The 116,707-nt window shown below is 42.7% G+C and overlaps 2 protein-coding genes across 3 annotated transcripts; both read right to left on the minus strand.

The window, feature by feature from the left end:
• Positions 1-23,035: 23,035 nt before the first annotated feature.
• Positions 23,036-54,734, minus strand: FAM83F (family with sequence similarity 83 member F). Its single transcript, XM_072127737.1, has 5 exons — positions 54,247-54,734; positions 28,870-29,037; positions 26,961-27,082; positions 25,943-26,553; positions 23,036-25,690 (listed from the first exon to the last, which is right to left on the minus strand). Exons 1-5 carry the CDS (start codon positions 54,703-54,705, stop codon positions 25,626-25,628), a joined length of 1,425 nt encoding a protein of 474 aa, XP_071983838.1. The 5' UTR covers positions 54,706-54,734; the 3' UTR covers positions 23,036-25,625.
• A 22,575-nt stretch (positions 54,735-77,309) lies between these two features.
• Positions 77,310-79,618, minus strand: LOC140104220 (germ cell nuclear acidic protein-like). Of its 2 annotated transcripts, XM_072127654.1 has the most exons (8): positions 79,514-79,618; positions 79,288-79,365; positions 79,092-79,176; positions 78,937-78,982; positions 78,638-78,788; positions 78,368-78,497; positions 78,073-78,280; positions 77,310-77,812 (listed from the first exon to the last, which is right to left on the minus strand). In XM_072127654.1, the coding sequence occupies exons 1-8, from the start codon at positions 79,577-79,579 to the stop codon at positions 77,725-77,727; spliced, it is 852 nt and encodes a 283-aa protein (XP_071983755.1). In that variant the 5' UTR covers positions 79,580-79,618; the 3' UTR covers positions 77,310-77,724. The 2 variants fall into 2 exon arrangements, with proteins under 2 accessions (XP_071983755.1, XP_071983756.1); XM_072127655.1 differs by lacking the exon at positions 78,073-78,280.
• Between the last annotated feature and the right edge of the window lie 37,089 nt (positions 79,619-116,707).

The raw sequence follows: 116,707 nt of genomic DNA on the forward strand, positions 1-116,707 counted from the left end.
GCACTTCTAAGAACCTTTTGTATAAGATCAAGTGTAGTAGCGTTCTTATAAGTTTGGGATATGGCGGGTGAGGGGAATGTAAACAGATGCGCAAGAAGCGCTGAAATAATATTGGTAAATGATAAAAGTTTGCCAGTATATTTTGTGGATTACACAGCAGGGTGGCGAGAAAGTTAACAAGTTTGATGTGGAATGCCCTGTAATAGCTCTTGGGCGGTGTGCCTTTTATCACCTAGGCTCAGCAGTTTGAGCACCGCCTGCTGTCGCTTAGCGACGGCACTGCTGCTGTGCCTAGAGCTACCGACTGATGGCGCCATGGCCACGGATGGTAATTCGGAGGAGGAGGAGGTATACTAGGCCTTTGAGACCTGGACCGAGGTAGGTAGTACTATAGCTAGAGCCAGTGGGCCCTGTCAAAAAATAGCCAGTTTCCTCTGCTTTACTCTACAAAGAGGAGGAGAAGGAGGAAAATGAGGAGGAGGAGGAGTGGATAAATTATTCAGGTTGAGCTTCCTTCACCTGGTAGAGATTGGAAATTATGAGAAATCCAGGCTTTATTCATCTTAATAAGCGTCAGCCTGTCAGCGCTGTCAGTCGACAGGCGTGTATGCTTATCGGTGATGATGCCACCAGCTGCACTGAAAACCCGCTCGGACAAGACGCTAGCGGCAGGGCAGGCAAGAACCTCCAAGGCGTACAGCGCCAGTTCGTGCCACATGTCCAGCTTTGAAACCCAGTAGTTGTAGGGAGCTGTGTGATCATTTAGGACGATGGTATGGTCAGCTACGTACTCCCTCACCATCTTTCTGTAAAGATCAGCCCTACTCTGCCGAGACTGGGGACAGGTGACAGTGTCTTGCTGGGGTGACATAAAGCTGGCAAAAGCCTTGTAAAGCGTACCCTTGCCAGTGCTGGACAAGCTGCCTGCTCGCCTACTCTCCCTCGCTACTTGTCCCGCAGAACTACGCACTCTGCCGCTAGCGCTGTCAGAAGGGAAATACTGTTTCAGCTTGTGCACCAGGGCCTGCTGGTATTCATGCATTCTCACACTCCTTTCCTCTCCAGGGATGAGAGTGGAAAGATTTTGCTTGTACCGTGGGTCCAGGAGAGTGAACACCCAGTAATCGGTGCTGGAATAAATTCTTTGAACGCGAGGGTCACGGGATAGGCAGCCTAGCATGAAATCTGCCATATGCGCCAGAGTACCAACGCGTAAGAATTCACTCCCCTCACTGGCCTGACTGTCCATTTCCTCCTCCTCCAACTCCTCCAACTCCTCTTCTTCTGCCCATACACGCTGAACAGTGAAGGACTCAACAATGGTCCCCTCTTGTGTCTCGCCAACATTCTCCTCCTCTTCCTCCTCATCCTCCTCCACCTCCTCCGATATGCGCTGAGAAACAGACCTAAGGGTGCTTGGCTATCAACAAGGGAATCTTCTTCCCCCGTCTCTTGTGACGAGCGCAAAGCTTCCGACTTCATGCTGATCAGAGAGTTTTTCAACAGGCCAAGCAGCGGGATGGTGAGGCTGATGATGGCGGCTTTGCCACTGACCATCTGTGTTGACTCCTCAAAGTTACTCAGCACCTGACAGATATCAGACATCCACGTCCACTCCTCATTGTAGACTTGAGGAAGCTGACTGACCTGACTACCAGTTCTGGTGGAAGTTGACATCTGGCAGTCTACAATCGCTCGGCGCTGCTGGTAAACTCTGGATAACATGGTCAGTGTTGAATTCCACCTCGTGGGCACGTCGCACAACAGTCGGTGAGCGGGCAGTTGGAGGCGGCGCTGCGCTGCCCTGAGAGTGGCAGCATCTGTGCTGGACTTCCTGAAATGCGCACAGATGCGGCGCACCTTCGTGAGCAAATCAGACAGATTGGGGTATGTCTTGAGGAAACGCTGAACTATCAGATTTAACACATGGGCCAGGCATGGCACATGTGTCAGTCTGCCGAGTTGCAGAGCCGCCACCAGGTTACGGTCGTTGTCACACACAACCATGCCTGGCTTCAGGTTCAGCGGTGCCAGCCACAGATCAGTCTGCGCCGTGATGCCCTGTAATAGTTCTTGGGCAGTGTGCCTTTTATCGCCTAGGCTCAGCAGTTTGAGCACCGCCTGCTGTCGCTTAGCGACGGCACTGCTGCTGTGCCTAGAGCTACCGACTGATGGCGCCATGCCCACGGATGGTAGTTCGGAGGAGGAGGTGGAGGAGGGGTGGGAGGAGGAGGAGGCATAGTAGGCCTGAAACACCTGGACCGAGGTAGGCCCCGCAATCCTTGGCGTCGGCAGTATATGACCAGCCGCAGGGTCAGACTCGGTCCCAGCCTCCACCAAGTTAACCCAATGTGCCGTCAGCGATATATAGTGGCCCTGCCCGGCAGCACTCGTCCACGTGTCCGTGGTCAGGTGGACCTTGTCAGAAACGGTGTTGGTCAGGGCACGGATGATGTTGTCTGATGGCTGGGATGGCACATCGGGAAAAGTAGTGGCGGCTGGGGACCGAATACCGAGGGGCGGCCGCCGCCATGAGGTTGCGAAAGGCCTCGGTCTCTACTAGCCTATAGGGCAGCATCTCCAGGCTGAGCAATCTGGAGATGTGGACATTAAGGGCTTGGGCGTGCGGGTGGGTTGCACTATATTTGCGTTTCCGCTCCAGCGTCTGGGGTATGGAGAGCTGAACACTGGTGGATGCTGTGGAGGATCGTGGAGGCGACGATGGGGTTTTTGTGCCAGGGTCCTGGGCAGGGGGCTGACTATCAGCTGAAACAGGGGAAGGAGCAGTGGTGTGCACGGCCGGAGGTGAACGGGCTTGGTGCCACTGAGTGGGGTGTTTAGCATTCATATGCCTGCGCATACTGGTGGTAGTTAAGCTAGTAGTGGTGGAACCCCTGCTGATCCTGGTTTGGCAAAGGTTGCACACCACAGTCCGTCGGTCATCCGGTGTTTCCTTAAAGAACCTCCAGACTTCTGAAAATCTAGCCCTCGCCGCGGGAGCCCTCGCCACGGGAGCTTCACTACGTGACACATTTGGCGCTGATGCACCTGCTCTGGCCCTGCCTCTCCGTCTGGCCCCACCACTGCCTCTTCCAACCTGTTCTGGTCGAGGACTCTCCTCCGTCTCAGAAGCACTGTGTTCACCCGGCCTATCAACCCAGCTTGGGTCTGTCACCTCATCATCCTCCGATCCCTCAGTCTGCTCCCCCCTCGGACTTCCTGCCCTGACAACAACTTCCCCACTGTCTGACAACCGTGTCTCCTCATCGTCGGACACCTCTTTACACACTTCTTCCACTACGTCAAGAAGGTCATCATCACCCACAGACTGCGACTGGTGGAAAACCTGGGCATCGGAAAATTGCTCAGCAGCAACCGGACAAGTGGTTTGTGACTGTGGGAAGGGTCCAGAAAACAGTTCCTCAGAGTATGCCGGTTCAAATGCCAAATTTTGCTGGGAGGGGGCAGACTGGGGGGGAGGAGGCTGAGGTGCAGGAGCTGGAGGAGTGCCGATTTCGGTGACATGGGTGGACTGCGTGGAAGACTGACTGGTGGACAAATTGCTCGAAGCATTGTCGGCAATCCACGACATCACCTGTTCGCACTGTTCTGGCCTCAACAGTGCTCTACCACGAGTCCCAGTAACTTCAGACATGAACCTAGGGAGTGTAGCTCTGCGGCGTTCCCCTGCTCCCTCATAAGCAGGTGGTGTCTCACCCCGCCCAGGACCACGGCCTCTGACCCCTGCAGTAGTTGGACGCCCACGTCCCCGCCCTCGTCCTCTACCCCTAACCCTCGGGTTAAACATTTTGAAAATGAGAGTTATAACTTGAATTTATTTTTAACTTTTTTTTGTTTTTTTTGTTTTTTTTTTGTGTTTTTTAGTTTTTAAAACCAAACGATGCTATCCTATTGCTATGGCTATTTTCTAGCCAAGTATGAAAGCACACTGCTATGCCAGATGAGATGACGCTGAGTTATGAAAAAAATAAACGTAAAATAAAAAAGGAAATGGCAGACTGTGCCTAATTGAAATACAACCCCGGGCCCTAATAAATTTTCCCATTTCGGTCTTTGCGATGGATATGTGCGTCACTAAGTGCAAAACACAGCGGTCGCAAGTCTCACTCCAAATTGCTCACAATTTGCTAGTAGATGCACTGCAGCAAGTACAGCCACCAGCAGATCAACCAGAAATCAAATATATATAACGCTACTGTAGGCGTAAGTAAGCCGTTTGGATTCTCCTATGGCTATTTTCTAGCCAAGTATGAAAGCACACTGCTATGCCAGATGAGATGACGCTGAGTTATGAAAAAAATAAACGTAAAATAAAAAAGGAAATGGCAGACTGTGCCTAATTGAAATACAACCCCGGGCCCTAATAAATTTTCCCACTTCGGTCTTTGCGATGGATATGTGCGTCACTAAGCGCAAAACACAGTGGTTGCAAGTCTCACTCCAAATTGCTCACAATTTGCTAGTAGATGCACTGCAGCAAGGACAGCCACCAGCAGATCAACCAGAAATCAAATATATATAACGCTACTGTAGGCGTAAGTAAGCCGTTTGGATTCTCCTATGGCTATTTTCTAGCCAAGTATGAAAGCACACTACTATGCCAGATGAGATGACGCTGAGTTATGAAAAAAATAAACGTAAAATAAAAAAGGAAATGGCAGACTGTGCCTAATTGAAATACAACCCCGGGCCCTAATAAATTTTCCTACTTCGGTCTTTGCGATGGATATGTGCGTCACTAAGCGCAAAACACAGTGGTTGCAAGTCTCACTCCAAATTGCTTACAATTTGCTAGTAGATGCACTGCAACAACTACAGCCACCAGCAGATCAACCAGAAATCAAATATATATAACGCTACTGTAGGCGTAAGTAAGCCGTTTGGATTCTACTATGGCTATTTTCTAGCCAAGTATGAAAGCACACTACTATGCCAGATGAGATGACGCTGAGTTATGAAAAAAATAAACGTAAAATAAAAAAGGAAATGGCAGACTGTGCCTAATTGAAATACAACCCCGGGCCCTAATAAATTTTCCCACTTCGGTCTTTGCGATGGATATGTGCGTCACTAAGCGCAAAACACAGCGGTCGCAAGTCTCACTCCAAATTGCTCACAATTTGCTAGTAGATGCACTGCAGCAAGTACAGCCACCAGCAGATCAACCAGAAATCAAATATATATAACGCTACTGTAGGCGTAAGTAAGCCGTTTGGATTCTCCTATGGCTATTTTCTAGCCAAGTATGAAAGCACACTACTATGCCAGATGAGATGACGCTGAGTTATGAAAAAAATAAACGTAAAATAAAAAAGGAAATGCCAGACTGTGCCTAATTGAAATACAACCCCGGGCCCTAATAAATTTTCCCACTTCGGTCTTTGCGATGGATATGTGCGTCACTAAGCGCAAAACACAGCGGTCGCAAGTCTCACTCCAAATTGCTCACAATTTGCTAGTAGATGCACTGCAGCAAGTACAGCCACCAGCAGATCAACCAGAAATCAAATATATATAACGCTACTGTAGGCGTAAGTAAGCCGTTTGGATTCTCCTATGGCTATTTTCTAGCCAAGTATGAAAGCACACTGCTATGCCAGATGAGATGACACTGAGTTATTAAAAAAATAAACGTAAAATAAAAAGAAACTGGCAGACTGTGCCTAATTGAAATCAAACCCCTAATAAATTTTCCCACTTTGGTGTTTGAGGTGGATATGTGTGTCACTAAGAGCTAAACACAACGGTAGCAAGTCCCCCTGCAAATTCCTCACAATATGGTACTAGCTGCACTACTAGTGCCAGCAAGCCCAGCCACAAGCAAATAAAAAAAAAAGTATAACGTTATTGTAGCCCTAAGAAGGGCTGTTGGTTTCTTGTTGAATCACTCCTGCCTAACACTATTCTAATAGAACACCCTAACGCTTTCCCTGACCAGCAGCAGCTCTCTCCCTAGCGGCATCCAGACACAGAATGATCCGAGCAGCGCGGGCAGCGGCTAGTCTATCCCAGGGTCACCTGATCTGGCCAGCCAACCACTGCTATCGACGTGTAAGGGTACCACGTCATGCTGGGTGGAGTGCAGAGTCTCCTGGCTTGTGATTGGCTCTGTTTCTGGCCGCCAAAAAGCAAAACGGCGGGAGCTGCCATTTTCTCGAGCGGGCGAAGTATTCGTCCGAGCAACGAGCAGTTACGAGTACGCTAATGCTCGATCGAGCATCAAGCTCAGACGAGTATGTTCGCTCATCTCTATTCAGTACAGTAAATGAATATGTGCAGCAACAAACAGAATATCAAACAGAGACATCTAGTGGAAAAAAGTGGAAACTACAAGAACCCTCTAAAAGTAATGTATTATAATAACTAGAATATACTGCATTGTTAATCCTAGATTGCGTATATCTTTTTTTCTTGTTTCATACCCTTAAAGGGGTTTGCCCATAAAAGAAAATTCTGAGATTTCAATCCCCTAGTGATGTTCACACAATAAAGATTGTACGCAAGGTGAAACATAGAGCAGGCAGTCTATTGGGTGTAATTCTGCCACATGACATAACATTTAGTTTAGTTTTCTATAAAAGAGGAGATTTGACAAGCTCTGTGCAGCGCTGCGTAATCTGTGTGCGCTATATATAAATAAAGGAATTATTATTTTTTTTTTTTTCTGGACTTGGGGAAAAAAAAAAGATGCTGTTAGTCTCCACTAGGGGGAGCATATTGCAAATGCATTTATGATACAAGCTCAAAACTGCAACATAAACAGTGTGTAAATCTCTTCAACCTTTATAATTTTTGCTTTCTTTTTTTAGTCCCTAGCTTCTGAAAACAACAACTTTCTGCCACTGATTGTGGGTGTCATAGGTGCTCTAGTCTGCATATTTTACTGTGCTATATCTTATTATGGTTGAAATAAATGTTATATATTTTCTTTATTTCTTTTGTGTTTTTTTGCTAAGAATTATTCCCACTAATTATTCTCATACTTGCTTAATTTGTTTTGTAGGTATATTGTGTATGTGTTAGCAGCTGGTGGCTGTTGTATAATATACCACAGTAGGGGTGCAGAACCTTTATCAGTTACGGGGCCACATTAACTGGTAACCAGAACCGTAGATGTGCCATAAACCACAGTACTGCACAAAAACCACCCCGGAAACCAAATGCTGCTTTTGTACAATAACTAATTCAAACCCTAGAGTAGACTATAAAAACGGTGCAACAACCAGATGATACTGGAGACCTAGAACAGATGTACAGTAAAGGAGACCCCCACAGCAAACCCATAATGCAGGATATCCCCCAGAGCTGTCTACAATAATGGAAACTTAATGAACAGACGCCGCTTTCCTCTCGTCTTTCCTCCCCACTCTGAAGCTCTTGGTCTACTATAATGGCTGGCACACACAATATGATAACAGCGGAGGCCGACATCACAGCTTGTGCGCCGGAGTGTCACGCGAACTTGCTGTTGCCGGAACGAAGAAAAGAAGACATGCGGGGGGCGTTGGAAAGGTGAGTATTCACTTTTTTTTTTTTTGACTAGAGTAAAAACTCGGCTTATAGTATATATGGTAAATCTTGAACAACAACTCACAGGGGCACATCTATCAAACTTGTTGCTTGCCATTTTGTTTGATTTTTGAGACATTCCATTTGCAACTTTTTTGCGCCTAAAAGTTCCTTTCAAGGTTCGCCATTGTTATCAACAGAATCCAGATGTTAAAATTGTGACTTTTTAAAAAGCTACAAAAAAGTCACAAATCTACGGCTGCCCTTGACCAGGCGTAGAAAATAGCTTAGAGCCAATTTCGACTTTTGGTTTAAAAAGTCGCAATTTCACTTAAGACCAAACACCACATGTATCAACAAGGAAAAAGCAGTAAGATAAATCTGACCAGCAGAAAAGCCAAGAAAAGTCCCAAAAAACAAACATAAAAAATCCGACTTATGACTCCCCCACAGTCTCTTTAATGGCACACAGTCCAACAGTGGATTGGTTGGCTGTGCATACGGAATTGAGTCATGTAGCTCAGCCCTAGTGAAGTGGTCAGAGGGCTGGGTAGTAGGAGCTCCATTTGCTCTGGTGCTTGGGCAGTAAGGTGGCAGTTTCTGTGGTATTAGCACACAGAGACACAGTCTTCGGAATATCTGAGCAAAGAAGTCTGAATAGTGACTCAGTGCCTTCCATTAATAAACTTTTGTAGAGCTAATTCCAAAGCATGCTGAGCCCCAACCAATCACCAGCCAAAGATAACAAAGATTGCAACATTACATATTAACCCCCCAGGGATAGGTATTTGGTTCAGTGGGTGTCATTGCTCCATTCTGGCGGTAGGTATCAGCATAGGATAACTATCATGGTTAACTTTATTAATGACCCATCCAACGGGACATTACAAGTCTGCCAAAGCAGACACTAATACTTGAAATGCATTGAGCAGACCTACAATACTTGAGATCCCTAGAGCAAACCTTTAAGAGTGAAGCAAATAATAGTTGAGACCTTTAGAGCAGGCACATAATACCTAAGACCCCCAGGGCAAGCTATAGGAGACCTCCAGACCCTATTGTACTGCTCTTGGTCCTGGTAATGGTTCTATGTGTCGGTGTGAGGACTCGAGCAGTGAGTACAGAACAGTTGACATGTACTCACCACTCGGGTCCCCGCTTGCTGCATTGCACTGCCACTGTTGGGAATCTGGTCCTTCCGGAATAGATATAATAGTTTGGTTTAATCCCACAAGGCTTCTTGAAAGTCATGCATTGTTCACCCTATTCCACCCTGGAAAACATATTTGCATATTTCCCAGAAACCCCTAGTGGAGCATCAATGACTATAAGTCTCCACAGGCCTGCATGGTGGCCTTAATTGACAAAGTCTCCATAAGGAGAATTCTTACTCACTGACCCAAGGTCATGTGACGGCCATGTGACTGGTCATGCACTGGCACCTCCATGCTCTAAGAATATTATAAACTGATGACAGTTCAACTGCCACAATCAGTGAGTGTATCAGCTGTGGCAGCTAGTGATTATACAAGGAGCATTTCAGGGGTTTTGGATATTTGAGCTGAACATTTTTTTCTTGTTCGTGTATTTCTCTTCTTTGAGGGATTGTAGAGAGCTATCCAGTTAATCCAATTGTAAGGACTAATCACTACACACCACCAGGGCGCTGCACAGTCTACATCACTTGTCGCTATTCTGCTGACTATATGAATGAATAATCTATGTAATATAAGGCTCACTATGGGTCAGGGGGATGCAAAAATATTGTTTTTGTAATTAAAGACTTTAGGGGATGTAGGGGGTATTTTGGGACTACATGTGTTTATTTCTTTCCCCCTTGTGCACAGAAGGTGTGGGTTGTTAAGGAAGCAGTTTTTTACATGTAAGTTTAGGTCTAATCCTACGTGTATGTTATCTCTCGGGTGCAGTAAAAATAAATGAAATCTTCTGCATTGGTTTGACGCAAGGCCAACCGTGCATCCTAGAAGCTGTAAGGCCTTGTGCAGACAATCATGGCACCTGGTCATGGCGCACCGTAAGTTGTGATTGGTAACTATGCCCTTATCACTTGTGTCCCTTATTGTAGATGATACATATTTCTGTATGAGATACAGAACCACCTGGTGGTTGCCAGAGATAGCAGTGGAGCAGGGGGACGAACCTTGCAGCACTGGTTTTATCAATGGTATTAGCCTCTTACAGACCTTAATACAATTGATTACACTCACCGGCCACTTTATTAGGTACACCATGCTAGTAACGGGTTGGACCCCCTTTTGCCTTCAGAACTGCCCCAATTCTTCGTGGCATAGATTCAACAAGGTGCTGGAAGCATTCCTCAGAGATTTTGGTCCATATTGACATGATGGCATCACACAGTTGCCGCAGATTTGTCGGCTGCACATCCATGATGCGAATCTCCCGTTCCACCACATCCCAAAGATGCTCTATTGGATTGAGATCTGGTGACTGTGGAGGCCATTTGAGTACAGTGAACTCATTGTCATGTTCAAGAAACCAGTCTGAGATGATTCCAGCTTTATGACATGGCGCATTATCCTGCTGAAAGTAGCCATCAGATGTTGGGTACATTGTGGTCATAAAGGGATGGACATGGTCAGCAACAATACTCAGGTAGGCTGTGGTGTTGCAACGATGCTCAATTGGTACCAAGGCGCCCAAGGAGTGCCAAGAAAATATTCCCCACACCATGACACCACCACCACCAGCCTGAACCGTTGATACAAGGCAGGATGGATCCATGCTTTCATGTTGTTGACGCCAAATTCTGATGCTCTTCTGCCTACCTTGGTTGTAACGGGTGGCGATTTGAGTCACTGTTGCCTTTCTATCAGCTCGAACCAGTCTGCCCATTCTCCTCTTACCTCTGGCATCAACAAGCCATTTCCGCCCACAGAACTGCCGCTCACTGGATGTTTTTTCTTTTTCGGACCATTTTCTGTAAACCCTAGAGATGGTTGTGCGTGAAAATCCCAGTAGATCAGCAGTTTCTGAAATACTCAGACCAGCCCTTCTGGCACCAACAACCATGCCACGTTCAAAGGCACTCAAATCACCTTTCTTCCCCATACTGATGCTCGGTTTGAACTGCAGGAGATTGTCTTGACCATGTCTATATGCCTAAATGCCCTGAGTTGTCGCCCTGTGATTGGCTGATTAGAAATTAAGTGTTAACGAGCAGTTGGACAGGTGTACCTAATAAAGTGGCCGGTGAGTGTATATTAGCAAGACATCAAGTTGTAGTATATTGACCTGTTCTAGCCACTCAAGCACAAAGTCTTATGGAGAAGTAGACCATTGTCAGACCTGTTCTCATTAACGCCGTAAAGATACATTAAGAATCCATATACATATACTATTTATAAGTTTTGCCTCTTCACAGGTACAAGCCATGTTTGGAGCAGTTGCCTGTACTGCAGATTGAAGACTACCAGCCACGGGCCGACTAAGCCTATGACATATGAAATTATACTGTGAAACCTCTTTTGAGCAGATACATTTTCTTTTAAAGGTCTGTTCAAAGGAAAAAAACTGTACAGTAAGGAATACAGTATATAGTGTTTAATAGAGTTGTCAAGCACATTCAATCACACAAAACAATTATGTAAGAGCCCAAAATATTTTTTTTTACTTGGTCATGTGCCAGTATTAAAAAGAACCGGGTCCTAGCTAGTGGTGAAAGTGATGATATTAAAGTCAGCTAAAGGAACACACATTACCATATCATAAATGGTCCTCTCTCTCTTAGCCTTCATGGTGACTTATTTATTTTCTAGGTTAAGATGGCCACATCATTCATGCACCACAGCATGGTACCTCTCAAAATCTTAGTTCAACACTTGGCCCCACTCATTCCTAGTTGTCTGCATTGTCCTTCTTATTTCTGGTCCCCATAATGGTATCCCTCTCAATGTTTGCCCCTCGTCATGGCTTTCATTTACATCACTGTGACTCTTTTTTTAGGACACTTATTTATCCAGAGACCATTGGCATGTATCTTACTGTGTACTTATCCTTCTGTGGTTCATGATGTCATTGTTTCAGAGGCTTTCTTGTCCTTGAAACTCAGGTATTCTGGTCAATCAGTCACCTCAAAAAACACAGGACGCTGCTGTTGTATATTGGGATGGAAGTTACATGTATCTCACTTTTGTTACTTTACTTCCAGAGGAGATGATGGACTACAGATCACATTCTTATTTTTATGTGAGTGATCTCAGAAGATCATTTTACTATGTAAGGGGTAATATATTTATGCAATGTCCCTGCAAATGCATGGGCAGAGGAGTAGTTGCGAATAAGCCCCTTGTACCATCCAGTACATATAGAGGTAATTGTGCAGCGGTAGATACTCCCTGGACAGGCAAGGGGTAAACTTATTGAATGTTATTATCCAATGATGTTCCACTATCGTAACTGGAGTGTGATTGGAGAGTGAGACCACCTGACCAGGGAGTAACTAAACCCTTAGTCAGGGGAGGAGTTATCTCTCTTAGAATCCCGCTCTTGACCTAGAAGCACCACCTCAGAGCACAAGCTCTTGCTACATGCCTCCTAGGCCTCAGCAACTCTACACTGAGTGACACAGAACTACCAGGACAAAGCTGCAGCTTCTAGCATCGGACACAGCTACATCCCAGCCTGCCCCTGCATCCAGGCTGGTGACCCAACTCCTGAGGTTCCCTCTCCAAGATCACTCCAGTAACCTGCACTTGTACAGAATCCTTTGGCCTGTTGTTGCTGTTGGTACAAATAAAGAACTGTAAGTTACTTTTATGCACAACATTGCCTCCATCTGGTCCCTGCTACAGCTCTATCACCATCAAGGGCTCCCTCATCCACCATCCAGGGAGACATGCTACAGACTCTAAGGGTTGCCCCAGGGAGAACCAGTACCACAGCCTCTCCCTCATCACCACACACCACCCGCTGGAGACTGCCAGGCTGTGGGAAAGCCCTCCGGTTCCCATACCAAGCACCGTGACACTAGCGTGCCTAGGCCGCAACCACCAGCCACTCCGGTATTCTGGGCCCCGGCTGCTTCCAGGCCCCAAGAAAAGGCTAGGCCCCGGTGGGGGATGTTGCAAGTGGCGTCACAAACAGTATTTCTACTTCTGTGCCTTATACTGGCACTATAGACTATCCTTTATTGAAAATTTACTGTGCTGCCTAACCCTGCTGCCATCCGGTTTTAGCCCAAGTGACTGTGTGCTTTACAACATTGACTGTGTTATACTGCTGCCACATGCTGTAGAGCTCCGCTCCAGCACTCAGGAGGTTAATCCCTGTAACGGAGGTTAATCCCTGTCAGCTCTGGTATATCTGGTGCAGCAGCGCCTGAAGTGTTTACCTCAGGAAATTGTGGCGCAGCAAGTAATTCCAGCCCGCCAAAACCCTTACTGGCGGGAAATCCAGATGACTCATCAAGCTCCACCCATGCGCGGATGGCACGAACCCCGCCTCCTGTGGCGCAGGAAAAAATAGAGCCCGCCACAGCTCCTGGCGGGAAAGGCTTGGACTCCACCCTCTGGCGCGAAGCGGACTTCCTGCCACGCCTCATCGAAGTGCCAGAACTTCTGTGGACTGAGCAGAGAGGTCAGCACCATGTCCGGGCCTAGGCCTCCACCCTCAGCTGAGGCGCCGGAGTTCTTGGAGGCCTTGGAGACTGTCTTCGTGGTCTCCGCACAGCCGGTGCGCAGGCCCTTCGCTGGGCACTGGCTGCATCACAGCACCAAGGTTCCTAAGAACCCCAAGAACCAGGATTGCCTCCTTCAACAGACTAGGTAATGGGTAGGGTATGGTAGATATAGTTAAGTAGAATTAGAAATATTTATAGTGAGTAATTAAAAAGAACATAGTCCATTGTATAAAGTTGAAGGAAAAAAGACTGTAAATGAATAATTATTAGATATTACATAATATATGAAACTATCTTACCAAAGCAAGATGCCTATGTTTCCTGTTATCAGTTCTTTCCTGTCTACTAAACTGCTCAGATCATCTTAGAAACATAGACATACAGTATGTTAGATACATAGATCACATATGTATACAGTGGGTACGGAATTTTACTAATTAATGTACACTCTGTAACTGTAGATATTTTTGCTAATTAATTAAACAGGAAAAACTGAAATATCACGTGGTCATAAGTATTCAGACCCTTTTCTCAGTATTTAGTAGAAGAACCTTTTGAGCTAGTACAGCCATGAGTCATCTTGGGAATGATGTAATAAGTTGATGTAATCTTCCTTGCAGATCCTCTACAGTTCCCTCAGGTTGGATGGTGAACATTGGTGGACAGACATTTTTAAGTCTCTACTGAGATGCACAATTGGGTGCAGGTCAGGGCTCTGTCTGGGCCAGTCAGGAATGGTCACAGAGGTGTTCTGAAGCCACTGCATTGTTATTTTAGCTGTGTGCTTAGTGTCATTGTCTTTTTGGAAGGTGAACCTTCAGTCCAGTCTGAGGTCCAGAGCACTCTTGAAGAGACTTTCATCCAGGATATCTCTGTACTTGGCCACATTCATCTTTCCTTCAATTGCAACCAGCTCTCCTGTCCATGCAACTGAAAAACACCCCCATAGCCTGATGCTGCCGCCACCATGTTTTACTGTTGGGATTGTATTTGGCAGGTGATGAGCATTGCCTTGCTTTTCCACACATACTGCTTAGAATTAACACCAAAAATTTCAATCTTTTGATCTCAATCATACCAGATTATTATCCTTCATGTGTTTTTTTGCAACCTGTATCCAGGCTATCATATGTATCACACTGAGGAGAGGCTTTCGTTGGCACACTCTGCCTTAAAAGCCCCGACTGGTGGAGGGCTGCAGTTATAGTTGACTTTGTGGAACTTTCTCTTATCTCCCTACTGCGTCTCTGGAGCTCAGCCACAGTGATATTACCTCTCATTCCAAGGCTTTTCTCCCACGATAGCTTAGTTTGGCTGAACAGCCAAGTCAAAAAAGAGTTGTGGTCGTACCAAACTTCTTCCATTTGAGGATTATGGAGGCCAATGTGCTCTTAGGAACTTTGAGTGTTGCAGAAATTCTTTTGTAACCTTGGCCGGATCTGTGCTTTGCCGCAATTCTGTCTCTGAGATCCTTAGGCAGTTCCTTAGAACATGGTCTGAAATGCACTGTGAGCTGTGAGGTTTTACTGTATATAGACAGGCGTGTGCCTTTCCTATTCAAGTCCAATCAGTTTAATTAACCCCTTAAGGACGCAGCCTGTTTGCAGGTTAAGGCTCAGTCCCATTTTTTAGATTCTGACCTGCGTCTCTTTATATGGTTATAACTTTTGAACACTGTTACTTATCAAAGCGATTCTGAGATTGTTTTTTCCCCACATCATGTACTTCATTTTAGTGGTAAATTTTGGCTGATAAGTTTTGCGTTTATTTACAAAAAAAAGAAAAAATTATGAATTTTTAGAAAAATTTGCCATTTTCGAAATTCAAAATCACCGCGTTTTCAGGCAGATAGATTTACCACCCAAATAACTTGCAGAATAACATTTCCCATTTGTCTACTTTACATTTTCTTAATTTTTGAAATGTTTGGATAATTTATTTTGACGTCACGCGGCCTACAAATCGCATAGCGATTTTCCGTATTTTCGGAATTGACTATTTTGGGGATAAATACTGTTTGAAATCAAATTTTACATATTTAGCAACAAAACCCCCTATATAACCAACCCATTTTCAAATCTGCACCCCTCAAACTATCAGAAACAGCATTTACAAAGATTGTTAACCCCTTGAGATCTTCATAGTAATTGAATCAAAATGGCGGTGAAATTTAGAATGGTCAAATTTTGTCGGTTATACGTTCATTTAGCTCTAAAATTTACACATTTCCAAAAGATAAAAAGAAAAAACTCACCATAAAATTTGTTCTACAATTTCTCCTGAGTGCAGCGACCCCCCACATGTGGACATTACTTGTGTTATGGGGGCACAGCGAGGCGCAGAAGGGAAGGAGCACCCTGCAGCTGCCAGGATTTTAGTTTTCTCGTTGCCCCCTTTTGAAGGCTATAAAATTTTCGCTTTTCCGTTATTTGGGCCATGTGAGGGCATTTTTTTTGCGGGACGAGATGCTTTTTCCAGTGTTACCATTTTGGGGTTGGTATCACCTATTGTTGAAAATTTAGGAACTTTTTTTGAGGTCATGAGTAGAAAAGCATCAATTCTGTACTGGATTTTTTACTTTTTTTTTTTTCGTGTTCACCGTATAGCCTAATAATCCTGTTATATTTATTCTATGGGTCGATACGATTACGGGGATACCAGACATGAATATTTTTTCTTATGTTTTACTAAATTTGCCAAATAAAACCCTAATGTGGGGAAAAATCTATCATTTTTGCATCGCCGTCTTCCAAGTGGCATAACATTGTTACGTTTTTGGCTACAGAGCTAATTGATGGCTTGTTTTTTGCGGGACATGTTGTTCTTTGCAACAATATCATTCTGGAGTACATATGTTTTGTTGATCACTTTTTATTGCATTTTTAGTGGGATATAATAGGTAAAAATCATAATTTTTGGCGGGTTTTTAGCGTTTTTTTTTTACGGCGTTCATCATATGGGTTCAAAAGTTATTTAGTTTTATTCTATGGATTGTTACGGACGCGGTGATACTATATATGTGGGGTTTGTGTTATGATTTAGACTTTTTTGAGCGTTATATGTCTCTTTATATGTTTTGGGGCTTATGGGCATTTTTAGTGATTTATAAAGTAATTTTTTATTGAAAAACATTTTTTTTTACATTTTTTTTACATGATCCACCATGGGATATGATGATTGCTTGTTCTTGATAATACTCTGCAATACTAATGTATTGCAGGGTATTAGCAGTGCCAGCCTATGCAAATGCATAGGCTGACACTTTGCCTTTAAGATGACGTCACAGACGCCATCTTAAAGGCAATACCTTCAGGCTTCTCTGGGGTCCCGATCGGACCCCAGAGGAGCTAAAACAGCGATCGGTTCCCCCGAAAACGGTGCGGGGGGGCCGATCGTGGGGTAAAGACCCCCAGAAGGCATGTTAAATGCCGCGGTCGCGTTGACCGCGGCATTTAATGGGTTAAACACCCGCGATCGGAGCCCACTGCGACCGCGGGTGTTAGCCGGGGATGTCAACGGTAGATTACCGTTGAAATCCCACGGCTAACGATGCCGGTTCGGCTGCTATGCAGCGCTGAACCGGCATCGGCTCTGCGCAGTAGCTGTACTGCGCTGAGCGCTAATCGCGGGACTCAGCGCAGTACAGCTACGGCGCAGAGCGCTAAGGGGTTAAACAAAGCTGGACTCCAATGAAGAAGTAGAACCTTTTTCAAAGAGGATCAGAAGGAAATGGACAGCATGTAAAATATCAGTAACACAGAAGAGGGTCTGAATACTTATGACCATGTGATATTTCAGTTTTTCTTGTTTAATAAATTAGCAAATATATTTACATTTCTGTTTTTTTTTTGTCAAAATGGGGTGCAACATTTGGCTTTTTGTAAATGTGGTTGCAAATGTCTCAAATCCACATGGACACAAGCCATGTTAGGGGGTTTTGTACAGAAGTGTACACTACTGTAAATGTTGGATTTGAGGCTGTGGCCTGCTTTTTTTAAGCCCTTAACGCTGAGGCCCTTATTTATTTTTCACCACATAGCTTCAAAAATCTATAACCTTTTTATTTTTCCACGTACAGAGCTGTGTGAGGGTTTGCAACAAATTGCACTTCATAGTGATGGTATGTAATATTCCATGCTGTGTGCTGGCAAGCAAATGCAGTGAAATTGACAAGTCTACTTTATTCTTTGCATCGTATGATCATGGGGATACCAAATTTGTAAAGGTTTTATAATGTTTTCATACATTTACAAGAATTAAAACCTCCTGTACAATTTTTTTTTTTCTAATTTAGCCATCTTCTGGCGCTAATAACTTTCTCATTCTTTCGTGTGGACATCTTGTCCCCATGCTTCGTGCTGCTAATTATAAGTTTGTTTTCGAGGTGATCCCGGTGGGTCAAGACTAGCAATGGACCTCGTCGGGATCAAGATGAAGAGGAGCAGAGGTGAGTATTTGTAGCATTTCTCTTTAGTGGTTGGTTTCCTTTAAGATGAAATGCAATTTGAATCAGTAGATAGGAGATCAATGTCAGATCCACATTGGAACCCTCACTGAAGATCAACTGCGATCCCACGAGCAACATTTCCTCTTCAAAGGCCTGTATTGTAATGTCCATTCATCACATGACCTGTGCGCAACTCTATTCTATTACTCTTCATTGGGATGATCTTCAATACCAAGCGCAGCTACTTAATATTTTATGTATGGCTGTGTGTGTTTGTGCTTTGGTCTCTTATTGTGCTAATCTGGGAGATCCTCTTTGGGAGCTCCTCTCTAAAATGACCCATGTCCCAGGGCACTAATTTTATATCAAATCATTGCAAGATATTGATATTTTTATTTCATTATTCATTTTACTTTTTGGCATGGTAAGACTATTATTATAAAAAACAGGCTTTTTTGGTGTGGTGTAACTTTTACATCTTAGTCAGGTTAAATACTAATTCTATGAGGTCCCTAATGAAAATCAATATTTAATTACAAGGGATAAATGGTCTGAAAGTAGAGGATCTAACAGCATTTAATTTTCTCACTGTAATCAGCTGTCAGATGTTTCTCCTTTAACCCCTTTAAATGTAGGTATAATAGACCTAAAAGAGAACCTTTTTAAAAAAAATCGTAGACATTTTTTTAATAAATACTTAATATGTCATTAATTAAAAATAATTTACCATGCACCAGCCTTCATTAATCTGGGGCACTGCACATTAGTCAGGCAAATTGCACGTGATGCAATTTGCCTCACTAATAGTAAATCTGGGCCACTGTGTCACCAAACCAGTTTGGATCCATGCTAATCCTATGGGTTTTCTTCTGTAATACCCTGGTATTCACCCTTCCACCTCCATTGTGATATATAGACTATCACAGGGAATAACCCTGTAACTAGTGGGAATGCGATAAATAGCACCAGAGCATGGCACTAAGGTCAAGACAGTAATTTGGTGAAGTAGTAATGCAGGATAGGCAGAGAAAAACTACCCGTAAGATTAACAACAAACTAAACATACTCACCTATGCTCCTCTTTGTCCCAATCCTGGCTGTGTTCTTCTTTTATCTTGGCACACTGTGATAGCCTGGGAAAAAGAGTTATAATTTGCAGGCAGGAGCTCTCTCCCTCTCCTAGCTCTCTCTCCCAGCATGAGAGAGGGAGGTGCCATCATGCAGGAGGAGTGAATAATTAGAAGGCCGGAGTGACGAATATCTCATCCCCGCGCTAAGGGCTGTTTAGTTTCTTTTTTGTTAACCTTACTGGTAGTTTTATGTTGCTGTGTCTTACAGTGCCAGGTCATCTCACCTGCTATCCTAGCTAATAACAAAGTCCAGGGGTTATTGACTATGGCTACCTTTAGGTGAGAGTAGCAGGTGTCACTCCCTGCCTCTGCCTTTTTGATGTGGTTAGATCCCTCTTCCTTAGTTCCTAATAGTCAAGAGGTGGCTATTACAATACTGCACACAGAATCACACCCAACATAGAAAATAAAATGTTACCATACTTTGGCTGGCATAAGATTTGAATTTTAATATACATTTTTGGGAACTATAACTTTTGAAGGGATTGTGTATCCTGAAAAAAACTAAATTGATCATAGGCACAACATTGAGCATTTAGTGGTTCTTTTTGTGCATTGTTTATTGATAAACCCCCCAAACTATTAACCTCTTCCCGCTCAGCGTCCGATATATCGGACGCTGAGCTCAGTGACTTAGCGCTCAGCGTCCGATATATCGGACGCTGAGCTGATGCCGGTTTGGCTCAAGATCTGAGCCGAACCGGCATCGGGAAAGACGGGGTGCCGGCTGTGACTGATAGCCGGCACCCCAGTGTAACACCCGCGATCGGAGTTGTCTCCGATCGCGGGTGCTTAACCCGTTAGATGCCGCGGTCAGCGCGACCACGGCATCTAACATGTATCTGGGGGGTCTTTCCCCCACGATCGGCCCCCCCGAACCGTTTTCGGGGTGCGCCGATCGTTGCTATAGTAACTCTGGGGTCCGATCTGGACCCCAGAGTTACCTGCAAGAATTGCCAGTAAGATGGCGTCTGTGACGTCATCTTACTGGCACAGTGCCAGCCTATGCAAGTGCATAGGCTGACACTGATAATACTCTGCAATACATGAGTATTGCAGAATATTATCATGAACAAGCAATCAGAGGATTTCTTGTTCATGTACCATGGTATAAAAGTGAAAAAGTAAAAAAAAAAATGTTATTCAATAAAAAAATAAAGTAATAAATCACTAAAAATGCCCAAAACCCCCAAAACATATAAAGAGACATATAACTAAAAAAAAAGTCTAAATCATAACACAAACCCCACATATATAGTATCACCGCGTCCGTAACAACCCGTAGAATAAAAAAAACTGCTATAAACCTTCCAAAAATTATGATTTTTAGCTATTCAATCCCACAAAAAATGCTATAAAATGCGATCAAAAAACCATGTGTACTCTGACATGATACTGGTGCAAAGTACAACATGTCCCGCAAAAAACAAGCCATCAACCAGCTCCGTAGCCAAAAAAGTAACAATGTTATGCCACTTGGAAGACGGCAATACATAAATGATAGATTTTTCCCCACATTAGGGTTTTGTTTGACAAATTTAGTAAAACGTAAGAAAATATATTCAAGTCTGGTATCCCCGTAATCGTATCAACCCATAGAATAAAGATAACATGATTATTAGTCTATACGGTGAACACCAAAAAAAAAAGAGTAAAAAATCCAGTACAGAATTGATGCTTTTCTACTCCTGCCCTCAAAAAAAGTTCCTAAATTTTCAACAATAGGTGATACCAACCCCAAAATGGTAACAATGGGAAAAGCATCTCATCGCGCAAAAAAAATGGCATCACATGGCCCCAATAACGCAAAAGCGAAAATTTTATAGCCTTCAAAAGGGGCCAATGAGGAAACTAAAATCCTGGCAGCTGCAGGGCGCTCCTTCCCTTCTGCGTCTCGCTGTGCGCCCATAAAACAAGTAACGGCCACATGTGGGGGGTCTTTGTACTCAGGAGAAATTGCAGAACAAATTGTATGGTGGGTTTTCTCTTTTTATATTTTGGAAATGTGTAAATTTTAGTGCTAAATGAACGTATAAGGGAACAATTTGACCATTCTAAATTTCACCTCCATTTTGATTCAATTACTATGAAGATCTCAAGGGGTTAACAATCTTCGTAAAAGCTGTTTCTGGTAGCTTGAGGGGTGCAGATTTGAAAATGGGTTGGTTATATACGGGGGTTTGGATGCTAAATATGTAAAATTTCATTCCAAACTGTATTTATCCCCAAAATAGTCAATTCTGAAAATCCGGAAAAGCGATATTCTTTTTGTAAGCCGTGTGACATCAAAATAAATTATCCAGACATATCAAAAATTATGAAAATGTAAAGTAGACAAATGGGAAATGTTATTCAGCAACTTATTTAGGTGGTAAATCTATCTGCCTGGAAACGCAATGATTTTGAATTTCGAAAATGGCAAATTTTTCAAAAAATTTATCATATTTTCTTTTTTTTTGTAAATAAACGCAAAACTTATCAGCCAAAATTTACCACTAAAATGAAGTACAACATGTGGGGAAAAAACAATCTCAGAATCGTTTTGATAAGTAACAGTGTTCAAAAGTTATAACCATATAAAGCGACGCAGGTCAGAATCCAAAAAATCGGGCTGAGCCTTAACCTGCAAAATGGCTGCGTCCTTAAGGGGTTAATATAAGGAAATTTGTGCAATAACGATGATTATGCAGAAGGGCTGTGAGCCTGCTCCGAGCCTGGTGCAGTTTGCACATAAATGATGTGTAATCTGCTTGTACATGAATTTATGTAGTGTTTGTGCAAATTTGTGTCATGACTGCCCGACATAACACAAAACTGTGCTCCTAAAATTTTTTGTTTGTGCTGCTATCATTGTTAAAGAGAACCCGTCATGCAAAATAACCCCCTAAACTAAATATATTTTCATAAACTGCCATTAGAGAGCATTGCCTTTATCCCTTCATTGTCCCTTTACATGCCTGTAAACCTAAGCAATGAGGTCCTAAAGCTGTATGCAAATGACCTGTGAAATGTCCAATGAAGCATTAGCATATTCAAGCTGTCCACTCTATTCATGAGTGGGAGGCACAGCCACACCCCTTAGTGCATGACTGACAGCCTGTATAATGATGTGAGGCTGTATAATGCTGTGCTTCCTGGTGCTGGTGGCCACACCCCCTGCAGCCTGTGTGTGCATGTGTGTGTGTTTAGGAGAGATACAGCAGCTCCAGGCAGCCATGTTACAGCAGAACATGTCAGATTCATGTGTAGCCGATGTCTGTGTCTCTCACCTGTATATTAGGAGGATGCAGCACACACACTAGCCATGCTTTACTATACATTACACACAGACATGAGCAGGGGGAGGAGAGGGGAGGGGGAACAGGGGTGACATCACTGCCTCTGACCATGTGACCAGCCTCATTTACATTATAAAGAAATGATGATTTTATAATGATTAATGTATGAAATAACTAGATAAATGCTGGGATGGGATCCTTGTGAGCTGCTCCAACAGTTAGAGGTGACAGGACTAGTGGCAGAGACCTGATGACAGGTGTCCTTTAAGGTATGTTCAGGTGTTTACATAGGTTAAGGTGTTTAGGATGAACTGGTAAAAAACAAACCTAGTGACATTTCCCTGGTTTGATCACCAGGGGGAGCTAGAAAACACATTGTACTTTGGAAGAAATTAACTCTGATGACCTCTGGAAAAAAAAGTATGAATATATTAAAAATGATAGCAGCACAAAACCAGCACAAATGTAGCACTAACATTTGACACCAGTTTTGTTTGATTTGGTTAATGTGGGGGGGGGGGGGGGCGTCTGGTTGAACTTTTGACCTTTAATTTTTTGTTTATATATTCAATACAAAAGCAGCGCAAACGTAGCAGAATTGTTCGGCACCAGTTTTGTTTGATTTGGGTAATGTGGGGAGGCTAGTTGACCTCTGATGACCTCTTGGAACCATTATTAATATCTTAAAAACTATAGCGGCACAAATGAAAATTTCTGCTGCACAGACCAGCACAAACGTTGACACCAATTTTGTTTGATTTGAACAAGGTGGGGGGGGGGCAACTTCCCTCAGGTTTAACAATCTAGAGCACTCTGCTCATTAGAGAGGAAAACTGTGCGTACTGGACATTCAGCGTGTCAGTATGCATGCCTCATTCACTATGAAGTCGCCCAGTTAACTCATTGTGCAATTTTTTAAAATTCAATTTAATTAATTTTGCCTAGCCGCATCATTTACTTATACACCTTATTATGGATGTGAGGAATAAAATTGAGGAGGCAATGCAAAAAACATTTATAAAAGAGAGTACAATGTTGAATCACACAATGCAAACATTTATGCAATGTTCCATATTAACATAAACTATGCATTGGAGCATCTATATAATACATTATTTCTGCATGACCTAAGAAGGAAAAACCAGATCTAAAAAAAATATACAGAACTTTTTTGTATGAACAAGCTCCTGTAGAATGTGACCACCCTACAGATTAGCAGAACATATAACAATTAAGTATGTTTTGTTATTCTACCAAGTATCTGCCTGCGGCCATGTAGGATTTTATTATTCAAGTCATTTAGTACATACATAATGTGCTCAGTCATCTACCGAGTCAATGACTACTGAAGCAGCAACTCTCTATTTTACATAAAACATGGCTGCCAATCCTTGACTTAGTTCAGGTATACGCCAAAATCGAATAGAGTTGCTTTTAATTTTACATATCTGTTTTTTCTCAAAGGAAGAAAAGGAAATTTATTGTAAGAATATTTATGATTGTACGATTTTGGCTAAGATTATAGTCTTCTCCATGGCTAGTGAACCTGAATGTAAAGGTTTATACACAAGGCCATAATATGAATCTATGCTGTATATATACTGTATTTGTCATACAGCACCCAATGAATACAATGGGCTAATGCTGTTCCTCCACGTCCCTCCAAATGTCCCCATGAATCTCTAATCAGCTAACTATTATTTTGTATTTCCAAAATAGTCTTTCCTAAGCAACATAATAAGAAGATGCTTGTCTTTCTGTCTGGAGAGCATTTACCTCTATCTCCATCCTCTTGAAGCAGATAGAGGTCAGTTGTCCTCTATAATATAGCCATCAGCTTCATGCACCACTACAGTAAGCAGGTAACACAGTGACATCATTACAGCATGGGGCACATTTACTTACCCGCTCCTGGCGCGATCCCCGCTGTGTGTTCCCCGACGAGGATGAAGCCCGGCGCGATTTCCTAAGATCGTGCATCCAATTTCCTGCATGTGTCGCTTCCCCGCTGAGGTCCGCCGGAGTTCACCATCTTCTTCCCGGTGTATGTAAGTGCATTGTCTTGCGCCATAATTTAAATGTTAAATCCCGCGGTTTGTCCGAATCAGATGGGTTGTCCGACGGACCATTAGTAAATGTGTCCCTATGTCTCCTGCTCCAAGCAGTTCAGTACAACTGCCGGGAGCAGGAGGCTCGGTATAATAGCATCACCTCACCCTGTCCCACAGGTGAGTAGTAATGTTATCTTATTGTTTAGTTAGAGGTGGAGGGTGGGATGTGGGCGCATAACTGTAGAGATACTATGGGGTATTGTAAAGTGTGGGCATTACTATGGAAGGTGGGCTGTAGGGGTATTACAATGGTGTGTGGCGGCACTAAAATGGTGTGTGAGGACATAACAATGATGTGTGGCGGCACTACAATGGTGTGTGAGGACATAACAATGGAGTGTGGCGGCACTACAATGGGGTGAGGGGGCATTACTTTATAGTGTGAGCGTAAGTATGTAGTACGGTGGCATTACTGGAGAATGTGGGCAATAATATGGAGTGTGTGGGAATTACATTATTAAGATATGTTCAGTAATAATTAATAAAAAGGGGGAAATTAAGTGTATGGGGAATTAAGGGGGTATTATGAAGTGTGTAAGTGACAGGGGAGGTATGTAATGTAGAGTAAGGGGGTCATATATTATATCTGTGTGTGTTTGTGTGAGGGGAAGTGGTAATTTGTGATTTCATTCTAAAATGTGGGGCCACAATGGGGACAATGTACTGTGTGTAAACCTTTATGTGTGGAGTATAATGCTACAAGGGGCCATAATGGGCCGGTGACCTGGATCTTTTACAGCCCTAGCAACACCCCTGACTAAAGACATGATTCCCTGTTAGTGTGAACACAAACTCTTCTTCTTTTAACCCCTTTAAAATGACGCTCGTAGCAAACTGATACTTGGTTGATTGTGACACATTAGGATTTTTTCAACATCATTTGTAATAAAATTTAATTATTGCACTTTTCAATAAAGACTTAATAAACAGAAAACATTTACCAGCAGGTCTATGGTTTGGTCTATACATTTGTTGGGAAAATTTACAAATGATCCTGTTGAATGTAAACACAAATAAAGTGATCTCGAAAATGTGTTACCTAAAAATATATACTTGTTTGGTAAGTAAAACCGAAAAATATCTGGAGGTCTGACCCGCAGGCTCCACTTCCTGACTTTTTCTTCATGTAAACAAATATAGGAACTTGGCAGGAGAACTTTTTAACTTATTTTATGTGTGCACATACATTGTTCTCTAGAGTATTTAGATGCTTTTCAGGTTCTTTGGAAATTCCTACCAAATTCCAAAAATAAAGTGTTCAGAAATTGAAGAAGTTCAAAACTATGTACAGGAGGCCGTGTCAGAATGGCATTATAAAACCTACAGGACACCGATCCACTAGTACACTTAGTTCACTGATCACGTTTGTCACCCTCCCTGAGATTGTACTTCCTATGGAAACTGCTCTTTAATGTTACTTCACATTTACAATAAATATCTATGTACAGTTATTTTGGATGTTTCCATTCTTCACGATACCAAGCATTTGTCTTGCTTTGGCTTTTCACTCTTGGTAGAGACAGGACTGATGTTACCTATTGGAAAGAAAGGAAAAAAATATCTATTAGTATATCCATATAATATACAACAAAATTACAATAATATATTCTAAAGTTGTAAAACAATGGGGCAGATTAATCAAGCTAAGAGTAAGAATGTACAATTATCAATATTTGTCTGTCATTAGGCTTCTTATAACACTTACAATTAGTTACAATTGCCAAATGTGCATTGGGGGCGGGGGGTAAATAATTGGAGGAAATAATGGCAAAGAACAGTTGTCTTACCTGAGGCCCTCAGATCTTGATGACTTTTGCTGTTGCTGTGACTTAGGTCAAGTTTTGGTTTATTTACTAATATAAAACCTTCATCAACTTCCTTTTCCTGATTGTTGGAGTGAGACCTTTTGAAAAGTCTAAAACTTTTTTTGGGGGATTTATTTGTCCGATTGTCCTCTAAAACTTTGCCAGTCTGTTTATTGGCTGGGACAGCCACCTTTGGAAGATTGTCTAGATTGACTTTTTCTGGAATCTCCTGCTCTATTGTTATAAGTTCTTCAAGGAATTTAGCCATCCTCTTATCTCCTTCACTTTCTTGGTTATCTTCAGATGATGGTGGATTTGGTGTGCCAAATCTTAGCATTTCACCTGGGGCTGGGCTTCTTCCCACTACTAACGAGTATTTAGGATTTATGAGCTTGCGAGCAACAGTGGAAGAACGTGGTCGTACTCCCAACATGGGACTAGGTCGAGTATCAGGGAGGCCCAGCTCTTTGTAAAGATTTACTTCCTCTGATATTGCGTACAATTCACGGAATTCAATGTCAAATGGTTCAGCATATTGTCCTGACAGTAGCGTCATAATGCTTCGATCCACTCTTAAAGACGACCAGGTCAACCTACAATGCAAAAAGAAAGTTTAAAACATAATAGGGCACATTTACTAAGGGCCATGCACCAGTTTTTTTTACTTTGCACGTTCTTTTCAGTGCAAACTGCTTTCACAGGTAGTTAAGTCGGAAGGAAGGAGCTGAGGACACTTGTGTCTTTATTAGTGGCCTCTAAATTTTATTCTATTGCTTTAGAATGCACAAATCCTGTACTTTCAATAGCAGCAGTCCTTTGCATTGCAGCTTTGTTTAATTCACTGAAATGGGATGGAAATTTATCTTTCTGTGAAACCATAATGCCATGGAATCCTTTTGACCTTATTTAGCAATGTTTCCACTAGCTACTTAGTTTAAATGAGGTAATTACCGAAAAAATGAATGTACAACATAATCAAATAAAGTTATAAAAGAATTACCTGAAGGAACCAAAGGCTACTTTATCGCCATCCACCATTATGTATTTATGTGAAATGGATCCTCTGATCTTCCCTGGGGTCAAGTAGAACCCTACCCCTGTAACATACCTGACGCGCACATTCTACAAAGTGAAGAAAAAGTATGATTATATATTGTTGTATACTGTATTATATTGCTATGAGTTTTCTGTAAGTCTCTTCCAGCTGTAGATAGTTCTGTTTCATGGTCATTGCTCCTTGTCAGTACAGTGTAAGTAACTAAGATGGATCAGGAAGAGGAATGTGTCTCCTTATTACTAACCTAGAATTCTCATGAGAGTATACATGGCCTTTAAGATTCTATAAACCTGCAAAAGCAGTCTCCTTAAGGGGCTACATTACCCTTCCAAACCCTAGTACTACTTAAAATGCATTGCATTGTTCTTGCCAATTTATGCTGACCATACAGGAATATGTGTTGATTTACCAGTTAATTCAAGTTTTTCCCATGTAGGGATTTCTTATTATTGTCCCCAGAGGTAATATAACAAATGTTATGACCTTTCCTTTTCCTGACCCGTTGATGTAGCCCTATGTAGTCAGGCATTCAGTCTCTGTTCTGGTGCTGTAGCCATTTGGAGGCTATATACAGACATATGTGCTATATCAGACTAGTAAAGACTATGGGGCAGATTTACTTTCCCAGTCCATTAGCGCTCCAGCAGCGCCTTCTCTGCGGTGGATTCGGGTCCGGCCAGGATTCACTAAGGCAGTTCGTCCGAAGTCCACCAGGTGTCGCTGCTGCGCTGAAGACCATCGGATTGCATCGGAGTTCACTGTCCTATCCTGGGTGAAGGTAAGCGCGTGTCGAGCGTCACTTTTTTTTTAAAAAATGCGCCGTTTTTTCCAAATCCGTCGGGTTTTTTTTTATGACCACGCCCCCCGATTTCCGTTGTGTGCATGCCGCATTCCGATCGCTTGCGCCAAAATCCAGGGGCAATTCAGGAAAACTCGGCACTAATCGGAAATATTTGGGTAACACGTCGGGAAAACGCGAATCAGGCCCTTAGTAAATGACCCGCTGTGTGTCACTGCTGAGGTTTAGCAACTGATTGGCTGTAGTTGTCACTTTGATGCAAACACAACAGAGACCAGCAGCCACAGAGACCAGCAGCCTTACCCAGGGAATAAGAGGGTTAAGATCTATTTCTAAGGTTCTTATATTGCATTTGAATTTTGCATAGGAAACCTCAGACAGCCCCTTTAATTCCAAAAAATCACTACATGAACACACTGGGCATTTATAATGGCTTGTGCAACAGTTCTATGGGATACAAGCCATAAAAAGTCACTAATCCTGGTGTCATTTACCTTTCCTCTTCAGTCCAGTACCAGATACAACACATTATATTAATTTCTTAAAAGGGGTTGGCCACTCTTTACATAAATTGCCCATGTGTCTTTACTGCCTTCATATTCATCAAGTGATTCAGCATTCTTGCTACTTACTTTAGTGCTGTCTGCAAACACTCTGATATTTGTTTACATGAACACTGATGAATAGGAGGAGCTGAAGTAGGTGAGTTATGACTTATCCTGTTCTCCCCTCTCCCTGTGTCTGTCAATGAGATGGACTGTGAGAGAAAGATGCACAGTGGGTGACCCCATTAGGACAAATGAAGGAGAAACAGGAAACTGTACATATGCTGAGGGCAGCATGGTGAGAACAGGAAAAGGTTGAAGCTCTCAGAGGCAAAGGTCCAGGTAAATATCCATGCAGAGACTTGTCTAATGGAACAGAATTATTGTAAAGTGGCCTACCCCTTTAAAGAAAATAAGATTAATCCAAAATTGGCATTGGAAAGACAGCATAAATATTGTTATAGAATTGCACTAAGCAGCCATTGCTTCTATTGCTTAGTAGTATTACCCGGAGCATAAATCCAGAAAGCTGCAGAAATTCACACATCTCCAGGAAGTGCTTGAATCCATTCTCTCCAAGAATCATGTAGACCGGGACTCTCCGTTTGTCTGCAGCGTCCAGCACATCTTTAAACACTTCTCTGTCTGTAAAATAGTCCATTACAATGGCAATTACCTGCGGCAGAGAGAACATACACATTGTCTGTGATCTGGTGATACGAACAAACTACTTCTCCATAAAGAGTCAATAAACCTGAATGTCCTATTATTATACACCATGCATTTAACAATGATCGATAAAGTATGTGATCTGAATGTTTATTGCAGGTCCCTATAAAAAGTTATTGTAAGGCAATTGTAGGGATTTTATGGCTGTGTAGAAAGAAATCATGGATTAAAACACATGGATACTTTCTTCTAGTGCCACACTGGCTCCTGGTTTCTTTCTGTTAATGCATCTCAACTTCTTTAAAGAGAATAGGGACTAGCTGGAAACATTTGACACATTTCATTTGGATATAATCAAACATGTTTTTCTAAGGCTGCATTCACACGACCGTATAAGGGACTGCTGGGCTCCTGGGCTTGGTACGTTGAGCACGACTGCTCACCGTACAGTCAGTGGTGGATTAAGTGTCCCCTGGGCCCCGGGCTGTTCACACTAGGGCTGTTCCTTAGGCCCCCCACCCAGCTTCCAAACCAACACTTGCCCGGATGTTAGGACTTAAGTACTACTCTATATCCTCTATATTCTTAATCTTATACTGTTCATAAAAGTAAGTTAATGGTAAACTTCTATCATGGTCTTATAACCCATCTTTTTAGGAAAGCTACTGTCCAGACCAGATCACCCAGACAGTGTAGGACAGTGGTGGCAAACCAGAGGCGGCATCGCCCAAACACACCAGACAAGACTCAAATAATCTTCTTGCAGTTCCAAGAAACTTAAAAGATGCTGCTTTCAGTCATATTTTGATGCTTACTTTGCTACTTGGGACTGTAGGAAGAGGGAGAATTTGACAGGGTCTAATTATTTTTGGAGGACCTCCTGCTGGCCCCATGATTCTCTGTGTACAGAGAGAAACTGGAAAGAACCTAAAATTATGAAAATTTTCGACTGTGTTGCTCTCCTCAGAAGGCCAATATGATTGAAAGTTGTTGAACAGGAAGCAACAAATTACTGCTTTAATTTTTGGTTGGCACCTCGCGATAAATAAGCAGGGTTTTGAGTTGCAGTTTGGGCACTCAGCCTCTAAAAGGTTCACCATCACTGGTGTAGGAGATGTGGATGCTGCCCCTGGCTGGCCCGGCCTCTGTGTGCTCTACAGCTGAAATCCCCCTCATACTGTAAATACTTCCGTATAAGATGAGGCTCCTAAATTTTATCACAAAAAAAAATGAAAAAGTTATTGACTTGAGTATAAGCCCTAATGCAGCCGCTACTGTTATAAAATGTCCAGCAGCAGCTGCGCCTCATTACTGAAAAGCACATACTTTAGTATAAACAGGTGACGTGTCTTTATTCACCCAAGCACAACATTTCAACTGCTGAGTCAGGCTTGACATAGACCGTTCAGTCTTTGACAACATACTGGTAGTGGTTTATTAGGTCAATTGCTGTAGACATGTTCCCTGTAAGGTAAATAATATTTTAATTGTCTTATCTACCCTGCTCATTTTCCGGTTAAGCGCGTCTGCATAGCTTGTGCTGAACAAGTTTCATACTATTTCATAAAGTTCATCATGAAAAGAATTTTTATCAGTGTGCGCACAGCAGTCACCAATCTTAGGTTTCTCATATAAGTTACTTACCAACAGTTTACACTTTAGCTCCATGAGAATGTTAATTTTGTCTATGCATTTTGTTATAAATGAATCTTGTTTTTAGCTATTAAGCACTTCCCTACTTGTGCTATTACTACACTGTTTTTGGAAGGGCGTATGGATAGGGCTCACAGGCTGAACCCCAAAGGGTGGCTTTTTACTTCATAATGCAGCAAACACACAGCTAAGACCCAAGATTGGTTCTGGCTTTGGTCCTGGGTGTCATCCATTTAAGTGCCACCGTCTGCATTTAATTGTTGCCGACATATGCACAATGCCATCGTGGGCTGGATTGATGCTCAATGTGAGGTCATCGCGGGCACCAATCCCTTGTCATGACAGCCAGGAGTCTCTGTTAAACTCACTGGCCTGTCTCTTAACATGATCTGTAATGCTCTTCAGGAGGCAGACCGATGCAGATCTGCAGTATATTCACTATATATTGCAATACACTAGATTCTGATGTATGGGCTGTTTCCCCAGTGATGTCACTGTCCTTGTATGGAAAGTGACATCACAGGGTCTACCCTCCGTCTGAGCGATGTATCCGCTCTGCGAGCCTGGAGGAGGGTTGCAATAAGTTGCATCCGCTCCCTATAGACTTCTATTGCCTTTGCATATATTGCCCAGCAGGAGGGAGCAGAATGGAAAGATCTAGCTTCCTTTTTCAACTGATGCGATGTATACAGGTCAGACAGAGGCAACAACTATGCCTCTATCTGCCAGTATATGTCAATTGGAATGCTCACCGTATATCTGACGCTTCCCTGACGTATACACTGAGCGTATACAGAAAAAGTCATGTGAATGCCGCCTAATGTACAGCTGATGCTTGATATCTCTGATTAGGGCAAGTTTCTATATCATAATATATATTTTTTTCCTTTTTAACTTTGTTGTGGCCATAACATATAACCTAACCTTTAATAATGTACAATTGTCATATGGGAAACTTTCATCTAGAATTTCTGGTTCTTTGTAAAATAAATAACAGGCTTATGTTGTAGATTTTAATGGGGATACATGAAGGTAAATTGCTACCAATAGTTCAACATTGCTTTTACCATTTCAAAGGACATCTTCCATCAGATTAACTGATGATGTCCAGAACACAATGCTTGTTACCTTGACATGGGTATGATCTTATTTTTATTTATTTCTGGGACATCTTTATTCAGCTAAAATACAACTGTATAAAATATGTAAATGACTGCCAATGTCACTAGAGCGCCTCTTTGCTCCACCGGGTTATAATATATGCATGTCTGCCTCTCACTGTTCTTCCTAGTCCAATGATCCAGAAGAAGAAGGCATGAAGCGGCACTCACTAACATGTTTTCTTTATTGTAAGATGCAGCACATTGTGAGATACAGAGCAGGGTGAGGGGCTGTTTTGCACCCTCGGGTGCTTTCTCAAACCACTGACGTCACACTGCCGGACGGGCCCTATAAGCAGCGTCAGCGGCAGGTGTCAGACACACAGACACACAACATGTGAAATGTGAAACTACATACCTGAATACAAAAAATAATTGCTAAAAAACAACATTGGGTACATACAGAATATAAACAAATACAAAAGAAAGCAATGGTAAAGTATTATTAGATTCAGGACAAATGTTAATGCATAGTTATAGGACTACAAGAGGAAAATGATCACTAGTTATAAGGTAACAAGGGGGAAATATGTATAAGATGTATATAAAAACATTAATCTCATACGTCATTTAAACCCGCTTCTACCGTAGCATAAAATTTCACAATATATTGACTTTCTCGCCGCAACAAGCTTTTTGAACGATCTCCACCTAAAGGGTTAACCTCAAATTTTTCGATACCCAAAAATTACAGTACCTCTGAATTTCCTCGGTGTACATTACAGACATGCTCAATAAGTCTTGGACAGCCAATGCCCGTAGTGATTGATTTTTGATGCTTTCGAAAACATACTGCAAATAATTTTTCCAATATAAAATCTATTACAGGGCAATAGATGATGTAAACCACAAATGTTTTTTGGGTTTCTTGTTGTGTCAAGAAATAGAAGAAGTAACTTGCAACGAAAAACCTCCAAAATTGATTGATTTTAATTGCCCATTGTACATGCACTGAATACAGAAACCACATTTAAAATTTAAGAAAATTTGCTCCTCACCAGAGCATTCTTAATTGTGGGACTGCGTCCAAAGGCTATGAGGGGCTGTGTACTAATTGTACTAATTTTACTCAATTGTGCATCATGTTTAAGAATGTGCCAATTGTCCTGTATAGCTGAGCATATAATTCTTTCACATGGGCTAATATCCAAAGAAAAGGCAAATCTGGAATTATTCCTACTTTTAGTGTCATCTACCCTTTTACGTTGCAACAACTTTTCTTGTGGAAGCTTTTTGAAATCCATCTAACAAGTTTTTAGGATACCCCCTAGCTTCAAGTCTATCTGTTAGTTCCCTAGATTGCAATGTGAAATTGTTGTCATCATTATTTATTCTTCTAAGGCGAAGGTATTGACTGTAAGGTAGACTACTCTTGGTGTGTTTAGGATAAAAGCTGTTAAAATGGAGAATAGAATTGGCGGCAGTAGGTTTTCTAAAGGCAGAAGTGACCAATCTCCCTCACTCCCCTCCTCTTATTTTGACATCTAAAAAGTTAAGTTCCATGTCCCCAAACACAGCGGTAAAATGCATATTCATTTGGTTAACGTCATTGAGGTAAGTAACAATTTTAAAAAATAAAGATTCCCTCAAGTCGAGACAAAGGGGTTGTCCAGCAAAAAGATTTGACAACCTTTAAAATAGACTAAAAATTAATTGGCCAGGGTACAAGATACAGGAGTACCCATAGCCGCACTAGTTCGCTATACAAACCATCTGTCATCGAACATGAAGGCATTATGTGCCAAAATAAAATCAAGACCTTCACAAACAAAGTCAATGAGGGGAGTTTCCTTATTAGCATTGACGATGATGTCCCTAACACAGGCAACTGCTAAATCCTGCGGAATGTGTGTGTAGAGACTCTCCACGTCAATAGATGCAAGGAATCAATCCACTCTATTTCTTTAACAACCTGTAAAAAGGCATTAGTGTCTTTGAGATAGGAGGGTACAGTTAAGAGGAATTTTTTTCTTATCCTCAACCTGCCGTGTAGCTTCAGAGACATGGTATTCACGAGTCATCAACACAATATTCCCACCCTTGTCGGTTGGCTTAACAATGATACCCTCTTGTTTCTTAAGCCAGTTAATAGCTCGAAATTTGCCCCCAGAGAGATTTCGAGGGGCGGTAGGGTAAATCAGAGCCTTAACATCTTTTATAACACACGGAAAAAATGAATCAATAGAGGATCCCGCTGACAAGGGGGGACAGAATGTGGATTTCACACCACCTCCAAAAGGCTCAGCTTCTAGTTTGGTGCGATCATTATCACGTAGAGGAACAGGTCCTCATCCAATTTAAGGAGGAGATTGATATGTGAAAGATCAACAAGTAGGGGAGAATGCCTCAGACAGTCATTAATGTCACCGGCTGTCTGCAAGTCTCACAATCCAGCACAGTTGGCTAGATAGTATGATCCCAAGACAGCTCTGCGGGTGGGACTAGGAAGAACAGTGGCAGAGGGGACATGCATATATTATAACTTGGTTGAGCCAACAGGCACTCCGGTGATGTCGGTTAGAGTGCCACTGGCTCATTTACATATTTTATCAAGTGGTTTTTTATCTGAATAAAGATGTCCCAGGATTAAAGAAAAACAAGATCATCCGCTAGACAAAGTAAAGAGTATTTAGTTGAGGACATCTACCATCAGAAAATCTTGTAATAGATGTCATATAGATTATGATTATAATAGCTTACATAAAAATATATTTCAATTCTGGAAAAGACCTACTGTTGCCATGTAAGGCAATCAGAACTCACTGTGGTGCGTATGGATGACAGAGATAACCCCTTCCTCTGAAACTTCTTGACAATAGATAACTATGACATAATAGGCGTTAAACATACAAAACAATCTTATAGTACCATCAGCAGTCAGCGTACATGTCTGTTCCTCTCAGCGCAACGTGTACAAATTATTACCTAACATTTTTATTTGTTAACCTGGTAACCTAATTTATGGCTTTTATGGCAGGTGTACATGTGGCAAATATACACCTCATTCACATATCAGATTGTTGCTCCAGATCTCATGATTATACATTCCGGGAAATTTGACACATGTAATGAATTACCAGTATGACTAACTGTCGTTGGCAGTTGATTAGGCATGGTTATAATAATCATTATGTTTAAATATGATTCTGATAATGATTCAATTAAATATATTATGTTGCTCAGGTGTGACTACTATAGAAGAGTAACTAAACCTGTTGACTCCACTGTGTTGCCATTTCACATCCTAATTAGCCAGTGGCAGCGTAATGACAGAAAAATAACAGTAGTGACAAAAATAAAAGATAAAAAACTATAATAATAGACCAAAAAAATAAAACAATACCATTAATTAAAACCTGTGCCTTGTGATCTGATTTTAAAAATAAGTTGTGCTGCCCACAGCCCTTAATAGTAAAGGTCCAATGCTCTCAATAATAAAGGTCCAAAGCTCTTAAAGGACACCTGTCATCAGGTCTGTGTCACTATTTCTGTCACCTCTACCTGTTGGAGCAGCTCACAAGGATCCCATCCCAGCCTTTATCTAGTTATTTCATACATTATTCATTATAAAATCATTGTTTCTTTATTATGTAAATGAGACTGGTCACATGGTCAGAGGCAGTGATGTCACCCCTGTCCCCCCTCCCTTCTCCTCCCCCTGCTCATGTCTGTATGTAATGTATAGTAAAGCATTGCTAGTGTGTGTGTTGCATCTGCTGACATGCTGCATCCTCCTGATACACAGAGACACAGACATCAGCTACACATGTACCTGACATGTTCTGCTATAACATGGCTGCCTGGAGCTATTGTATCTCTCCTATACACACACACATACACACACACAGGCTGCAGGGGGTGTGGCCACCAGCACTAGATAGCACATGGAGCAGCCTTTACAGCATTATACAGGCTGTCAGTCAAGCACTGGGGGTGTGGCTGTGCCTCCCACTCATGAATAAGCTGGACAGCATGAATATGCTAATGACTCATTGGACATTTCACAGGTCATTTGCATACAGCTTTAGGACCTCATTGCTTAGGTTTACAGGCATGTAGAGGGACAATGAAGGGTTAGAGGCAACGCTCTCTTATGGCAGTTTATGAAAATATATTTAGATTAGGAGGGTTATTTTGCATGACGGGTTCTCTTTAACTTCTATAATGTTTGGGGTTTCTATAGATTTCCATTTCCTGGCTATTCACAGTCTCGCTGCTATTAGTATATGTGTTATTACTCCTCTGTATTGCGAGGGATATTTATTAACCCCTATATGTAAAACTGCTTGTAAGGGGGGGATAGCTCAGCAGCTTCACCTGTTATGGTGGAGATTAGTCCGAAGACCTCTGACCAAAACACCTGAAGCTTCGGGCACCCCCACCATGCATGGATCGCTGTACCCTTTTCCTGACAACCTTTCCAGCACAAGTGAGAGAGTCCCGCTTCATTGTGTGCTAGTCTGTCTGGGCATAAGTACCATCTTGTCTGAACTTTTTTCAGTTGTTCTAGGTGGTTAATGCAAGCTGAGGCTCTTACCACCTCCATACTTGATTGATACCATTGTGCTAGAGTTATTTCTGTCCTTAGTTCTTGCTCCCATTTTTTCATGTATCCCAGTTTTCCTCCATTTGTCTCCCCCTGTAGAAAATTGTACGAAAATAACAGATTTTTTCCCCTTCCCGTTTGGGTGTTAAATATATCTAATTCACTCTGTCCCCTCCTTCTATGTGTCTCTATCATGCCCCTTAACGCGTTCTTTATCTGTAAATATTGAAGAAAGGTCTCGTTTCAATATGCAGCCTCTCAAATGGTTTCATATTTCCACCTATCATTATGGAGTCTTTGTTACTATATCCTTTCTTTACCCACTTATCTAAGTTCAAATTTGGTATAATTGTTTCCACACTTTTTAATGATATTAATTTGAGAGATATTCCACCTTTCATCTTTGTTACTTTTTCCCAGATTTCCATAGCGTACCCCAGAGAATCTAGGGTGTATTGTTTTCTAAACGGGTTAATATGTATACTTTCCATGAGGACTTTCAATCTGGACCCATTTGTGAGCTATGGAAGATGCCCAGCATTCACTTAGCATATCTAAAATAGCGGCCTTGCGGTATAACTTCAGGTTTGGCATTCCAAGCCCGCCTCCTCCTTTATTATGGGAGCAAGTAATACTTTTTTATTGACCCTAGTTTTTTTCCCCGCCCATATAAAATTGAAGAGTAAATTTTGTACTTTGTCTAATATTGATCTGGGAAATCTTAGTGGAATGCATCGGAAAAGGTATAATATCTTGGGTAAAAAAAGATTGATTTACACACTTGGATTTTTGCTATCCATGAATATTCAACCTTTTTTATTCTTTCTATTTCTTCTTTTCCTCAATGGTAGATACATTTGTACCCCCAGGTATGTAAATCCTTCCTCTCCTCCCTAAAACCCATATGTGTCCGTCAGCTGCTTTTTTGATTCTGATGACATATTTATTGAGAAGATGATCAATTTTGCCACATTCAATTTATAAAAGGAGATACTGGCGAAATGCCGCAGTATTTCCATTAGGGATATAATAGATTTCTCTGGGTCCGTACACATGAAGATTATGTGATCCGCGCACAAGCCTATAGTGTGTATTTCTGGCCCTATTTGAATCCCTTTAATTTGTGAATGTAGCCTTATTGCCTGGGCCAGTGGCTCCATTACCATAGTGAATATTACTGGCGATAGGGGGCAACCCTGTCTGGTACCATTAGATATTTTAAACCCAGTTGACACAAAACCTGACAGGGAGACCCTCCCATTTGGATTTGAGTACAGGGCCATTATTGCGCTTAAGATTGCTCCCCTCAGACCAAATTTCTGTAAGGTGGCCTCCATGTACCCCCAGTGTATTCTATCAAATACTTTTTCAGCATCTAAGGATAAGAACACACTGGGGGTCAAGGACGTCTGAGCTACCTGCAGTATATCTATTACTCTTTTTGTGCCATCTGTGGCTTGTCTTCCAGACACAAATCCAACCTGATCTGTTGATATAACTGTTGGTAGTACCTTATTTAATCTAATGGCCAAGATTTTGGAATATATTTTTATGTCGCTGTTCAATAATGATATTGGTCGAAAATTCTCTGGTTTATTAGCCGGATTACCTGGTTTTGGTAGTGTGATCATTGTTGCTGTTAAGTTTTCAGTTGAAATTTTGCCCTTTTTTTGCCAAAACTTATATAATCTTTTTTAAGCATGGCAGAAGCTGAGTCGCAAATTGCTTATAGTGTTCATTCGGTAACCCATCTGGACCTGGGGACTTATTTTGTTTAATTAATTGTCTTAACTACTCCCTCTATTTCTTCTATTGTAAGTGGGCTGTTTAAATTCTCTATTTGTTCTTCTGAGAAACTTGGTAGGTTAATGGTTTTTAAGACATTTTGTACCATTGTTGCCGTAGGTTGGGTCTCTGCCTTTTCATCTTTTAAGTTGTATAATTTGGCACAGTATGTTTGAAAAGCTTCCACCATCTCAATTGGATTTTTAGTAAATTTATTCACAGGGCATTGCAGAGTTTCTATTTTATTCTTGGCATGGTTTATTTTAACTCTCTTGGCCAATAGTTTACTTGCTTTATCCGCCATTGAGTAAAACTTTATTTTACACCTCCTCACAAGAGCACACAAGAGCTTAGAGTCTACGAGCATGCGGGGGGCGACACAAGAGCTTACAGTCTATGAGCATGCGGGGGCGACACAAGAGCTTACAGTCTATGAGGATGAGGGGCTGACACAAGCGCTTACAGTCTATGAGGATGAGGGGCTGACACAAGAGCTCACAGTCTATAAGGATGAGGAGGTGACACAAGAGCTTACAGTCTATGGGGATGAGGGGGAAACACAAGAGCTTACAGTATATGGGGATGAGGGAGTGACACAAGAGCTTACAGTCTTTGAGGATGAGGGGGGTGACACAAGAGCTTACAGTCTATGAGGATGAGGGGGTGACACAAGAGCTTACAGTCTATGAGGAAGAGGCGGTGACACAAGAGCTTACAGTCTATGAGGATAAGGGGGTGACAAGAGCTTACAGTCTATGAGGATGCGGGGGCGACACAAGAGCTTACAGTATATGAGGATGAGGGGGTGACACAAGAGCTTACAGTCTATGCGGATGAGGGGGTGACACAAGAGCTTACAGTCTATGAGGATGAGGGGGGGGGGTGACACAAGAGCTTACAGTCTATGAACAAGAGCTTACAGTCTGTGAGGATGAGGGGGTGACACAAGAGCTTACAGTCTATGAGGATGAGGTTGTGACACAAGAGCTTACAGTCTATGAGGATGAGGGGATGACACAAGAGCTTACAGTCTATAAGGATGAGGAGGTGACACAAGAGCGTACAGTCTATGAAGATAAGGGAGTGGCACAAGAGCTTACAGTCTATGGGGATGAGGGAGTGACACAAGAGCTTACAGTCTATGAGGATGAGGGGTGACACAAGAGCTTACAGTCTATGAGGATGAGGGGTTGACACAAGAGCTTACAGTCTATGAGGATGAGGGGTTGACACAAGAGCTTACAGTCTATGAGGATGAGGGGGTGACACAAGAGGTTACAGTCTATGAGGATGAGGGGTGACACAAGAGCTTACAGTCTATGAGGATGAGGGGATGACATAAGAGCTTACAGTCTATGAGGATGAGGGGTGACACAAGAGCTTACAGTCTATGAGGATGAGGGGTGACACAAGGGGTATAAGAACTTGTATAATGGTCCAGCCGTTCTTAAAAAGGGAATGGAATAAAAATAATTTAATAAATAAAAATGATGCTGCTTAAATCAATCAGCAGCCGCCATCTTACATACGAAGTCTACTAAGAGAGTAATGTATCTCATATATAAAAGGTACATGTTCCTACACAGGAGCAGCACCGTGATAAGAATACCTTTAATATACTGATCTTTTATTCTTCATAAATAGGGTGCAATAGTCTTTCACACATGGATGCGGGGGCGACACAAGAGCTTACAGTCTATGCCAGTGGTGGCGAACCTATGGCACTGGTGCCAGAGGCGGCACTCGGAGCCCTCTCTGTGGGCACCCAGGCCATCACCCCAGCATGAAGTTCACCAGACAGGACTCAAAGAATCTTCCTACAGAACCTTCCTACAATGATAGGGGAATTTGTCCTCCTTTCAACTGCATTGGTGTCTTTAGGAGGCTGAAGGATTGAATGTTGTCAAAGAACAAGGAGAAATACATTACTGCTTATATTGCTGTGGTGGCACTTTGCAATAAATAAGTGGCTTTTGGTTGAAGTTTGGGCACTCAGGCTCTAAAAGGTTCGCCATCACTGGTCTATGCAGATGAGGGGGTGACACAAGAGCTTAAAGTCTATGAGGATGAGGGGGGGGGGGGTGACACAAGAGCTTACAGTCTATGAACAAGAGCTTACAGTCTGTGAGGATGAGGAGGTGACACAAGAGCTTACAGTCTATGAGGACGAGGTTGTGACACAAGAGCTTACAGTCTATGAGGATGAGGGTGTGACACAAGAGCTTACAGTCTATGAGGATGAGGGGGTGACACAAGAGCTTACAGTCTATGAGGATGAGGTGGTGACACAAGCGCTTACAGTCTATGAGGATGAGGGGGTGACACAAGAGCTTACAGTCTATGAGGACGAGGTTGTGACACAAGAGCTTACAGTCTATGAGGATGAGGGGATGACACAAGAGCTTACAGTCTATAAGGATGAGGAGGTGACACAAGAGCGTACAGTCTATGAAGATAAGGGAGTGGCACAAGAGCTTACAGTCTATGGGGATGAGGGGTTGACACAAGAGCTTACAGTCTATGAGGATGAGGGGTTGACACAAGAGCTTACAGTCTATGAGGATGAGGGGGTGACACAAGAGGTTACAGTCTCTGAGGATGAGGGGTGACACAAGAGCTTACAGTCTATGAGGATGAGGGGATGACATAAGAGCTTACAGTCTATTAGGATGAGGGGTGATACAAGAGCTTACAGTCTATGAGGATGAGGGGTGACACAAGGGGTATAAGAACTTGTATAATGGTCCAGCCGTTCTTAAAAAGGGAATGGAATAAAAATAATTTAATAAATAAAAATTATGCTGCTTAAATCAATCAGCAGCCGCCATCTTACATACGAAGTCTACTAAGAGAGTAATGTATCTCATATATAAAAGGTACATGTTCCTACACAGGAGCAGCACCGTGATAAGAATACCTTTAATATACTGATCTTTTATTCTTCATAAATAGGGTGTAATAGTCTTTCATACATGTGCTATGGCTCCTGTCTTGGGCATAGATACAGCGTGTGTTATGTTGATAACATGTGAATTATTACTTCTTTCATATGAAAACGTTATGAATGAATGAATAAATGCTCAGTGCTCCTGGTATAATGTCCACCCACTGTTTTGTTCTTGGAAAACCTGCAGCAGTCATGTCAAACTGGTTTTTCAGATGGTATTTACATATGTCAGGCCGAGCCTAAGCTTCCACTTTCCTTTTTTTCCGCTCAAGCTTGTGGATTCCAAGGAGATTTCTGATCTCAGTTCAACCTCTAAGGTAAATGACTTCATTAATCATCTCTTGTATGTGATATAAGGCATCGGGTGAGGGAGATCAACACCTTCTATCTACATTAGTTTCTGGATTAAGAGTTTAAAGTTGTGGTAGAAAATGTGTATAAATGACCCTATACTATATACAGTACAGATTGTTAGGGTCAATAGAATTGGGCGGAGCCAGCAAATTATAAGCTGGTGGAGGTGAACCGGTTCATTATTTTAGTCATTAGTTATTGTAAGGTATTTAGTGGCGATTAACATTGCTGGTGATTAATATTGGTGGAGTAACAGCAGAGAGACTGGAAATAAATTCTTTAAAAGAAGAGGGTCTCATACCCAAGAAATCGCATATATTAACTCCTGCAGAGAGCCAAAGTGAAGAGTGGTTCTAGCTCTAATAGACTTATGAATTAACCGTTACATAGTTTAAGATATGTATGGAGAGGTTTTGAGATAGTTTTGCTGGAGCCAGGCGCCAAAGGTTGTGCACATGTGTTGGACATATGAAAAAAAGGGGGGAGGGTTGGAAAAGTCCAGGGGGGGGAGGTTGTTGCAGCATTGGACCTTGGTCTGGAAAAAATCCAGTCAAGCTATATGTAAAGGAAAAAAAAGAAAAAACTGGGTTGTTGTGTGACGCGTTACAAGCAAGACTTGGCGTAAATAAAATATTTTTTATTAATTTTGTAGGACAACGCATTTCAACAACTGTAACAGGGAAAAGACAGCAAGTTAGTAATAAATTGGTAATAAATTAGTAGTAAAGTTTAGTAGATAAATAGTATATAAAAGTGATCATGATGATAGATGATGAATAACTATAAATACTGACTGCAATGAATAAAGATAGGTATAAATATAAATAAGTTCATTGTCTTAACTTATAGACATAAATTAGGTATAAATAAAAACTGGTTGTCATATTTCAGAGATAATCATTATAAACAATTATTATAATAGTTACTAATTACAATTTATATTTCATATACAGGCAGTCCCCTACTTACGAACACTCAACTTACAGATGACCCCTAGTTACAAACGGACCTCTGGATGTTGGTAACTTACTGTACTTTAGCTCCAGGCTACAATGAACAGCTTTAACACTTATCACAGGTGTCTGTAATTAAGCTTTATTGTTAATCCTGGTTCTTATGACAACCCAACATTTTTAAAATCCAATTGTAACAGAGACCAAAAAAATTCTGGCTGGGGCTATACTTATAAAATATACAGTTCCAACTTACATACAAATTCAACTTAAGAACAAACCTATCTTGTACGTAACCCGGGGACTGCCTGTATACAGGCGGTCCCCTACTTAAGAACATTTGACTTACATCCGACCCCTAGTTACAAACGGACCTCTGGATGTTGGTAATTTATTGTCCTTTAGCCCTAGGCTACAATAAACAGCTATAACAGTTATCACAGGTGTCTGTAATGAAGCTTTAGTGTTAATATTGATTCTTATGACAACCCAACATTTTTAAAATCCAATTGTCACAGAGACCAAAAAAGTTCTGTCTGGGATTACAATGATAAAATATACAGTTGCGACTTACATACAAATTCAACTAAAGAACAAACCTACAGACCCTATCTTGTATGTAACCCGGGGACTGTCTGTAATTCATTAGGTGTATCAATGAATATATTTCTCAATGGATGATAATACAGTGATGCTGCTGTAGCTCAAAAAAGATGTTGGTTTGAATATGAAAGAAGTGAACGTACCACTTCTTTCACATTCATATTCAGCCTGTATTGTGTTTTCCATGTATATATTCACCAGCAAAATGCAATGCTTGGAGTTGTTCACTGTGGATATTTCTGAAATAAGCTCCCCTTAAATGTAAGCTCCTAGTTTACGACTCCCCAAAACTCTAGCAATTATTTGTGATGTGCCAGAGACTCCTGGTAACCAGCATGAATGGAGAATAAAGAGAATGAATGGAGCAGTGGTCCTTACATCTGTTACCCTAAAATTCGCAATAAATCCATTGTAACTATTTTATATTAATCTATGGTTGCAGAATAAAACCTCAAGATACTTTAAAGTAGATAGTTTAAGTTTTATTTTAAGAGGAAAAGTAATGATTTCTTGTAAATATAGGTGGAGTGGGATTTCCATATGCAGCACAAGGAACTATACAGTGATAAATAGCAGGGCATGTCATAGCAGTGCCAGCTTTCAGCAATTCCAGACAGGATTCCTAGCCCTCCGGCTCACTTTCCATTGCTGCACCCTCAAGATTCTTAAGAATTATTTTTGATGATGCAGTGATTTTGAGTGTGTGAGATTTTTTTTTGTCTGCATTTTATATATGTATGCATTTTTAAAAAATTTTAGTTTTTTTCTGATTCTAGAAACAAAAACTAAAAAATTCTATAAACATAAACTAAAAGTACTGTACGTAACACAAAAACTTGGTTCAAATAAGAGTACTACAGCTACACACAGAGACGAATACAATACTACCCTAGATGCAGTCATGTGAATGGCTTTATGATCATATTAGCTAGTGAGTCCCATATATCCTGTACCGCTTCAAAAAAGCAGCCACCAGAAGACATGAGAACTGTACTGTTTTGCGGGGGCTCAGAAGATAAAGCTAAAAAAAATTTGACAAAAATGCAATTTTATAGTTGTTCTATGGCGTAAAGTTATGGGTTTTTTGTGACTTTTAACAGAGGCAACACCATGTGTATGAAATAAACTTATCACTATTTTTTACTAGTTTAGAGGCGTTGTTCCTCCCCCCCCCCCCCCCCCCGATTTATATGGTTTTGAACATGTTGCTGCTGTTTTTTCTTTTCTAGATAAATAGAAATTTAGATGTTGGTGTGGGTTGTGTGTAACAGGAACAGTTAATAGTGGCATTTGCATTCACACTTCCCAAATAAATAGATAGATGGAAGAGAAAGATATAGATCAGTGATGGCGAACCTATGGCACGGGTACCAGAGGTGGCACTCGGAGCCCTCTATATGGGCACTCTTGTCATCACCCCAGGGCAGAGTTCACCAGACAGGACTCAAGGCCTCTTGCAGTCCCAGGCAGCCCAGGACCCTAGAAGGAAGCTACAATGATGATCCAAACTACTTCTTCTTCTTTCTACTGTTTTTGTGTCCTCAGGGGCCTATACAATTTAATCCTGTGAGTAATAAGTTACTGCTTAAATTGTCGCATTGGAACTTTGCAAAAAATATGTGGTTTTTGGTTGTAGTTTGGGCACTCGGTGTCTAAAAGGTTTGCCATCACTGATATAGATGGATGGATATATAGATAACAACTAAACATTAAGGTATTAACAGACACTATGGGGCAGATTTATCAAGCAGTCTGAAAGTCAGAATATTTCCAGTTGCCCATGGCAACCAATCACAGCTCAGCTTTCATTTCACCAGTGCTCATGAATATTTTAAAGGGGAGCTGTGATTGGTTGCCATGGGCAATTGGAAATATTCTGACTTTCAGACACTTGATAACTCTGCCCCTATTTCTTCAAATGTTCGTTTATTTACCACAGAAATGCTGACAGTAGTGTGAACCTCGCATTACACCTTAGTTTTCAATTATAGCTGGGTGACATGTAGTTAAAGCTATAGCTGTATTTTTAATCCTTGTTCCATTGATACCCAAAAGTTAAAAAAAACAAATGTCACAAGATGAAAATACCAGTTCCGACTTACTTACAAGTTCAATTTAAGCATAAACCTACAGAACCCATCCAGAAAGGGGGCGGGTGGGGAAGGAAGAAGAGGCAGCTAGGGGAAGTCTCTGAATTCTCGTAAAAAAATTCGGTATCCTCCAACAGCACAGATGCTATTAATCGTGAATAGCATGGTAGGTAGGAGAGGATAGAAACATCTGCCACTGAAACCAAGTGTCATAATATTGGGAGTGATATGCAAGCTATTAGTTCCTCCACACCCTAGTCAAAGCCACTTATGTTAACCATTCTCCTATGGATGGTGGACTGTCAGAATCCATTTTCTAGGAATGGTCATCTTAGCTGCCTGGAGAAGGTGATGGGTTAAAGACTTCTTATATTTGGAGGTTGGCATGTCCTATAACATAAATAGGAATGTCACAGGTGCTCCTGCAACCCATGTCTCGGGTCACGGGCGCACCCCTGTATCTCTTTGAGGCGGCTGCAGGCACACTCACACATCCACACTCAAGCAACGGCGTCTGTGGTCAACAGGTGCCTGTGCTGTACAACAGGCAGGTAAAAATTTCACAAGAGAGAGTTCTCCATTATTCTCCGACTGACACGTGTAAGTGGAAACCTGCCAAGATGTCCTGTATCCTGTGCCAGGCAATTTAAATGTGGACATCAACAAGCAATGACTGGCAAAACAAACACTGATAACAAAAGACACCCAACTGCCCAAATAACCAACGAGACAAGGCGGTGACATGTTTAGACAGTAGCATTGTATAGTTCTTCTTGTAAGTGTGTACACTATATGAGATTGTAATAATAGGTAATTTGACTCATTTATACATTTACTGACTTGCTTGGTTTGATATGTGCAGTTTCCACAAAATAACACTACTGGAGCACTTTTTCTAAGAACTGTGAAAATATAATTTATGATGTACTGCATGAAGGAAAGCAAATTTATTTTACCAGCCCCCTATGAATGATTTGTAGACTGACAGAATACAGAATGTCAAGAATTTACAATAGTTATTTCATGGATAGTATAAATATTTACAACCGTAGATATGTCTGGAAAGATGATTAGTACTCAAAAAAAAAAAAAATCTTTCCCTGCATGTTTGCACATACATCATTTAGATAACAGGTTTATGATGCATCACTGATATATTCAATTGTTATAGGATGACCACCAGGCCCCCTATAAGCCGACCCGAGTATAAGCTGAGACCCCTTATTTTACCACCAAAAACTGGGAAAACCTATTGACTCAAGTATGGGAAATGCATTGGTCACAGTCTCCCAGTATATAGCCAGGCCCCTGTAGTATATAACCATTCCCCAGTAGTATATAGCCAGACAGCCCCCATGTAGTATACAGCCTGCCAGCCCCCATGTAGTATACAGCCTGCCAGCCCCATGTAGTATACAGCCAGCCAGCCCCATGTAGTATACAGCCAGCCAGCCCCATGTAGTATACAGCAAGCCAGCCCCATGTAGTATACAGCAAACCAGCCCCATGTAGTATACAGCAAACCAGCCCCATGTAGTATACAGCAAGCCAGCCCCATGTAGTATACAGCCAGTCAGTCCCATGTAGTATACAGCAAGCCAGCCTGCAGTTTTCCAAGCACATACAAAAAAACAAGTAAGTAATATGATGACAATTTACAACTATACATTGCGCAAAAAAATAAAGGGAACACTCAAATAACACATCCTTGATCAGAATGAAATATTGAAATATTGAATATATGAAATATTCTCATTGAATACTTTCTGTACAAAGTTGAATGTGCTGACAAAATCATCAATGGAATTCAAATTTATTAACCAATGGAGGCCTGGAAGTGGAGTCACCCACAAAATTAAAGTGGAAAAACACACTACAGGCTGATCAAACTTTGATTTAATGTCCGTAAAACAAGACAAATGAGACTCAGTATTGTGTGTGGCCTCCACATGCCTGTATGACAATGCCCCTGCATGCTCCTGATGAGGTTGTGGATGGTCTCCTGAGGGATCTCCTCCCAGACCTGGACTAAAGCATTTGCCTACTCCTGGACAGTTTGTGATCCAATGTGACGTTGGTGGATGGAATGAAACCAGGGCCGGGATGAAAATATGATACTAGATTCCTCCTGAATAAATTATATATTATAATAAATTAGAAGGGCCAGACACAATGTATGTTATATGTACAAGAGACAGTGTAGTCAATTGTGTTGAAAGGAGTAGATATATTTTAGAAGCACAAGTTATCCAAGTGACATTATACTGTAAGTGACTGTGGTATTTTATCGGCGCAGTGTGGAGATGTGCTGCACAGAGCTGAAGAGACAACATCTGGTTATGAATTCAATAGTGATAAACCTTGGCCGAGAGAGGTCGCATTGGCGTCCCCCTGATCATTATCACGTGTAAGTTACTAAATGCAGTTTCTGCCTGTGTCACTGACTAATTGTTAGTAATGTTGTCAGCGTTTTCGATCAGATTGTAGTAGCTTTTTAAGGATTTGTCTGTATATTCATTCAGCCAAAATTAGCAAGGGAACAGGGGGTAGGCTTTATTTTTTTTTTGGGGGGGGGGCATCGTTTCAGTTTTTGCCTCAGGCAGCAAATTGGCCAGAATCAGCCCTGAATGGGACATGATGTTCGAGATGTGCTCAATCTTATTCGGGTTTGGGGAATGAGCGGGCCAGTCCATAGCTTCAATGCCTTCATCTTGCAGGAACTGCTGACACACTCCAGCCACAGGTCTAGCATTGTTCTGCATTAGGAGGAACCCAGGGCCAACTGCACCATCATATGGTCTCACAAGGGTCTGAGGATCGGTTTCTGACCGTTTGTGCAGAAATATTCACATTTGTAGCCTGCTGGAACTCCAGCCTCTGGACAATACCAAACAGACACAGTGTCAGGGTCCTGGGTTCATGGACCCTCTGGACCAACATGGGTGGTAGTAATAGCCGACCCCTGGGCCCAGAGTCTAAGTGGCACTTGCTCTTCACCAGAGCCCGCCGCAAAGCAGGATGGTCTTGCTGCGGCGGGGTGCCACCAGGTCATTCCACAGGTGTGATTAGTGTGCGGTGGCAGCCAAGGTGGAAGTGCAGGACACAGTCTGAGCCCTGGGTGACAGCGGGGTAACAGCGCTGGAAGGAACACTGGAACTCACAGCAGGAACACGGGAGCAGGAACGCAGGAACAGACGGGAACACAGGAACGGAAATCACGGAAACATAGGAGCAGGAACACAGGAGCAGGAACTGGAATGCAGGAACAATGTAAACACAGAGGGGCTTTCACTTCACAGGACATGGCACAGGAAATTAAGGGGAAATCTTCTACAGTGGTTCTACGGTCACCATATGATATATCATATTACGACGCCAATTATCTTTTTTTCATTGAACCTGTGTAAGGTGTCTTTTTTCCAGGACCTTTTCATTATTTTTTCAGTCAAATCTGTATGTGTAGCAAAATAGCAAAAAGTTTTGATTCAGACTTTTTTATTTTATAAAATAGTTTTGTAAAATGGCGGTGATTTTAACACCCCCTAGGGCACTTGAACCATAGGAGGACTGATCACTCCTACCATATACTGCAATGCAATTGCTGTTTTTGGTGATTTTTCTACAAACCATTGCAGATCTTTCAGAATGACCTGTCATGGAATCTCACAGAGACTCTTGACTGTCATGGCACTGGATCATTGCCCCCTGATGATGTCACATTGGAAACGTTCTCATCCAAATGGCATTGAACATGCGCCAACAGGCAGCCCCAAATGTAGTATACAGGCAGCCCCAAATGTAGTATACAGGCAGCCCCCAATGTAGTATACAGGCAGCCCCCAATGTAGTATACAGCCAGCCCCCAATGTAGTATACAGCCAGCCCCCAATGTAGTATACAGCCAGCCCCCAATGTAGTACACAAGCAGCCCCCCAATGTAGTATACAGCCAGCCCCCAATGTAGTACACAAGCAGCCCCCCAATGTAGTATACAGCCAGCCCCCAATGTAGTATACAGGCAGCCCCCCAATGTAGTATACAGCCAGCCCCCAATGTAGTATACCGCCAGTAGTAGTATACTAGTCAAGTAAAAAAAAAAGAACTTAATACTCACCCTCCGGTGTCTGTATCGTTGGTGCGGGTCCCGATCTTCAGCGCGAGGCTCCCGATCTTCGGTGCGGGTCCCAGCGGCTCATCTTTATCTTCACATTATGATGACGTCATCAGCGGCGACACCGCTGCATCATAGTGTGCGCCCGCCGCAGAACGCGACTCTGCCAGCGAGAGAACATAGAAGAAAGAAGAGGAGCCGCCAGATCCCTCGCCGAAGATCGGGAGGCTCGCGCTGAAGATCGGGACCCGCACCAACGATCCGGACACCGGAGGGTGAGTATTAAGTTCTTTTATTTTTTACTTGACTCGTGTATAAGTTGCGGTGAGTTTTTTCAGCACATTTTGTGTGCTGAAAAACTCGGCTTATACACGAGTATATACGGTATATATACGGTATATTTTGATAGATCAGCGATTTTGGGATGTGCAATATCTAACATGTTTATGATTTTGACTGTTTATTTGTATTTTTATCAGTACTAGGAAAAGGGGAATTTTTAGGCTTTTTAAATATTTTTTTTTTACTTTTTAAAAATGTATTTATATTTACTATTTTTCAGACCCCCTAAGGCACTTTAACCCTAGGTATCTAAATAATCCTACCATATACTGCTATGGCAGTATATGGAAATTTTCCACATTGTAATAGAAGAGTTAAAAACAGACAGCCTTTGTATGATCAGAGTCTGTCACAGTAACAGATCATCGCTCCCTGATGACGTCATGTGGAGTGACGATCAAAGCCAAGATGGCAGAGTACATGCTTTTTAATGCCATCGGTAACTAGCACCGATCACTGATGTTAGCAGTGGATGTTTACTACAATAAGCTGCAAACACTCACTGGCTATAGGGGGGGCTCAGTCTGTGAGCTCTCTCAGACCACCTGCAGCCAACGCGTGACATACTACTAAGTCACACGTCATTATCGGGTCAAACAAAGGCCATTTTGTGAAAACACAACTCCTCCTTTGAATTAATAAGTAATGTCAGCTATAAGAACTGAATTAATAGTTCAGTCATTAGTCTATACTGTGGACTTTTTCACACAAATGACTCAAAACCATTTGCCGTTATTGGTGAGGTTGAGAAACATGTTAAAACAAGTGAATTACTAGACCGTCAATATATTCTGACACTGTCAATGAACAGTGTTTCCCATATAATACATATCTATATATATAAATGTTATATTCATAATACGTTTAAGGGTCTACAAGGTCACCAAAACATCAATATTTTTGATTAACTTTATAGGGTTCTATGGAAAATAAGTTTATGCAATAGGAAGAACATGCGTAATAAAGTTAACAAAAAGAGTACACTGTTCAGGGTGAAAAAAAACAAAGAAACTAATTTGCGGAAAAAGCTTAACAAAAAAAAAAGACAAGTATGACCTTTACCCTCAGGCTAAGACACACCTATAGATATCACCATACCTTGTGATTTTTGGTGCTTACACTTTCGTTTTGTCCTTGTTACTGATAAGTCAAATCTGATAACATTTAAAGGTAAACTACTTTTTCTTTAGAGATTTTTGTGATTTTTCTGTGACATATCTATATGTTTATGTATGTCACCCTTATTGATTTACATAACTTTCCGAGCAGGAAAATATTTTTTTTACTTCCCTCTTGTCTCTCTGATGTCACTAATCTATTCAACCAGTTTTTTAAGCTCTTCCATAAAGGCAGGTTTTATGGGTGAAAGTTTGTAAAGTGAAGAGATGGAGCGCTATGGGATATCTTCGATATTTCTATTGGGTAAATTGCAAACAAATTAATATTGTCGTCAGCATAATTAAGATTAAGTACTGCAACTTCAAATGCTGTAAAAGTAGAACAAAGGTTATAATTGGACCCAATAGCCTTTGGATGTTAAAAGTCAGTGGAGTGATGGGTAGCGGTTAATTTCGCGCATCCTTGTTTTATATTTTGAGAAGAAATCCCTAAACTCCCTTTATAGGAACCATCTGACATTCACAACCTTATCCTGACAAATGCCTTTACTGTTATAAGGATTTTTGCGACTTTTCATCGCTAAAAGTTGCACAGGACTATTTCAGCCACTTCACTATACTTGTGTTAACATAGAACTACTGCTAGTACAACGCCAAAGCCAGATTCATGACCTGCGACTTTTTAAAAAAGTCACAAAAAAGTTGCCTAGTTAAAGCAGCCCCCACTGGTGTATATGCTGTGATTTTTTATGAATTTTTGCCTTTTTTGCGACTTTTTTAAAGAAAAATCCCAGACACAAGTAGATCATAAGAACATTTATTAAAGGGCCAAAGCCACTCTTGTGAATCTGATGAGCAGCAGAGCTCCAAAGACAGACATAGAACTGTCCAAAGGAGCCGGTCTAAAGATAAATCTTCCCCTATGTTTTAATACTGCATGAACACCTGAGGGTGATGCCACACATGGCGTTTTGAACCAGTTTTTTGTCTGTTTTTAAGCAGTCCATTAAAAACACATCCGTTTTTTAAAAACGCAAGCGTTTTTTGAAAACGCATCATTTTTTGACCAGTTTTAATTAAGATAATTGGTAAAACCTGTCAAAAATGGATGCGTTTTAAAAAAAAAAACGGACTGCTTAAAAACAGACCAAAAACGGTTTCAAAACGTCAAAAAAGGGGTTGTCTACGCTTTTTTTCTAGTTTACATCAGTGACAACCTGAGCAACTCACTGCTGCAGCCAATCACAGGCCTCAATGGTGATCATGGCAGCTGATGGCAACTATTCCTCCTGAATCCCCTGAGAAGAATGCAAATATGTTTTCCAAGGTGTTAAAAGGAAAACAATGCCTCCTTTTTCTACCTTGAAAGGCAGCCCCTTTAACACCAAGTAGGACCTACTAGAAGTCTAAAAACCGGTATCAAGCCAAACCAGTAAGCCAAACCTCCATCTGAATCCCCTCTCTAAACATGGATGCTCTGCTTGGTGCACACATCAAATGGAGAAGGAGGACAAGGAGTCTGAGCCATTGTCCGATCCATCTGTTCTTTGATGTCTTCTGTCAGGGAAAATTTGAGACGCCCAAATACATATTAGATAGTCAACCAACCCCAATTCAATTGGTAAAGCATTCCATTGTGTATGTATTTACTTTGTCTGTAAATTAAATTTTAGGAAATCTGTTATCACAGTTCTGTTTTCACAGGAGTTCTTCTGCACTTTCTTATCTAAATCTTCTAGTTAAGATAATAACAGCGAGTGGGGGTGTCATTAGGCAACAATAGGCTAATACATAAACATAGTGCTGTACTGAGCTATATAGATAAGATCTTACATTGATATGTTTAGTAACAAGGAGTACTTCTTTATGTACAAGTCTGTCCTGTTGTGAACCTAGGCACAATCTATGATTGTTTGTTCTGTTCTAATCTAACACACATCTTATTATTTTCTCATGTATTTAAGAGAAGTTCATTTAGGGCTTTCCTGAGTATTGAGCTCCCATATCGCCACAACAAGTACAACGCTCTGCATAAAAGGAGTCTGAGGTCATCATGCAACCGTCAATCACTCGTGATCTAAACAGCAACATGACACAGCATCTGGAAAATCCATTACTGAGAATGACACCTGAAGTATGCAAAGTTCAGGATCTGTATAATGTTAAGTGGACTCAGTACTATGAGAGAGGCTTATTGGAACCACATGGCACCAAGCACTATGGGAACATTCCCTTCCTAACCCCCAGCTATACCCCTCATACATTGTATAAGACACTAGCAGCTCAATATAGACCAAGGTAAATCTCAGATTCCTGCCAACCTTTACATGTATGTGTCAGGCTGCAGCATGTAAGGCAAACAACCCTCAGGGGGCCTATATAGCTCTAATATTTAATTGGATTATAAAGAATATGATCTGTTATGTTTACGGTAAATCCCATTACCCAATCCATCTCTTTGGAGACATCAGGAAGTCCAGTAATAGGTATGTAATGGAACCTAATCTGCAAGAATTGAGATAAAGGTGTTTTATGTACAACTTTCTTGATTATTCAGATTATTAAATGTTTCGGGAAGTGACATTTATATGGAGGTTGGATTACATTCTAATTTTGGGAGGAGATTATGAATATTTTGGATAGACTACCTACAGCATATGAATGGGTCATCCCTTTAAATAAAAGAAAATAAGAAAAGGAGTTACACACTAATAAAGAATGGAACATGACCTTTAAGGGAACCAAATTATGGTAAAATGATACCATAGCACAGAGTAGAAGCAGAACAATCGATTTATAGTTTTATGGGTAAAGATAACTTTGTATTACTCTAAACCACTTCCCTTTTTGTTTTTGCAAAGATTAATGTAACAACTATATAAAGCAATGGTTCTCAACCTGTGGGTCGGGACCCCAGCGGGGGTCGAACGACCAAAACAGGGGGTCGCCTAAAGCCATCGGAGCCGAAATTTTACTGTGTTTTTACTGTGAGTTGCATGGTTTGGGGTCACCACAGCATGAGGAACTGTATTGCGGGGTCACAGCAATTAGAAAGGTTGAGAACCACTGATATAAAGAATCAAGTGTTTTAGCCCATTGATACTGAAACTTATAAATGGATTTAGGATTTAAAATTTGATCAAGAGGATTATAGGAGGAACCCAGTCCCATATTTCATTATTCCCTTATGAATAATTATGTTTTATCTATTTTCTTATACATCTTGTACATTGTTACAAGAATAGAGGTCTAGACATGTCTGAACACTTCTGCTATACATCTCACTGCCTACATTCATTACTGTTTTCATGAGAGCCAACAATAGCTTGGGTGCAAGACTTCACATGAAGATACTGAATATGTACTCGGTGTGACAGATTGAGTGAGTGTCTTTAAGTAACTTTTAAAGTTTTCATAACTATCCAGACAACATGCACTCTAGATAACAGAAACACATGATAAACATAATACATCATAACATTTATGGCCAGTGAATAACCAAATCGGTTACATTTCTATCTCTAGCATAGAGTATAGCTAAAGGACTTGCTTACCCTCTTTGCACTTTGGATCAGTTCCCTGACAACAGCCTTTATGGTGGGAGCATTTTCCTTAGGAGGGTGAGTATATACCAGCATCTGGCTGACACCTCTGTAATATCCTTTCTCAGGCCAGCCCAGGTCCAGAGGTGGGATCTCTGTATCAGTAAGTGCAGGCCAGTATTGCAGAGTGGACTCTTTATCCTTCTGTTTGTTAGCCTGTTTTGTTTGTTTCTTTGGACTTTCAATTTGATATTTCTTAAAATCACTTTGCAGGTCTGTCAGCTCTTTGCAAGAAAGAAAATCCTTTATCTGGTTCTCCTTAATGTATTGTCTATAAGCCTGGACCCCATTGTTGACTAGAACTTCTAGGGACCTCCTCTGGTCCTCGCTGTAGTAGAAGTAGACCATGTTGTCTGTGATCTTCTCATTGATATGGTCATCTCGCAAGCACATAAGCTGTGACTCAGCCATGATGTCCTTCTTCTGTCTGCCTGCTGACTGTAATGCCTTGCATTATGTACTGGAGGGAGTGGTATTGCAGAGCTCACCTGAGACCAACCCCTCTCTTTCACCCAACCTCCACTCATTCTCTCAGCTGCCAAACGGAACAAGCTGTTAAACCTGAATCCGGAAAGAAAACCAGAATCAATAAAGACTGGATCAAGGAAGAGTTTGTATGTAAATATGTAAAGAAAGTATTTGGTGGAGACTACAAGAGTCAAATAATACAAATAATATAAAATCAAATAATACAAATAAAATAATAAAATCTTTTAGTGCAAAAAAGTACATTAGATATAAGCTTTGTTACCATGTTGTATAATTACTTAGACGATATGTCCCCATGGGACTGACATTTTTTGTTTCAGATCTTATTGCGGAAATGTAGCAGATTTGCCACAGGTTTCACTGTATGCATGGGTAAAATCCGCTATAAAACTCTGCAGATTTTGAATAAAGCTTTTTGTGAAGATTTTAAATTAAAATAATCATAAGTCACACTGCAGCGGGATGAGGTTTGTCTAACTTCTATCCACAATGCTACAAATAGACATAGGTGTAGATCAGCTGCCGCCGAATTTTCTGTGTACTGTGGCTTTGTGCCCTTTGTGGCCCTATAAATGTGCATAGCATTAAACTATACCCCACCCACATGCAGTGTAGAAAGACGTGTCAGTTGTGGACCCGAAAATGAAATATTCAACAGATTCTACAGGTGTCATTTATCAGGCCTTATAAGCTAGTTTTCTGGTGTACATGGCAAGAAAAGTTGCAAATCCTGGCATGCACGGTAGGGAATTGGTTTGACTGATTGAGAGGTTTTTGGCTATGGTCGGGAAATAAGAGTTCTCCTTGTGGAGACTTTGCCAATAGAGGCCGCCCTGTAGGTGTGTGGAGACTGACTTATAGCCATTGATGCTCCACTAGGGGATTCTGGGAATAGATATACTGGTTTGGTTTTAATTCAGCATCATGTCATTAGGCTGAAAGTCATGCTTGATGGTAAGGGGATTGCTGTACAATGTAGCAAAATAGGATTGCTTTTCCTTTTCCCATCTTGGAAAACTTAGTAGCATATTTTCCCAGAATCCCCAGTGCAGTGTCAGTGGCTATTAGTCTCCACACGCCTACAAGGCAGCCTTAATTGGCAAAGTCTCCTTAAGGAGAGCTGTTACTTGGGCAGAATAACAGGATGCCAGTGTCCTCTTATTCTGCTTGTGTACCCTTAATAAAGCATGAATACACCATTGGCCACATGTTTTCCTTGACATAGGGACATTTATCCTGGATTTTCGTACAGCACCACCTAACAGATCTAGCGTAGCAGATCTTCAGCATGTGGGCCACTAGATGAGGAAGTGGCAGTAATTTCCTCTACCATTTATATCAGTTCAATAAATACTCAGACCAGGGTATGATACTGACCTACAATCTGATGACCTTGTGAACAACTGGTGTCCTGCTGTACAGATCTCATATACAGCTGTGAGACTGATAAAGTACCTTTCTTCTTATCATAACTCATTACATGGAAACATACTTTGACTGATATTGTAGATTTATATTATCGTAAACATGTATCAGTTTAGGTTGTCCATATCGTCTCTGATTATGGCGCCGTTACAGGGTTCCACCGCTGGGATACTCTTCCTTCTCCACTGTCAGCTCTTAACTCTGAAAATAAACAACTCTAAACACTTTTACTTAAATTACATGGGTATTCCAGTAATATGAAATTATCATGTAGCCACTAAATACAGACTTTTCCTGGCAAATGGTGGTGGTCCTAGCAAGTATTGTGCCCCAGACTAAGGTACCAACTAGCCTCTGTGCCCAGGCATGCATTTAATTACCTTGCTAGAGCCTTGTAAATCATTGCCCAGGGAAGAGTAACTGCAGGGACACCTCTGATTGATACACTTCACATGACAACTATAAAATACCCCTTGAAAGAAAAGGCCTAGTCAAGGTTTCTTGCCTCCTGTATGTATAATTGTATAAACAATTATGGTGGTTTTTTTGCCTTGCTACTAAAGATCATCATCTCACTATGGAACATTTCAAGTAATGTTAGTAGATGGGGGTCACATTTAAGCCTGAGGTTGCTGCTTCCGGTAGGATGATGCAACCCCTTTCACTTACATTACTTCAGTTGTCACAGGGTGACATGGTTATATTTGGTTATGCGACAAAATCACTGTGCAGGCCTAGTTTTAAGAGACTAGGCCATTGTGAGTTATCCTAAGGATCACATGAAGATGAGTCACACACCTAACAGGTCCTCCTCTACCAGGTGGTTAGTAGTGTGGCAACAATAGGGTCACGCTGTTCACCTTAGTTGGACTGTTCACGTTCTTCATGGCTAAAGTGGCCTGTACAGGTATTTAAGAAGTGTGTGCGCTGTGTTGTCGTATTTAACTTTTATATGTTAAAGATGCACCACAAAAAAGATGCCATTGGACGATTCAACTGATTCGGACTGAGTGCAGGATTTAACTTTCAAATTGTGTTGCAAGGCCTAGCCCTAACATGCACCGCTAAAAGATGGTGAACTCTGTCAGACCTTAGTGGGTGAGCGACACATTCATGATTTCTGGTGCATGATCTTGAATCGCCACATGCTGCATTCTAGATGGACAATGCACTTTCAGTGAACTCCAGCCGCATTGTAAGTCAATGGGGCACATTTACTAAGGGTCCGCAGCCGCGAATCCGTCGGGTTTTTCCCGAATATTTCCATTTTGCGCTGTATTTCACGGGATTGTGGCGCACGCGATCGATTTTTGGCGCAATCGCGCCGACTTTCACGCGACAGAAATCGGGGGATGTGGCCACCGGACAACCCGAAGGATTCGGAAAAACCGCGGAATTTAAAAAGCCATTTGTGTCGCAAGATCAAGTACTCATATACACCAGAAAAAAGCAGGTGAACTCCAGCGGACCTCGGCGCAGGAGCAACACCTGGTGAATATAGGCGCACGGACCTTAGTGAATCCCGGCAGAACCCGAATCAGCGCCGGAGAACCCGCCGCTGGATCACGAATGGACCGGGTAAGTAAATCTGCCCTAATGTGCCCCATAGTGTCAGGCTGTATGTATAATTCCACCCAATTTTTTAAGTTTCTGTCTCACTTATTGAATTCCATAAACCTCAGCTGAATTCTAATTCTAAACTGGTAATTCAAATCCATTCTGTACTACATTATTCAAGTTCCTGTCAAAAAGGGAGCTCCCTAGTTGAGAAGAATATCTGGGTGCTTCCCTAATATGGATACTAAATAGTAGTCACTCCTTCTCTAGACATTCCTGTTCTTCTATTAACCTCTCAATGAATCCACATTTGAATTTCCATACAGTGCAGGATTGTTGTATTTTGTTGTTTGACCTTTTTGTGGTTTTATAATTTTTCTTCATGATACTTGCATTTTTTCCCCTAGTCAGGTATATTTCTCATTGGCTGCATTTTTTGTGGATCTTGCCTTTAAAGGGACTATATACATTAGTCACATGTCCGTCACAACCTGTCAACTGCAGCAGAACCGGCCAACCATCTAGTGTTTATTGGGGCGTTCTGATTCTTCTCCTGTGACACATATAGGGACGTGAAGGATCTAATACATTGGATCTCAGCATTTCTGCTTTGGACGGTATTACCATGTCCCTAAATGCTGTAGACCAGCAAATTACCAATACTTCTGCTTTTATAGAGGTGGTCACACTTGCTGATGACCTTGCTGCTACTTACACTCATATTACTAATTGAAGCTGAAAGGGGTTGTGTTAAGGTAAACCTAGCTGATAGATCAAATCCTGTCATTTCTACTTGTCTTATTTTCCTAAAAAAGCACTGTAACAGAGAAAACATTTTAGGATGGCGACGGCATCGTGGACCGCACCTAAAACCTCAAGAATTCCCTATGGTGACGCAAGCGTGAGATAGCAGAGAAAATCTCCAATCAATAGACTACATGATCTGGGAAGCCTGATATGTTATGCTTTGTATGCTCCTCCTTTTCTACTTTTTTCCTGCTTTTCTATATAGACTTGTGAAACCAAATAAACTTGCACAGTGCCAACGCACTCTAAAAGAGGATATCATAAATCCTCCCCTTACAGTTGTTTCACTGTTTTTGTATTTTGTCATAAATGATGGCACGGAAGTATTTGTCATGTGTTGTTGCTGTTGTTGCAAACTAAACACTACAGGTAAGGCTGCCAATACATGCCAGGACTACACACTGGACTTCTTAGTTTAGAATCAGCAGCACTATACATTAAATTAAAGGAGTTATCCAAGATTAATAAATAACTTAGGGCCAGGCTGGGGCTGGCTTTAAAAAATAAATAAATGTGTATTCGGCCAGCAGAGGTGGTCGGCCACCTCTGCCACCCACAAGCTCCCCGAGCGCAGCTTCCGTGCTCCTGTGAAGAAACAGAGGCCCGAGTCAGACTGACCACGGCACAGAACATCAGCAGCGACGGAGGAGGCGAGTACACTTTTTTTTTTAAAGCCCACCCCATCTCAGCCCTCAATTGTTTATTAATCTATGTTAACCCCTTTAATATTTTATATTATCTAGAATCTTCTGAGCTCTTTGTGCTACATGTGGCGTACAGGCTGGCAATGATCCTATGCCACCTGAAATATGACTGCATCAAAACTGCCTAATTATTGGAACATTTTCGGGGAATAATTGTTCCAAAGCATAATCATTTCCATAAATTGGCCCACGTAAGGTTAGGGCCACACAATCTCACACATGCAGCCTTTCCCCCCACCATGCAAGCTCTTAGGGTGGTGACACACGTGGCGTTTTTAAGCCGTTTTTAGTAGTGCGTTTTCAGATTGGAAAAAAACGCATGAATTTTTGACCAGTTTGAATTAAGATAATTGGTCAAACCTGTAAAAAACGCATACGTTTTTTACGAACTAAAAACGGCCCATAAACGGCGTAAAAACACCATGTGTGTCACCACACTTATTGTCAGAAGGATGGTCCATATTGTTGGTGTCTATGTCAAAATAAGGTCAGCCCATATCAAATTCCCCTCATGATATATTAATTAGTAAATTATTCTTTGCGATATGTTAAATGCACTTTGACATAACACACCCTGAAAAGATCAAAGATGTATGGATCTTATATTTCACCATAAAATCTAAATTTATCATTCAATCATTGGGGTACATGTATTTTAACTCTATTCGGACCACCCGCTGACTTTAGATGCTTCTTCCTTCTCCACTCCTCGCAGCATCACGCTGAATGAGCGCAATGCAGTGAGGAGCAGAGCCGGCCTGGCCGCCGGCTCCATAGACTTGGCGGTCATTTGACCGCCTGGTCTAAATAGGTTAATCAGATCTTCTGGGTCTAATTAAACCCAGTCCAGCTCTGATCAGCGCCACCAGACACAAGTGGACATTTCCCTGTAACTGAGGCTCTTCTATGACATCATGGGGGACATATAAAGTAAAAACACAAACACAAAAAAAATATTAATAAATATTCATAAAAACACAATGACATTTCCCCATATACGAAAAATCCCCCGCTACACTACAAAAAGCATCGCCATAGTTGCCTGTTTGCCCGAGACTATACATATTATATATCAAAACAACCAAAACAAAATAGGAAATGTATTAATAATGTTTATTTTGAGTTAATTTGAAATAAAAAAGTACTATAAATTACAAAAAAGCCTTTCTTTTTACTTTTAATCCAAAATAAAAATTTTTTAAAAAATGTTCAAACTTTTATTTCCTTTTTAACTAGCTCTATGGGGCTCATTTACTTATGCAGTTAATTCACTATCCCGCAGCGCATTGTCCGTCGTTGATTCGGAGCTTGCCGGGATTCACTAAGGTTGTGCGCCCGATATCCACCAGGTGTCGCTGCTGCGCTGAAGTCCGCAGGAGTGCTATTCTTGCGACCAATTTTTAAAAAAAAAATTCTGCGGTTCTTCCGAATCCGTCAGGTTTTCTGACGGCCATGCCCCTGATTCCTGTTGTGTTAAAAGCCGGCGCCGATGCGCCTCAATCCAATCACGTGCGCCAAAATCCTGGGCAATACGGCACAAATCAGAAATATTCGGGAAACCCGATGAAAATGCACGATTTGGACCCTTAAAAAATTTTTTGCGGTGTTTCATTTACTAAGTAGCATGCAAGAATAAAAAATGTTGACCCTTGATGCGGCACAAGCAAAAATTTGCTAAAAATGCCCGGTCACTAGAGCCTTTTTAGGCCGTGTCACTAAGTAGTTAAGTCTGGCTTTTTGGACCTGCTTTTTAGTTGTTGTTTGGCTTTCTGCTGGTCAGATGTATGTGCTTTTTCCTTATAAATAAATGTGGCGTTGGAGGAGTTAAGGTCTGTAGTAAATTTGCAACTTTTTAAACAAAAACTACAAAAAAGTCACAAGCAGCTCTAAGCTATTTCCTATACCTGGAAGAGGATGGTAACTCAAGGAAAACTCAACCATGGTGATCTGAGAAAGGATATTGTCTTGGTGCAAAAAAGTGGCAAGATAGGATATGTGCCATGAAAAGTCACAGATAAAGAAGGAAGGACCAAGGTAAAAATTAGATAAATGTTCCCCATGGAGTTTCCATGCAGCTCCAATACAGTGCAGCAGCACTATAACATACGTGTCCAGTTTCAGTCCTGGTTGTGCAGGTTTGTCAGGTCTAATAGCCTCCAGCGTTATCAGAGGGTTTTGTTATGTGGCTAGAACCTAATTACACTACAAGTTCTTTTTATTCTTTTACAACTCTTTTACAAAAGAGTTTTTTTCACTCCAAACCTTCTGTAATACTTGGTAAAATAAGTTAACCCAAACACAAGCTACCCCAAGGTCTCCCTAAAGATACAAAACAAATAACTTAACGTCTGCAAACAAGTGATCATGTGTACAGGGGCTAATTACAATAAGGAAATAAACAGCTCAAATGGACTGAAACCAGCCATTTATAATGTATTCAACTATTAATTTAGGATGGTGCCTGAATCATGAGAAGTTGATACACATTTATGTTAAATTCTAATTGAAAGCTGAAGTATTCAACTGTATGTAAGAAGATCACAGCTCCCAATTGCCCAGCCATCCGGGGTGGTTGGGAGAATGTTTCTGCATGTCCCTAATGGTCCCAGTCCCAACACAATAGAGAGACATCGGGACCAGGAGCAGGAGGCGGGATCAAGAGAGATGTGTGAAGGCATCTCCTCCACTGCTTGGCCCTGCCCCCCTATCTCCCTGAGAGAGTACAGGGGGCCACAGTATGAGAAAAAGACAGGTGAGCCACTATATGAGAGGAGAGGACCATAGTATGAGAGAGGACAGGGGGTCACAGTATGAGTGGAGGGGGCCGCTGTATGAGAGGAGGTGAGGGGGGCCACAAATGAGAGGAGAGGACCACAGTATGAGAGAGGACAGGGGGCCACAGTACAAAAGAGAGGACAGGGGCCACAGTATGAGAGTGGACAGGGAGCCACAGTATAAAAGGAGGGGGCCACAGTATGAGAAAGGACAGATTACCATTGTATTAGAGAGGACAAGTTGCCACAGTATGAGAGAGGACTTGGGGCCACAGTATGAGAAAGGACAGATTACCATTGCATGAGAGAGGGCAGGTTGCCACAGTATGAGAGAGGACAGGAGGCCACAGTATAAGAGGAGGGGGCCACAGTATGAGAAAGGACAGGTTACCACAGTATGAGAGAGGACAGGGAGCCATAGTATGAGCGAGAACAGGTTACCACAGTATGAAAGAGGACAGGGGGCCACATTACGAGAGAAGACACGGGGCACAATATAAGAGAGGGCAAGGGGCCACAGTATGAGAGAGGACAGGGGGTGCTCCATCATGCTGGAAAAGGCATTGTTGGTCACCAAACTGCTCTTGGATGGTTGGGAGAAGTTGCTCTTGGAGGACATTCTGGTACCATTCTTTATTCATGAATGTGTTTTTAGACAAGACTGTGAGAGGGGCAATTCCCTTGGCTGAGAAGCCGCCCCACACATGAATAGTTGCAGGATGCTTTACAGTTGGCATGAGACAAGACTGGTGGTATTGCTCACCTTATCTTCTCTAAACAAGCTGTTTTCCAGATGTTCCAAACAGTCGGAAAGGGGATTCATCAGAGAAAATGACTTCACCCCAGTCTGTCCCTGATGTTTTTTCTGGAGAGAAGTGGCTTCTTTGCTGCCCTCCTTGACACCAGGCCTTGCTCCAAGAGTCTCCGCCTCACAGTGCGTGCAGATGCACTCACACCTGCCTGCTTCCCTTCCTGAGTAAGCTCTGCACTGCTGGTAACCCGATCCCGAAGCTGAAACACTTTTAAGAGATGGTCCTGAGCTGGCTGGTCCTTCTTGGGCGCCCTGAAGCCTTTTTTGGCAACAATGGCATCTCTCTCCTGGAATTCCTTGATGATGCGATAGATTGTTCACTGAGGTGCAATCTTTGTAGCTGCGATACTCTTCCCTGTTAGGCCAGTTTTTTGCAGTGAAATGATGACTGCACATGTTTATTTAGAGATAACCATGGTTAACAGAAGAGAAACAATGATGCCAAGCACCTGTCTCCTTTTAAAGTGTCCAGTGGTGTGATTCTCCTTGACATTATATCATTAGGAAAAGGAAGGGGGGATCATTTCCTGAACATTATATTATTAGGTACAGACAATATATCAGTAGGAATGGGGTGTGGGGAATTGCTCTGGTAGTTGACAGGTAGCAGTGCAGGAAGCAGTGACACACGCAGGTTTAAAAGTCCAACTTAAGTGTTTATTCACACTTGCAAAACAGAACACAAATTCAGCCTTGGCTTAGGCACATGCAAAAACATTATAAAAGTAATTCCTGCCCGGCTAGGCGCTGTCTAATACATTTTGAGGACCCTAGCTATCCGGGTACCAGGCTGCCTGGCACACGCTCTTGGCCAGCAGCAAGACAGGAGACCCTCAGTTACCTTTTGCTGTGAGAATGCAATCTCGCTTTCAGCTCTCCAGGTAGGGCCTCCCCTACTGCTTCTGGCCTGCAGACTAAATCAGACCCTAACGAGGCCTGTGACCTGCACCTGTGGGCTATACAAAAGCCCAGGACCGAAGCCCGGGTGGAGTAGGAGTCCCACTACCAGCCTACCCCTACTCCATAATAAGCAGGCCCAGTACGGACATTACAAATGTGTCTGTGTTAGCTAGGCCAAAACAGACTATTCCTGCTTATCATGTCTGCATTAACCCTTGGGTTACTGCAGACAAACCCAGGGCTTTTACCACCAGCATTTCATCTGCCTGTAAGACAGATAGCAGTTTTCCCACACAACACCTCTCACTTTCTCACATACCCTCCCCCTCAGTTCAGACCCACCGGGGCGAACTCCTGACATTAAGCAATGCGTTCGGGACAAGGCACCCGCATTGCCCTATAGCTTCCCGGCTCTGTGCTCCACCATGAAACTGAAATTTTGGAGGGACAAGAACCACCTAGTGACCCTGGCATTCTTCTCCTTAGTTCTACTCATCCACGTGAGAGGAGAGTGGTCAGTTATGAGACGGAACTGTCGTCCCAGCAAGTAGTACCGTAGGGACTCCAATGCCCACTTTATCGCCAGACATTCCTTCTCTACGATACTGTAATTTTTTTCAGCTGGCGTGAGCTTCCTGCTCAGGTAAGTAATGGGGTGTTCCTCGCCATTCACCTCCTGAGACAGGACAGCTCCCAGTCCTACATCTGACGCATCCGTCTGCACAATAAACTCTTTCTTGAAGTTTGGCGCAATGAGGATGGGAGATCCACACAACGCAGACTTCAATGCCTGAAAAGCACCTTCTGCTTGTTCATTCCACCGCACCATGACCGGCCTTTTACCCTTCAGCAGGTCTGTCAGGGGAGCGGACATGGTGGCAAAGTTTGGTATAAACCGTCTGTAGTACCCTACAATGCCCAGGAATGCCCTGACTTGCTTTGTGCTCACTGGTTGAGGCCAACCCTGTATAGCGTCAATCTTGTTGATCTGAGGTTTAATTATACCTCGACCGATCACATACCCCAAATAGTGTGTCTCCTCCATTCCCAGCGCACACTTCTTGGGGTTTGCAGTCAGGCCCGCTGCCCTTAGAGAGTTCACTACGGCCTGTACCTTGGCCAAGTGACTCGCCCAGTCTTGGCTGTAGATGATAATGTCATCTAGATAGGCGGAGGCGTATCTCCTATGTGGCTTTAACACTATGTCCATTAACCGTTGAAAGGTAGCGGGGGCCCCATGAAGCCCAAACGGTAATACAACATAGTGAAAAAGGCCCTCAGGGGTGATAAAGGCTGTCTTTTCTTTAGCCCTATCTGTCAGGGGTACCTGCCAATATCCTTTAGTTAGATCCAGGGTGGTGAAGTACCGAGCACCCCCTAGTCTCTCAATAAGCTTGTCCACCCGGGGCATGGGATAGGCATCAAACTTAGACACCTCATTCAATTTTCTAAAATCGCAACGTCCCATCCGGTTTGGGAATTAGAACAATTGGACTGGCCCACTCACTTTTGGACTCCTCAATAACCCCTAGCTTCAGCATCTTCTGAACTTCTTCTGATATGGCTTGTCTACGAGCTTCAGGGACTCGGTACGGCCTTAATCTTACCTTTATCCCTGGCTCAGTGACAATATCATGTTTAATTACAGATGTGTAGCCTGGCAACTCTGAGAACACATCTGTATTTCTTGCTACAAACTCTCGAGCCCCTCGCTGTTGCTCTTTGGTAAGGGTATCGGCTATTCGCAGTTCTGCCTCCGGCACAGGCTTATCTGCGGCCGGTGAGGGTATCGCAGGAGGTGGACTAGCCAGAACCATCTCTGTATGCAGACTCTCTCTGTCTTTCCAGGCCTTCAACAGATTTACATGATAAATCTGCTCGGGTTTTCTCCGTCCGGGCTGATGTATCCTGTAGTTCACCTCTCCTATTTTCTCTATAACCTCATACGGTCCTTGCCATTTAGCGAGAAACGTACTTTCTACAGTGGGGACTAGCACCAACACACGATCACCGGGACTAAAGCTCCTTACTTTTGCTGACCTGTTATAAACCCGGCTTTGAGTTCTTTGTGCCTCCTCCATATGCTCTTTGACAATGGGCATGACGGCTGCCACCCTGTCCTGCATATCTGCGATATGGTCTATTACACTTTTGTGGGGGGTGGGCTCTTGTTCCCATGTCTCCTTGGCTATGTCCAGGAGACCCCTGGGATGTCTGCCATACACTAACTCAAACGGTGAGAACCCAGTAGAGGCTTGTGGGACCTCTCGGATGGCGAACATTAAATATGGCAATAGTACATCCCAGTCCTTCCCATCCTTGTTTACCACCTTTTTTAGCATACTCTTTAAAGTTTTGTTGAACCGTTCTACCAATCCATCCGTCTGAGGATGGTACACAGAGGTGCGTAACTGTTTAATATTAAAGAGCCGACATAGCTCCTTGGTGACTTTTGACATAAAAGGAGTTCCCTGATCTGTGAGGATCTCCTTGGGAAGTCCCACCCGGCAGAACATGGCAAACAACTCTTTAGCAATTAGTTTCGCAGAGGTGTGCCGCAGTGGGATGGCCTCAGGATATCGGGTAGCATAGTCCATGACTACCAGGATATGTTGATGCCCCCGAGCAGATTTAACTAAAGGACCGACCAAATCCATGGCGACCCTTTCAAAGGGTACCTCAATAATGGGCAGAGGTACCAACGGACTTCGAAAGTGTACCATGGGAGCATGCAATTGACAATTAGGGCAAGTTTCACAATACCTTTTTACCCTATCATATACTCCTGGCCAGTAAAAACGCTGCAAGATGCGTTCCAGAGTTTTTGTGGTACCTAGGTGCCCTCCCATCACATGCTTATGTGCAAGGTCTAACACCATCTGACGATATGGCTGAGGCACCATTAACTGCTCCCGGGTTTCACCGTGGACCTTATCAATGCGGTACAACAACTCCTGATTTACCACCACACGAGGGAACAACTTATCCGCACCTGGGTGCTGAGGTACGCCATTAATTTCTACCACATTTTCTCTGGCGCGGACCAGAGTGGGGTCCTGGAGTTGGGCAGTACCAAAGTTGTCACGGGATACCTCCAAATCAGACAACATTACACTTCCATCTTCTGTGGCGGTCACCCCTACGGCAGGAACTCCAGAGTCTGGGTCATCAGGCTCGGCTTCAGAAATCTGACCAGACAACACAGGAGAACAACCCCCCAACTCTTGGTTTCCCCGCCATAGAGTCAAGAACATGGGGAAGTCCCGTCCCAAGATAAGGTCATGGGGCAAGTTCTTGACAACCGCTGCCTCATGTAGTGTCTCTCCACAAGAGGTCTGGAAGTTAATAACTCTGGTGGGGTAGTCCTTTACGTCCCCATGGATGCACAGGACTCCAATTGTGCGCCCTGTGACCGCCTTGGGGTCTGTGAGGGACCCATTAATCAAGGTCACCCGACTGCCTGAGTCCAGCAGGGCCAACGCTGGATGCCCTGCCACAGTCACCCGGCACAGGTGGCGCTCATCAGCAGAGTCGGGGCTAGTAGCTGTGTAGACAGGGGCAGCATAGAGAGAAACCCTTCTGGCGAAACTGCAGTCCATGGGCTCTGAGGAATTGGGGCAATGGGCTGCAATATGACCTGGCTCATGGCAGGTCCAACAGGTGGGAGCCTCTCCCCTCCTCCTCCCCTGGGGTACTTCCCGGACATTGGGTGTTGTCCTGCCCCGGGAATTTGTGGGTGAGAAGACCTTCCGTGCCTTAAGGCCTGCCTTGGTATAAGGGGCTTTCTTTGTTAGGGCCTGAGTGGCACAAAACCTCTCCACCAACCCCACCAGCGCATCGGCATCAGACGGGTCCCCGTGTCCCACCCATTGTTGGATCTCACCCGGCAAAGCCCTCAGGAAAAGGTCCAAAACAACCTTCTCGACCATCTGGGCTGGGGTTGATGTCTCCGGCTGAAGCCACTTGCGGACCAAGTGAACAAGTTGGTGCATCTGCCCCCTCGGTGGTAGCGCCTCCTGGTATCTCCAGCTATTCACTCTTTGAGCGCGTAGATGCTGATCCACTCCTAGTCGGGCCAAGATCTCTGCCTTTACCTTGGAGTAGTCCCGGGCATACTCCTCGCTCAGGTCGTAGTATGCCTGCTGGGGATCAGCGACGAGGAAGGGGGCCAACACCTCTGCCCAGTGTTGCTGTGGCAACCTCTCTCGGGTGGCCACCCTCTCAAAGCCTGTCAGATAGGCCTCCACATCATCCTCGGGGGTCATCTTGGTCATAGCTTTGCGGACCTCTTTCCTGGCGTCCTTCACCGTCATTGCTGGGACAGTCCTTTGCTGAGCAGCGGTCAGGGCTGTTATCTGCTGGAGCAGCAATCTGTTTGTCTCTTGCTGCTGCACGTTGGACTGGACAAGCTGCTTGATTAACTCCTCCATGGCTGTGGCTTGCAGCTTCAGTGCTGTCAACTTCCAGGACATGCACTAGTGTATACTTCACTGCACTTTGCCCGCTCCAATCCACCATATGTGGGGAATTGCTCTGGTAGTTGACAGGTAGCAGTGCAGGAAGCAGTGACACACGCAGGTTTAAAAGTCCAACTTAAGTGTTTATTCACACTTGCAAAACAGAACACAAATTCAGCCTTGGCTTAGGCACATGCAAAAACATTATAAAAGTAATTCCTGCCCGGCTAGGTGCTGTCTAATACATTTTGAGGACCCTAGCTATCCGGGTACCAGGCTGCCTGGCACACGCTCTTGGCCAGCAGCAAGACAGGAGACCCTCAGTTACCTTTTGCTGTGAGAATGCAATCTCGCTTTCAGCTCTCCAGGTAGGGCCTCCCCTACTGCTTCTGGCCTGCAGACTAAATCAGACCCTAACGAGGCCTGTGACCTGCACCTGTGGGCTATACAAAAGCCCAGGACCGACTATTCCTGCTTATCATGTCTGCATTAACCCTTGGGTTACTGCAGACAAACCCAGGGCTTTTACCACCAGCATTTCATCTGCCTGTAAGACAGCAGTTTTCCCACACAACACCTCTCACTTTCTCACAGGGGGAATAATCTCTTGGACATTATATCATAGTATCATAGTATATAAGGCTGGAAAAAGACACAAGTCCATCAAGTCCAACCTTTAAGAATTAAATAAATGTTGTATCCCCATAACCCGTGACATTTTTTCTCTCCAGAAAGGCCGTGTGTGGTCTGACCAGGGATTTGTATAAGGGAAAAACTATGTCTTTATCATGAGAATCATCCCATAATTGTATTTGCTTTAGCAGCAGCCGCCTGGCTTTGGTCACTAAAATTAAGTTTACCATCCACCAATACCCCCAAGTCCTTTTCAGCTCCAGCTTTACCAAGTAATTTACTGTTTAGAACATAATTATACTTTTTGTTTCCATGGCCAAAGTTCATAACTTTACATTTATCTACATTAAACCTCATCAACCATTTCTCTGCCCAATCCTCAAGCTTCCACAAATCCCTCAGTAATGCTAAACTATCGACCTCAGTATTTATTACTTTACACAGATTAGTATCATCAGCAAATATTGAAACTTCACTGTGAAAACCCACTACAAGGTCATTAATAAAAAATATTAAAAAGAAGTGGCCCCAATACTGACCCCTGTGGCTCTCCACTGGTAACGTCAACCCAATCCCCTACGGCACCAACCAGAGAGAGGGATCCGCCCCCAGGGACAGGAAACCTGGGCATAAAAACTTTGCTCCTCCTATCTTGCCTCAGTGGTTACAGAGACTTGGAAGGGACTTTTGTTAATACATCAGAAATTTAATTTCTATGTAGGCGTAGTTTATATACATCTTTTTTTTTTTGCAACACCCTTTTGACCTTCACCAAGAAAAGAAGGAAAATAACACCTGGGTGGGAATATACCCGGTGCCGCCGTGCTATGAGGAAACATCAGTACTGATAAGTAACTCCTGTTTTCCCCACCACGACAGCACCAACCAGAAAGATTTTCAGAGATGAAAAATTAGGGAGGGATAATGGAAGAGAGTACTTTTCTCCCAAAAGCAAGATCAAGAGAACCGGCCACATCTAACCAGTAGTGTTTAAAGAAAGTGTGGGGAGTAGAACAGCATGCAGCCTCACAGATTTGATCAAGGGAAGCATGTCTAAACTCTGCCCAGGATGTTGCTAGTGCTCGAGTGGAATGAGCATGGATTTTTTCTGGGAGAGATTTCTCAGCTACTTCACAGGCCAACTGGATAGTGGCTCTAATCCATCTAGCGATGGTGGATGAGGATGCCTTTGTTTTTTCCTGAAAGAAGAATAAACAGACTATCTGACTTCCGAAAATACTTTCAAGCCTGGAGCACAGTACGCCTAACATCTAGATTATGAAAAGATTTCTCTTTCTCTGACTTTGGGTCTGTACAGAAGGAGGAAAGAATTATTTCTTGGGATCTATGAAAGTTTGAGACCACTTCAGGAAGGAACTCTGGGTCAGGTCTTAAAATTATTTTGTCTGGAAACAGAGTAAAGTACGGAGGTCTACAAGATAAAGCAGCAATTTCACCTACTCTCTTGCCGAAGTAATAGCTACTATTAAATGTGGCTGGTTTTAGACCTTTCTCTAACTCCTAACTGCAGGAATCGAAGAATAATACTAAAGTTTGGGTTAGACGTGTCTAGGGACCCTTTGCCTAGAAATGATAAAAAGGCTTTCCATGTCCTTAAATAAATTCTATAAGTAATGGGTTTCCTACTCTTCTTTAGAGTCGTGATAACCCGGTCCGACAGACCCTTCTTTTTCAATATTAGCCTTTCAATAGCCATGCCGTGAGATGAAGACCCTTCACCTCCGGATGGTAAATAGGACCCTGGTATAACAAGTCTTCCTCTCCGGAAGAATCCAGGGGTCCGTTACCGACATGTCTCTTAGACTTGAAAACCAAGCACGGCGAGGCCAAAATGGGGCAATGAGGATAACTTTCGCCCTGTCTCGTTTTATTTTCCCTAGGGTTCTTGGGATTAGAATCATAGGGGGAAAGGCATATAGAAGACGGTAATAACCCCAATTTTGGGAGAAGGCGTCTATTGCTAGGGGATGATCTCTGACATCTAGAGAGAAAAAATGTTTTTCTCTGCAATTTTTCCTGTTGGCGAAGAAATCTATCTCTGGAGTACCCCAAAGACTGGATATCATGTTGAAAATATCTTTGTTGAGGACCCACTCCCCTAGGTGTATGACATTTCGGCTTAGAAAATCTGCCTGAATATTCTCTGACCCTTTTATGTAAACAGCATTTAGGGATGTCAGGATGTCGGCTAACTGAAAAATCTGAGAAGCGACTTTCATAAGGTGTGAACCCCTTGTCCCTCCTTGTTTGTTTATGTAAGAAATTGCTGTAGTGTTGTCTGATCTTACTTAGACTCCCCGATATTTTATTATTGGAAGTGCTTCTTTTAATCCTTTTAAAATGACTAGTAACTCCTTGCCGTTTGAGGATAGTTTTGTTTCCTGGGGGTTCCATTGACCTTGAAACATCCTGCTCTCTACATGTCCTCCCCAACCCCAGGGACTGGCATCTGTTGTGATTATTATCTCTGGGTCTGCTATCCAGGGAAGGCCTTTTTCCAGGTTTTTGACACTAACCAACAATCTAGGGATTGTAATATCCCCCCCCCCCTGGAATTTTTATATTCTTGTCTAGGGAATGGGAATTTGGATTTTTGTCCCAGGACTTTAGCAGGATGTTTTGTAGTGCTCTCAGATGAAATTGAGCTCAGGGAACCGCTGGGATTGTGGCAACTAACCCTCCTAGAAGCGACATGGCTCCCCTGATGGAGGTGTGGGGAGATGCTTTTATTTTGGCTAGGCTTTCTCTTATTTTTCCTGTCTTTCTAAGGGAATAAAAGATTTTTGACAGCTGGAATCTAGAAGTACCCCTAAATCTCCGTGAGGGAATTACCTCTGATTTCTCCATATTTATTATCCATCCTACACATTCTAGGATTTTGGTCACTCTAATCACCTGCTTTTTTTATCGCCTGTTCTGAGGGACCTACCAGAAGGAAGTCATCTAGATAAGGAACAAACAGACCCTGATCTACTCTTATGAATGCTGCCATTTCTGATATAATCTTGGTAAATGTCCTTGGTGCTATGGCTATTCCGAAAGGAAGAGCTTTGTACTGAAGATGAACAATTTTTGGCCCTATCTGAATTGCAAATCTCAGGTATTTCTGATACTCCGGATGGATGGCTACGTGATAATAGGCGTCTGCTAGATCTATGGAAGCCATAACACATCCTGGGAATAGCAGATTATGGTGGATTTTAGCGTCTCCATCTTGAAACTTGGTACTCGAAGATGTTTGTTTAACTCTTTTAAATTGATTATTGTTCTTAATGCCCCATTTGGTTTCTTTACCCAAAAGAGGGTTGAATAATACCTCTGACCTTCTTCTCCTATAGGGACTGGATATAGTACCTTTTTGGAAAGCAACTTAGCTATCTCCGTCATCATGGCACTGCCTTTCTCCCCCGTTGGAATCTTTGTTAAACTGGACCTCTCATGTAGAATGGATCTGAGGATCCAATCGCTGTTGGAGATCTGTTTCCAGGCATGGAAGAAGTGGGATAACCTTCCCCCTACCTGGGGCCTCATGTCATTGCGGACGGTGATTGGTCTGTCTGGGTTGCATCTGCTGGCGAAATAAGTAACCCCTGTTTGTCTGGAGTGGCCTGGCAGAAACGGACCTAGGGTCTCTTTCCTTTCTCTGGAACCTTGTTCTACGAAAGGCCCGGAATGGTTTGTTTCTATATGAAGCAGAGGAAAAGGGAAATCCTTTTTTCCTATCTCCTGATTTTTCCAATAAATCGTCTAATATAGGTCCAAACAGAAAATTTCCATCACAGGGGATGCCACATAATCTGCTTCTAGATGCTGTATCACCCGGCCAGTTCTTTTGCCATAGGAACCCTTCTGCCTTTCTATCCATAGGATCTTTTATGGAGTTAATGTCTTCAAAAGGTAGGGAGGAACCTCGGGACATTTTTATTATAGAAGCGTCCACCTTCGGTGGAGGTCCCCATGAGGAAGTAGAGTCTTCTTTAAATGGATATTTTCTCTTTATAGCCCTAGGAATATATGATTTTTATCTGGGTTCTGCCATTCTTTGTTAATTAAGGCCGATATGGTGTTATGTATTGGAAAAGTACGTCTTCTCCTCTTTGCTAGACCTTCAAACATGATATCCTGGACAGATTTTAGCTGTTTTTTCTCCATAGAGGATCTGACCATCCGTAATAAGCTTTCTGTGTCCTCAGTTAAAAATAAAGGGCGTCCTGACAATTCCTCTTCAGATACTGAAGATGTTAAGTCCTCTGCTCTTTCTCCCTCTTCCTCTGAAGCTGAGACCTCCCCTACGGGGTCTTGTGTGACCGCTGAGGAGGGCCCTAGGAGATCTTTATCCACTAAAGCTTGTCTTTGGTTAACAACACTTTTTACAGTCACCTGAACCTCCTCTCTGACTACTAATCTAATTGATTCCAGCCATGAGGAGTATTCGTCTGTGACTATTTTCCCAATACATGCAGTACAAACATTTTTCTCATAATTTGATGGAAATTTTCTACCACAGATCCTGCAAATCTCTGTGGTGAGTTTTCTTAGTAGCTTTTTTAGGAGCCACTTCTACCTAAAAAAAAAATGTACTTAAGAAGCACTCACCACCTTCCTGAATTACCGGAGTTGGGGTTCTCAAGGGCTCAGGAGCTTCACATCTGTCCAACATCCTGGCAGCAAATGAAAGCCCTGACTGTCGTTTTCTGGGATTTTTTAATATTGTAAGCTCCGCCCCCTTGGACATAACCCCGGCGTGGGGAAACTAACTTTGTTTTAAAACAGAAATATATATATAAAAAACTATAAGAAGAAGATATATAACCCAGGAGGAGGACTACAATCCCCTGGACTCCCCCTGGTTCACTGCAGCATGTGTCAGCCGTGTCTCCCGGTTCCAACAGTGGTTTCGCGAACCGGAAGTACTTCATTATCTTACTTTTGGTTGCATCTCCGGCTTTCTGCGCAGATTTCAACAGGAGCAAAAAAATCATCCCACCGGAGTCCCGCCATTACGTTGAGCCCATGGAGGGAGGTTTAAACTCCACAAATTTTCATGCCCAATTTCTCCCGAGCATGAAGATGCCCCATATGTGGTGATAACACGCCCAAACATAGAATGGAAGGAGTGCCATTCAGAGCATTGTCACATTCTACAGGCTATAAAATGTTTATTTTTTTGTAATTTGAACATATGGGGGATTGTTTTTTTTTGTGGATGAGATCCACTTTTCAGTTACTTTCTGATCACCTTTTAGGCCCTTTTTATGGGGTCAGATGTGAAAATTTCATAATTTTTGTGCTTTTTTTTACAGCGTTTACGGTACGGGTTCAGTGACAGTTTTATTTCATTGTACAAGTTTTTTCATGGGTGAAGGTCCTTGTCAGGATTTGGGATGCATGGATCCACTGGACCACCACGGGAGATGGTACTAGAAGACACCTGGGACTGGAGTCTAAGTGGCACCTGTTCTTCACCAGAGCCCGCCGCAGAGCGGGATGGACTTGCTGCGGCAGGGTACCACCAGGTTGTTCTACAAGGGCGACTAGCCCGCGGTGGCAGCCGAGATCGAGGTACCTCGTGGTCAGGTCCAGGCAGAAGGTCAGGGCTGGAGGCAGAGATGGAATGTCAAATGCGCAAGCGCCCTAGGAGATGGGGACACGCGCACATAGCACTTCGCTGGGGGACCAGAGCCAGGACAGGTGAGTCTGAAGCATTGACCGGAGCGAGGGCACACTGAGGGGCACGGGTGTGCCCGCAATCCGAGACAGTGATCGCGGGAGCACCCGTGAGAGTCCTTCTGAGTATAAACTTTGGTGGGAATGTTGGGCTGGCCATGGAGCCCCCCTAGAAGGCTTGGGCCCGGGGTACCACCCAAACTGCATATATTATAATCCACTATTGATGTTGCTAGAAGCTTCCATCAACATCACCATATGGGCTGTTCCACATTGTTTGAAATGATAGTAATTTTAATATATGTAAACTTTTGACTTTGCAGATAGTAATTGTAATGATAGTAATGTTCTCTCTCATTATTCTGGCATTTGGCAAATTTAATAATTTGGTAATTCTAATTGACCTAAAACAGGAAAGGCTTGTTCCAATTTTTTGTCAGATAGTGAGAAAAACATGCATATGTATCTTTAAGCATATACAAAGAGAAATTGTAGATTGTTTAGACAACCTATAAAGTGGATGATCTCTCTCTATATATTTTATGTACAGCTCAGTATAGAGATACAATGGGAAATTCAGACACGACAGCTGTATGAAACACAATAGAAAAAAATATTCAATAACTGTGTCTTGTGAATTTACAAACACTTGAAAAAGACACAAAAAGCAATATAAGTATATGTACAAGGGCAAAAAAATGGAAAATATTTATATATCAATTTCCATATAATTGTTAGAATTGGTCTCAAATATTAGAAATCATAAAAAATTGAAGTTGATTTATACAAAAAGTAAAGATATACAATTGTTTCCAGGCATATTAATACAAATATTATTATTGTTGAAAATATGACAATTCCTAAAAATGTACACTTATCAGTCATCACATTAAAACTTTACATTTTAAATTACCCCTAAAACTCCAAAGAATATTCTTACTTTTTCATCCATGGATTTTTCATGGGTCTACAGGTGACCTGTAGCATCAGGCATCAAGATGGTGGCTGTAGATTTGTTCTTTAATTTGTAAGGTCCATTATGGATCAGACTTGATTGATTTATGAAAGTTAACACCAAACTCTCTTCATGTTCCTCAAACAGTGTTACAGGGGTATGAGGTCCCTTCCATTAGGGAATACCACTGCCATTAAAGTACAGAATTTGTATGTGAACCATTTATGTATAGTAGGCAGGGGTGTAACTACAGTGGTAGCAGCCATAGTAGCTGCTTTGAGGTCTGAAGTGTCAGGAGGCCCCGTTATCCGATCTGACACACTAAAGAAAGGGGGATGTGTACCATTGTATGTATACACCATGTGTATATGGTGTATTGTGTGTGTATATACAGTATTATACTGTACATGTGTATATGTGCTGTAGTTTTGTATATGACACTGTATGTGTGTATATGCTCTCTATGCGTGTGCATGAGTGTATTAATGTGTGATTGTAACCTACATATGTGAGTATAGAAATATGTATATTTTTTAAGTGGGAAGGGGGGTCGCATTCAGAAGTCTGCTATGGGGCTCTGCCTCTCCAAGTTACGCTCTTGATAATAGGTGGTACCCGTAGGTGTCAGGGCCCACAATCCTATAGCATTATAGTACAATCCTATAACATTACACTAAGTATCACCGCTAGGTAATTGACACACATTATCAGTCTACAAAATGTAAAAGATAATATCATTATCATTGTAGACTGCCATCTTCCATTGCTCCATGGTCCAGTTCTGATGAGCTGCTGGTGGTGGAGATTGGGTAGAAGGTACACTCTGCCTGATCTGCAGTTACCCAGTGCAATCTACAAGAATCTGTGATCCACCACGTGCTCTAACATTTTACTGTAATTGTTTACCATTAACATTTTTAACAGTTTGTGCTCCAGTTGCTCTTCTGTGAGATCAGACAAGATGGCCTAATATTCACCACATCCTCATTCCCAAACTTCAAAGAGCATTGAGCCCCCATGAATCATGTGCGATTCCACCAGTTCTTACTTGCGCCACTTTGGTAGGTGTTAACCACTACATACGAGGACCAAGACCAAGAGGACCTGTCATTTTAGAGAAGCTCTGACCCAATCCAAAAATTTGGTCCTCATCAAAGTTTTTTCCTGCTTCTTATTCGTGAACCTCAAGAACTGACTGCTTCCTTGCTGCATCATATTTCCTACCCAAGGAGAGAAAACATTCGTCTGAGATAACCAACATTATACCACTGCACTGTTATGGCTGATCATTGTATATACCTTATCCTGTAGGTGTGATGAAACACAGAAACTATGCATAGGATTATCTGCTCTCCCTCTACATTACATTTCATTACATTACCTTTCTCTGTGTTCCTGGACTCCTCCAGCCATATGAAAAATTATCTCATTTTGGGCAAAGATATTTATGACGTTGAAGTTTTCAATAGAAAGGATTTTTTTTCTAGAAAGGTTGCCTGAGACGTGACTTAGAGCAGTGGAAAGGTATCTACATCACTTTACGGTAGTGTTATATAGTCATGGCATTGGGTGTTAATACTTCATGCTATAGTTGTGTTATCCATACTCTCTACTGTATTATTCTATTTAGTCTTTGTATGGTGATGTAGTCATGTTATGGGGGTTGTTACAACCATGCGCGGACTTGGCATTTTGGTGGCGCCAAAAGCAGTTATGTCATTGGACCCTGTAAGATCAGACTCTACCCCTTGGTGTCAGACACAATTATTTTTTGTAGATACTCATAAAATTCAAATTATACAACATAGCAAAATCTTAATTTTCAATGGATCTTTATTTTATGATGGAACCATCTCCTGCAGATGCTGTAGCGCCAGGATATTTGGCAGCGCTGTACAGGGATGACCATCGTTTATTTTAGGGGACAATTTGGAGGGAAGCTAATTAACCTAACAGTATATTTTTGGATTGTGGGAGGAAACCGGAGTACCCGGAGGAAACCCACGCAGACACGGGGAGAACATACAAACTCCATGCAGACGACTGGTGATTGGTCAGATGGTGAATAGGACACCAGTGCTGCAAGGCAACAGTGCTAGTCACTGAGCCACCGCGCTGCCCTAGAATAGGAAAAGATGACACTTTCCCTGGTCTTCTGGTTGACTTCTTGGCTGTGCTGCCGTCCTTGCTGGGCCTGATGATGGAGCAGACTCGTCACTGCTGGGTCCTCTCAGGTCTGGTTGAGAAGAACCATCTTGCTGTGACAGATGTGACACTGATATTTCTCGGTGTTTAAAGAGGCCGTCCAGCGTCCAACTCTAGGGAGAGAGAGAAATAATAGATTATAGACAAACCTAAAAATATCAAATATCCAAGATCATTTTTTGACTCCCTTTATGTCTAAATGGAGAAGCCCTTACAGAAAGCAGTACTTGTAATTCATTAATGCATCATATATATATAGCAAAGCAGGAGGTCATTTTTACATAAACACAATCCTTTCCCCTGGACCTGGCCCAGTGTTCCAATGGTTCATGTACTAAGCACCAGGCTAACCCTATAGAAAGCTGTACATTACCTGGATTGGCACCCTGAGCACTGGTACACCACCTTGTAGTGGGTCTCATAAGTGTGGAACTGAGTGATGGGTGGCATGTCAGGGTGAGCCAGTTCGGCCATAGCACAGTGATAGTCCCATAGCAAGCCATGGGTGAGATCTGCTTCTCCATCGATGAGCCAGCAGGCAGCGTGACACATCTCGTGTATTAATGTGTCGCGAAGTCGATCTGAAGACACAGGAGAAGATACTTACAATCAGGAGGAAAGAGACCAGGACAAAACTCAGGAAAAGTCTACAATGATATGAGACCTACCTGCAGAATCGCAGATTTTATCAGATATGTTGATGATGGCATAGGGAACCCCGTTCTTCATCCCGAAGCCGGTGCGGCCAGCTTGTCTCCTCAGCCTTTTATTCCAGCTGACCTCCATGTCTGCAGGAAGCTACAGAGGAAGGAAGGAGAGAACATAAGAATATGTCTGATTGTATGAATGATGGTGCTGTATACTATATATACTACATGTAGTAACCCTTCAGTCACTACGCACACATTGCCCTGTACATGGCTGTAACCATTGAGTACCTGGTTGTCAAAGACGGTCTGGTTAAAGAACGCGTAGAGACGTCTTGTCAGCTCCTGTTTGTTCTGATGGAAATCGGTGACATATTTGGAGGTAGGAGAGGACAGATTCTTCAGGAAACCGTTATTGGTGGGACGCTCCGATCTCCCGTTACTGTAATAGAGGATCACAGATCAATAATAGAAATACTCTAAGAACATACAACATGTACACACCTGACAGCTGATTACAGTATGTAGAAATAACACTGCCACCTAGTGACCAGATAACATGAAGCAGATAATATATAGAAATAAACTACCTTGCTGTCTCCTCCTGCACAAAGCTGGACCATGGAGAATTAGGCTCTGGAGAATATAATAAATATAATTATTTACTTCTATGTAATCCACAAAAGTCTCATGTTCTATTTTACTGGAAGAAGCTTCCGATCACTGTAGAAGCTTTATGAGATACCTGAGTCTATATAAAGAAGGTGAGGCCCAGAGCTGCCATCATCATCTCCAAGGCTCCTCAGAGACCTTGGAAACAGCGGATGAGACTGAAATAAATAAACATAAAGACATAAACACTTGGAATGAAGGAAAGTAACCTAAAGTAACGTCCTCTGATCAAACCCAGAGCCATAGACTGGAGAGAAGTCAGCGCTCACCTGATGGAGGGTCTCATCACCGCTGAAGTCCTCTGTGTCAGACACAGAGATTTCACGGCACTTTTTAGTGACCTGAAACTAAGAAGGAAAATAAAAACATTTTTTATCTTCAAATTCTCAATTTTTGTAATAAATTAATATTTAGAACAAATTCATTGTCCTGCATAAAAACAGTATGGATGTGGTTTGGCTTTATGTGCCATTTATTAGATGAAAGGCCACTTACCTGGTCTCCGGTGCCGCTATCGTCAGATTCGATGATAAATTGACGCTTTCGCTTATATTTAGACATTTTGCTCAACTGAATCAACACAAAATGCTCTCTCCACAACTTCTATAACCCTCAACGGATGTGATCGGAACCACAAGTTTTATAGGCTCTATGTATTATGACGTCCCAACATGTGTGATGTCACATTCTATAGAATTCTGAATAGAATCCTGATATTTCCCATGTACTATATATATATATTACACATTATATATTTATAGATTATATTGGACATAATTATTTTCCACCAGTATCAACGGCCCACATTTATTAGTGTTTGCGCCAGTTTTCGATCTCACTTTGCACTGAAAAGAACTTTCTTGTACATGTATTGATAAAGTATCTGCGCCAGTATTTCGGCTGCACTATGCCGCAAAATTCTGTACCACCTCTGCCGAGTCGGACCATGCACCACATTTATTACTGTGACTCAACAGAATTGCACTTTCTATGTGAAAGATCAGTGCGGGCCCAATGTATATTATGGCTACAGCTATAACCAGAAGTTTCCATACACTATATAAAAAGTGAAGTTTTAACGACTAATGAGTCTTAGTGAGGCCTAATGGCCTTTTTTGTAAATAGTAAACACTATATAAAAAGACACATTTGGGCCACATTTATCAAAACAATTTCAAACTGCATTATGTGCAGTTTGTCTGTGGAGTGTGCAGAGTGCTCCAGATATCTTTACACATTTTACACCTGTTTTCAGTCTTACAAGCTGTAATAAATGTTGCCCAATGTTCTTTCCTCATGATGTATCTATTTTACATTTGTTTTGCACCAGTCCCCCTACAACATGATGCTGCCCCCGTGTGTAAAGTTGTGATGGTAATCTCAGGCTTGGAAGCTTCTCTCTTTTTCCTCCAAAAGTAACAATGGTCATTATGGCCAAACAATTCAATTTTAGTTTCGTCAGACCACAGGACATGTCTCCAAAAATTAAGTTCTTTGTTCCTGTGCATTTACATCTGGATTTTTTATGTCTATTTTGGAGTAATGGCTTCTTGATGTGGGGACCTCCATTCAGCTAATTTTACCCAATAACACTCTACCCATCACCCAACCATGGTGCAAATACCCCTCATAAAATAAACAGGAGACTATTGTGACAGTGGAATTGTGGCGGCCACAGCAGCCTATTTTAATAACAAAATAGACTAACATACAAAATGTATAAATAACATAGTCCATAAATAACATTTATTATTATTATTAATGAAAAACGCAAAAGTTTTCCCCATGCCGCACCGTTCCGGCTTGTGGGGCTGACAAAATTGTCACAGACAGCGTAAACTCCCTGGTCCACTCATAGGGTGTGACCAACATATCTTATTCCATCCAATCCGCTGACCACTTAGTATTGCTTCACTTCCCACTGGCCCTCATAGACCCCGCCGTAGGCTGACAGTAGTAACCCCTTACTGCTGTGCGCTGTGCCACACCTGAAAACCTTACTGGATACCCTTCCGAATACCCAACACCCTCAAATCTATACCCATCTCATTCAAATGGATCAGTCAAATTGTTGGTCTGTGTTTTCCAAATTATCATGGCGAACTGAAATACCCCCTTGTCAGACAATGAATTTGGACACTGACTTATTAACCTTAGTCCGAGCATGATTTAAACTGGACACCGATCTGGATTTACGCCACTTCAGTCGGGGCAGAATATCTGACCAAATGACTATGACCCTGGAGAACAGTGACAAGAGCCGCATTGTGTTAAATTTTATATCTCTAATCAAGGCTTGTGATGTGCGTGCGCCAAGATCATTGCCCCCAAGGTGCAGATACAAAGTATTAGGATGCCTATCCAGCCGAGCATAATAATATACCTGAGGGAGAAGTGCGCTCCATAACATATCCTGGGTCCCCAGCCAGTGCACTTCAGCTTTTTCTCTAGGTAGCCCCAGCATGCGGGCTTGGGGTCTTACGTTGACTCTGCGTGAGCCCCAAAAAACAAAAGACTACCCTACTATCCAAATGAGGCATTGTTTAGATGTTATGAAATAAAAGAATAAATTATATGACATGCCGCAATAATGAGTTAGGAAGGAGGAGTGGTTGGGGGGAGAGTTATGGAGAGGTGTGTGTGTGTGTGGGGGGGGTGTTCAGGTCAAGGAAGGAGCGGTAATTTACTTAGTTAACAATCAAATTGGGGCGAATATAAATTCTTAATCTTCTAGATTCCCAGCGACCTCTATGCTTTATTATGATGTCATCTGATAGGCCCCAACGCTTTTCCTCAGCGGCTGCTCTAATGCAGAAATAATGTGAGGCAAATTCATGTGGATCCAAGCCCAAAATAGCCAATACTTTCCTGATTCCAGCCACAAATTGAAATTTCATAAGATGTCTCCCATCCGCTTACTGATAAAGTGTTTTGTTACATCCTGATCATCCTGCTCTTTGCGCAATACAGCCAAAGATACCAGCTTATTCAGTCTATGTCTATTTAGTCTACAGGTAGTGACCCGCCTGTGACGCCAGGTCCCGGAAGTTTCTCCCACAGGAAACGAGAGGGAGCATCTACTATAATATTTGTCTCTCCCGGGACATGCCTCGCGCTCAGCCAGGTGTTATTAGCTAAGCATAACAAAACAAGATGGCAGAGAAGGTTCACCACAAGTGGGGAGGTAGAGGCAGTAAGGGATGTTAGACACTGCACCAAAGCCATATTATCACAGAACTCTTAAGGGCTTATTGGCTAGTTTAGTGCCCCATACTGTCAACGCCACCACTATGGGGAACAATTTCAGGAGCGCAAGATTCTTTGTAAGCCCCGCCTCTCTCCATGCCTGTGACCAAGCCCCCTTCAACCATACTCCCTGAAAATAAGCGAAAACATTGACTACCAGACGCATCCGCGTGGAACTTCACTTCTGTGTTGGTTGACCACTCCTGCAGCCACACTGACCTACCATTGTAATCAGTCATAAATAGAGTCCAAATCAGCGCGACATGCCGCTGATAACCTAATGAAGTGCAGGGGGGAGCGTACCTCCAGCAGCAAATCTTGCCCATGGGGATTATTCTGGTGGCCAAAGCTATATTACCCAGCAACGACTGTAACTGAAGCAAGTGCACCTTGCAAGCTAAGCAAACCGACTCAATTTATTCCCGCAAGTCAGCGTGAAAAGCGCATGATAGTGGCTGGACCTTCAGTTTGGTCCAGAGCTAAAGGAACACTGAACTGCGCCACAACCCTCTGAACTGTATGCAACAAAATGGAGCAAATATGAAAATTAGCAGGCACTATGCACAAAAAAAATCCAAATAGTGAATGATGAGTCAAGACCCGTTATGAATGATGGAGTCTTCACCACCCATTCCTGGAAAGTGTTAAATCGTTCAAAATAAGAAAAGGAAATAGCACAACCCATTGTGAGGCAGCAGTCAACAAAATAATCCCCATTAACACAACCTAAAAAGTTAAGTGATTCGGGGTGAACTGGGAAAAGACAAAAAGCAGATGCAGTGTCGGTCTTTCCCATTAGTGCCCCCTCTCCCATACGTCTGACTAGATCCAGACCCCTATCAAATGACACGTATGATACAGAGCACAGCTCTTCCGTGATGCCGTTGTTAACTGACAGGCCTGGGGGGTGGGATAGATGGTGTGTTAAACAAAATCTGTTGGGTTCCTTGACAGCGACACTATTAAATTATGTAGTGGTTAAAGCTTAAAGGGGCCAGCCATACTACCGAGCTACCTTTTTGTACAATATTTTGTGCACTACCTGCAAATGTTCACTAGCAGATTTGAGATTTTTTGTGTGTAATGAAACAATAGCTGAAGCCGATGGGATTTTAAAACCTGATGTAAAGTCTTCCGGCAAGAACTTAGCTGATTCCCTATCAGGGTATTCTTTTAGGAATGGTTGCATCTGCTTTACCTGCACTGGTGTCTTTCCCTTTTCTCGTAGTATTGGGTCACAGCCTACGATTCTTTTGAAACATCTAGCTGTGGAATGCGTGCCAGCGTAGTGGGAACATTCAAGCTTAAATCTGCACGTTTCCAAAGCGGCAGCTGACTTCATTAAATTGCCAGCAACAACCTGGCCTTCCGGTAATTGCTGGAACGACTGATGTTCCTGGGGTGGATGGCAAGTAGGGGGAGTTTGTACAAAAGAGTTGGGGCCCCACCCTTGCTGCCACCATCGCTTGCCAGAATTGCTCATCATAGCAAAGCCACGCTACACCTCCATAAAGGCAATGCGCCTCCCCAATGGCGTCCATGTAGGAAAATAATGTGGAGCAATGCTGTGGGGTAGAATGGCAAACGCTTGAAACCAGTTATTAAATGTGCGGGGTATCAATCGGTACCTACACTTCTCCTCATCATCTTTTTTGTAATTCTCAGAGCGAGGTTTAAATGTGTCAAGAGGGAGCAGTGAAAAAATCTCCACACACTAGTCTCTCCCAATTTTTTGTAAAATGGAAGAAGTAGGATGGCACTCACCAAGGTTCACTGACGATCCTTAGACCATGTAGCAAAAACGAGTGTCTTTATCACGTCGTGAGCTGGAAGTAGCAGCCATAGCACAACAAAGAATCAAAAAGAGTGTAAAAGTCTATAAATTTGAGAGTAAACAAATATGTTTACTTTTTGAGGGGGAAAGGTGACCCCATTCAGAAGTAAGCTATGGGGCACTTACTTTCCTAGTTACGCCTCTGACTGTGACATCAGTTTGTGCATCATGGCCGGATTAAGGTTGGTGGAGGCCCCTGGGCGCAAAATCTGGTGGAGGCCCCCCAACGTAGACAATCATTCTAAGGTTCATTAGACATTTTTAATTAGCATTATTATTAGGTCACATGCAATTAGGAGGGCCAACAACCCTTTACAAGAGAAAATTAAAGTAGGAAGTAGTGGTAGCACTGCAGCAGGGGTCAATGTTATGCATATTATTATTCCTTATCTCAAGTATTGTTTTATACCGAAGAAAATACAAATCGTGGTTAAAACTTAGCTTTTACTGAATTCGTTTAAAAGTGAACAAACAGTAATCTGGCTTCAAAGAAATTGTATGAACGCACGGTTGCCCATCTGCAAAAAATAGGAAGAGACAAAGCAAGTGTGAGCCGGGTGGCTTCCTTCATACAGTTCAAGAGTATTGATGCAGCTTTTAGTGAAAAGGAAAGCTCACCTGTGTGGGCTGCACATCTTGATATGTAACAGGTGAATATCTACACTCAAGTTTCCGGGTGTTCCTCGGTGGAGGTGCCATAAACAAAGGGTCAATAAGATTATTACGGGCACCCTATGTCCATAAAGAGTGTAGAAAAGGAAAAGAAAAGAGGAGGAAACAAGGTGTTGTAACTAGAGGCATGGGAGGCAAGGGTCAAGCATGACTATCACTCTCCCTGTTAATGCCCTAGGTTCAATTTCTAAAACACCCTGTTAGCCTAACCTCGGGGTTGTGGCCCTAATTGACCACGAACCCCGACCGGAACCTTACCCTAGATACCTAGCCCTGTTATTGGACCTAGTCTAGAGGTATCGTCCCAGTCAGTTGTCTGTATGTACAAGAGGTATATTAGATGGTACGTATGTACAAGAGGTATATTAGATGATCCTTATAGCAAGAAGTATGTCCAAAGGGCAATTGCGCAACCAAATCCCGACAGGGCCTGTTTCACCCTTTTGGGCTCATCAGGGGATAATAAGGTCCGCATTGGGAGCACCCTAATGGGAAAAATATAACAAACAATGTGACTGGTATATGTTCAGGTGTCTGTAACCTTCAAACAATGAAAGTGATATCATGTAGTATAGAAAGTATATTCTTACCTTACACTATACTGATAAATGGTGCTGGGGTAGTAAGAATCTCCCTTGCACTGGAGTAATAGTGTGTAGGAATAATGGTGATTTCCCTAGTGAGGAAACAGATTGGTTGGTAAAACTATAATCTAGGTATCCAACAGGAGGACCAGAGTTTACCTGAAGGAAAACGCTAGTTTGAGCGATGAAGTGCTGCGGGGGTGCAATTGCACACAGCCCCGTTCCCAGCGGGTAACCAGTGGGTCCTGTCAGATCCGGCGTGCGGCTCACTTATAAGCGCACCGCGTGTTACTGGTACCGCCCCCAACGCTCCACCCCTACCTGTGCGTCGCACTCTATGATAGGGAGGTGCGGCCGGCAGCGGGTGCAGCGTGCGCATGCGCCAAAAAGCGAAGAGGGCAGGAGAAACGCCCTCAAGCTAATGCCCGCCCAGAGGCTCTAACGCGCATGTCAAAAGACATTGCCCGAAAGGCCTCTAGAGCAGGCTGATCACGCACGCGCAGAGGCGTCCACTGAGGTCGAACGGGGAGGGCAGCAAGTGCCCTCACCGGACATGAAGCGGACATCTCTGGGGACAAGTTACCCGATGGATGAGGTAAGTAGTAGTGGGGTGCGCTAGAGAACCATATATGCATATGGAAATCTCAATGGGCAAGTGTATTGTGAAATCACGATTCTTCACTTGTCCCTATGATTAGTAGATAGGGATTTAGGGCCAGGGTACAAAAGTGGATTATAGATGCTAGTGGAAAAATAAAAATATATAAGCCATGATAAAGTAGAAAAAGTAAATGCAGTCATAAAAAGCAGGCAAAGCTCTGTTGTTCATTAAGTCCTGATGGGGACTCTGTCTTGAGTCTAAATATCCATTGTGACTCTCTTTGGCTCAAAATCCGGTCCCAATCTCCTCTGTCTGGGGGTTTAACAAGGTCAATGCCCACAAAAGTGAGTCCCTTGGTGCTGCCTCTATGTCTCTCTTGTACGTGCCTAGCAAGGGGTTTGTCTCGGTTGTGCCTAATATCCCCTAAATGTTCCCCTACTCTGCGCCGAAATTCACGGTATGTCTTACCTACATATTGTAGACCACACTCACAAGTGGCTAGATAGATTACACCTTTGCTTTTACAGTTAATGTAATGTTGGATGGTGTAGCTTCTATTGGTAACAGGGCAGTAAAATGTTCTACAGCTCTGTATTACCTTACATGCAATGCAACCACTGCAGCGGTAACAGCCTTTGATATCAGAATGTAGCCAAGTCCTAGTGGGTTGTGGTCTAGTAAAGTGACTGTGGACGAGCCTGTCTCTTAGGTTGCGTCCTTTTCTGAATGTAATCGTGGGGTGATCTTGTAAAACCGCAGATATGTACGGATCCATTTTGAGTATGTGTCAAAATTTGGTAAGAACTTGGCGGACCTGTTGAGATCCCTCATCAAATGTACCTGCCTGATTAAAGGTGTATCGGGCGGATTGTTGCGTGGGGTAAGTAGGTCTGTCCTATTAGCTCTTAAAGCTCGCTGATAGGCCGATTTAAGGGTCTGTTCTGGGTACCCTCGGGCCAGAAAACGGAGTTTAAGGTCCTTAGCTTGGCATTTGAATTCTTCTGAGGAGGAACAATTACGGCGTATCCTGAGGTATTGCCCGTATGGTATACCTCTCTTTAGAGCGGGTGGGTGATAAGACTCCCAGCGTAAAAGGGAGTTGGTCGAGGTGGGTTTCCTGTATAGAGTTGTATCTATATCGCCATTATGTTTCTTGGTGATCCGAATGTCTAAAAATGGTATACTGGAGCGGTGTATCTCGTGTGTAAATCTGAGTCCTAGGGAATTGAGATTCAGGTCCTCTAGGAGTGTCCTAAATTGACTCTCTGAACCCTCCCACGTGATGAAAATATCATCAATATAGCGAGCCCATAGGCTCGCCATATCAATGTGGCGGGGGGGAGACCCTTCACAAAAGACGTGACAGTGTTCCCACCAGCCCAGGAACAAGTTGGCGTAGGTGGGGGCGCATGAGCTCCCCATAGCCGTGCCCCTGAGCTGGTGGTACACAACCCCGTCAAATAAAAAATAATTGTGTGTAAGCGAGAATTCCAGCAACTGGAGGATGAAATTATTATGTGCACCGCACTGGTTACCTCGGGTGCTCAAATAGAATTGGACAGCTTGTAGTCCCAAATGGTGGGGAATGGAGGAGTAGAGTGACTCCACGTCAATACTTGCTAGGTAAGTATCAGGTCCTATTGAGAGTCCGTCTAATCTTTTGGAGGCTGCTGTGATGGTTTTATGTGGTCATATATGTACATGGGGTATAGTTTTCATATTAAGTAGCTCAAGGACCTTTGATGATGTCACCCTGGTCACATGACATTAGGCCACGCCCCCATGGACTCGCTCCAAAGCTGCATAGTTACCAGGCAAGATTATAACTCTGATTTTATGGGGATCTGAGGGGAACAATTTTTAGCTAAAAGCAGGGTGTCAGATAGTTACTAGAGCTCTATAGGAACCTGCCACTACCTGTATTTGTGAAAATAGTGGTGACGGGTTCCCTTTAAGTCTGAATATCCAGCGTGTCTCCTTCTGTCTAAGAATGCGATCCCAGTCCCCTCCTCTTTCTGGTGGTTTTACCAGGTCTATGCCGACAAAGGAGAGCCCATGTAGGCTGCCTCCATGTTGGTCATGTATATGTCTTGAGAGGGGTTTGTCCCTATTGTGCCTAATGTCACCCAAATGTTCCCCAACATGGCGTCGGAATTCCCTAAATGTTTTTCCCACGTACTGTTTGCCACATCCACCTGTGGCTAGGTAAATAACCCCAAGGGATTTGCAGTTTATATAGTGTCTGATGGTATACGTGGCCCCTGTGGTAGAACTGTTAAAGGTTTTAGTCTTCTTTATAACCTTACAGGCCACACATCCAATGCATCGGTAGCATCCCACTACCTCCTGTTTGAGCCATGTGCCTGCCTGTTCTGGTCTACTAAAGTGGCTATGGACTAGTCTGTCCCTGATATTCCGCCCCCTTCTGAAGGTAATTGTAGGATGGTCCTGTGTCACTGTGGATAAGTCTGGGTCCATTTTGAGCACATGCCAGTGTTTATCAATTATCTGTCTGACCAATTGTGCGCCACTGTCATAGGTACCGACTAAGCGAATGGGCTGTGGCGAAGAAGAGGCCGGGCGGGGCGTGAGTAAGTCCACTCTATTGGATCCTAGCGCTCGTTGATATGCTGAGCGGAGGATGTGGTCTGGATAACCACGGGCCAAAAAACGGGATCTTAAATCCTTAGCTTGGCGTCTAAACTCACAAATGGATGAGCAATTTCTGCGCATCCTGAGGTATTGACCATACGGGATGCCTTTCTTTAGGGCCGGTGGATGGAAAGAATCCCAGCGCAGGAAGGAATTGGTGGAGGTGGGTTTTCTGTACACCGTGGTATCCAGTTCCCCGTTAGATCTTTTCTGGATAAATACGTCCAAAAATGGTATGGTTGTGGTGTGAATCTCATGTGTGAACCTGAGGCCCAAAGTATTTTGGTTAAGGTCGCCCATGAGTGTCAGGAACTGTTCCTCTGAGCCCTCCCACGTGATGAAGATGTCATCAATATAGCGAGCCCAGAGGCTCGCCATGCCGATGTATCGAGGGCCGGATTCGTCACTGAAGACGACACTGTGCTCCCACCAGCCCAGGAACAAATTTGCGTAGGTGGGTGCGAAGGAGCTAATCATCGCAGTGCCCCTGAGCTGGTGGTACACAGTGCCGTCGCAAGTGAAGCAGTTATGTATAAGCGAAAATTCTAGTAAGCGCAGAATAAACCGATTATGTGCTCTGCACTGACTACTTCGGGTGTTCAAGTAGAAGTCTACTGCCTGAAGACCCAGATTGTGTGGGATCGATGAATAAAGGGATTCTACGTCAATGCTAGTAAGGTAGGTATTTGGGCCTATCGACAATCCATCAAGTCTACCTTATTCTAAGGTATTAGAATAAAAAAGAACACATCCTGTATCAAAAGGCACATGTAAGCATGTAAGTGTACTTGGTTTAGAAGCAATTCTTTCATGTGATATGGATTTCCTTGAACTTAAACTGACCAGGAGAGCAGCCCTAACTACTCTTACATAATACACAGCATTATGTTTAGATGTACTGTATCTTTGATGTTCTACTTACCCCCAATAGACAAAGAAATTGATGATGTATGGAAGGATTGTTTACATGTTATCCAATATTCATGCAATTCCTTTTTAGAATGAATTAAAACATTTTCCCTGAAAAAGATTGAACAAATTAATAGAGAAGGAAAAACAAAACAATTATTATTGACATAAATAGAAATAAAACATAGTAGCTTGCAGTTGTACTTACATATAGCTAAATGATTCTCAGCATATGACAATTTTCATATAAATCCATATAATCCAATTTGAAAGGACTTAGTAAATGTCAATTTATTTGAATCCACCTATGAAAACATAAAAAGATGGCTTTAAATCACCATTGCATATATCAATAAGTGATGATGATTTCTTTATCTGGTCAACTATTGTACATTAAATATATCTGGTCAACTTAAATACAATGAATGCATAACATTTATGGTTTTCAGGCCTGCATCAAATTTTGAAAAATATAACTTTAAATAACCTTTAAAATTCAATTTGAACAAGATAACAATGTTGCAGCTGTACTTACTTTTAACAAAATGATTCTTCTCATAGAACCTAGTGTGTCATTTTTCCAGTTTAAACAGAAATGCATTTAGTCGGGAATAGAACAATTTTCTTATAGCTTTAAAAGAAACCAATAAGTCAATAATGTTATTGAACCAAATTATAAAAAAATAACATAAAATAAAAGGGTAACATCTTTACATCACATAATTTGCCATGACATAAGTGTACAACGAAATACAATTACTTTATAATTACAGTTACTAACCTTTTGACCATTTAAAAGGGTATCTCAAAAGTAGAGGTGGACTTTTCTTGCTTTTGTGGCAGCAAATGTTTCAATGATATCTGTAAAGTCCAATTCTCGAAGAATATCATGTATGTATGTTCCTGGCCCATTGTGCTGTGAAGTCGTTTTTTTATTAGTTTCATTTTTGAAAAGGATCTCTCCCCACTGCAATTAGTTACCATCAGAACCATATACATTCTTAAAAAGAATTTCCACATTTGGGAATGTACTTTTGAATCCTTTTGTACCAGCTTGTACATACATGTACAAGATTTACAAATTGCTGTAATTCATTCCAAAGTGAAGAATCCAAATCCTCTTCGTAGGTGGCCAATAAGTCTTGAGCAGCAGAAGATATTTGTAAAGGTGAAGCTATTAGCTCACTTACTTAAACTATCACTTGATACGCTGATATCCTGTCCGAAAGAGATGAATAAATTCTATAGATTACAGGTAAAAAACTGTCAATTCTGAATTATTCACCAGGAGACAATTGGCTGGCCGGTGTTTTTCCATAGTCCAGTGGATTTAAATGGACAGAACTACAGTGACGTCTTTAACATTCTTCAGAAAACTCTCTGCTCCACACATATTTTTAGCTTTCTCTTCATATTCTACAAATAGCTCTCTCCTGGACACAACAGGATTGTAGAATGATTGTAGCAAATGTATTGCCGTAGTTAGCAATAATTTAGGTTGCTGGAGTGCTTTACTGGTGGCATCAAATCTATTTAAAATTTAGTTCCAGAAAATAAATAGAAATGCTCTTTAAAGTGATGATATCTGTTTTGAAAGGCTGTTTGCTTCATTTTTTACTATATCCTTCTCATCTGTAGAACAGCCAATCTTATCAAGAGCGTCTTTTATTTTGTGATAACCATGAACAAGAGCTTTTGTAGCATCTACCCTACATGCCCACCTGGTTTCAGTTAATGGTTTAGGAACATTATATTTTGCTCCGGATTGACTCAAATTTGTCTTCAAAATCTGGTAGCGGTGTGTAGATGCAGTGAAAAAAACATACAGTTGTTGCACAAACTGAAAAAAATTAACATCTTTAGGGCAGGCATTAGATGCTGCTTTACCAACAAGATTTAATGAGTGCCCACAACATGGTATCAACTCTGCCAACTTGTTTTTCTGTTTAATAAAGGCTTGCATGCCTTTATATTTACCACACATGTTAGCGGCATTGTCATATGCCTGTCCTCTGCATTCTTGTATTTCTACATTATGTTGCTCTAAGAATGTAAGCAATCCATTGGCTATAGCAGATCCAGTTTGGAAGAAAGGTTAGGAATAGAGATGAGCGAGCACTAAAATGCTCGGGTACTCGTTATTCGAGACGAACTTTTCCCGATGCTCGAGTGCTCGTTTCGAGTAACGAGCCCCATTGAAGTCAATGGGAGACTCGAGCATTTTTCAAGGGGACCAAGGCTCTGCACAGGGAAGCTTGGCCAAACACCTGGGACCCTCAGAAAAGGATGGAAACACCACGGAAATGGACAGGAAACAGCAGGGGCAGCATGCATGGATGCCTCTGAGGCTGCTTAGTCGCACCATTATGCCAAAATTATGGGCAACAGCATGGCCATGACAGAGTGACCGAATGAGGCTAGATAGCATCTAAAACATCCAATAATTGACCCTGACACTATAGGGGACAGCATGCAGAGGCAGCGGCAGCAGCGGCAGGCTAGAGAGTGTCATGGCAACATACCCTAAATGGACTCAGGCTTCAAACCAATGGGTGGCAGAGAGGAACCAAAGGAGGTGAGCAAGAAGCGCTCAAATAATATCGGTACATGATAAAAGTTTGCCAGTATATTTTGTGGATTACACAGCAGGGTGGCGACAAAGTTAACATGGAAGCCATGAAAACAATCCAAAATTCTGCCTGACACAGCTCGTTTGATAAGGGGACCATGTATGGAGGCAGTGAACTAGTAGTAGATTAAAGGTGCTGCAGTTCAAACTATGTTAGTTGGATCTTGGCATGGAGCTGGCGCTCCGCTGCCAGGCGAGCTTTCGCCAATCCAAGCCCCTGTCTCTAGGCTACTCCCCAAACAGCACTTCTAAGAACCTTTTGTATAAGATCAAGTGTAGTAGCGTTCTTATAAGTTTGGGATATCGCGGGTGAGGGGAATGTAAACATCTGCGCAAGAAGCGCTGAAATAATATCCGTAAATGAAAAAAGTTTTCCAGTATATTTTGTGGCTTACACAGCACTGTGGCGACAAAGTTAACAAGTTTGATGTGGAATGCCCTGTAATAGCTCTTGGGCGGTGTGCCTTTTATCACCTAGGCTCAGCAGTTTGAGCACCGCCTGCTGTCGCTTAGCGACGGCACTGCTGCTGTGCCTAGAGCTACCGACTGATGGCGCCATGCCCACGGATGGTAATTCGGAGGAGGAGGAGGTGGAGGAGGGGTGGGAGGAGGAGGAGGCATAGTAGGCCTGAAACACCTGGACCGAGGTAGGCCCCGCAATCCTCTGCGTCGGCAGTATATGACCAGCCCCAGGGTCAGACTCGGTCCCAGCCTGCACCAAGTTAAGTGTAGTAGCGTTCTTATAAGTTTGGAATATGGCGGGTGAGGGGAATGTAAACAGATGCGCAAGAAGCGCTGAAATAATATCCGTAAATGGTAAAAGTTTGCCAGTATATTTTGAGGATTACACAGCAGGGTGGCGACAAAGTTAACAAGTTTGATGTGGAATGCCCTGTAATAGCTCTTGGGCGGTGTGCCTTTTATCGCCTAGGCTCAGCAGTTTGAGCACCGCCTGCTGTCGCTTAGCGACGGCACTGCTGCTGTGCCTAGAGCTACCGACTGATGGCGCCATGGCCACGGATGGTAATTCGGAGGAGGAGGAGGTATACTAGGCTTTTGAGACCTGGACCGAGGTAGGCCCCGCAATTCTCTGCGTCGGCAGTATATGACTAGCCCCCGGGTCAGACTCGGTCCCAGCCTGCACCAAGTTAAGTGTAGTAGCGTTCTTATAAGTTTGGGATATGGCGGGTGAGGGGAATGTAAACAGATGCGCAAGAAGCGCATGATGCGCATGGAGCTGGCGCTCCGCTGCCAGGCGAGCTTTCGCCAATCCAAGCCCCTGTCTCTAGGCTACTCCCCAAACAGCACTTCTAAGAACCTTTTGTATAAGATCAAGTGTAGTAGCGTTCTTATAAGTTTAGGATATGGCGGGTGAGGGGAATGTATACAGATGCGCAAGAAGCGCTGAAATAATATTGGTAAATGATAAAAGTTTGCCAGTATATTTTGTGGATAACACAGCAGGGTGGCGACAAAGTTAACAACTTTGATGTGGAATCCATGAAAACAACCCAAATTTCTGCCTGACACACCTCGTTTGATAAGGGGACGATGTATGGAGGCAGCTATATGGACGACTTTTGGAGGTAGCAATGGAGACAACGTGTGGAGGCTGCTATGGAGACAATTTAATTTGGATAGTGCCTGTATGTGGCAGTCCAAAAAAGTTTTCAAACCAGAGGAGCAGGTAGGTGGCCCTCCAGAAAAATGAAATAGATTGAGTGCCTGTATGTGGCAGTCCAAAAAAGTTTTCAAACCAGAGGAGCAGGTAGGTGGCCCTCCAGAAAAATTGAATAGATTGAGTGCCTGTATGTGGCAGTCCAAAAAAGTTTTCAAACCAGAGGAGCAGGTAGGTGGCCCTCTAGAAAAATTGAATAGATTGAGTGCCTGTATGTGGCAGTCCAAAAAACTTTTCAAACCAGAGGAGCAGGTAGGTGGCCCTCCAGAAAAATTGAATAGATTGAGTGCCTGTATGTGGCAGTCCAAAAAACTTTTCAAATCAGAGGAGCAGGTAGGTGGCCCTCCAGTAAAATGGAATAGATTGAGTGCCTGTATGTGGCAGTCCAAAAAAGTTTTCAAACCAGAGGAGCAGGTAGGTGGCCCTCCAGAAAAATTGAATAGATTGAGTGCCTGTATGTGGCACTCCCAAAAATTGTTTAAAACAGAGGACCGGGTCGGTGGCCATCCAGAAAAATTAAATGCATAAAGTACTATAGCTAGAGCCAGTGGGCCCTGTCAAAAAATAGCCAGTTTCCTCTGCTTTACTCTACAAAGAGGAGGAGAAGGAGGAAAATGAGGAGGAGGAGGAGTGGATAAATTATTCAGGTTGAGCTTCCTTCACCTGGTGGAGATTGGAAATTATGAGAAATCCAGGCTTTATTCATCTTAATAAGCGTCAGCCTGTCAGCGCTGTCAGTCGACAGGCGTGTACGCTTATCGGTGATGATGCCACCAGCTGCACTGAAAACCCGCTCGGACAAGACGCTAGCGGCAGGGCAGGCAAGAACCTCCAAGGCGTACAGCGCCAGTTCGTGCCACATGTCCAGCTTTGAAACCCAGTAGTTGTAGGGAGCTGTGTGATCATTTAGGACGATGGTATGGTCAGCTACGTACTCCCTCACCATCTTTCTGTAAAGATCAGCCCTACTCTGCCGAGACTGGGGACAGGTGACAGTGTCTTGCTGGGGTGACATAAAGCTGGCAAAAGCCTTGTAAAGCGTACCCTTGCCAGTGCTGGACAAGCTGCCTGCTCGCCTACTCTCCCTCGCTACTTGTCCCGCAGAACTACGCACTCTGCCGCTAGCGCTGTCAGAAGGGAAATACTGTTTCAGCTTGTGCACCAGGGCCTGCTGGTATTCATGCATTCTCACACTCCTTTCCTCTCCAGGGATGAGAGTGGAAAGATTTTGCTTGTACCGTGGGTCCAGGAGAGTGAACACCCAGTAATCGGTGCTGGAATAAATTCTTTGAATGCGAGGGTCACGGGATAGGCAGCCTAGCATGAAATCTGCCATATGCGCCAGAGTACCAACGCGTAAGAATTCACTCCCCTCACTGGCCTGACTGTCCATTTCCTCCTCCCCCAACTCCTCCAACTCCTCTTCTTCTGCCCATACACGCTCAACAGTAAAGGACTCAACAATGGTCCCCTCTTGTGTCTCGCCAACATTGTCCTCCTCATCCTCCTCCACCTCCACCTCCTCCGATATGCGCTGAGAAACAGACCTAAGGGTGCTTTGGCTATCAACAAGGGAATCTTCTTCCCCCGTCTCTTGTGAGGAGCGCAAAGCTTCCGACTTCATGCTGACCAGAGAGTTTTTCAACAGGCCAAGCAGCGGGATGGTGAGGCTGATGATGGCGGCATCGCCACTGACCATCTGTGTTGACTCCTCAAAGTTACTCAGCACCTGACAGATATCAGACATCCACGTCCACTCCTCATTGTAGACTTGAGGAAGCTGACTGACCTGACTACCAGTTCTGGTGCAAGTTGACATCTGGCAGTCTACAATCGCTCGGCGCTGCTGGTAAACTCTGGATAACATGGTCAGTGTTGAATTCCACCTCGTGGGCACGTCGCACAACAGTCGGTGAGCGGGCAGTTGGAGGCGGCGCTGCGCTGCCCTGAGAGTGGCAGCATCTGTGCTGGACTTCCTGAAATGCGCACAGATGCGGCGCACCTTCGTGAGCAAATCAGACAGATTGGGGTATGTCTTGAGGAAACGCTGAACTATCAGATTTAACACATGGGCCAGGCATGGCACATGTGTCAGTCTGCCGAGTTGCAGAGCCGCCACCAGGTTACGGCCGTTGTCACACACAACCATGCCTGGCTTCAGGTTCAGCGGTGCCAGCCACAGATCAGTCTGCGCCGTGATGCCCTGTAATAGTTCTTAGGTGGTGTGCCTTTTATCGCCTAGGCTCAGCAGTTTGAGCACCGCCTGCTGTCGCTTAGCGACGGCACTGCTGCTGTGCCTAGAGCTACCGACTGATGGCGCCATGCCCACGGATGGTCGTTCGGAGGATGAGGTGGAGGAGGGGTGGGAGGAGGAGGAGGCATAGTAGGCCTGAAACACCTGGACCGAGGTAGGCCCCGCAATCCTCGGCGTCGGCAGTATATGACCAGCCGCAGGGTCAGACTCGGTCCCAGCCTCCACCAAGTTAACCCAATGTGCCGTCAGCGATATATAGTGGCCCTGCCCGGCAGCACTCGTCCACGTGTCCGTGGTCAGGTGGACCTTGTCAGAAACGGCGTTGGTCAGGGCACGGATTATGTTGTTTGACACGTGCTGGTGCAGGGCTGGGACGGCACATCGGGAAAAGTAGTGGCGGCTGGGGACCGAATACCGAGGGGCGGCCGCCGCCATGAGGCTGCGAAAGGCCTCGGTCTCTACTAGCCTATAGGGCAGCATCTCCAGGCTTAGCAATCTGGAGATGTGCACATTAAGAGCTTGGGCGTGCGGGTGGGTTGCACTATATTTGCGTTTCCGCTCCAGCGTCTGGGGTATGGAGAGCTGAACGCTGGTGGATGCTGTGGAGGATCGTGGAGGCGACGATGGGGTTTTTGTGGCAGGGTCCTGGGCAGGGGGCTGACTATCAGCTGACACAGGGGAAGGAGCAGTGGTGTGCACGGCCGGAGGTGAACGCGCTTGTTGCCACTGAGTGGGGTGTTTAGCATTCATATGCCTGCGCATACTGGTGGTAGTTAAGCTATTAGTGGTGGAACCCCTGCTGATCCTGGTTTGGCAAAGGTGGCACACCACAGTCCGTCGGTCATCCGGTGTTTCCTTAAAGAACCTCCAGACTTCTGAAAATCTAGCCCTCGCCGCAGGAGCCCTCGCCACGGGAGCTTCACTAGTTGACACATTTGGCGCTGATGCACCAGCTCTGGCCCTGCCTCTCCGTCTGGCCCCACCACTGCCTCTTCCAACCTGTTCTGGTCGAGGACTCTCCTCCGTCTCAGAAGCACTGTGTTCACCCGGCCTCTCAACCCAGCTTGGGTCTGTCACCTCATCATCCTCCGATCCCTCAGTCTGCTCCCCCCTCGGACTTCCTGCCCTGACAACAACTTCCCCACTGTCTGACAACCGTGTCTCCTCATCGTCGGACACCTCTTTACACACTTCTTCCAGTACGTCAACAAGGTCATCATCACCCACAGACTGCGACTGGTGGAAAACCTGGGCATCGGAAAATTGCTCATCAGCAACCAGACAAGTGGTTTGTGACTGTGGGAAGGGTCCAGAAAACAGTTCATCAGAGTATGCCGGTTCAAATGGCAAATTTTGCTGGGAGGGGGCAGACTGGGGGGGAGGAGGCTGAGGTGCAGGAGCTGGAGGAGTGCCGATTTCGGTGACATGGGTGGACTGCGTGGAAGACTGACTGGTGGACAAATTGCTCGAAGCATTGTCGGCAATCCACGACATCACCTGTTCGCACTGTTCTGGCCTCAACAGTGCTCTACCACGAGTCCCAGTAACTTCAGACATGAACCTAGGGAGTGTAGCTCTGCGGCGTTCCCCTGCTCCCTCATAAGCAGGTGGTGTCTCACCCCGCCCAGGACCACGGCCTCTGACCCCTGCAGTAGTTGGACGCCCACGTCCCCGCCCTCGTCCTCTACCCCTAGCCCTCGGGTTAAACATTTTAAAAAAGGGATTTATAACTTTAATTTTTTTTTTTACTTTTTTTTGTGTTTTTTTTTTTGTGTGTTTTTTAGTTTTTAAAACCAAACGATGCTATCCTATTGCTATGGCTATTTTCTAGCCAAGTATGAAAGCACACTGCTATGCCAGATGAGATGACACTGAGTTATTAAAAAAATAAACGTAAAATAAAAAAGGAAATGGCAGACTGTGCCTAATTGAAATCCAACCCCGGGCCCTAATAAATTTTCCCACTTCGGTCTTTGCGATGGATATGTGCGTCACTAAGCGCAAAACACAGTGGTCGCAAGTCTCACTCCAAATTGCTCACAATTTGCTAGTAGATGCACTGCAGCAACTACAGCCACCAGCAGATCAACCAGAAATCAAATATATATAACGCTACTGTAGGCGTAAGTAAGCCGTTTGGATTCTCCTATGGCTATTTTCTAGCCAAGTATTAAAGCACACTACTATGCCAGATGAGATGACGCTGAGTTATGAAAAAAATAAACGTAAAATAAAAAAGGAAATGGCAGACTGTGCCTAATTGAAATACAACCCCGGGCCCTAATAAATTTTCCCACTTCGGTCTTTGCGATGGATATGTGCGTCACTAAGCGCAAAACACAGTGGTCGCAAGTCTCACTCCAAATTGCTCACAATTTGCTAGTAGATGCACTGCAGCAACTACAGCCACCAGCAGATCAACCAGAAATCAAATATATATAACGCTACTGTAGGCGTAAGTAAGCCGTTTGGATTCTCCTATGGCTATTTTCTAGCCAAGTATTAAAGCACACTACTATGCCAGATGAGATGACGCTGAGTTATGAAAAAAATAAACGTAAAATAAAAAAGGAAATGGCAGACTGTGCCTAATTGAAATACAACCCCGGGCCCTAATAAATTTTCCCACTTCGGTCTTTGCGATGGATATGTGCGTCACTAAGCGCAAAACAAAGTGGTCGCAAGTCTCACTCCAAATTGCTCACAATTTGCTAGTAGATGCACTGCAGCAACTACAGCCACCAGCAGATCAACCAGAAATCAAATATATATAACGCTACTGTAGGCGTAAGTAAGCCGTTTGGATTCTCCTATGGCTATTTTCTAGCCAAGTATTAAAGCACACTACTATGCCAGATGAGATGACGCTGAGTTATGAAAAAAATAAACGTAAAATAAAAAAGGAAATGGCAGACTGTGCCTAATTGAAATACAACCCCGGGCCCTAATAAATTTTCCCACTTCGGTCTTTGCGATGGATATGTGCGTCACTAAGCGCAAAACACAGTGGTCGCAAGTCTCACTCCAAATTGCTCACAATTTGCTAGTAGATGCACTGCAGCAACTACAGCCACCAGCAGATCAACCAGAAATCAAATATATATAACGCTACTGTAGGCGTAAGTAAGCCGTTTGGATTCTCCTATGGCTATTTTCTAGCCAAGTATTAAAGCACACTACTATGCCAGATGAGATGACGCTGAGTTATGAAAAAAATAAACGTAAAATAAAAAAGGAAATGGCAGACTGTGCCTAATTGAAATACAACCCCGGGCCCTAATAAATTTTCCCACTTCGGTCTTTGCGATGGATATGTGCGTCACTAAGCGCAAAACACAGTGGTCGCAAGTCTCACTCCAAATTGCTCACAATTTGCTAGTAGATGCACTGCAGCAACTACAGCCACCAGCAGATCAACCAGAAATCAAATATATATAACGCTAGTGTAGGCGTAAGTAAGCCGTTTGGATTCTCCTATGGCTATTTTCTAGCCAAGTATTAAAGCACACTACTATGCCAGATGAGATGACGCTGAGTTATGAAAAAAATAAACGTAAAATAAAAAAGGAAATGGCAGACTGTGCCTAATTGAAATACAACCCCGGGCCCTAATATATTTTCCCACTTCGGTCTTTGCGATGGATATGTGCGTCACTAAGCGCAAAACAAAGTGGTCGCAAGTCTCACTCCAAATTGCTCACAATTTGCTAGTAGATGCACTGCAGCAACTACAGTCACCAGCAGATCAACCAGAAATCAAATATATATAACGCTACTGTAGGCGTAAGTAAGCCGTTTGGATTCTCCTATGGCTATTTTCTAGCCAAGTATTAAAGCACACTACTATGCCAGATGAGATGACGCTGAGTTATGAAAAAAATAAACGTAAAATAAAAAAGGAAATGGCAGACTGTGCCTAATTGAAATACAACCCCGGGCCCTAATAAATTTTCCCACTTCGGTCTTTGCGATGGATATGTGCGTCACTAAGCGCAAAACACAGTGGTCGCAAGTCTCACTCCAAATTGCTCACAATTTGCTAGTAGATGCACTGCAGCAACTACAGCCACCAGCAGATCAACCAGAAATCAAATATATATAACGCTACTGTAGGTGTAAGTAAGCCGTTTGGATTCTCCTATGGCTATTTTCTAGCCAAGTATTAAAGCACACTACTATGCCAGATGAGATGACGCTGAGTTATGAAAAAAATAAACGTAAAATAAAAAAGGAAATGGCAGACTGTGCCTAATTGAAATACAACCCCGGGCCCTAATAAATTTTCCCACTTCGGTCTTTGCGATGGATATGTGCGTCACTAAGCGCAAAACACAGTGGTCGCAAGTCTCACTCCAAATTGCTCACAATTTGCTAGTAGATGCACTGCAGCAACTACAGCCACCAGCAGATCAACCAGAAATCAAATATATATAACGCTACTGTAGGCGTAAGTAAGCCGTTTGGATTCTCCTATGGCTATTTTCTAGCCAAGTATTAAAGCACACTACTATGCCAGATGAGATGACGCTGAGTTATGAAAAAAATAAACGTAAAATAAAAAAGGAAATGGCAGACTGTGCCTAATTGAAATACAACCCCGGGCCCTAATAAATTTTCCCACTTCGGTCTTTGCGATGGATATGTGCGTCACTAAGCGCAAAACACAGTGGTCGCAAGTCTCACTCCAAATTGCTCACAATTTGCTAGTAGATGCACTGCAGCAACTACAGCCACCAGCAGATCAACCAGAAATCAAATATATATAACGCTAGTGTAGGCGTAAGTAAGCCGTTTGGATTCTCCTATGGCTATTTTCTAGCCAAGTATTAAAGCACACTACTATGCCAGATGAGATGACACTGAGTTATGAAAAAAATAAACGTAAAATAAAAAAGAAAATGGCAGACTGTGCCTAATTGAAATACAACCCCGGGCCCTAATAAATTTTCCCACTTCGGTCTTTGCGATGGATATGTGCGTCACTAAGCGCAAAACACAGTGCTCGCAAGTCTCACTCCAAATTGCTCACAATTTGCTAGTAGATGCACTGCAGCAACTACAGCCACCAGCAGATCAACCAGAAATCAAATATATATAACGCTACTGTAGGCGTAAGTAAGCCGTTTGGATTCTCCTATGGCTATTTTCTAGCCAAGTATTAAAGCACACTACTATGCAAGATGAGATGACACTGAGTTATTAAAAAAATAAACGTAAAATAAAAAGAAACTGGCAGACTGTGCCTAATTGAAATCAAACCCCTAATAAATTTTCCCACTTTGGTGTTTGAGGTGGATATGTGTGTCACTAAGAGCTAAACACAACGGTAGCAAGTCCCCCTGCTAATTCCTCACAATATGGTACTAGCTGCACTACTAGTGCCAGCAAGCCCAGCCACAAGCAAATAAAAAAAAAAAGTATAACGTTATTGTAGCCCTAAGAAGGGCTGTTGGGTTGTTGTAGAATCACTCCTGCCTAACAGTAAGCTAATAGAACACCCTAACGCTTTCCCTGACCAGCAGCAGCTCTCTCCCTAGCGGCATCCAGACAGAGAATGATCCGAGCAGCGCGGGCAGCGGCTAGTCTATCCCAGGGTCACCTGATCTGGCCAGCCAACCACTGCTATCGACGTGTAAGGGTACCACGTCATGCTGGGTGGAGTGCAGAGTCTCCTGGCTTGTGATTGGCTCTGTTTCTGGCCGCCAAAAAACAAAACGGCGGGAGCTGCCATTTTCTCGAGCGGGCGAAATACTCGTCCGAGCAACGAGCAGTTACGAGTACGCTAATGCTCGATCGAGCATCAAGCTCGGACGAGTATGTTCGCTCATCTCTAGTTAGGAATCTTTCTTTGGGAGATGATCCTTCAATGTAACGTATTACAATAGTTAGCTGATCAATTTTTGCCTCATCTGGGAGTCAACTGAAACAGAATAATACTTAGATTGCTTTATCCTATCAATTATTGTTTGCTGAATACGCTGGCCCATTAGTTTGATTATCTCCTCTACAATTGTTGAGGATAAATAGTTTGTTTTGCCCCTTCCTTTTTGAGCATGTTCTTTGAGGTGAGATGACAAAAATTGGTCAAACTCTGCAATGAGCTCCATAGTGCCCGTAAAGTTGCCATTTCTTGGTGAGTTCAATAGCTCATTTTCACCTCAAAAGGCAAGACCTCTTTCAGCCAGGAATTAAATAGTACTAACAACATGCATAAGAACGCGCCTACTGTATGCATGTGCAACTTCAGAGTGCCTCCAGAAAGGTTTTCTTTTTGTGGTGTTATTAGTTTGCACACATAGCAATAAACTTTTCCTTGGCTTGAGGAGAGCCAGGTGCGGTTAACTGATTCACCATTTCGATCCATAGATATGTTTTCTCTTTTTTTTACACCTTTGTGTAACAGACTTCTGCAACAGTTTAAATGTGCAATGTTGAAGCCGTTTGGACCCTTCAGTGGCACAAAAATCTATAAACTCTGAGGAACAGTATTTGGGCCAAAGGCATTGCTGAAATGAGGAAATTTTGTAATCTTTCCCTTTTGACCCACTAACATCATGTACCTCCTTGGCTTTTGCCATTTCATCATATGCTGAGTCAGCTTCTGTCGTTCCAGCAACTTCTAACCCAGCTTCTGCCCCTCTTTCAGCTGTTAGATCACGTGCAGTGTCTGTCACTTCACCAGTTGTTAAGTCACATTCAGCATTTGCCCCTTCATCAGCTGTAAGGTCACATTCAGTATTTGCCCCTTCATCAGCTGTAAGGTCACATTCAGTATTTGCCCCTTCATCAGCTGTTAGGTCACATTCAGTATTTGCCCCTTCATCAGCTGTTAGGTCACATTCAGCATTTGCCCCTTCATTAGCTGTAAGGTCACATTCAGTATTTGCCCCTTCATCAGCTGTAAGGTCACATGCAGCATTAGCGGCTTCATCGGTTGTAAGTTTATGTGCAGTGTATGCCCCTGTTGCAAGATAAAATCAATACATACACAATACTTTAAATTGTACACAATAAATTGTAAACTAAAATAAGCACATAAAATACAAATGTGTATAACCATGTTTAAACCTTCCTTCATTTGTCTGTCCCTCTAGCTTTTGAGTGTGTTCAAGAATATTTTTCCCTTTTTTTGTTTTCTCTGCAGCCTTTTTCCACTCATAGTCCCTTGCACCACTTTCATAGGCCCTTGGGGTTTTATGTCTGTCAATGTTTCTGTCAGACATACTTCTTCTCCTAAATGGAATTTAAAACTGAAATTAATACATTTCTTTAGTTCTAGATGGACATTTTGACATAATTATGAAAGTAAGCAAAAGCCATAGAATGTCAGATGAGATACCCCTTTAAGCTCATTATGATTAGTTACTGTTTTGTCATGTAGGCTATCTTTTCCAGGTGCCACTTGTAAAAATTTATGGCATCCAGATCTAGTACATACGGTAATTTATAGGTGCCACAGTTTATCGTTCCCCCTGTAAACCTGAAGAAATATAGTGATATAGTACGCAGGAAAGCATACAAAGCAGCATGTATTCATGATCACAGTGCTGCTGGTTTGTGTGGTTTTGTTTCTTGGTCTTTATACCTTGTATCATGTAAATATGTCTTGTGCACCCAGGTGTCCTACATCCTGCATCCTGAACCTTGTCCCTTATATACGGTGACGTATATACGTTGAATATAAGTCCCCCATAGGCCGGCAATGGGTGCTTGGTGCCGTATGGAGCGGTGCGCTCCCAAAGAGTGACAGTCATCTCGCACGGCACTGGCACACCTGAGCCGACTGGGGCACTGAGTGTCAGGGGACACAGCGCCGCTCGCGCAGTTGAATCCCCGTTACAAACTGATATAATACTTGACGTCTGAGTCGGCAGACATTGTCAGATGGTGAGGGCCCCCTTGGGAGCAAGATGGTGGGGGCCTGCCTATAATCCGGCCCTGGTGTGCATTATCCCTGTACTGTGACAACACAGTGGGGGACATTTACTTACCCGGCTGCTGGAGATCCCCGAAAGTGCATTGTCTGACTCCAATGCACTGTGCCGCGATTCACAATGATCGTGCGCCTGATATCCTGCATGTGTCGCTTCACCGCACGGGTCCGCCAGAGTTCACCATCTTCTTCCCGGTGTATGTAAGTGTATTGGATGCTACAAAATTTGAATATTAAATCACGCGCTCAGTCCAAATCAGTCGGATCGTCCAACGGGCTGGCCCCCGATTTCTGTCGCAGGAAAGCCGGCGCCACTGCGTCAAAATCCGATTACGTGTGACATCCCTCCCCTTCTAAATCTCTGTCACAGCGGCACAAATCCTGAAAACTAGGAACAGTCCGATGGAAATGCGATCCGCGGACCCTTAGTAAATAAGCCCCAGTGTGTATTTTCCCTGTGCTGCAACATCACTGTATCTATAAACCCTGTACTGTGTATGTAAAATCTATCCCTTATGAACATGCTCCTGGAAATCTCCTGTTGTAGCGAGGCCCCATTTTTCTGTAGTGCCTTCTAGTTAGGCCACTGAATATATGCGAATCAGCATGCAGAACAACCCAAGTCTGAAGGTTGTTTTTGTTAGCTAAAGCTAAGAAATGAGAAACCCTTCAGTCCTGCTACCAGCATTGCTGTCATTTATTTTCTCGTGACTTAGCGCTAATATCTTTCTATAGAAGTCTACATGTTTCATGCTGATAGATTATACTTTCTATACACACTTTCAGTTTTGTCTAAGAGTGATCCAGCAAGCTCGAAATTTACTGTGAAGGATTTTGGTGTATTTTATTTCTGTACAGATTTTGCCAGTTGTTATCATGGAAATTATTATAATAATGAAGTCAATTGTTTGTTTACAAAGTTTTTGATTCTTTTGAAGGCCTCTTCATGGACTTTCCCTGCACAAACATCCACCTTGTGTGCAGCTAGCCGTACAATCAGCCCTGGTGGCAGTGATATTCTTGTTTCCGCAACACTTCTACGACAGTAACATCCTGCAGGATATTTAACAAAGATCTGGTTCCTGCTGTTGTTACGCTACATTTAAAGGTTTTTGGATTAAGAAGCTGGGAGATATGGATCCCTGAGTAGTTCATCAATGTTATTTCTTTCTGGCAATCCCAACCAGGTCTGTGAAAAGGCACTTGGTGAAGACTTCTGTAAAATACATAATTTGTAAAATTTGTTGTCCAGATGCTGAAAAACTATTAATCTCTAGAAAAACTAAGTGACAATACCAGCACAAACCATAGACAGGTGGTGCAGTTTTTGGAAGAAAGTAGATATTTTTTTTCCTGCAACCCCTTTAAAGCGGACCTTTCACCACCTCACACATGTAGCATACCATTCTGTAGGGGTGGCTATAAAGATTGAGGAGCACTTTAAATTTTCTTTCTAACCCCCACGGCCGTGGAGATATCAGTCCCAGTATCTGACCATTGTAATCTGTGTTTGATCAGAGAGGAGGAGCTGGAGGTGTGTGTTATGCTAATGTTCTCTCATAGTATCCAATCAGTGGCAGGTAATGTCAGAGAAGCTACTATGAACAGTAGTGAGCTGTGATTTTTTTTCTCTGTTCATGTAAAACAGCGCAAATCAGAAAAGTACGGGAAACCCGACGAAAATGGGCAAATCGGAGCCTTAGTAAATGACCCCCAGTGTGTAAGTGTAATGTGAACGCAGATGCAACATAAACTTAAACGCAATTTTACAGTAATGTAAACATAAAAGGTGATGTAAAAGTATCTACATTACAGTTACGCAAGCATGACCCTTACATGATGTTTGCGCCATCATCTCATTTACATTTGACTTACATTTGCAGGGGCATTTACATTGACATGGCACTTGAGTGGTGTATCGCTGGTGCTTACATTTATACGGCGTTTGCATCATGTTTACATGTGTTTACGTTTAAATGACAGTTGCATTGTGTTTACGCTTATGTAGCTCTTGCATTGTGTTAACACTTATAGTACATGGTGTTTGCATTTACTTTATGTATAGTTTATGTCGCATTTGCGTTGCATTTACGTTTACACAGCGTTTGCTTTACATTTATGTAGTGTTTGTGTTTATGACGTATTTACACTTAACCAGCATTTGCCTTTGTTTTACGCTAATGTGGCATTAGCATCGAGCTTACTTGCGTTCATTTTGCGTTTGCTTCATGTTTGCACTTATATGGCGTTTGTGTTTTTGTGTTTATATTTCCGTTTATGTGGCATTTGCGTTTGTTATGTTTGCGTTGCATTTACTCTTACATTTACGTGGCATTTGCATTTTTGGTCTCATTGGCATCACATTTACATTTCTGTTGGGTGTGGGTTGTATTTGCGTTTTTGTGGAGTTCGTGTCGCCTTTACATTGCATTTGCATGTTTGCATTGTGTTTATGGTGTATTTGCATTCATGAAAGCGTTCATGTTGCATTTGCTTTTAAGTGGCACTTACAGCTGTGTGATGTTTGTATTTACGTGCCGTTTACATCGCATGAGTGTTTGCAATGCATTTGCATTTACACAGTTCAATAGAGCAAACACACACACAAAATCACTTACCTAATGTACTCGTGTATAAGCCGAGTTATTCAGCAAAAAAATGTGCTGAAAAACGTTACCACGGCTTATACACGAGTCTATAAAAAGAATAATAAACTTATATACTCACCCTCCGGCATCCTGATGCTCCGCGCAGCTCCCCAATGTCCCCGCTGTCGGTGCGGCTCCTCTTCTTTCTTCTGTCTTCTTTAACTGCCGGCATGGACACGGCCATGTTATCTTCCGGCCCGCTGGCGCATACTATGACGTCAGCAGTGGCTGCGTCATAGTATGCTGTATACTACTAGGTGCTGGCTGGCTGTACACCACTGGGGGCTGGCTGGCTGTATACTACCAGGGGCTGGCGGTATACGACTAGGGGCTGGCTGTATACGACTAGGGGCTGGCTGGCTGTATAATACTAGGGCTGTCTGTATACTACTGGGGGATGGCTGGCTGTATACTACTGGGGGCAGTCTGGCTGTATACTCCTGGGGGCTGGCTGTATACTACTAGGGGATGCCTGTATACTACATGGGGGCTGGCTGGCTGTATACTACTAGGGGCTGCCTGAATACTACATGGGGGCAGGCTGGCTATATACTACTGGGGGCAGGCTGGCTATATACTACTGGGGGCTTGCTGGCTATATACTGGGGGGGGCTGTGACCAATGCATTTCCCACCCTAGGCTTATACTCGAGTCAATCGTTTTTCCCAGTTTGGGTGGTAAAATTAGGGGTCTTGGCTTATACCCGGGTCGACTTATACTCGAGTATATATGGTACTGCTCAAATTAAGTTGTGTCTGTGTCCTACTCCCACTGTACTATCTTTGTCAATCCTTTTCCATCAGGTACAGGATGTAATTACGACTTAGCCTCAGCTATTACTTTTCACGGAAGAATTTGCTATCCTCGTGATTACGGCCTCTGGAGCACACCTCCACACTGGGTCCCTAAAAACATTACAGTCAGTATAATGTCCAACAGTGTTCCTTAGTAATATTTACCCCTCAAAATATGCATTTTATATACTCTTATCCTTCAGCATATTATAGACTATCCTAAAGTATAGTTTCCGCCTAATTAATTAAGCATCTATTCATTCATTTAGCTAGGATAGCAGCACCCTTAGTAATGTAACCCAGCATTTCCCAATAGAAATGTAGTACAGGACCCTGATAGTATCATAGTACCATAGTATATAAGGCTGGAAAAAGATACAAGTCCTTCAAGTCCGACCTTTAAGAATTAAACAAATGTTTTTTTGCCCAAAACAAGTGATATTTTTGCTCATCCAGGCCTCTCTTGAACAACCTGCTGTGGCAGACAGTTCGATAGTCTCACTGCTCTTACAGTAAAGAACCTTTGTCTATGTTGATGGTAGAATCGCCTCTCCTCTAGGCATAGAGGATGCCCCCTTGTCCTGGTCACAGGCCTAGGTATAAATAGATCTTTGGAGAGATCCTTGTACTACCCATTCAGGTATTTGTACATTGTAATGAGGTCTCCCCTCAGCCGTTTTTTTTTTCTAAAATGAACATTCTCAAATTTTGTAATTTTCGATCATTGTATTCTAGTGTCCCCATTCCCCTAATAATCTTGGTTGCTCTCCTCTGAACCCGTTAAAGTTCTACTATGTCCTTTTTATACACTGGTGTCCAAAACTGTACACAATGGGGCAGATTTACTTACCCGGTCCATTCGCGATCCAGCGGCGCGTTCTCTGCGCTGGATTCGGGTCCGGCCGGGATTTATTATGGTAGTTCTTCCGCCGTCCACCAGGTGGCGTTGCTGCGCATCAGAACGCGCTGGAGTTCACCAGCTCGGGCTGAGTGAAGGTAAGTGCAAGCTCCGCGACAGATTTTTTTGTTTTAAATGCGGCGGTTTTTCCCGAATCCGTTGGGTTTTCGTTCGGCCACGCCCCCGATTTCCGTCGTGTGCATGCCAGCGCCGATGCAGCACAATCTGATCGCATGCGCCAAAATCCCGGGGCAATTCATGGAGAATCGGAGCAAATCGGAAATATTCGGGCAACACGTCGGGAAAACGCGAATCGGGCCCTTAGTAAATGACCCCCACTATTCCATGTGTGGTCTAACCAGGGATTTATATAAGGGCAAATCTGTGTGTTTATCATGAAAATCGATTCTCTTGATACACCCCATTATTTTATTTGCTATAGTAGCAGCTGCCTGGCTCTGGTCACTAAAATGAAGTTTACCATCCACCAATACCCCCAAGTCCTTTTCAGCTGCAATTTTACCAAGTAATTGACTGTTTAGGATATAATAGTACTTTTTTTTCATGGCCCAAGTGCATAACTTTACATTTATCTACATAAAACCTCATGAATCATTTCTCCACCCCCACTCCTCAAGCTTCCACAAATCCCTTTGTAATGCTATACTATCTGCCTATTAATAACCTGACACAGCTTAGTATCATCTTCAAATATTGACTATGTAAACCCACTATAAGGTCATTAATAAAAATATTGAAAAGAAGTGGCCCCAATACTGACCCCTGTGCCACTCCACTGGTAACATCAACCCAATCTGAGAATGTGCCATTAAGCCAATTACTTACCCAAGTACACTTGACTTGCAAAAGTAGAGCATGCTGAGATTTAAACGATCATTAAAAAAACATGGGTGTGCGTGAAAATGGGTCAGATTGCAATGCATGTTCTGCATGTCAAAAGCACATGCAGAACACCTGTGTGAAAAACACAAGTGTGAAAGAGGCCTAACAAACTCCTCAATGAATGACACATACATAGTAATAAGCTGCACTCAAATCACTGCATTTATTGTAATTAAGCCAGCAGTTGTGTATTAAGAAAAAGAAAAAGCCTTGCAGAGGGTGTGAAAAGGTGATATAATACTGAAATGCTACAGGTTAGCTTGAATATACCAGAACCTCCCTTTAACCCATTTTCCCAAATCAACTTGATGTATAGTTTCTACACTGGAAAAACACTAGACTTGATGGAAACAGAGTGTTTATACTAAAATGTCTTTGTGAAGCTCCGCATAAGTCCCAACAAGATAAGCTCAATGCTTATGCAAAGAATATAGAACAGGATTCAAGGACAGAACTGTCTCTAGCTAGATTAAACAAAATGGTCTCTGGATTAAACAAAAATGGAGTCTGAGAAATATGATATCTCTCACACCCCTTAGTCTAATAGCACCTACCTCCTCCCCTTAGTATATCAAAGGCTCTCCCCTTTGTGATATAGCACTGGTTCAACCCCGCTTAGTGGGATAGAACAGGCCCCCCCATAGTAATATAGACACCCCAGTACAGTAGCCCCTCTTATAGAGCACAGGGACCAGTCTAGATAGCACCACCAGTTTGGGAGACTATAACTGTATGCAAGCGCAGCAGAATAGGCTGGAGACTCCTGTTATATTCAGCACAGAAGAATGGGGGGGGGGGGCTTGTATCATTCAATGCATGATTAATGTCTTGCATAATAACTCCTAAAAAGATTTTTAACCAAACTAATCTACATTACTGAAAAGGTATAGAGTCAGCTTACCTGAAGATCATGCAGCAGCTTCTGGTAAGGTTGGAGCACGGACAACTCTTGTTCCCAGTGCAGCACAAGCAAAAACATGTAGCGGATCCAGCTTCACACAACCATGCCATGATGAAGGATTTTTTCCGAAACGCGTAGGCATTTACGCTATGTATGTCTGTGTTCTCCTATACGTTCATCTGCCTCTGTGAATTTTTAGAGAATATGAAATAAATTGCTATGTTTTTACTGACCCTGGATGGTTGTGTAAAGCTGGATCCGCTACATGTTTAAACTAATCTACATTGACCTCTAATGGAAGCAACACACAGAATGCATGAGAGACTGTGTAAAAGTTAAAAACACTAAAAAACCCAGGATAATAACCAAAGTATGAATGATAACAATTCAAACAGCAAAACTAGGTATCCCAAATAAATACAAATATGCCAATAGATATCCCTAAAACAGGTGAATATATGAGGATAAATATCCCCAACATGCTGGTAAAGTACAGATATAATAGATGTACAACCACCTGGCCAACCACATATGTTAATATAAAACCACATGTACTGTAGGTATGGTTGCAGAAACCTTTCTGTGTAACAATCTTGTATGTTTTGCAGATCCAAGCATTTATATGAGGAAGTGAAGCTCTTTTATGTGTATGTGGTTAATTATAAACCAGTTTTTACGAGACCAATTGAAGGCACTCTATGAGCTCCTATGAATTATTATTAGGTAATATTCAGGTTGGTTTTACAGCCTTATGTAAATTAAGCTTGAATGCTTTATAATGAAATGTTCTACAATTCTCTAATAAAATGTTTGCTGCAACTATTCGCCATTTTTAACATTAATGAGATTATTTTAACTGACTGGTCTTCCTTGTGGTCTGCAGTGCTACAGTACTTTTGGTTTTGAGGTCCAGAAACAGGATCGGTACTTCCTTTTGCTTCTAATAACTTAGTTTTTGAGATCTTTTAAATATTGCAAATGAGCCTCAGGGGCTTCTGTCTACGCCTTCTACTAATCCACACAGCATGTAAAAGCTATAATAGTAAATAAAGTGAGAAAAAGACATCAGTCCATCAAGTCCGACCTACTAGATTATACCGTGTTGATTCAGAAGAAGGCAAAAATCCTGTAAGGCTGATGCCAATTGGCCCAAAGCAGGGAAAAATTTTGGGATGAACAGAAACTACTTTATTTATTTTATTCCCATAAAATATGATAAAAATGCTCTCCAGAAAGGTATCTAGGTTCCTCTTGAACATGTTGAAATTATCAGCCATTACAGGATCCTGCGGCAGAGAGTTCCATAGTCTCACTTCTCGTACAGTAAAGAACCTTTGTCTATGTTGATGGTAGAATCGCCTCTCCTCTAGGCGTAGAGGATGCCCCCTTGTCCTGGTCACAGGCCTAGGTATAAAAAGATTTTTGGAGAGATCCTTGTACTGCCCAGTCAGGTATTTGTACATTAATTTGTACAATGAATTTTGTCCCATTCTCTATTAGATTGTATACGAGATGGTTAAACCAGTTGGTAGTAATTGTCTAATATATATTATTGAACTAATTATTATGTGGATTATGTTTAAGGAAATCATTTTTATTAAGGTTTTCCTAGGATGAGTTGTAAATGTATTAATGTTTGTCTTATTTATTATTTTGTTCGTTTATGGAGTAGTGTTCGATAACCTCTTTTGAGGACAGTTAAGTGATTATTATTATAATCTCCCCTCAGCCGTCCTTTTTCTACTCTGAATAACACAAATTAAGTAATCTATCATTGTATTTTAGTTCCCTCATTCCTCTTATAATGGTTGTACTCCATGGCTGTACTCCTCTGAACCTGTTCAAGGTCTAATTTGTCAATGGTGCCCAAAACTGTACATAATATTGTGTGGTCTGACCTGTGATTTGCAAAAGGGCAAAATTGTGTCCTTATGGTGAGAATTTATTCCTCTCTGCATACATCCCATAATTTTAATTGGTCTAGCAGCAGATGCATGACACTAAAATTAAGCTCACTCACCATTAATACTCCAAGTTTTTTTCTTGAGATATTTACTATTTTTAAAAAAATCAACAATAAACTTTATTAAGAGGAACAGAGGAGACACATTAACACATACAAATGAGCATACATAGACCATAGCAAACAGAGAGTCTTCCCCATATGACTAACTATAAGTGTAAATGTCCTCAAAATTAAGCGCAAATAAGAACAGGAGTATCAATCAGACTGTATATTGGAAAAAAATAAACACAACAAGCAATAGTGTTAACAAAAAAGAACGAATTATGCCACCGCCGCTTTGGGGTCCAGTTTCCACAATAGCATTCAATAGAGATGGCAGAGACTACAACAGAGACTAAAACATTTACCATTTAAAACATATCCTTACATTTATCCACATTAAACCTCATCTGCCATTTGTCAGTCCAGGTCTCCAGTTTTCACAAAACCCTATGCAATGTTATACTATCCTCTTCTGTATTAATTACTTTACAGTCATGGCCATAGGTTTTGAGAATGACAGAAATATTATATTTTCACATGATCTGTTATTATGTGTGTGTGTCCGATGTTTTTATCACATACAAAAATATAAGTGCAATCATATTATGAGTAACAAAAGCTTTTATTGACAGAATGAGTTAATGCAGCAAGTCAATATTTGCAGTGTTGACCCTTCTTCTTCAGGACCTCTGCAATTCTCCCTGGCAGCTCTCAATCAACTTCTGGACCAAATCCTGACTGATAGCAGTCCAATCTTGCACAATCAATGCTTGCATTTTGTTATAATTTGTTGCTTTTTGTTTGGCCACCCATCTCTTGATGATTGACCACAAGTTCTCAATTGGATTAAGATCTGGGGAATTTCCAGGCCATGGTCCCAAAATCTCTATGTTTTGTTCCCTGAACCATTTAGTTATCACCTTTGCTTTATGACAAGGTGCTACATCATGCTGTTGATCACCAAACTTCACTTGAACGGTTGGGAGAAGTTGCTCTTGGAGGACATTCTGAGACCATTCTTTATTCATGGATGTGTTTTAGGCAAGAAGTTGAGAGAGCAGATTCCCTTGGCTGAGAAGCAACCCCACACATGAATGGTTGCAGGATGCTTTACAGTTGGCATGAGACAAGACTGATGGTATCGCTCACCTTGTCTTCTCCGAACAAGCTGTTTTCCAGATGTTCGGAAAGGGGATTCATCAGAGAAAATGACTTTACCCCAGTCCTCAGTAGTCCACTCCCTGTACATTTTGCAGAATATCAGTCTGTCCCTGATGTTTTTTCTGGAGAGAAGTGGCTTCTTTGCTGCCCTCCTTGTCACCAGGCCTTGCTCCATGAGTCTCCGCCTCACAGTGCGTGCAGATGCACTCACACCTGCCTGCTGCCATTCCTGAGTAAGCTCTGCACTGCTGGTAGCCCGATCCCGGAGCTGAAGCACTTTTAAGAGACGGTCCTGGCGCATGCTGGTCCGTCTTGGGCGCTCTGGAGTCTTTTTGGCAAAAATGGAACCTCTCTCCTTAACCCCTTACCGACATTTGACGTACTATTACTGCATGGCGGTAAAACGCAGTAATAGTACGTCAAGCTTCTGGCGCCGACTCCTGAAAGCCAGAAGCTGCTGTTGTCGGCTATATATTATAGCACCGCGGTGTGTCAGGTGTATTTAGCTGGAATGCCCCAGCCCCCCCCCCCCCCCCCGCGGCGCTTACTGGGGGGGTCCACTGCTCCGATCGCAGCCCCAGGAGCAGAATGCTCAGTGTGTCACATAATACAGTGTAATACATCTGTATTACACTGTATTAGGTGAAGAATAGCTTGAACAAGTGATCAGTGGATCACTTGTTCAAGCTAACCTGTAAAAGTTAAGGAAAAAAGTAAAAAACACTAATTCAACACACTTTTGAATAAAAAGAATTAATTAAATAAAGTTATAGTCCCCTAAACACAAACATTCCCTATACACATCTAATAAAGTGAAAAAACCTGAAAATACCCCACATATTTGGTATCGGCGCGTCCGTAACAATCTGTACAATAAGTCAGAAACATTACTGGACCCGTACGGTGAACGCCGTAAAAACAAAACGCGAAAAACTCGCCAAAAATTTAAATTTTCATAAAATCCCTTCACAAAAATTTTCCAAAAAGTGATCAAAAAAAAGTTATGTGCACCAAAATGGTACCACTGAAAAGGACAACTCAACACGTAAAAAATAAGCCGTAAACCAGCTCTGTCAACCAAAAAGTATTAACGTTATATCTCCGAAAAGATGTCGATGCAAAAACAAATGAGATTTTCTTTATATTCGTTTTTTTCCTGTAAAATATATAAAAAAACTATATAAATGAGGTATCACTGTAATCGTAGTGATCTAGAGAATAAAAATATTATAGTATTTTTAGTATACGACACCCAAAATATACAACAAAAAGAACCCAAGATTGACAATTTTCTTTTCCTCCATACATTACAGAGTTAATAAAATCTAATCAAAAAGCTACAGACCCACTAAAATGAAGTATTTGTAAAGTGCATCTCATGTCGCAAAAAATAAGCCCTTATATGTCCAAATTGCCAAAAAAATAAAGATTGTATAGCCATTATAAAGTGACAATGCATAATCTGCTCTGAATGGCGCAGCTTTCCTTCGATGCCCTGGCGTGTGCCCATACAGCAGGTTACCACCACATATGGGGTATTATTATACATGGGAGAGATTGGGTATCAAATTTTGTGGAGCGTTTTGGTATTTTATCCACTGAGAATTTGTACATTTTATGAAAAACACATTAATTTAGTAAAAAAAAAAATTTCTAAAATTGCATCCGATTTTGTTTTAACCCCTGTAAACCAATTAAAGGGTTAACAAACTTCATAAAAGTTGTTTTACGTACGTTGAGGGGTGTAGTTTCTATAATGGGGTAATTTATGGGGTTTTACTTTTATTTAGGCCTCTCAAAGTGACTTCAAACCTGAGAGGGTCCCATCAATAGCAGGATTCTGCTTTTTTATGAAAATGTGAAAAATCGCACCTAACATTCAAAGCCCCATAACAGCTTACAAAAATGAAAGTATGTATAAAAAAACCACAGAGGTATAAAGTAGACATTTGGTGAATGTTAGTTATTACGTTTTCTGCTGTTATAACTCATGTGTGGAAAAAGTAGAACATTTTGAATTTCGAAAATTGAGAATTTTTCCAAATTTTCACCAAATATCTGATTTTCTCATAAATAAATGCAAAACATACCACCAAAATGTTGTAACTAACATGAAGTACAATGTGTCACGAGAAAACAATTTCAAAATCACTTGGATATGTTAAAGCGTTCCAAAGTTATAACCACTTATAGTGACACAGGGCAGATTTGAAAAAATGGGCCGTGTCAGGAAGGTAAAAAATTGGCTTCAGCGTTAAATTCCTTGATGATGGATAGATTGTTGACTGAGGTGCAATCTTTCTAGCTGCAAACTCTTCCCTGTTAGGACAGTTTTGTGCAGGGCAATGATGACTGCATGTGTTTCTTTAGAGATAACCATGGTTAACAGAAGAGAAAAAATGATGCCAAGCACCAGCCTCCTTTTAAAGTGTCCAGTGGTGTGATTCTTACTTAATCCAGCTCTCCAGCCCTGTCCTCATCAACACCGCTGGTTGCGGACGAGAGGTGGAGTTTGCGCGGATGCGCGCCGGAGGTCCAAGAACGCTGCTAGCACCACCAGAACAACCAGAAGTCCCAGCATTCTCCCCAACGAACCTGACAGTACCCCCCCCCCCCATGATGGGGGGCCTTCGGACCCCTAGATCGTAAAGATGGCTTCTACGGATAGGCCTGATGAAATAAACTGAGTAACCGCTGAGCATGAACATCTCTAGCCGGAACCCAAGACCTATCCTCAGGACCAAAACCTTTCCAGTGGACCAGGTACCGCAGGGGGTTTCCTACCCATCTGGAATTCACGACTTTTTCCACCTCAAACTTCAGATTCCCCTCCACAATAGATGGAGAAGGAGGGTCAGGAAGAGGCAAAACAGGCTCAACATAGCGCTTCAGAAGACTCTTATGGAAGGTGTTATGAACCCGCCACCCTGCTGGGAGAGTAATCTTGAAGGAAACTGGGTTAACAATGGTGCAGAATAACCAAGCACAATAGCAGGCACCATGCAGAGGTACCACTAGTCTCAGCAGCTCAGAACACAACTCCTAGACAGCGCGAGGTCTTAGCAGCCGGTGCCCGGGACGCACGGTCGGAGAACGCTGCTAGCACCACCAGAAGAAGCAGAAGTCCCGGCATTCTCCCTAGCGAACCTGACACTTATGGCCATGACTGTACATTGTTTAGTATCATCTGCAAATATTGAAACTCTACTGTGTAAACTCTATGAGGCCATTAATTAAAATATTAAAATGAAGAAGGCCCAACACTGTCCCCTGTGATACCTTACTGGTAACTTCAACCCAATCTGAGAATGTGCCATTATTGAAGACTCTGTTTTTTATCCTTTGCTTACCCCAATAAACATATTTTCCCCAAGTCCCAGCAGT

Source organism: Engystomops pustulosus, chromosome 10, assembly GCF_040894005.1.
Source record: "Engystomops pustulosus chromosome 10, aEngPut4.maternal, whole genome shotgun sequence".
Taxonomy (NCBI): Eukaryota; Metazoa; Chordata; class Amphibia; order Anura; family Leptodactylidae; genus Engystomops; species Engystomops pustulosus.

Coding starts and splice junctions, on each gene's coding strand:
- LOC140104220 (XM_072127654.1), bottom strand. CDS start 79,579: ATGTCTAAATATAAGCGAAAGCGTCAATTTATCATCGAATCTGACGAT. Junction 78,498..78,637: donor AGACCGTCTTTGACAACCAG/GTACTCAATGGT, acceptor CTTCCTCTGTAG/CTTCCTGCAGACATGGAGGT. Junction 78,281..78,367: donor TAAAATCTGCGATTCTGCAG/GTAGGTCTCATA, acceptor CTGTGTCTTCAG/ATCGACTTCGCGACACATTA.
- FAM83F (XM_072127737.1), bottom strand. CDS start 54,705: ATGGCTGAGTCACAGCTTATGTGCTTGCGAGATGACCATATCAATGAG. Junction 27,083..28,869: donor TTTCTGGATTTATGCTCCGG/GTAATACTACTA, acceptor TTCACTTTGTAG/AATGTGCGCGTCAGGTATGT. Junction 25,691..25,942: donor TCAAGATCTGAGGGCCTCAG/GTAAGACAACTG, acceptor TCTTTCCAATAG/GTAACATCAGTCCTGTCTCT.